Source organism: Rattus rattus, chromosome 1 (assembly GCF_011064425.1).
Source record: "Rattus rattus isolate New Zealand chromosome 1, Rrattus_CSIRO_v1, whole genome shotgun sequence".
In the NCBI taxonomy this organism is placed as follows: Eukaryota; Metazoa; Chordata; class Mammalia; order Rodentia; family Muridae; genus Rattus; species Rattus rattus.
Window position 1 is genome coordinate 5446934 of NC_046154.1, and position 121896 is coordinate 5568829.

The following is a 121896-nucleotide window of genomic DNA, read 5'->3' on the forward strand; positions in this document are numbered from 1 at the left end:
TTTCTAAAAACAGTGCCCTACCTTGGCATCACGTGATGAAGCCACATCTATCATCTAACACAGCTTTAGACCCCAAATGTCAGCATCTGAAATCATGCCTCACACCTCACTGGTTCAAAGCCAAACTCAGCCTCAACCTCCCTTTCAACCTTGACGTTTTCCCTGACCCCAGGAGCTCCCGGGTGGCCCATCACCTCTTTGCTTTGTTCACTTATGAATCTCTGTAAGAGGCAGCAGGTCAGCACCTGGGATGACTCACAACCCCCACGGAGGTTCCACACACTCCGGCCTCGTTGGTGGTACCTTGCCTACAGCATATTTCAGGGTGGTTTCGGTCCCTGATCCATTGCCCTTCTCTCCCGCCAGGTTGTTCCTGGTCATCGAGTATGTCAACGGGGGGGACCTCATGTTCCACATGCAGAGGCAGAGGAAGCTTCCAGAGGAACACGCCAGGTGAGTCCAAAAGGAGCGTGGCCTGGGGATTTCCTCAGAAGGCCAGCAGTGAGAAGAGGGGGCGAGATTCGGGCAGAAGGTGGCAAAGTTGAGACCTTGCCGTGGTATAAGAAAATCTAAGGGGGCTGGAGAGATGGCTCAGAGGTTAAGAGCACTGGCTGCTCTTCCAGAGGTCCTGAGTTCAATTCCCAGCAACCACATGGTGGCTCACAACCATCTGTAATGGGATCCTATGCCCTCTTCTGGTGTGTGTGAAGACAGTGACCATGTACTCACATAATACAATAAATAAATAAACCTTTTTTTAAAAAAAGAAAAGAAAATCCAAAGCCTCTGGGAGAATCTTGGGAGCTTTGCACCCAAGACCGGTCCCTCCCTAGACTTTCAGTGGAAGCCCCTCGCCCAAGAGGCCAGGCTCCCGGCTGTCTTGTTTTTACAACTGTGACATCTTGGCTTTGTCCTCTTCCCTGTAAAGTCCACATTCCCTCAGCGCTAGAATACAGAAGACCTTGACTAGCATCAGGAGAGAGTCCCCGGTTCCGTTTCTGGCCTTGGACAGATGCCATCCAGCCCTCTGTCCTCAGCTTCTCCTCGATGGCCCCTTCCTACTTAGTTTTCCCCGTATGAAGTCCTGTGAGTCACCGAGGCTACTTTTAGGGAAAGGGGGCAGAGACAGCAAATGACTCCTTGCCATCTCACATTGGAATGCTGATTCCAAGGCTCCTCATCTCCATCCCTCCTGTCTGATCCCAGAGAGTGCCCTGAGTGGAATCCTGGATTATCTGTTTTCTTGTATATTTGACTTGGCATGATGTCGTCTTCCTGATTCGCCATGCGGCCTGTTGGAAACCCTTTCCTTTCAAAGGTTGGGTAATATTCCGTTGCACCGAGGGCCTACTCTCTCCCCATCCCCATTCCTCTTCCCTTTCTTCCTCTTCAGTGGGATTTACTGTGTGACCCAGACCTGCCTCAAACCTGCAAGCATGAGCCACTCCACCTTACCCGTGCTTCCTTTATCCATTACTTCCCTGTTTTAGCTTTTATGAATAAGATTGCTACAGGCATAGGCGTTCAACATGGCTTGAGACCCCACTTCCATTTTTTTTCCCTTCGTTTTTTTTTTTTTTTTTTCTTTTTTTTTTTTTTCGGAGCTGGGGACCGAACCCAGGGCCTTGCACTTGCTAGGCAAGCGCTCTACCCCTGAGCTAAATCCCCAACCCCTCCCTTCGGTTTTTAAAACATGGATACAGGGTAATGGATATCATAGCAGCATTTCCTCATATTCACTGTTACTACTGGGCCTCCTCTGCTGTCTCCAGCCTCAGGCATGCATGCATTAGTGTGATACGCACCTTTCTGTTTTTCATGCTTATTTGCTTGTTTGTCCTAGTACTTATGTAAGCAAGGCAGGAGCTTTCCCACTGAGCTGCACACAACCCTAGCTTTCATGTTCTGAGGGTTTCATTCCCACCAACCACACACGGGGCGTCCAGGGTCCCGAGTTCTCTTCACTTACTCTGGCTGTGGTGGGCAGGAAGTGGATCTCACTACAATCTACACTCGCATCTCCCCAGTGAGGACCAGGATACCTCACGGGGCTCCTGTCTGGCTGCCTGCCATTGTCCCTCTACTGACTACAGAATGCCCCCCACCTCAGGTTCTATGCTGCCGAGATCTGTATCGCTCTCAACTTCCTACACGAGAGAGGGATCATCTACCGGGACCTAAAACTGGACAACGTCCTCCTCGATGCCGATGGACACATTAAGCTGACGGACTACGGCATGTGCAAGGTGCCCACCTCGTCTGTCCCCCCGCAAATCGATTGCCTGTGTGTGCCCTTGGCATCCTGCAGAAGTATTCCCTGACGAGGCATTAGCTCAGTGGTGGCCATACTGAGGCACCCAGGCCTGTAACTCTATGTCAGTTTTCTGGTTGACAGTGGAGAATCACTGGAGAGCTACTCCGTGTGAGATTTACCCTCCTGGTCACTCTGTCCCCACAGGAAGGCCTAGGCCCCGGCGACACAACAAGCACTTTTTGTGGAACCCCGAACTATATCGCCCCCGAAATCCTGCGAGGAGAAGAGTACGGTGAGTGTGATCCAGAAGTCTCCCCAGCTGGTGACTTCACTCAGAGCGGGAACCCAGATGATTATCCCCTGCATACCTCCTGAGGGCCACCAGATGACAAATAACATTCCTCTCCCTGAGGAGTCCCTAAGGCCAGGGAGGAAAAAAGGGAACATGAAGCAAAGACAAGCAGACCCAGGTGGGGTCACAGCACCCCTAAGCTGATAGCCACTGGCCATGCATATGTGGAAGAAACAAAGCGCCCTTGGGAATGGCAAAAGTGCCCTCGTCAGGATCCAGATCTAGGGGACCCCGTAGACATGACAATGTACTTCCACTCCTTCTCTTGGTGGAAACAGTCACATGCACCTGGGGTGGGGCATACATATACAGGTACATGTACATGCATGTAATGGAGGAGGGTATGTAGCATGCAGTGTGTGTCCTGCTGTGCAGGTGGGATTACAGGCATGAGTTGTCTATCCCTGACTCGTGACGGTGACCGGCGAAACCGGTCATAAATACACCATCACATAAATGAGTGTGTGGCAGGCAGCGTGTGTGGGTCACCGATCCAAGAGAATGACTGGGTTCCTGGAAGCTGCTTCACTTGAAGTTGCTCAGTAACCAGAGAAGGAAAGACTAGAGGCAGAAATCAGTCTAGAACATGACAGGGTTCTAACTGACCCTATTTCTGTGTGTGCTGGAGCAGGGGGACTGTTTCAGAGATGGTAGGGGATGGCCAGGCAAGACTGAAGGCTAATCCTCCTGCTGCCTAAAAAAACTTAGCATTTGAACATTAGAAAAAGAAAGGCAGGCAGGCAGGCAGGCAGGCAGCATTGGCCCATACTTTTAATCCCAGCATCAGGGAGCAGGGTCAGGCAGCTCTCTTGAGTTCGAGGCCAGCCTGGTCTATAGAGTTAGTTCCTGGACAACCAGGTCTACAAAAAGAAGCCCTGTCACGGGGTTGGGGATTTAGCTCAGTGGCAGAGGCTTGCCCTAGGAAGCGCAAGGCCCTGGGTTCGATCCCCAGCTCCAAAAAAAAAAAAAAAAAAAAAAAAAAAAAAAAGAAGCCCTGTCACAAAACAAAAAAACAAACAAACGGACTGGAGAGATGGCTCAGCAGTTAAGAGCACTGACTGCTCTTCCAGAGGTCCTGAGTTCAAATCCCACCAAATACATGGTGTCCTACAACCATCTGTAATAGGATCTGATGCCCTTTTCTAGTGTGTCTGAAGAGATCAACAGTGTACTTATATATATAAAATGAATAAATAAATCTAAAAAAGAAAAAGTAGTGAATGAATAAAGAGGAAATTGTAGCAGTGTTTTCTCATCTCAGAGGGGTTCTGTGAGTTCTGTGTGTTTTGGCAGTGGGGGTGAAACATGTGCTTTGCACATGTGAACAAAGTTCTTTACCACTGAGCCACATTCCTCAGTGAGAGGCAGGCTTTGTAACTTTAAATCAAATCAGGAGAAAACTCTATCAGTTCTGGTGCCATGCACTAGGAAGCTGAGACAGGGGACTCACAAGTTCAAGGCCAGCCTGGACTACATAGCAAGAGACTATCTCTAGATGATGGTGATGATGATGATGATGATGATGATGATGATGATGATGATGGTAATGGTGATGATGATGGTGATGGTGATGATGACGGTGGTGATGATGATGATAATGATGATGATGATGCTGATGCTGATGATGACGACGACAGTGATGATAATTTGTGTAGCAGAGATGCCCCAGCAGAGCTGAAGGGCCAGGGACAGCATAGGTATCCCACAGAGCAGATGAGGAATCACAGCTTTTTTTTGGACACAGATGCCCAGCACAGTGAATGAAGGGCAGTCTGGCTGCCCAGGGAGATGGATGCTGACTCTCTTGGCCACTTCCCAGCCAACCCCTGCCTAGTGATTCCGCCCGCTTTTCCACAGGGTTCAGCGTGGACTGGTGGGCGCTGGGTGTCCTTATGTTTGAGATGATGGCTGGGCGCTCCCCCTTTGACATCATCACAGACAACCCTGACATGAATACTGAAGACTACCTTTTCCAAGGTTGGTGGCCCACGGTGTATCCACTCCCTCCCGCCTCTGCATGTCCCTTTCTTTCCCTCTCAGAGGTAAGGATGGTGTGTTGCCCCGACTGGAGCTGTGCCTCAGCACCAATACAAACACTTACGAATCCATTCCTCTGGCAGAGAATATAAAGTGAGGTGACCTAGAAACAGAATAAATACCCTGATTTAGCCAGAGCCCCCTTCTGCCCACCCAGGGCTTTCCCTTGTAGCCGGTGCAGGTCCCCCCTTGCTCCTGATGAGTTAATAGCTACTGATATGCCCCCTCAGGGCTGTCCCTCGGCGCCCCCTGGTGACCAGTGTTCAGAGTCCTCCACATGCCTACAACCAAAAGGTAGTACATGAACAGCTAAGGCTCTGTGATAAGTGCAACCGGGTGCCACCAGGAGGTCCCTAGAAGGGCCCAGCAGGCTTTCTGGAACAAGAATGGATTCCAGGGCTACAAGTATGAGCTCTGGCTTAGAAATGGGGCTCAAACCAGGTGTGGGTCACATGGCCTTGTAATCTCAGTTACTCAAGAGGCTGGTAGGAAGGTCAGGAGTTCAAAACCAGTCTGGATACATACCAACATTCTGTCCCTGGGGGAAAAAAAGAACAGGGTTCAGGGACCTTGTAGGCTACCAGGAAGAGCAAACACTGACAAGGAGTCTTCTCATCCGGCCCCTGTCCTCACAGTTATCCTGGAAAAGCCAATTCGGATTCCTCGTTTCCTGTCTGTCAAGGCCTCACACGTCTTGAAAGGATTTTTAAATAAGGTACGCTTTGGCTGTGGTGACAGACCATCTCTTGTGACCCTCTGGGATCAGGTTACCCATGGGATGGAGTGGGTGGATAGGAGTCCCTCCACTACTAAAGATGTTTATTACCAGCTGTCAGCCACCCCCAGCTGTTCTGTACAGCTGATCACCCGCCCTGGCACTGGGGCTCTGTGATGTTTGAGTTTGATTTTTATTGATATAGCAAAACAAACAGTGAGAAAGTAACCCACCAGGAAAGGAACCCCAACAGAGGGAAGGTCAGACCCAGCTGGACAGGAAAACAGCTGGAGACAGTGAACTCCTGTGAGGGAAGCTGGGTCATCCCTTTGGGCTGAGGTTGAACCAGGGGTTTCCTCAGGAGTCCCAACTCATCCTTGTTTGAACTCTGACCCCCAGGATCCCAAAGAGAGGCTTGGCTGCCGGCCGCAGACTGGGTTTTCCGACATCAAGTCCCACGCCTTCTTCCGAAGCATAGACTGGGACCTGGTAAGCCTCAAGGGTCACCCGTGCCCCTTCTTTGAGGTGGGCCAATCTAATGGTAGAACGGGCCCGTGTGCACTTGGGTACTTGGTACGCGGCATCTGGTCATTTTCTGTAGCGTCATGGTTGGTTTTCCAATGCTGCCAAGAACCTGATCCTGCTGTCACCAGTTACTGGGCAGGGTAGCAAGCACAGACGTTGGCTCTGACCTGAGACCATTCCTGATATTAGGAGAAAAACTTCAACTTGTTTCAAACTAAAGAATTGAAAAGTCACTGAAATGTCACCTATAAAATACACCCTTTGAAGAAAAGTTTAAAGATTTGCCCATTGAGTAGATCCAGAACGTGCCCAACTCTGGGACAGCGGACACCTTCATCCCCTCCCTCCCCCCACAACCCCACAACCCCACCCTGATTCTTCCAGATGACTCACAGCCAGCACCAATGGCCATATTCCTTCCCCAAGAAGAACAGGATGTTGTCACACAATACACAAGCAGTTACTGTATTCACAGGACTGTTTGTGTCTGTGGGTACTGGGAGGAATGGGGGGGGGGAGCCAGGCCATAGAGACAGAAAGCAATCAGGAAAGACGATACCCCACAACCCATGACTCATCTAGAGCTGCATTATTACTTAGTCAAAACATCAGGTTCTCTTCCTTTTTCAGGTGTAAGTATCTAGTCAGAGGTCAGAGCGTCAACATTTTTTCTAGCATTTATGTGCGTTTGTGCGCGCACACATGGAGGTCAGAGGACAACTTCCGAGAGTCAGTTCTCTCCTTCCACCATTTAAGTCTGGGGAAAACTCGGGTTCTCTGCGTTGGCAATAAGAGCTGTTACCTGCTGAACCACCTCACCTTGGCCACAGGAGCTCACCAGCCGTCAGATACTTCAAAACCCATTTTGTGAGCTTTTAATTTCATCTCCTTGCTCAGGTAGCACCAGAGAGAAGCAATACTTTTATTGCTAGCATAGATCTTCACAATGTAGCCACTGCCTAGCCTAGGCTCAGTAGTGGCAACAGCCTACCCCAGCGTTTGGAACCCATCACCTCCACTGAGGCATGTGCTGACCTCACACATCCCTCAGCAAAGCACAGGGAGAATTCTACTTGTCTCTCCTAGCCACTATCCTCCTTGCTGCTCCTCTGAGCCTGCCTCACTGGGGTCCACCTCATCTGAGCCTGCAGGATCTGAGTCCTGCCCCTGCCCCTGCCCCTGCCCCTGCCCCTGCACTCCTGCATGGCATCAGTGGCAGCCAGACCCTCATGTCCAATCAGTCTTCCCTCACCATCTGTGAGCAGATATGATACAATGTCTCATTTCCCTAATCATCCTTGAGTGGATATGATACAGTGTCTCATTCTAGCCCAGCTCACTCTAGGTTGGACAGCCAAGTGGTTTTGAGCAGCAAGAGGGGCCGAGGAGGTCTTCCACTGCATCATACACATAGCACTGAACTTTTTAGTAGAGTGGGCATGGAGCCATTATTGCCAGGAGACTCATGCCATGGGTTGCCACACCCGCCTTACCCTCCCCTTCCCTGGCTGTACCCACTTGCAACTTGAGGTTTCTCAACTCTCCCTTGAAAGGGGGCCCAGCTAGTATGTGGCCTTGCACTCAGTCACCCTTTGCCTGGTAAAGCATCTTCAAGGCTCATCCTTGTCATGGCAACATACGTGCCACATGCCACATGCCTTCATGGCTACCTACTGTCGCATTGCACAGATGGACCATGCATTTGTCCATTCGCCCACTGATGGTCACTTGGGTAGGACCCCACTTCCTGGTTCCTAAGTTATTGGGCAGCTTGCATAGCATGTCTGTCGGGACTCACGTCTAGTTTCTTGGGGATGCTAAATGTTGAGATGGTCACTCTGCGTCCCTCCTGCTGAGGTACTGCACCCCAGGGCTTCTTAGGACCACGCAGCCCAGCGTGAGCTACAGTAAATGCAGGACTTCAGGACTGTCCATCTGACGTGGGAGCACAGGTCCAGAGGTGTCACAGTAGAACACAGGGTGCTTGTCCCTGGTACTGACTGGTGCTAGGAGGAAGGAGGCGGATGTGGGCAGCAAAGGAAATGTTTCCACATGAGCCACACTGGGACAGCAGTAGAGAGGCTACTAATCCAGTCCCTTCCCCCTAACTGACCTAGCACTGCTCTTGTCAATACTGTGCAGCCTTGGGGGTAACTGGTGGGTCGGAGTCCCTGGGCCTTGGGGCACTTAACGCTATTCTTTTAAGATCTGCCCAAGGCTAGCTGGCATGGGTGTATAGTTCAGGGATTATAGTCTATATGGCTGTGCTATCTTTTGTCTGTTTGGAGCAAGAGGAGGCCAGGCTTGTCCCTAGCTCCCCCACCACTCCCCACACACCCCCGGCTTGGGTTTTGGAAGACAGAAGTGGCAGCCAACATGTAACTTGAGCCTCCGAGACACCTGAGCTGAGGAGATCTGAACTCTGGAATGGCTTATTTGTGGGGCGAGGTCCCTGTAAGTGGCTGGGGGAGCCGGTGGAGACTGGCAGGAACCAGCCCACCATGCCTACCTCTGGCACATTCTGTTCTAAAAGTCCCCCAGGACCGTCCTCCGCCCTGAGTCATGGGGCAGAGGGAATCATGAGAAGCTCAAGTAGGCATAGCAGTGGCTGCCCTTGCAGACTAGGGAGGGAGGTTCAAGCCAAATGCTGGATTTCTGCTTCAGACATGTCTAGCGGGATGGTCTTGATAAATTACACAGGTGAGACCTCTTCTGGGAAGAGAGACAACAGCCTTCAAGGCCCATCCCAGAGAGCGGCCTGAGGACCGTCTGCATGGCACAACATCCCTCACAGTGACCTTGTGCCGCCAGACCCTTTAAGCCTCTCCTCTCCAGACTCAGAACAGAGACGACCCCAGAGCTGGGTGCTAGGGTCCTCCCTAAGCCTTAGCCATGGGCTCCTCTGCCATTCCCCTCCAGTGCCCTGAAGAAAGGATAGCATCAGAAGGGAGGCCGCTGCCAGCTGTCTCCAGGGCCTATGGGATCAGGCCTCCTGCCCCTCCTCCTCTGGGATGTGAGGGTAAGAACATATGTTCCACTGAGCACACAAAGTCCACCATGGCCCATCCGGCATACCCCTCCCTGCCAAGTCTCCACCAGAAGGTTTGGATATTAGCATAAAGGCCATAGGAAAGTTATTGGACACTGTCCCAGGCAGAGATGTGACGGGTCAGGAAATTGGTTCTGAAAGAAATGGGTCCATACAGCAAAATCCTGGCTCCCCGAGGATGCTTGGCTGGGGCTGCTTACTACAAGGGTCTATCCACAGACCCTCCTTGTCTTGGTACTCCATAGGGGTTTGACAGCATGTCAGATCTCTGAGGTATGTATCTTTGCGATGGTCCAAGTCCCTGACCCACCATGAACTGGGAAGAGCTGAAGCAGCCATCTGGGCATCGCTACCACCTGCTATCAAACCCACTATGTTCCAGGTACCTGGCAGGTGGTGACTGGCCACCTTGAGGAGTGAGTCAGATTGTGGCTAAAACAAGCTCCCTTGACATCAGTTCCCACCGGTGAGAGCTGACAGGAAATTGATAGCCTGCACTCCTGCCCAGCGTCGGTTAATTTAAACAGACCCAGACCAGTGAGATAATTGCTCAGTGGGTAGAAAGGTGCTTGCCACCAAGCTGACAGCCTGAGTTATATTTCCAGGACGCATATGGTAAAGTAAGAGAACTGTCCCCTGGAAGTTGTCCTCAAACATTCATACCCGTGCCCTGCTCTCCCGTGTACCCACTCATAAATGTAATTTTTAAAAGTTTTAAAATAGTAGGTCCAAGGCTTCTAGATGAAAAGATTTTACTCCAGAGAGGAGAGCAAATGGGAGGACAGACTGTCACAGAAACCTTCTGGTTTCTCAGGCATCCTGCCAAAGAAAAAGGAAAGACTGGGCCCATGGTCATGGGATGAGCCTATGGCCAGGAGAGGAGGAAAATAGAGGAGGATAGGATGAAGGGCCACACCCAGGAGGCCCAGGCACGGGGCTCTAGAGACAGACAGGTGTTGGAGGCAGTTATGGGAACTGTGACCAGGGGGAGTCATCAGAAACAGGATCACAACTGCTACTAGCCCCAGGCACAGCTCCCCACCCTTGAGACTGAACAGGACCAGCACCTGTAGCCGAGGACCAACCCTCATAGCCCAGGCTTCAGCAGGCAACAGTAACAGCACCATCCTGGCCTCTGGGGCATTTCTTTGGCTTGGATACAAAGAATCAGAATGGCCAATGCTATCCATGTAACCGCTGCTAGTCTCCCCACCCACAACAGTGCTGGGAACCGACTCCCCATTATCCCTCGGTGCTGACTAGTGTATTCAGAGCAGACCCATCAAGAGCTCTGGAGTTACTCCAGAGGCTGCCAGACTTAGTGCTACCTTCTCCCTTTGGCAAGGTCTCACCACTGTCCTGTACTCACGTGTGCTGCCTTCTCCGCCATTTATGGCTTAGAAGTAGACCCTCCAGTCCACAGGGAAATAAATGAGCAGCACTCGAGAGAGACTCTGGTATCACCACACAGCACCGTGATGCATGTGGCAAGGAGTTCCCCCTCCTACCCACACTCGCCCTCACTTGTGCTTGGTAACACAGCCGGTTGGGTTCTACACAGCCAAGTGTGCTCCTAAAACTCTACTGGGAACCTCTGGGGTGTGGGAGGGGGTGAGGGAGGGGTTAGGTGTGGGTGGGTTGAGACCCCTGAATGGTAAGGCTGCAAGCATGAGCTCAGGGTACTTCATCGTGGGTAAGGAGTCCCCCTAGGAGCACAAGGGCAAACGCCAAGTCCTCGTAAGTTACCCAGTCTTGGGTCTTTTTTTTTTTTTTTTTTTTTTTTTTTTTTTTTTTTTTTTTTTTTTTTTTTTTTTTTTGGGGGTTTGGGCCCAACCCAGGGCCTTTTTTGGACGTCCTTGGCAACCTCGGGGGTGTGCCCCAACCCAGGAAATAAAGGTGTTTGGGGGGTTTTTTTTTTTTTTTTCGGGGTTTTTTTTTTTTTTTTTTTTTTTTTTTTTTTTTTTTGGTTTTTTTTTTTTTTTTTTTTTTTTTTTTGGAGCTGAGGACCGAACCTAGGGCCTTGTGCTTGCTAGGCAAGCGCCTACCACTGAGCTAAATCCCCAACCCCGTCCTTACTCATTGTGAACCCACCACCTCTCCATCCACCTCTCCCCACACCCATCCATCCATTTTCTCGTTCAGTCACCCACATATACTATACTCCTCCGTCGGATCAGGTTTGTTTCTAAGAACTGAGATGCCAACTGTAAGCCGGACACTGATCCCTGTCTCAGAGCCATCTTTAGAGATACTAAGGAAATGTCGGGGTTGGGGATTTAGCTCAGTGGTAGAGCAACTGCCTAGCAAGTGCAAGGCCCTGAGTCCTCAGCTCCGGGAAAAAAAAAAAAAAAAAGGAAATGTCACCTCTGCTCCCATGCCAGCCACATAAGGCCTGCATCCCGAGCCCATGCAGGGCAGTGTGGCCCATAGGACAAATCTTCACATTGCTCTGGGACCAACTGTCAGCCACCTCCCCCCTGAAAGAGTGGAGTGAATGCTGGACAGAAGGCAGTGCACCAAATCCTCAGGAATGCCCCCACTGTGTCATTACCCCTGTGTGGCCCAAGAGCCCTGCTTGATAAAGAAGAATCGTTTTATCTGTTGACTGACCAGGCTGGCCTCGAACTCAGAGATCCACCTGCCTCTCGAGTGCAGGGATTAAAGGCATGTGTCACCGTCACCAACAACACCTGGTGTGTGGGACTGTGAGGGGGATTTCTTCCACATGCATCACGGTGCCATGTGGCACACGTCAGACACCAGAGTTTCTCCTGATGACTGTTCATTCCCTGCCGGACTAGAGGGTCCCATTCTAAGTAGTGAGAAATTAAGAGATGGAGATGACAGGGTTAGGGTGAAGAGAGGAGGATTGAAGATGGATTCTCCCAGTGTCCATCTAGGTGAGGGGGTTTTCACACCCAAATACCATTACGGTCAGGTTTAGAGAGAGAGAGAGAGAGAGAGAGAGAGAGAGAGAGAGAACGAACGAGAACCAACATGCACACTTGCATACACAAGCTTTCAGCCACCAACAGTAACATTTTTTTCTAGGTACACTTCTCCAGGGTCCATATGTCCAGAACCTTTTTAACTTGTTTGCTTTTCCTGGTATTGCATAGTTTCTCCTAGATTCTGTGCTTTAAGGAGGAAAGTGTTGTTCAAATACCAGGAATGTTGAAAAGCTGAGCTTCCCACTTTATTCTGTGATTTGTTTGCACACAAAGAACCTATGAGGGTAGAGGGGTTGCTCAGCACGCATCTGACCTCTCCCTTGTCAATGTTCACAGCTCGAAAAGAAGCAGACCCTGCCTCCCTTCCAGCCCCAGATCACGGATGACTATGGCCTGGACAACTTCGACACGCAGTTCACCAGCGAGCCCGTACAGCTGACCCCAGATGATGAGTAAGTCCCGGGCACCCTGACCTGCACCCACAAGTGTCTCCGTGGAACGTGTCCTGAGCAGCCAGGACCTCTGGGCCAGTGGCATGGCCCATGCTCAGGTCCCTGACTCTAAAGTGTGGACTGGTGGGAAGGACGGTGCCTGAGGGAGGGACACGGCTAACACTCTTCTCCGCCCTCTCATGTTTTCAGGGACGTCATAAAGAGAATCGACCAGTCCGAGTTCGAGGGCTTTGAGTACATCAACCCGCTTCTGCTGTCTGCTGAGGAGTCCGTGTGAGGCCATGAGCATCTCTGTTGTGGACACACCTGTGAATGACCCTGTCACTTTACCCCTAACTACAGCATATGCATGCCAGGCCAGACACTGAGGCTCCAAGCAGCCAGAGAGGGATGCTGGCCACCAAGACCGCAGAGGGGGCATCCAACAGGCACTTCTAGACAGAGCAATCTCTTGTGTCCAGGCCCCAGAGGCTGGCTTTGTGCTGGAAGGAACCACTTCCTGTGCCCATGGCGGCCCTACCAGAGGGTGAGACAGCCACGCTGTCTTGAAAGACGCACATCTTCCACAGAGACAGAACTCGATGCACTGATCCGCTCCAGGAAAAGTTAGCGTGTAATGCCCTGAGGAATAAAGTGTACTGATGATGTCGAAGCTTCCTCTGATGCCTTTTTTCTGTGGCACCCGCCTGATGTCCCCAACGCAGCCCCCCACACGAGGAGGAGCTGCGCTTTCCGAGCAGGCAGAACGTAGGCAGGGGACGGGCACCCAAGTGCCTGCAGGGATGTTGTGCTGCAACAAGAATTGTTACAGATTCGGAACGTTTTCTAAATCCCGGTAAGTTCTGTTGTTAATATTTAACAAGTATTTTCATACCTAGGGCAGCTAGCTGTGGTAGGCCGAGGCCGAAGGGACACCCCGGCCAGGTTGGTGGTACTGTTCCCACCAGCCCAGCCGTTCGGACTCTGATGGGGGGGAGAAATTGGATCACGGAGATTCTAAAACATTGCTCACCAAAGCACCAGTAAACCAAATAAATAAACAAAAAGGGAAAGTAATTGAAAACTAAGTCCGCACAAAATATATTTCTGAAAACACTAGCCAGTGCCTCCAAGATGTCTTCTGTTACTACATTAGATTTTTTGGAAAATATTTTTATCATTAATACTCCAGATTAGGAAATTTAAAGACAACGTGTGTGATGGACCCTAGCCTTAAAGTGACAGACTACCCATAATCCCTCACTCTTCCCGAGGAAGCACGCCTGCTTCTGTAACTGCTGTGCTCAGCCATCCTCCTCCTCTTTAGCTTAGTTCCGGAGGCCAGCCCAAGGGCTTTCTGGGACGAGGTCAGCTAACCCCTTAGCAGGTCCAGTGTGGTAGGAGCCATGGCTTATCCACCTTTGTCATGGGCAGGAGATGGAGAAGGGACACCGGAAGTGACAGAGCACCCCAGGTCCACCCAAGCCAGGCTGGCCCATAGGGCAAACATGCCTCACACCCCCAACCCTGCCAGATGGAGACCCTGAGTCTCCACGTCAGGCAGAGTGAAGTCTGGGCTCCTGTCATGTTTGCTTTCATGCCTTGGGGGAGGGTGGCCCTGACAAAGATCAGAGTGAGAGAAAAACAAAAATTCCAGAGGCGTTGTTAACAGTGCTGCTCTGCTTCTCCGTGACGCCCAGTGGCCGCCCACAGCCCTCACCCCCAATACACACTCAGGTTTCTCAGGCCATCGCCATGTCTGGCACTGAACACATCACAGCCACACCCAGGTCCACGGTGCTGGGACAGAACAGGCAGCCCAGGCTTCTGACACCATATCCCAAGTCCAGGCTTCTGGGTGGCTCTGTGACTCCTATTGAACATGGACACACTTCAGCCAGCACTCCCTGGTGTCCATTGGTAAGACATGTCCCCCAACAACTAGTCAAAAAATGCAAATAGAGCCTAAGAGCCAATTTTCGGGCCTCCCAGGGGTACCCAGCCCAGCCTGCGGTCCTCCCATGGGTACCCTGCCCAGCCTGGGGGCTCTCTGGGGGGATGCAGCCTAGCCTGGGGGTGGGGGGGTCCAAGTGGCGGGAGTCCCAGTCTGCGGCCCGTGCAGTCACGCTGCCTATGAGTTGAGCTACTAAGAGCCCACAGATGGTCCAAATGCAAACAGGCTCCTGCAAGCTCCTTTGCTCCCAGCGTGCTGCCTAGGGACAGCAACAACCCCTTTGCCCAACCAGCACAGGGACCCTTGGTTTGTTAGAAATGGGGGTGTTTATTTAGATACTGCCCTATTGCCAAATGACTTGCTGGTTACTGGTTTGGCTGCTCATGTACAAATGTGAATAATATTGTGCCCACCAGAGGGGGAGGTTTTTTTATATATAGTAATTTGTTTTATAAATTAAAGAAAGTGAAAGATGTATTGAAATGTGACTTGGGGGGGGGGGTTGGGAAATACCCAAACGTCTGCAAACAGCTCCGGGCAAGAGAGCGTGTGTCTTTCGAAAAATGGTGGTCACAAACACTGGTGACTTCATGATTGTAACGCAGTAACCATGTGGTTTTGTACAATTGATCAGTGGAGCCCATCGCCGGCCGACGTTCCTTCTGTGGGCGATGTCCTCGCCCTCCACGGCCAAGGGTCGTTCTTACTCTTTCTTGCACATCCATTAAAGACTTTGATGAAAATACCCTTCCTGTTGTTATTTGAACTCAAAGTAGGGGTTTGGGGGAGGCAAAGGGTTTTATTCTGTTTTCCTTAAGAGCCCCTTCCCAGGATACAATCAGGTTCTCACCACAGAAGAACGGGTGACCCACACACCTGCCTGCTCAGTGCCCATGTCCCAATCCCCATGACCTGAGTCTGTCCTTGCGACTGAAGAGTCCCACGCATGCCCTCTTCCTCCTGGTGTGTTTTGGGGATTTGGATGGGTGTGCACACACACATACGCACGCACGCACGCACGCACGCTCTCCCAGCTCTGGGATTCCCATTGCTTTACTTTCTAAGATTATAGCGTTGGGGTTGAAGTTAAAATGTACCAGCTGACTAGATGAGGGATTTCCAGAAACCTGAGAGAATATCATTTTGGGGTATCTGTGAGAACATTTCTAGAGACTAGTTTGAGTCTCACAAGACCAGGTGAAGAGCCCTCCTCGGTAGATACCATTTAGCCACTTATATCAGAGCTCCAGGCTTGGTCTTCCCCCACTTTCCCTGGGACCTACTCCAGGCCGTCTGACAGAGACCCACAGCATTGGTGTCACTGCTTCTAAGCCTTGCCTTTAGACTCAGTCAGCTGCCGGCACGCCAGCATCTCCAACCTGCAGGTATCCTGTCAGACTTTTCAGCCTGTGACCAGGGAGTCCTCTCTCATCTGTGTACACTTAACCTCTCCGTTCTCCTCTAGAAGAACCCCAAGATGGCAGCCTTTGAAATGTGCCTCTTCACCTGGCAACACAGCCAGTTTTGGGCAGTGTTGAGTTTTTCGAAGGATTCTAGGCAGCACCCAGGCCTCACACCTGGTGAGTCCTCACACCTGGTGAGCCCTCACACCTGGTGAGTTGAGTCCTCACACCTGGTGAGCCCTCACACCTGGTGAGCCCTCACACCTGGTGAGTCCTCACACCTGGTGAGCCCTCACACCTGGTGAGCCCTCACACCTGGTGAGTCCTCACTGAGCACTATGCTGCACCACAGCCCGTTTCATGTGTTTTGTGGTTTATCTGAAACCCTTTCAGTTTGTGTTCTGAGACAGTCTCCTGTAGTCCAGGCTGGCCGTGGTTCACTTTGTAGGAGAGGCTGGGCGTGAACTGATCTTCTCCATCACCTGCTGTGGTTACAGATTCGAGACACCACGTGGAACCCATTGAAACCATTTTTGAAAGGAAAACACAGATTTTCTGGTTATCTTGGACTTTCAGACCATGCCTGTCCCCGGCCCCAGGCCAACACTTGTTTCTGTAGACAATATCCAACACAAGAAAGCTTAGTAGGGGACATTGTAATCCCAGCACTGAGGAGGTCCTGACAGGAAAATCAAGTTGCCCTCAGTCACGGAGTGAGTTCAAAACACAGGGGGGGGGGGGGAGAGCTGGAGAGATGGCTCAGTGGTTAAGAGCATTAACTGCTCTTCCAGAGGTCCTGAGTTCAATTCCCAGCAACCACATGGTGGCTCACAACCATCTGTAAATGGGATCCAATGCCCTCTTCTCGTGTGCATGAAGACAGCTACAGTGTACTTGTATAAATAAAATAAATAAATCTAAAAAAAAACAAAAACAAAAAAAAAACACAGAGGGGGTCAGGTGGAGGAGGGAGTGCTCGGCCTAAGTGGGTGTCAGAGCCCACTATTTAGAATCTGGGCTTAAGAGCACAAGAAGAAAACAATGCAAATTTGCTTTTACGCCACTTACACTTACAAGTCAGCCAGAACATGTGACTGACGGAGGTATGGCCATATCTCCCCCCACCCCCTTACAGAGTCTCCTTCAGGAGCTACTTCTGATGTGAACTGAAACAGCCCTGAGCCCTGCCCCGCAGAGATAAGGTCAGGGAGACCTCTACATGCTGTACCAGTCAGCCAGAACACATTTCATTCCTCCCAGTATCGGGCTGAACTAGGGGTTGATTCAAGCTGGGCAAATGCTGTACAACCAGGCCACTCCCCAGCTTAGGTAGACAACACACCGCCATCTTAGTCCTGGAAACCAAGGAGTCAACGCGGAGGGTTCTAGGGACACTGAGGACAGGCCTCAGGCTATGTCTCAAGTGGAAATGGGGTTCCTGTCCCCCAAAGCCCCTTCAGTCAGTACACCAGTCCCCTTGAGGAAACCCCACCCTTGTGATCTGTTGCCTTCCAAAGGCTCCATCATCATCACTGGGGCGAAGACCTCAGTTCAGTAACTGAGGGAAGAGCTTCAGCCTGCAGCGCCCTTGTGGAGAGATGAGTGCGCTGAGGAAGTTAAAACACGACTGGAAGGTCTAGCAGGATGTTCCGACACGTAAGACGCACTGCTCTTGCACAGCCCCAGCTGTACACGACTACCCATCACTGTCGCTCCGGAGGATCCAACGCTCTCCACCGGTCTCCACAGGTAACTACATCCACATGTGCACACCCCCACACAGACACATGCCTGCTACACACAATTCTCTCTTTTTAAAAAATGGCTGGGGGTTGGGGATTTAGCTCAGTGGTAGAGCGCTTGCCAGCAAGCACAAGGCCCCGGGTTCGGCCCCCAGCCCCGGAAAAAAAAAAAAAAAAAAAAGAAAAGAAAAAAAATGGCTGTGGAGGGGTTGGGGATTTAGCTCAGTGGTAGAGCACTTGCCTAGCAAGCGCAAGGCCCTGGGTTCGGTCCCCAGCTCCGAAAAAAAGAAAAAAAAAAGGAAAAAAATGGCTGTGGAACATGTCCCAGTACGTCACTCTTGGGGTCAGGAAAAGGGGCTGCCTGGTTACAGATGCTAATTTGGGTAAAGATACCAAATTCTACCTCGTGACAGATGCTGGTGTCCCTGCCTGCCTGAGTGCTTTTTTTTTTTCTACTCCCTATAACAAAATACTGGAAAGCAATTTAAGATTTATTCTGGCTCACAAGTTGAAGAAGGTACAGTCTGTGGCAGGGAGGGCACAGGTGAGAAGTGTGTCTTTTCACATCCCCAATCAAGAAACAGCTCAATTTCTCCTTTTTCCCTTTTCAGTCAGTGGGACCCCAGGCCACGGTGCCACCCACATTCAAGTGGCTCTTCCTTTCCCAATTAATCTCTAGAAACAGTTTCACAGGCACACCCTGAGATGTGTCTCCACCCTGAGATGTGTCGCCTAGGTGATTCCAAATCCAATGAGGCTGACAATGAAAATGGGCCCGCAGGGGATCTGCTGCCTGCTGTCAGTGACCAGCACTATGTCCCGTGCCCAGGAACAAAACCAGAAGGAGCCAGCCCTCAGGTGTCCCCGAGACCTCTCAGCAGCCACATCCAATGTCAGCATATAGGCTTGAAGGAGAGGATACAGCAAGGCAGCCTGCAGGTCACCACACCACGTCTTCTGTGCTTTCAGCCAAGCACTGAGCAAGGTGGCTATCCACATCTAGCTGGGTCAGCCTGCAAGGGAGAGGGAACAGTCAAAAGACGCAGGAAGGGCCTCCACAAACTTGTGACCCACTGAGGAGAGTGCTGGGCTCTTCCATGAGGAAGAGCTGGAGGAACAGTAAGCAAGGTTATGGCGATAACCTTATCAGGTTGAGCTAGCCATTCCCACCCGCCCCCTCCCCGCTCCCTGTTGTCTGAGAGCCCTTCTCTAGGCCAGAAATGTCTTAGTCCCAGAGACTCCTTCCCTGACCAGAGTTTGAAAAGCTCCCATGCCATCTGTTGGCTCACTCACCCTGGCCCATGTCTAAAGCTACCCCAAAGGCTCTCTGGGGCCAGCAAGATGGCTCAGGGAGTTAAGTGCTTACTGCCAAACATGATGGCCTGAGTTCAGTCCCTGGAACCCACATGGAAGTTTTTCTCTGACTTCTACACGTGCGCGCGCGTGCACACATACACACACACACACACACACACACACACACACACACACGTAATTCAAGTCTAATAAAAGTCAAGTGTGGTAGCATATATCTTTAAGCCCAGCACTCAGCCCAGGAGGCAGAGAAAGATGGACCTTTATGAGTTCAAGGCCAGCCTGGTTGACGTAGTGTGTTCAAAGACAGCCAGGGCTACACAGTGAGACCCTGTCTCACAAAATGAAAGGGCTATCTGCAGACACATCAGCAGGGAAGCTGGAGACACCACGTTGGCTCTAGAGGTCCAGTGCAGGCCCTCCACAAGCCCGGAGCTTAACTATAACATATCGGCATATTGGCTGGTCAAACCTATTAGGTGCTTCCATCAACCAGCACAAGGCAGTACTCATGAAAGCCCAGCTCACTGGGCTGCCCAGAAGAAAGGCGCATGAATGTTAAGAGTCCCTCAGGACAGCTGCCTGCCGTCCTCCAAGAGGCAGACATCACACTCAGGAGGTACCCAGTCTAGACATGCTTTCTTTTGAGGGAGATGGTTGGTTAGTTGGTTAGTTGGTTAGTTGGTTGGTTGGTTAGTTCATTTAGTTGGTAGGTTAGTTCATTAGTTGGTTGGTTGGTTGGTTGGCTGACTTGAAAGAGGGTCTCCTACATAGCCTTGGCTATCTTGGAACTCACTTTGTAGACTAAGCTGGCCTCAAACTCTCAGAGACCTACTTGCCTCTGCCTCCCGGGTACAGGGACTAAAGGCATGTGCCACCATGTCTGACATGTTTTCTTGATGTGAAAGGACCAAGCCCTACCATGCAAGATTCAGTCATATGGGGGTTGGGAATTTAGCTCAGTGGTAGAGCGCTTGCTTAGCAAGCGCAAGGCCCTGGGTTCGGTCCCCAGCTCAAAAAAAAAAAAAAAAAAGATTCAGTCATTCAGTCATATGGCCTCTGGCACTACATTTCTGGAAGGCCCATATAGCACCCGTACCTTAGGAATGCTGGGTCAGCGGCCCAGGGAAAGGCATCACAGCCAAAGAACAAGGGTAGCACATGGGCAGTCTTTCCACCCCTAACTTCGTCTGCCCATCAGAGGGAGGAGGTGACCCAACTGGGGTGATCAGTAGAACTAGCCCAGGACTTGCTGTAAGGCCATGTGGACACCATCCTATAACAGTGGCCATCTCTTAGATATCAACCACCAGGGGGCATGTCCCCAGAGTGACTAAACTTACCGTCTCTGCTCTAAAGTCCCTGCTTCTTTTGAATACCCTATAGCCTTCCATCCTCAGGCAGTACTCCTCGAAGCAACACTCCTCACTCAGACTCTGTCTTGCATCCCTCTCTATAGCTCCTGAAGCCATGTGACCACCACAATGAGTTCCCTTCTCCAGACCAATGCCAGACAGTCTCATCGCAACCTGTCAGAGCAGAACTACCATCTCCTAGTGTAGAACAAACCCAGAACCCTGTGAAGGACTCTTTATCACAGTGCCCTGTGTCTCCCAGCAGCCAGCTCACCCTGTATATGCTGAGGCTGGTGAACTCACCCACAGAAGTCCTCAGGCGGAACCCCACAGATCCTAAGGATCCTCCGGATACACTAAGGCTGGCCAGCCAGGTACCCATTGCTTGCCCTCACACCCTTCCCAGGGTGTGACCTGCTCACTATATCCTAGGTGACCCACATCCAGATCAATGGCCAGAGAATGGACAGCAAGACCCCTCACCTAGCCTGAGCCCACAACTCCCAGGCTCCCAGGTCCTGTGACTTCCACTGGTTCTCTCAACTGGCAGTGCCAAAAAATATGGTCCTTGAAGGCCATGAGAGCCCCTCAGCCAATGTGGCCAAGGTATTAACACTTCCCTCCCTCCAGCTTTCTGCAAGGCACCTCAAAGGTTCTGTGTGGACCATCTGTCGGAGTTTCTAGCTGTCATCCCTCAAGTGGGTTCTCAGGGGTTCTTCCTCCAGGTACCACCCTACAGCAAGAGCTACTTCTGTAGCACCCACCCTACAGTTGGGCTCCTGCTAACTCTTGGACACAGCTCATCCCTGGTTATAGCAAACCAACATGGACTCATGCCAGTTTACGACTGTATCATTAAGAGTCGCAACATGGTACACACTGGTTATCCCAGCTACTCTGAAAGCTGAGGTGAGAAGACAGCTTGGCCTCTGATGTTCAAGGCCTAGGCTACATACTGAAATAAAAGGGCAGGGAGACAGACAACCAGGGGTTATGGGGGAACAGATGGACAGATAGAGAGAGAGAGACAGAGACAGACAGACAGACAGACAGACAGACATGCAGAGACAGAGATGCGCACAGAAAAATCACAACCACCAGGTCTCACTTTAGTAAAGACTAAGTAAGGGTTTTGGTATCCCCATCTGGTGCTGTTTCACCAGTTGCCCATCTGACACGTAGATGTCAGAAAATACAGTGGTTTCCCTATCTGTTGGTCCAGCACCTGCAGATTCAAACAATCAGGGATTTAAAAAAAAAATACTTTTAAAAAGCGACTTGCTGGGGTTGGGGATTTAGCTCAGCGGTACAGTGCTTGCCTAGCAAGCGCAAGGCCCTGGGTTCGAAGTCCCCAGCTCCGGGGGGGAAAAAAAAAAAGCGACTTGCCCTTGTAATAATCACTCCCTAAGCAATATAGAATAGCAGCTGCTTCCATAAAGCCACTTAGAGATGTAGGACTTACAAAGTAACAATAATTTTATGTAAATAAATAAATAAATAAATAAATAAATAAATGGACTTGAGTATCTGCAGGCTGATAAACTGGGGGCACCACACCTGAGTTCCCAAAGATGGGGAAAGACTTATGAAGTATCTGAGTACAGCAGCAAGATCGTAGAATGGAGAACACTCTGCATTGCCAACCCTAGTATCTAATTCCTGCCGCCTTTAGGAGTAAAACAGAGTGGCTCACGCCGTGCTAAAGGAAGGAAAGAGAATGGTGTGGTCCTACCTGAGGGGCATCCCCAGTGCCAGCTCAGCTGGCAGCAATGTCTGCACAGACTGCCTCAGAAGACAATATGACAGCTCACTGTGTCGAGCTGACCTGCCCAGAGCCAGTCTGCCTCCTTAACAGCTCTTGCCCACTGGGACAACATCCCTGCCATCTCAGCCCCAGAACACCCTGCAGTGGGGCAGGAACGGAAGGAAACTCCTTGAAGGGCATGGGACATGATGTCCCCCAAGTCAGTCTGGTGACCTGGCTGCCACCTCAGGTGAGTCTGGCCAAATACATCCCAGTTTCTTTTTTTTTTTTCTTTCTTTTTTTTTTTTTTCCGACGGAGCTGGGGACTGAACCCAGGGCCTTGCGCTTGCTAGGCAAGTGCTCTACCACTGAGCTAAATCCCCAACCCCTACATCCCAGTTTCTTTATAGTTCAACATGAAGATGTTATAAGTGGACTTGCTAAGACTTGAGCCTACCTCACTGACACCTACCCTTGAAAAGCAGGGTGCTTTGCCAAGCCCTCAAACGGCCGCTTGAACAGCACCCAACGGATGGAGTGAGCCCCCCTCTTCAATGGCCCTGTCTTCCAAGAGTCTTTTCTTAGACACACCCAAGGACAGCACAGACAAAAGGCTGTCCCGGAACAAGAGCGGGAACCCTGACAAAATCAGGAATCTGATGGGCTCTTCGAGAATGAATTCCCCAAAAGGGCTTAAGCCTTCAGCTTCTGCCCCTGGGTCTCTCGATTGGTAAGAAGCACAGAGATGTCTGCTTTACAAATCACTCACTGTCACATAAACAGGACCCCAGTTGGGTACAGCCATAACCTGACTCAAGCCAGCCCAGTCAACATCCCCCTTGTCTCAGCTATATAGGTATGAGTAGAGAGCTGTTGTCGAGGGGTGGGATTGGGGACCCTCCCAAATTCATAAGGGCTTGAATCTGATTTTTTTTTTTTTTAAAGCCACATTTTGGAGGTTAGAAAGGTGGTTCAGTTGGTAATGTACCTTCTATGCAAACATTACCAACGTAAAAGGCTGTATACATTCATGACCCAGGTACTGGTGGCAGGACAGACAGGCGTATCCTGAGCCCACTGTGTAGCCCACCCTAGCACCTCTGAACTAGGGTCCCACCCGCCTCGTGTTCTGACAGCTATTTAATCAAGCCAACTCTGTGCTTGATTAACCAGGACTAGCAAGAAGGCTCAGCAAATAAAGGCTCAGCAAACCTGAGGACCTGAGTTCAATCCCTGGACTCACGTGATAGAAGGCCAGAACAGACTTCAAGAAGCTGTCTTCTGACCTCCACATGCATGCGTGCCAGGCACACATGTATGTAAATATTTATAATTTAAAAACTAGTTACATAAACAAAAGGCCTGAGCCCCACCAGGCACTCTCTTCGCCTCCTAAGCCAGGGGCCTTACATCCAGCTAAGTCTTCAGCCTAAGGTCTGGGATGGGACACTCACTTCGGATCAAAAGCCTTCTGGCACAATGGGCAGTTCAGCAACACAAGTTGACTCTGCACAGGCACACACTCCTGAGCGCTGGGAGTTTGACGGGAATCCAGTGCAGGGCATTCTTTCAGGGATGGAGCAGGTGACCCCGGAGAGCCTTCAGGACAACGTAACAGGTGGCAGGAGCTTCCAGAGCCACGAAGGGCAGGCGGAAAAGGCGTCCAGGAAAAAGTCTTGGATCCTACAGTGAAGACCTCAGGAGGCACAGTGGACTCTGGGTCAGGCAGAGATTCCTGAAAAGCAGTGCCCTTAAGGTCACAGCCACCAACACCATGACCTCCCCCAGGGCCTGAGATCCCTCTCCCGAGTCATCCCTGCTTAGTGCTTTTGGACACACCTGGCTAGGAAAAGCAGGCAGCGGTGGTAATGGCTGACTGTTCGGGGTCCAATCCGCGTTCCCGCCCACGGTGCTGCGCAGCAGAGCAGCCCACGGCTCACTCTTACTTTCCTCCGAGAGAAACCAGGGGCGGCAGTTAGGGGGCCTGGGAATCATAAGAAGGGTCAGTCAGGGGATCCATGGTAGAGGTCACGAAGGGTTGGTTCTACAGTGAGGGGCAACAAGGCTGGGGTGGGGAGCAAGCCCACAGTGGAGTAATGGAGGAGGAGGGAGCCCATAGTAAGGGAACAAGAATGAGCCTCACGTTGAAGGGTAAACGATCTAGGAGGAAATGGAGCCTGGAGCTGCGAAAGGAGAGGCTAAATAGGCGACGGAAAGAGGGGTGGCGGAGGTGGCGATGGGGACTGCAGGGTTGGGGCGGAAGAAGCGACCGCGCCCGGAGAGAGGCGGAGCGTGGCTGGTAGCGCGATGCACGTGTGCGAGGAACCCCGCAGCTAGGCGGGAACGTCGCGGCGTCCCCTTCGCCTTCCCGGGCTCCCACCGCCTTCCAAAGCCCCCAGGACCCCACCCCTCCGCTCTGTCCCGCCTCACCCGCCCCCTGCGGGCGGCCTGCGGCGGCTCAGCCTCCCCCGCAGCCTCCGCTCCTCCTCCATCCTTCTCCTAAGAGCGTCCGGCGGAAGTGAGACTTACAGCCAGACCCGCCCTCCGACCCGGACCCGCTCCGGAGGCTTCCAGAGTCCCCGCTCTCCGCTCTGCCAAGTGCCAGCTCCCTTTTGTGGCGCTGGAAATCTAAGGCGCCGAGATCCCAACCGTTGGGAACACGAGGCTGCCGCCTTGAGGGAGAGTCGCGACAGCGTGGAGCTGACCTCCAGTTTGCAGGGGTGCGAGATTGGACCCACCCGACCCTGTGCAGACCCTGGAGCCTGGGCTTCCTTCTGTCAACACGTGCTGAGAGCTGTCAGGCTTGCCGTGCCGATGGCACCTCCCAGTGGTACTAGACAATGCCCTGCCTCAGTTTCCAGTTCTTTGGCCTTTTTCAGGAAGGCCCCATGGACAGGACCAGATTCCCAAATCCAGTTTTGCCATCATCTTCCTCTTCTTCTTATAGAAGGAACTGGGTTTTTCTACCAAAGAGAGAGGCAATGAAACCTCAAAGCCCAGGGGATGAAGGCTCAGAGTGAAAAATCCCGGTTTTCTACCTAGCCAATAACCCGCCCTGCAATCCTGCAACCAATCACTTGGTGGCAGCAAAAGCCCAGGCACTTTGACAGACGCATTGGGATTCGCTAGTAGCTTTCTACTGCACAGCCCCCAGGGGTCAGGGACGGTCCAAAAGCCTGTCCTGCAACCATCTGACTCCCTAACCCCTTTCCTGGCTCTTCCTCCAGTCACAGAACTTTGCCTCCCATCTTTAGGCGAGATCACCCCCACTGTGAGTACTTCCAGGTTCCACAACCTGGAAATTGTGTCCAGGCCAGGGTCTGGGGATGGATTCCGGACCGAGGTTGTCTTCTATCTCTGTAGGCTTGAAGAGGATCAGCAAGTTTAATCTCCTAAGGATCCGAGAGCAGATATCTGTGCGGTATGTGTCTGCTGTCCACAGAGGTGGGAAAAGATCTTGGATCTCCTAGAACTGTGGTTACAGTTGCAGAGCTACCATGTGGATGCTGGGAAATGAACCTGGATCCTTTGCAAAGAGGAGCAAATGTTCTTTTTTTTTTTTTTTTTTTTTTTTTTTAGATTTTTTTTTTTAATTAACTTGAGTATTTTTTATTTACATTTGGCAAACATCCCCTTCCCTCCCCCCTTCCTTATGGGTGTTCCCCCCCACCCTCCCCATTGCCGCCTCCCCCCGACAGTCTAGTTCACTGGGGGTTCAGTCTTAGCAGGACCCAGGGCTTCTCCTTCCAGGAGCAAATGTTCTTAACCATTAAATCGTCTCTCCAGCCCCAATCCAACCATCTTTAGAACCTGAGGAGGTAGAAGCAGGGTAATGAGCAGCCCCAGAAGTGACCTTGTCCCAGCTGTCTGCAAAATATTGCCAAGAAAGGCTTTAAAAGTTTAATTTGAGCGGGCGCTGGCACAGACCTTTCATCCCAGTGCTCAGGAGGCAGAGGCAGGAGGATCTCTATGAGTTTGCTCTGTGGAGTGAGTTCCAGGACAACAGGGCTATGAAGAAAGATCCTGTCTCAAAACAAAACAAGGGGTTGGGGATTTAGCTCAGTGGTAGAGTGCTTGCCTAGTAAGCGCAAGGCCCTGGGTTTGGTCCCCAGCTCCGAAAAAAAAAAAAAACAAAAACAAAAACAAAAACAAAAACAGGGTTGAGGATTTGGTTCAGTGGTAGAGCGCTTACCTAGGAAGCGCAAGGTCCTGGGTTCAGTCCCCAGCCCCGAGGAAAAAAAAAAAACAAAAACAAAAAAGCAAAAAGTTGAATTTGGACTGAGGAGATGTCTCAGTGGGCAAAGTGTCTGTGCAAGCATGAGGCCCTGAGGTCAGTTTTCAAAACCAACGTGAAACCATGCCAGACAGCACAAGTCTGGACTCTCAGGGTACTTTGAGATGAGCAGAGACAGGAGCCAAAGAGGAGACTGCCTTAAACAAGATGGAAAGTGAGGTTGTCTCCTGACCTCCACTATGGTGTGTATGCTCACACCACAGAGGAAGGAATTTTTTTTTTTTTTTCTTCAGAGCTGGGGACCGAACCCAGGGCCTTGCGCTTCCTAGGCAAGCGCTCTACCACTGAGCTAAATACCCAACTCCGAGGAAGGAATTTTTTAAAAAATATTTATGGGGGTTGGGGATTTAGCTCAGTGTGTAGCAAGCGCAAGGCCCTGGGTTGGGTCCCCAGCTCTGAGAAAAAGAAAAAGAAAAAAAAAAATTTATGTATGTAAGTGCTCTAGCTGCACCTACACCTGCACGCCAGAAGAGGGCATCAGATCCCAGTATAAATGGTTGTGAGCCACCATGTGATTGCTGGGAACTGGGACCACTAGAAGAGCAGTGAAGTGCTCTTAACCACTGAGCTATCTCTCCAGAATGTAAAGTTGAAGTCAGGTGGTGGTGTTGCCTTTAATTCCAGCACTCAGGAGGCAGAAGCATGTGGCTCAATGTGAGTTCAAGGCCAGCCTTGGTTTACAAATCAAGTTCCAGGACAGACAGGGTTACTCAAAGAGAAACCCTGTCTTGAAAAACAAAATAAATTAAAAGAAAAAAAATTTAAAAACCTAAGGTTGAATACGATGAAAGGATTTCACTCTCCTGGAGCTATCTGTTGTGGTGACAAGGAATTTACTGGAAAATACTTTCTGCTTGGGATTAACCCTTGCATTGCAGAAACAACTTTCCTTCTGAGCCAAGATTCACAGTTACAAAAGGATACTTTGGCCCTTTGGAGGAGACACACCGGTGATGCAGAAAGTGGCCCAGTGTGGGAAACAATAAAGCTGCCTGCATCTGCCCACACCCAGGTTGAGCCCACATTCTTCTCTTTGGCCTTGTCCATCGTTAGACCGTGTTTTCTTGGAGGAAAAGCCTAAACTCCACCCTCCAAAGCTAGTCTCAGAAGTGCAGAGGGTCTGCCGGCCAGGTTGGTGTCTCAGCAAGCTATTTCCTCAAGGTGGTATTAACAGAATCCTGACTTTCTCACTAGCAAAGCTGGTCACCAGATTGATCTCTGCCGTCAACAGGGGCTGGTAAGCTGGTGGACTAGGTGAACCCGTCCATCAGAACCCCAGTTGGAAGCTGCTGGGGTCATCCAAGTCCTGCTTGACTTCCAATATTCTCCTTGCCTTCTTGGGAACCGGGTTTACCATTAATTTACTGGACAAATGGGTCATGACAGTGACAGCACCTGTCGGTGTCCAAGTCCAGAAAGGACACAGGTCTCTAGCTTTCGAGTGGGACCTGTAGGAGGCCAGCATGCCTGGGGACATGCTCAAGCCATGCCACTCAGATCTCCCCACGCTTACTGTGAGGTAGAACAGCGTGGCATCTACATGGGGCACCCCAGCCATACTCACTGACTGCGTGAGGGTGTCCAAGAGGCCTGAGCTGCCTCTCTGCCTGCGTGGCCTTCTGACAGCGGGCTGCATTCCCCACACCTGCTGGCCTGTGTGTGCCAAGCAGGCAAGGCTGCCTGGATCCAGGCACGGCGGCATTTATGGGGTGTGGGAGTGCCAGGCAGACAGGCTGTATGAGACAGTTGCCTGGGAAACATCGCAGGATCCGCCAGGCAGCAGAGTGGTTGTTCAGGCCCACACATGGGGTGTGGGGGCAAGGGTGTGTTGGGGGAGGGGGAGGGGGAGGGGGAGGCTCAGACACTGCAACTCCCTTACGGTACCTCTTCAAGCTTCCAACCGGGGATCGTGGCCAGGACTTGCCCATGGTCAGCAAGCCAAAGCCAAGGGTGGGGCAATCTAACCCAAAAAGCCAAGGGACACTGGAGGAGAGGGCACTGGGGGAAGGGACCTTGCCCCATTTCAGCTCCCACCTCTGAACCACCCTTCAGGCCACATTTCCACCCGGCCACTTCTGTCGGTTCACAGTGGCATTCTGACATCCAGCAAACTCTTCCAGCCACTTTTCCAAACCCTCTCATGGCCCAGCTTATGTTCCCTCCAGGGTCTGTGCCTTCGTTGGCCCTTTCTCCAGGAGGCTAACTCATACGGCCCTAAGTCCTGGCCTTAATGTGACGTCTTCCAGCCCTGCCCACTAATGCCCTTCTAGGTTTTCCTGAAACACAACCGTAGGGCAACTTCCAGAGGGCAGTCCTGTGTACTGTGTCCTAGCTGTGCCCAGAGCTTCAGAGGGACCACAGGGCCACAGAAAGAAGGACAGAGCCTTAGGGAGGAGGGCGGCAGAAAGGGGAAAAACTTGGGGCCTCTCCTGCGGAGACAATAAGTCAAGCAGAAACCAAGCTTTCCTGGTGCATGGGGTGAGTGGGAGCCCCAGGGGGACTCCCCAGGGAGGCTGTGGTTTCTCAGATCCCACAGAGTCAGCTTTGACCCGGATCCAACAGCATTTACAGGAAACCTGCACACGGGAAGGCCCTTGACCCAGATGCCAGAGGTCTCTTCACCTTCTGGGCCCCTCAGCCAGGTGGATACAGATTTCTGAAAGCATCTGAAATAAACAGACTGTGTTTACCGTAGCCATCAATTTGGGGCTGTGTCCTGGCTACATTTTAACTTTCTGATTTGGGTTTTGGTTTTTAATTGTTGTTGTTTCTCTTCTCACCCTTGGGGATGGAACTGGAGGCGGGGCTACTTAAGTGAGCTGTACCCCGACACCATACAGTTTTTGAAAGGTGCAGAGTCTTTCATACGGTACCACAGGAATACCCCGGAATCTGCTTTCATTTGAAAAATCAAGCAGGTGGGCCCCGTAAGTCAGGCTCCCGAGGTCTAGGGAACTTCTCTCGGCCTAACAGCACCTTCCAGAAGAAGCCAAAACGCTGTGAGCAGGAAATTGAGAAGGCACTGCAGGGTGGGGGTGGGGTGCACTGTCTTGTGTTTGCTCACCTGGAAGAACTGTATGTTGTAGGGGGAAAAAAAAATGACCTGAAAGGTATTTGGCTCAATTAGTGTGCACATGTGTGTATGTGTGTGTGTGTGTGTGTGTGTGTGTGTGTGTGTGTGTGTGTGTGTGTGTGTGTGTGTGTGTGTTCCACATGTGTGTATGTACTTGTCAAGGTCAGAAGTTGATTGCAGGAGTCATTATTCCTCAGCCTTATTCCCTGAGATAATGGGACTGAATTCACCAGTCAGGCTAGGCTGGCCAGCCAGTGAACCCAAGAATCCAGCTGTCTCTATCTCCCCAGTGCTGGAATTACAAATGTGCCTATCTTTTTAGATGGGTTTTGGGAATCAAATTTGGATCCTTTTATGCTTGTGCATCGAGTCCTTTTTTTTTTTTTTTTTTTTTTGATAGAGCAATATCACAATATCCCTAACCCCTGGCCCAGATTTTCATATTTCCCCCACCGTCGTACTCCTAGTAGACTAGAGACGACACAGGCTTAGTTAGAGCTGGCCCAGTAAAACCTGAGCACTACTGGACTCTCGAGCCTTGATCCCAGAGACCGCTGACCGTGCCCTCAGCCTCTGCTATTCCCAGTGCCCAAGGAAGTGACTTCTTTTCTCTCCAAGATCACCCTCCATGAGTTACTATGAAACTGCAGCATCAAGACTACCCGGTCCACATCACTGCCCTTCTGTGTAGGGTGCTGCTGAGAGAGAAAGCATCCGTCCCCTCTCTAGGGGCCTCCTATGTGGGTCCTATACATAGTTCCTACCTGGCTAGGGACTGTAGGTAGCCCTCAGTGGAGCAAACAGCAACCTCATCATGTCTCTATGGGACAGGGGCAGCCCTGACTTCTGATCAAAATGGCAACTGGTAACAGTCTGCATCCCTGTCCCATGGATCCTCAACCCTCACCACACCCATTTTGCTCTTGTCAAAAAAAAAAAAAAAAGAAAAAAACCATTGCTCCCCACCGAAGCCAACACTGTGATGGAGGTGCTATTGATTGACACGCGTACAGATGGGTCCAACTAAGGCCCAAAGCATATACCAAAGGTCATAGGGCACATGACAATGACTGGGTAAGCCGGCTACGAAGTCAGCTCTTCCCCAGCATACTAGCAATGAGTGACGTCCTGCTGGGTATCAGCAGTCAGGGGACCAAGTAGGGCTTTCTAGCTGCAGAGACTGGCCTCCATCCTGGAAGACCGGCCAAGATGTTCTGACTAGTTTCAGGTCAACTGTAACTTTAGTCTTCTTCAAAGTCTACTTTTAACGATGGTTCTTAACACTTTAACCTCCCTTCTAGCCCAGCATACACCAGACGTAGTGGGAAAGAAAGGATATGGGGGAAGTGGACCTGTTGAGAAAGGTTCTTTAGAGCAAATCCCATCTGCATCGTCTGGAAATCAGCAGTTCAGTTCACAGGTCAGCAGCAGCGGCTCGATCCACACGCAAACACTTCACGCACACGACAGCAGTCCAGTTCAGTAGCGTCGGGATAGCAGCAGCGGTGGTATGACCCAGCAGAAACAGCCAGACCTCGGACAAATCAGCACGAGTCAGCAGGAGTAACCAAGTCCACCAGCAACACCAGAAGAAGTTCTCAGCTGTGCCTCTGTCTATACAGAGAAGATCATCGAAGACTTGAGACCGAGAAGCATTGTACAACTAGCTCTGTATGCAAGCTAAGCCAAGCCCTTGTCTCTGTCCAGTCCTATTCATACTCCCTCCAAACATCACGTGTCTTGTCTCAGCAGAGAGTCTGTCTTAGCAAAACTTCACGTGAGTCTCTCTCAGCTGACATCACTCTACCAACCATTCTGAGTCCACAGAAGCAGCAAGACGCTGCCAGCAGACCACCAAAAGGTTTTTTTGGTGCGTTTCTCTCTATGGAGTCCCGACAAAAGGAGCTCAATTACGCAGTGTAAGGCAGACCAGTACACGCGTGCCGTTATCGAAGAATCCTTCATCCCGTGTCCTTTCACGTGCTTGCTTTAGCAGAACCTCCTTATACCTGTGTCTGCTTCAGTGAAACGTTCCTTCACGTGTCTGCTTTAGCAAAACACCAACCAACACAAAGGACTTTCCAAAGAACCCTTCAGTTTCCACTTCGGTCAACCTGACAGAAGCTAGAGTCATTTGAGAAGGGAGAGCCTTAACTGAGAAAACGCCTCCACAGTAAGGTCATTACAAGCATTTTTGTTTGGTTGGTTGGTTTAATTGAGGATTGGTGTAGGACGGTCTAGCTCACTCCTCCTCTTGGGCTGGTGGTCCCAGATACCATGAGAAAGCAGACTGAGCAAACCGTAAGGAGCAAGCCAGTAAGCACTGTTCCTCTGTAACTTCTGCTTCAGTTTTTACCTCTGTGCTCCTTCCTGCCTTGAACTCCTACTGTGACTTCCCCAGATGATGGGCTACTAGCTACACAGTGAAGTAATCCTCCCTCCTCTGGCTGCTTTTGGTCGTGGCTTTTATCATAGCAAGAGAAATTCTAACTACAAGGTGAGGTAACCTTCGTGGTGGAATCTTGGCATCTGGATTCCTCCCAGGTTGTGGAAGACCCCAGAAACTTATGCAGAGATGACTCGACTCTTCTTCTGGGCCTAGCCATCTCTCATCATCTCCCACAGACAGTCAAGCTAAGCAATCCCTAATGTTCACAGGCCACCACCTCTGCAGCCAGGTCACAGGCTGGTGTGTCCTTCAGTAGTCTCCAAGCCTGGGTGCTTGGCATGCCGTCGACTCTGCCAATGCTGTGATCCCGTGTTGGGTTCTGGCTGTAGCCTACCATCCTGGCACATCCTGAATGAACTTGCAGAGGCTGCCCTTGGTCCTCTTTGGAAGGACCCCATTCCTCTCTAGGAGAGTCGCTGGGGACAATCAGCTCCCGGAATAGTTTCTTTACTCGACACAGTGAGTCTACCTGGGTACAGGAGGTGGAAGCACCAGGGAAGAGCCCAAAACCAAATGAGCAGAGACTTAGAAATCCTACATACCCAGGACTTCAAGAGGCCCCGCCTCCTCTTAGGAGTCTGCCCACTGCCCGGTGTTGATGAGGAGTTGGGGGCAATCAGCAGGTGTGGAAGATCTATCCGCTGCCTTGTTCCCATTGTCTTTTGTGGACCAGCAACTAAAATGGCTTAGGAATACCCAGCAGGAAACTGAGCACCACCGAAAAGAAGCACGAGCAGGGGGTTGGGGATTTAGCTCAGTGGTAGAGCGCTTGCCTAGCAAAAGAAGAAGAAGAAGAAGAAGAAGAAGAAGAAGAAGAAGAAGAAGAAGAAGAAGAAGAAGAAGAAGAAGAAGAAGAAGAAGAAGAAGAAGAAGAAGAAGAAGCACCAAGCAGGGCAGCCTTGGCCAGCCTCTATCTGCTAGTCACCTGCCGGTGCTGCCTTCTGTTGACTGGCCAGGCTTTGCACCCCAGTCAACCTCTCCTGTGTCCTGCACTGAGTGCCTACCTTCCACCATCTGCTGCCCTGCCAGAGCCTCTGGCACCTCTCTCCTTCCCAGTACCTCTCATGTCCTGCCTCTCCCACGCCCCGCCCATCCTCAACCCTCAACAGCTCCATCTCCAGGCCACATCCCACTCCTGTCTTCGGGGTAGATAGATCCCTAAGGGCCTCGGATCACCCGCTGCCGGGACAGTTCATCATACTGTAAGACCTTGCAGCACTAATTTCCTTTAGTTCCAACGCCTGAATCCGGCTTCTTCTTGCTCGGACAGTGCACAGTCAGGAGTGCTCCCAAGACACCTGCACAGTAGAAATGGAAAGCACAGATAGGTCATGTGTTAAATTTAGCATAGCCGCCTATGGAAAGACAAAGAGAGGTAGGTGAGATTAACGTCAATTACGGCGTGCAGTTGAACATGGTCCCTGACATAGAAGCAACCCCGTATAAATGATGAGCCTGTTCTAATTCTTGCCTTTGTTCACCCTAGGATCTGAGAATACAGTGTGCTTTGCATGTAGAGCGAGACTGAACATATTTCAAAGCTGGCTCTAAGTGCCACCTACCGGAAGACCAGGGCGCTCTACAGACCGGAAAGATGAGGGGCTCCCACCAGGATGGGTCATCGGTGTGGGCTCATTCTACTACATGGATGCTGTGGGTCTGGGACGTCTCCCTGTCCCCAGAAATGCTACATTAATGTGTGGAGGACTCTGTTCAAAGCCACAGAAGGGGGTTGGGGATTTAGCTCAGTGGTAGACCGCTTGCCTAGCAAGCGCAAGGCCCTGGGTTCGGTCCCCAGCTCCAAAAAAAAAAAAAAAGAACCAAAAAAAAAAAAGCTATAACCAAGAGGAATCCATCCCAGGCTGTGGAGTTGAAGGCAGAGGAGTTCAACTTTCAGGAACAAACTGTCGCAGAAACCAGGAGTGGTAAAAAGCTTACAAGGCATCTCCCATGCCGTGGTGTGAGTCTTTGTCACATGGAGGCTCTGGGAGTGTCTCACTGTGTCCCCAGCCTGGGTAAGGTGGCTGCATCTACCTCAGGATGTACCCAACAGCCACTGTCAAGCCACAAAGAGTCCCAAGATCGGGGGCGGGGGAAGAATTCTTTTCCCTGTGAAAGTTCACATTGGTGAAAAACAATGTCATTCAAACCACAGGTTTAGGGCTGAGCGTGGTGGCGCAGGCTTTTAATCCCAGCACTCAGGAGACAGAGGCAGGTGGATCCCTATGAGTTTGAGACCACCCTGGTGTACAGAGTGAGTTCCAGGACAGCCAGGGATACACAGAGAGACCCTGTCTCGAAAAACCAACCAACCAAACAAACAAAAAAACCAAAACCCATAGGTTTGCCACACTCTGGAATAGAAGTGAGTGTGTGAGAATGACCCAGGATGGGGCTCAAACCAGAAATTACGAAGCTGCTGGAAGAACCGGAGTGTGCTGGTCCAGGCCCAAGTGGTTCAGAGACCCAGGGCAGCCTGCCCCTGGTCCTTTCGGGAAGGGCCTTCAGCATTAGCCACTGAGGTATTATGGAGCCTAAAAAGTGATCCAGGCCTCTCTCCTCTTCTCTGAATAAGAAAGCACCCCATGCCCAGGAAAGGGCTCCTGGGTCTCTATGGGAGTTTGGCTGAAGTCAGAAAAGCCTGGCACAGCTGATCTCTAGCCCAGCCTTTCTCTCCCTGCTGTCATATGATGGAAGCCTATCCTGGCCTCCAACTTTCTCTCCTCTTGTGTGTTTTGGGGGTACATTTTGTCAGGCAGGTACCAGAAACAAGAATGCATCAGTTTTTCCCCCAGGAATATCCATACCGTGATAAGTGAGGGCACACGGCCATAGCCTCCTCAGACAGCCCAGGTCTGCAGTGGTCAACCCTGAATGTGCCGGGCCCCTGCAGCAAGCAGCCTTTGTGTGGAGAAAGCCTGTGCTAGCTCTAGTCTTACTCTCCCCAACTCCCCACCCTCAGCATGGAAACTCAGTCTTACTCCAGCCTCATGGATTTTCCAACCTTGGGTTGAAGCCTCGGAGTTATAGGGAGGGGTGTGTGTGTGTGTGTGTGTGTGTGTGTGTGTGTGTGTATGTGAAAGGTGTGTATGTGCATGTGTGCATGCATGTGTGCCTACCTGCATATGTGTGTGTATGTGTGGTGGGGTTGGTGTGTGTGTTGGGTGTTTTGGAAGGTGGTGTGGGGTGTGAGGGGGCTGTGTGTGTTTGGGGTGTGTGTTGGATGTGTGGGGAGGTGGTGTGTGTGGGTGTGTATGTTGGGGGTTGTGTGTGTGGTGTGTGTATGTGTGTGGGTTTTGTGTGTGTGTGTGTGTGTGGTGTGTGTGTTGGGGGTGGTGTGTGTGGCGTGTGTGTGTTGGGGGTTGTGTGTGTGGCGTGTGTGTGTGTGTGGGTTGTGTGTGTGTGTGTGTGTGGTGTGGTGTGTGTGGTGTGTGTGTTGGGGTGGTGTGTGTGCTGGGGGTTGGTGTGTGTGTGTGTGTGTGTGTGTGTGTGTGTGTGTGCGTGTGGTGGTGGTATGTGTGTGGTGTGTGTGTGTTGAGGGGGTGTGATATGTATGTGTGGTATGTGTGGGTGTGCTAGTGTGTATTCATGTGTGTATGTGTGTGTGGTGGTTGTGGTACATGTGTGTGGTGTGTGTGGGAGTGCAGGGGATGATGGTGGTGGCAGTGGTGGTGGTAGTGGCATGTGGAGGTGGATGGTGGTGGCGTTGGTGACGGTGGCAATAGTGGTGGTGGTCTTTGCCCAGAACAGTCTTCCCAGACTTCTCTTTAATCCATAGTGGTTTCTGCAGGGGAAACTAAGGCTTGGTGGGCTCACCCACATGTCCAGTGTGTGTCTAACCACTAGCTGGCCTTACAGTTCTTACTCCCGAGGCAAAATGATCTTGTGACCCTGGGCCCTTGGCTACGCTCAGACCACAGCCCTGAATTTCCTGGCCTGAGCGGCGTGTGGAGCCCGGTCTCTATGCCCTGCTTCCTGCCCTCCTTTCTTTCCCTCAACTCTGTCCTCTCTTTATGCCTCTCCCTCCCTCCTCTCCTGGCAAGCAGACTGAAATCCAAACTTGTTATTAACTTCTCCCCTGCAGTTGTCCCAGGGCCCTTCCAAGTTAAATATTACTCATGGAGATGGGAGCTTGCAGGGCAGCCCTAAGCATGGAAGTGGACTAGTCTCTGAAAGGTGCTGGGTGGAGGCAGATGCCAGTCCCGAAGCCTCGGAAGACCCCGAAACTGCTGATCGTGAGGCAAGGGGGAAACACCCGTGAGTCTTCAGCCTCTGTCCCCCTCTTTGAGTTGCTAAGGTGCCTGTTTGCTGAACTCCCCGCCCTCAGTTCTGCAGATCCTGCAGGTTGGTAGGCAGTGATTCCACGGGCAAAGTAGGAGGAGCCAGCCAGGGGCCCCAGAGGGGCTTGAGCTGGCCAGATGAAGGCCTTCCCCTCGGCTGCCCATTTTAGCCTTATGCCAGGTTAGGGGCAGAGCTCGGAACACAATGTTCAGGAAAAACAGCCTTGTCTGCCTCATGTAATTTCTCCATTACCCCTTAGTTTTCCTGACAGGGAAGTGGATGCTTGAGGGTGTGTTGTTGGTTCAAGTACCTGGGAAGCCCCAGTAATTGGTAGGCGTGGGGACCTGACCCCCACTCTCTCCACTCAGCCTGTCCACTCAAGCTATGGTTTGGGGGAGGGGGAAAGTCCAATATGGTGCCCACTCAGACCCATGTCTCCCAAGGAGTAAAACTATATTGACTGACTAACCGACTCATATTTTCTTCTTGACCACTCTGCCTTCCATTCCCCTGCATGAGCCATACAGGGACCAAATGCTCCCCTACCTCAGGGCCTCTGTATCTGCTATTTTTGCCTACCTGGAAAGCTCACTCTTTACCCATTCTGGAACATGGGGTCAGGTGAACCTAGGGTGTGAGCCTTCCACTCCAGACCCATCACCCCAATCCTTCTAATTCCATGTTCTGACCTGGTCTAGGGACTACCCAAAGGATCAATATCTCCGAGAGACCATGACTCGGGTGGAGTAGGCTGACCAGTACTTGGTCTGGGGCTTCTCATTAGGCTGTTGTATGCTCCTCTGTGAACTCACTCAACACCCTCAATGGGGAAGCTACCCTGTCTGCTCACCACTCCCCAGGAGTCCCTGGCCTCCTTCCTGCCTGATGTCTAGGAGGAGGCTGGAGTGGGCGCTCACTCTCTCATACAAGTCACAACTCCTCCCTCACATTAGCCATTTCCACTGCTGAGAGTTGAGCCACCCGGCTCAGATACCCAGACCCTCACTGGCTCCCTAACCCTGTCTCAAAAGGCCCCTTCCCCAGTACTTCACCCTGGATACGGCCTTAGGACAGGGCTCCCGAGCGCCAGGCTGGCTGGAGAGACCCCACCGGCTGAACACTCCACACACCTGGTTGGTGACTACGTCTGTGTGGGGCTCTGGAGACCGCCACCCACCTGCCTGCCTCCTGCCCAGACCTGTGGCTGTGCCTGTCAATGTCAGATGCAGGCGAGATAGGACTTCATTCCTGGAATCAGGCAGGAATGTGAGCATAGAAATCACTTTCTTTCAGGCTCTCCCTGGATTCCTAAGGATTGTCGTTTCCTATTAGGATTCAGCAGGACAGAGGGAGACCCTACACTAAGGCTCTAACACTCAGTGAATCTTTTTTTTTTTTTGGTTCTTTTTTTTCCCGGAGCTGGGGACCAAACCCAGGGCCTTGAGCTTCCTAGGCAAGCGCTCTACCACTGAGCTAAATCCCCAACCCCACACTCAGTGAATCTTATAGCCATATTGGCTACTTTTCTGCTCAACTCCTAACCCCTGATTTTGGTGGTAAGGGTGGATCAGGGGTCAGTCAGAAACATGCAGGCCACAGGAGAGAGCAAGCCCTGTTTTGGGGATCCTCAAAGGGGGTGGTAGGGAGCATGTCTGGAGTGAGTGGGGCTCTTTGACTGACAAAGCCCTCTCCTGGGTGCAGAGAGGAACGCAGAGCTCTTGAATTATCCATTCTGTCAGGGGAATTTAAGACTTTTTATTTTTCTTTTCCGAGAGAGGGTCTTGCGTCGCTCAGGCTGACGTGGAAACTCACTAGATAGGCAAAGGCAGTCTTGAGCTTCTGATCTTCCTGTCTCTACCTTCTGAGAGCTGGGATGATAGGCTCATGCCACCAAACCCGCTTTACAAGGTGCTGGGGATGAAACTAGGGCTTCATAACAGGCCAGCACTCTACCTACACATCCACGGCCCCCAGGCACAGGAAAGACTTCTCAGTTCTTTCAGTAAATGTCTGGGCCATAGTAAGCCATGATGTTCTTTCTCTTCCTATAGAGAAGGAAAGAAGTACAACTTCTTGCCCTATCTGGATCACAGGGGTCCCTGTTCTCAGTCTGGCCTGAGAGGGCTCCAGCTAGGAAAAAGGTGGCCCCTGACAGGCAGGCTGACTGTGAAAGACATGGGCTGTGAGGAGAGATGTGAACATATCAGTAGTCTAGCCAGGGCCTAGGGGCGGGATGGGGCCCTGCAGGGTGACCTGTTTTCCCCTCACTTGAGGGAGTTTAATGTGCACCCCTGCAAGCTCCTGGAAGGCCAGCTAGTAAGCTGTTTCCCACTCTAGCTTCCCACAAGTCTGTGGGCTCCTCAGCCCCCTGCTGAGGTAGCTGCCTCTCTTGGGAACTGGCTTCTGATGCAGGGGCCATGGGGAGCTTCCCAAGCCAGACAGACTGCAGGCTGGCGCCGGCCAGCCCCTTCCTCTCCAGCCACTAGGGCCTGCGGCAGCTCTGTAGAACAGGGCAGCCGGCATGGCAGAGAGCCCAGAGTGGGAGGGCGGCTGCTTCTGGGTCACCTCCCCTGGGCCGGTGCCCTCTGCCAAGGGGCTCTGGCAGAACCACTCCAAGGGGCATGGAGAAGGATGGACGCTCTCCCCCGGGGCCCCAACTATTGGGCCAGCAGGAAGTAGAGAGGTCCAGCTGTGGTCCACAGACCTTGGAGTCTTGGCTTGGGGCTGCTCTGAGGGGGCACAGAACGGGGCCCAGGGAAGCCTTGCAGCCCCTGGGCCCCAAGCAGCAGCGCCTAGAGGCCTGGGCGGCAGGAAAGGGAAAGGTGACGTCATTGCCGCCTGGAATCTGCTGTTTGGAGGCGTCGCCATGGAGACCGGAAGGCTCAGGGTGGGTAAAAATAGCAAACCCAAGAGGGTGTAAGTTCCAAGAATCAGAGTCTGAAAAGAGAAAGGAATACAAGTTCTTGTTGCTCACGAGGACAGAGACTCCATCCTGGAGACAAATGAGAGGGGCCAGGATACTTCCAGGCGGCTACCACCCACCGGGCTTGTGACCTAGGCACTATTGGGAGCTTGCCCCCACTCAGAATATGGTATGAGAGAATCTCCCAGCTGGGGACATCTGCAGGCATATGGCCTCTGCTGGGACATAGAAAGCTGCTCCACCGGGGTGTCCCTTCCTCAGAAAGGGGAAGTGGCCAGCCTGCTGGAGGAGCTCAGCTTCCTGCTCCTTCAGTCTGAACTCTGGCCTCAGGCAGACTCTGCAGGGTTGGGGGGAGAGAGACAGAGACAGAGACAGAGACAGAGACAGAGACAGAGACAGAGACAGAGACAGAGACAGAGAGGAGAGAGAGAGAGAGCGAGCACTTTTTGGCATGGGCCCAGGTGCCCTTTTCCTGCCCTGTTGCAGCGAGGAAAAGTAGCCATATGAGAAAAACACCCCCTCCTTGCATGAGCCAGGATTTCCCTCTGGAACAAGCTGGGATGGGACCCAGCACTCAGAAATATCCAGTGCAAACTGTTTGCATGTCTCCGTAGCTGTGCTCTCATTCCCGGGGGGCCAGAGGGGTGGGGGTGGGGGTGCCTGCTGTACGTCCTTACAGGTTCTCTCAAGTCCCAGGCCACAGAAATGCAGCAGTGGGGTTGAAGGGGCAAGCCTGGGAAGATTCCCTGCATCTCTGGGCTGGGCCACAGGAATCAGCATGTAGACTTAGCACCTGAGGGCTCCTCCCCCAAGCAGTCGCTTTCCAGAGTCCCAGAGGAACCCATGTCCTGGCCAAAGTAGAAACTAGTTGCTGACTAGGTAACACTGAGCTTGAGGCCCCAGGACAACTTAGTTGCCCTGAGATAGACCAAGAACCTTCCCCAGGAGGAGTAGCAAAGACAAGTCTGTCCTGTTGTGGGTGTCTATCTGCTGCCCTGGAAGCCCGGAGTGCTGTTTCCGTCCTCACCCCTCTCTCACTCTTACTTCCCCCTTGCCTCCTCCCTCCCTCCTTCCTTCCTTCTTCTGCACCTCTGCTCCAAACCACCCGAGGTTCCACATCCTGGGCATCTGGGCTTGTGTGTCCTTCATGCAAATACCACTGTTTTCTGATAGCAGGGGGAGGGGGGCCCTCAGGCAGGAGTAGCGGCATCCCCTCCCCTGAACAGGGTCTGTCCTTTCATGCCCAGACCTCCCTTGGCTTGGCAGTTGGTGGCTGAGGAGGGCGAGGGTAAATGGAGCCCCACGAAGGGGGAGCTGTTCCCCCAAGAAATAGCTCGAATGCCTTATGTAACGCGTGAGCTCACTGCAAGGGCCTGCCAGAAATGACGGCACGAGGGCGGGCTGGCGGGAGGGGGCCTGCTCAGGAACCAAGTGTGGCTCAGATTTACGAGGAGGCCCTGTTTCCAGGAGAGAGGGGCCTGGGGCCTGTACAGGGAGGAGGATGCTACACCAACCCAAGGGGTGCAAGGGCAGCAAAGCTACAAGCTGAGTCCGTGGGAGGCAACAAGGGCCCTCGGAGCCTGAATGGGATGAGGTGCTGGTATTCTGGCTGGCCTGGGATGTAGGGTGTGTCGGGTTGATCACCAAGCAGCCACAGACCCAAGTCTTCCCTGCTGCCCCCACCAGCCTGGTGCCAGATGGGCCGTGATTCAGAGGAAAGGGTTCCTCCTAAGTTACCCAGGATCTTCCCTGGAGGAGTTCCAGAGGGTGTGGAGGGGTAGCAGGCAGCAGAGCTCTTTCCTAACCCCAGCCGCCCTCTGCCTCCTGACCCTCCTCCACCCACAGTGTCCTAAACCAGGGCATTTGCTTGCCCTAAGAGTGGCTCTCTGGTGGGACTGGATTCCAAGACTGATAGCTGTTCACCCTGCATTTCTTCTCTCTCTTCTTTTTAAATATTTATTTTTATTTCATGCACATTGATGTTTTGCCTGCATGTAGAGTATGAAGGTGTCAAATCTTGGAGTCACAGACAGTTGCGAGCTGCCATGTGGTTGCTGGGAATCGAACTTAGGACCTCTGGAAGAGCAGTCGGTGCTCTTAACCACTGAGCCATCTCTCCAGACCCCGCTTTTCTCTTCTTACGGTTTCCTCTGCCTCTCTGGGACGTGTGCAGCATCGCCTGCCTTCTACAGCGGGCAGGTCTGCAACCCAGGTGTACACCTCGGATGGGTCCAGGACAGCATCTTGGTGATCATCCTCTGGAGGGATTTCAGGTCCCAAGATGGAGAGAGGGTGCTTCAAAGAGGCTATGTTAGGGGCCGTTGGTGCTTCCTTGGGACCAGGATGATCAGTAGGCTTAGAGAGGTATTAGTCACACAAGAGTCCTCTTCCAGAGCAGGCCCAAACAACCACCTTACTTCAGCAATTCTGCTGGGACGATGAACTACTCCCTAAGATGTAGAGAGACTCTCTTATCTGCTGACAGCCTAAAAAGCTAGCACACCCAGAGGCAGAGCGAGGGTATACCCCGGTTATGAGGAACCTGGCTCATCAGCCTGGGTAGTTATGTGTTACGAGGCCAAATCTTGAGAGGCAGGCAGCTCCTGGGGAGGGTCTGAGCCCCTGATTTTATAGGCCTGCAAGTGGAAACCGGAAATGAGTCCGGGCTGCCTGAGGTGCTCAGTACGGGGCATACCCACTAAGGGGAGAAGCAAGAGGGAAGAGAGAGGAAGATGTTGGGGCTCCCATGAGGACTTGGTCTGGGCCTGAAGGCTGGACTCCCTCTACATAAGAGAAGATCTCAAGGCCTTGCCTGAGTGCTGGGAGGCACGGCAGGTATATTTCATGGGTAAGAGTCTGGGTGACAGTGTACTTTAGGGGCTCCTCAAGGTCTCTGGGGTCTGACCCTGAAAATATCCCCTGCTCTCTTCTCTCTTGATGATAGTGTGTGAGCCCTGTAAGCCAACACGCCTTGACTGTTCAGTCCCTTAGCAGTTAGCGTCCTCGCATGCTTAGTGTGCCATTTGGATTTGAACCTCAAGGTGAAATAAATGTACCACCAGGACCCCTGATCTTGTGGCACATGGAGTTCCACGATGATTCCCAACACCACTGTAGCTTTGGGCCCTGGGAGAGGCATTGAGAAGTGGCCTTAACTGTTGGAGAAGCAGACTGAACCTTTGTGTGACGGGGACAGCGGGGACAGCGCCACGGCTGTCCATGTGTCAGGCAATGCAACCGCAAAGGGAGCCCAGAGGATGATAGGGATGAGGGATGGACTGGGGCTGCCATGATCCCTGCCCCCTCTGCCCTGAAGCTCCTCATGTTTTACACATGAACCCTCTTAGCCACTTGGGATCACAGCTTTAGCCTTAGGGCCCGGGCATGGCAGAATGCTGCAGGCCATGGGCATGAGGCGGCTGTGCTGTGATCAGCTCGGTGTGTCTGGAGCCCAAGGCAGGCGATCGCCAGCTAGGTGTACATTCCAGAGCAGCACAGCATGCTTCAAGGGACAGGGTCCAGGAGGCTCTGGTGGGGACTGTAGGATAAGGGTGTCCGTATATACTCTCCTCCAGGTCCGTGAGGATCCTCCAGCCTGGCCTTTGGTGGAATGTCACACTGGCTGTCACAGGTTTTGAATACATCATCAACGCCAGGGCCTGAGCTGCTCAGGATGGGAGCCCTCTCCTCTCACTCCTGACGCTGCACCCTCAGCCTTAGAACTCTGTATCGGGCAAATGTACATCGTACAGGATAGGGGGGTCTTCCACAAGAGAAGGGCCCAGGAGCTCATCCTCCCCAGCTTAGGATCAATGAGCTCCTGAGATTGGTCATTGTCCTCTGCTCGGTCTCTGAGGGTGGTGGCCCCATGGTTGCCCTCTCTAGGTTGGCAGTGATGTACTCTTGTTTGACACAGGAAAGAGGCCCCGCTTTAGTAGGAGGAAGCAGGAGCTGGGCCCAGTGCTGACTGAGGTGGTCAGCTACTGTAGGACCAGCCCCTGCTGCCAGCTCATCCTCTGGTTCCCACAGATCAGAAGCACCCACAGATACAGCTCTAGGAGAAGCCCTCTGTTCTCGCTTCCTGTGTGTTGGAGGCAGACCAAATTGCCTGTGGGATGCCGGGGCCCACGAAGTGACTCCAAGCTTGCTCTGCCTCCAGGGCGATCCCCAGGGGAGACAGGCATATACCTAAGACCACCCAGAACAAGTGACCCTGCATGGACAGTGTGGCTGGCTTTACAGAAATTCCTGTTGTGGGGGAACTTCCTCCTGGACAGAATGGTCTAGAAAGAAACAACAGAGAATATCAACAAAAACCAAAAGCGTCTTTTTCTTTAAGAAAGTAAGAAAGAAAAAAAAAAACTAGAAAATACAGATTTACACAAAGAAGAAAATTTAAAACACCAATGGCTCCTTCACTCTACAAAAATCCACTTTTTTTTCTCTTTTGTAGGATGAAACCTGTAAAGTTTCTAAGTAACAGACCGGGCCGTTCCCCAGTGCTCAAATGCCTCACACGCAACACCTTGGGTCTACGCTAGCACCACACGGGTACATAAAACCAAAGTGCTGTGTCGGTTTTGTCCAGGAACATTAACAGTGATTGATTTTAGTTTAAAACATTTTTATGGAGGCCGGAGAGTTCACTACACGACGGCAAAGAGCACTTGTTGCTGTCGCAGAGGACCTGGGTTCTATTCTGAGCGCGCGCACACAGCGGCTCACGATCGTCTGTCAACGCCAGTCCCACGGGACCTGACGCGCGCCCTCTGCTGAACTCAGCAGTCAGCAGGCGTATACAAGGTGTACAAACAGTGATGCAGACAACACACACACACACACACACACACACACACACACACACACACACACACACATACACACTAATAAAATAAATAAACTAAAAATGTTAAAAAATATATATTATTTCCACTTTATTCCTTCTTCCTGCCCACACACTTCTAGGGATCGACCCCAGAACCTTGCATACCCTGGGGAAACACTCTACCACCTACCACGTTGCACCCCAAATCCTCCTTTCACCTTTTAATTTGAGATACGATCTCACTATGTTGCCTGTATTGTTCTTTCTTTTTCTTTCTTTCTTTTTTTTTTTTTTTGGTTCTTTTTTTCGGAGCTGGGGACCGAACCCAGGGCCTTGCGCTTGCTAGGCAAGCGCTCTACCACTGAGCTAAATCCCCAACCCCGCCTGTATTGTTCTTGAGCCCACTTACTCTGTAGCCCCATGGAGCTCCTGGACTTTCAACTCTCCTGACTCGACTTCCAAGCAGCGAGGACAGGACCAGGACCAGCTTCACTCTTTAGCAGATGACTTACTTCTCCACAGTACGTCTTGCGTTTTGTCTTGCCTTGCTCCAAACCGAGACGGTTCTTTTATGTGGGAATGTGAGCTCACTTTCCTTCTTAAAAAAATTTTTTTTTTGGTTTGCTTGTTTTTATTAAGTTGCATTTATTTATTTATTTTTATTTTTTATTTTTTTGGTTCTTTTTTTTCCGGAGCTGGGGACCGAACCCAGGGCCTTGCGCTTCCTAGGCAAGCGCTCTACCACTGAGCTAAATCCCCAACCCCCGCATTTATTTATTTTATGTGCATGCAGGAGCATGTAGACAGAGATCAGAGGACAACTTTTGGTAATTGGCACTCTTCCCACCACGTGAGTCTCCTCTGTGTGTGTGTGCGCGCGTGCGTGTCTGTCTGTCTGTCTGTCTAGCTTTCTCTGCCTCTGTCTCTGTCTCCCTCTCCCTCTCTCTCCTACCCTCCCCGATCCCTCTTGCTTATTTCAAGACAGTGTTTCTCTGTGTAACAAAGCACTGGTTGTCCTGGACTTACTCCGAAGACCAGGCTAGCCTCAAACTCACTGAGATCTGCCTGCCTCTGCCTCCCGTGTGCTGGGATTAAAGGTGTGTACCACCTCACCTGGCGAGCGTCCGGTTTTAAACTCAGGTCATCAGCCTTGGCAGCAAGCACCTTTAGCCTCTGAGCCACCTCACTGTATTATTTATAGCTTAGGGTTAGGGTTCTTTTTAATTATTTTTATTTCCTTTTTTTTTTTTTTTTTTCCGGAGCTGGGGACTGAACCCAGGGCCTTGTGCTCGCTAGGCAAGCGCTCTACCGCTGAGCTAAATCCCCAACCCTTTTATTTCCTTTTAAATTAATGTTTTTATCTTTATTATTTATTTATTTATTTATTTATTTATTTTTTGATACAGAGTCTCACGTAGTTCAGGCTGGCCTCAAACTTTGGGCTCTACCTTCCAAATACTTGGGTTTCAAAGGTATAGTGTTATACCAACACTATTTTTTTTTTTGTTTTTTTTTTTTTTTTTTTTTTTTTTTTTTTTTTTTTTTTTTTTTTTTTTTTTTTTTGTTGTTTTTTTTTGTTTTTTTTTTTTTTTTCGAAGCTGGGGACCGAACCCAGGGCCTTGCGCTTGCTAGGCAAGCACTCTACCACTGAGCTAAATCCCCAACCCTATTTTTATTTTTTATTTATTTTTTTTTTTAAAGAGATGGTCTCACTGTGTAGCCCTGACTGGCGTTGAGCTCATAGAGATCTGCCTGCCTTTGACTCTTGAGTTGGATTAAAGGAATTCCCCACACTCAGTCTAATGTTTTATTCTTGGTGGTGCTGGGGATTGAACCCCGGGATTCATACAAGATAGGCAAGCACTCTGCCATTGAACTGTATCTCCAGACTGTTTATTTAATTTTTACCACTGAAACACAGATATATAGAAAAGACCAAAAGGAGCTGATGAGATGGTTCACTGGATAAAGGGGCTTGCTGCCAAGCCTGGTGACCTGAGTTTGACCCCAAAGACTCACATGGTGAAAACAGACTCCTGAGAGTGACCTCCGACCTCCACGTGTGAGCCTTGGCACGTGCACACAACAAGAGTGAAATAAATTCTTATATGTTTTTAAAAGCCCCCAAAGTTGGGATAGTTACAAGATGTACTGTGGACTTCTTTTAGACCTCCCCCCCACCCGTGTCTTCCAGTTTCCTAAACCAGCATCCTTCAATCTTCTCAAACATTTTTGTCTTACCACTCTCAGTATTTCTAACTTATGAGTCTCTTTCTGTCCTGCGTCTAGCTGCTAAGGCACGGTAAGATATAACCGAGGATACGGGACTGTTTGTTCGTGTGTTTGGTTTGTTTGTTTATTTTTTTTGTTTCTGTTTTGTTTTTGTTTTGCTTCTGAGACGGTTTTCTGTGTAGCCGTGGCTGTCCTGGAACTCCCTTCGTAGACCAGACCTCACCTGCCTCCTGAGTGCTGGGATTAAAGTGTGAACCACCATACTTACCCACTGCTCTCCGCCTACCTTTCTTTCTCTTTTCTCTTCCCAAAAAAATGAGCAATTTCATAATTTCTTGTTAAGTCATTTATATCACTATAACTATGTAAATATTATTCACGGCCGAGCCAAGTAGTAAACTCTGCTTGTATTTTCTCTTTGTTTTTCCCCCTGAAGTTAGCATTCGCTTTAACCTCCTGAGTTTTCTCCGGATCCAAGGTGATCTCTCTTATATCTCCCAACAAGCTCTCCTCCCCCCGAACCCCCAATTTGAGACAACTAGACACGTCCCGTTCGGTTCCAGGTTTTCTTGGATTCTTCTCTCCTCTATATCGGTCTGAGCTGATTGTCCTCAGACTGGACAGCCCTTACCTCTTGTCTTCACAGAAGTCCAGTTCCAGCTACTGCTTCAGAATGGACACTTAGCCTCACTCTGGCCTTCATCCCTATCCCTCAGTGGAGAGGAATCTCCCCCAGGACTCATGCTGACAGCCTGGTCTTCGTTCTTAGGACTGTGGCTTGAGTGGGTACCAGGCTTATGTCTACTGCTCCTCACACGTTTTTGTTGAATGCTTAAACAGCACATTTTCCTCCTGGCACAGTTATTTCTTGTGTTTGTGCTTGGCCTGAGAAGGGGACCTTGTACTGTCTTGGTTGAGCTGTGGCACATGCTCTGTCAGTTCCCGCAAGACCCAGTTGGTTTGTCCTTCATACGTACTCAGCAGAGACGGAGAACTCAGCCTGCCTCACACAATAAAGTTGGCACTCTGACACCATCTCAGATTTAAAGAAATGCTGTAAGAGTAACTCAGGAGTCCATCTCCCTGATACTCGGCGGCTAAATGTGGCAATTTTCCATACGCCAAGGACAGTTTTTGTTTGTTTGTTTGTTTGTTTGTTTGTTTGTTTTTTGTTGTTTTTGTTTTGTTTTGTTTTTGCAATACCCTAACAGGGCCATCCAAATTGGGTCCTGTTGGGACTGAGACACAATCCAGGGCTCCCTGGTTGTCCCAGTATTGCCTTTTGTTGTGACAAGATAGGTCAACTTGGTCAGGAGCACGTGCTAGACCGAAATGTCCTTGTCTCTTTGTCCTGGTTAGGCTTCAGCATGCCTGGCCTTTCCCTGCCCGCAGTGGCCCTGATTGCCTATAAGGGCTCCTGCTGAGGCTTCCGGGGGTGGGGGGAAGGAAGCGCCCAGATCTATGTTTGGATGTCTCATTGCCGACAACCTGTCATAGTTAGATGTAGGCCGTGGGGTCTTGGACATAGTGATAGAGGTGGGTGCAGGGTCTGCTCACACTACTGAGGCGGGCAGCAGCTATTTCTTACTACTTACAGGATCCACTCTGGTGGGCTCAGTTAAAATGGTGGCTTCCAGAATCTCTACTGGGAAACTACTCTTTTCCCTTTGTAACCAATAAGCAGTTCTGAGGGAAACACTTTTAAACGTGCAGATAATACTCATTTTGCCTTTAACTATTATAGTAGATATTAAATGTGCATGAACTTGTGGTTTCTTATCTTACTTTGTGATTACTACCCATCCCTGTTATCCGTTACACCATCTGATCTGGCTAAGGGGAGCTCCCCCAAATCCCCTCTGTGTCCCTTGCTTTCCTGCCTTGATTTTTGGAGAGTCTTCCTTCTCGACTGACCTGGGTTCACCTGCTTCTCAGTGTTTCTCCCCAGGCTTCGGGTCTTTTTGGAAGACTGGAATGCTCTCTGATGCCCAGAGACTGATTCTCAGAGTCCCTCCTTTTGGTGGACAAAGCCGGGAGTGTTGGCCACATTTGTGCAAACACGTGTTTATAGGTATGATGAGAGATCACACGTATCACCCAACACCACATGGTTCCTTTACTTCTTTCTCTTAAGTTAGCATACAAAGTAATGAGTTTCACTATGGCGCTTTCATACGCAGGTAAACCAGTCCCAGGCCCTAGCTGACATTTGTCTAGGGAGATTCAGCAAGTGTGCACGTGCAGAAGGGGGACAAGCATTTGACCAGCACACCAGTATGGTAAGGTCCAGGCAGTGAGCTGAATGGGCCTGGTGAAGTTGGGTCCCTGCTTCTGCCTGCGTGCTGAAGGTCCTCCGGGTAGACACCAAGCCTCCAGTTCTTCACCCGACACAACTGTGTCTATGAACTAGATGATCCATTTACCCACATGGAGGCCTGGCCCATAGCACGACTGTGTCAGGGGCCCGAGCAGCTGTGGGAAGGGTTGAAGGAAGAAAGTCAGCAGGTGGAAAACCTCCACTGAGCTCGGGGAGCACATGGAGCCCTGCTAGCTCTGTCTGTCACGGCTGCCCTGACTGTGGGTCAGGCTGCTTCAGAAGCTCAATCATCTCGAATGGAGGAGAAACTTTTGAGTCCATTGAGGTGGGAAGCTACAGGAGCCAGCCTGAGACCCTCCTTGTTTTCTAGGGTTCTTTACCCTGCACCTAGGAGTCAATGCTAGTCCCTGGCTTGGGTCTTGCATAGAGCATGCATTTAGCATCTTTGAAAGCACTAACCACCCAGACTGGTGCCCAGGGCCCCACTAAGATAAAGATCATAACTTCCTTGTTTGTTTGTTTTGAGATGGGTCTCACTGTGTAGGGTAGGCTAGGCTGGAACTCGGAGATCTGTTTGACTCTGTTCCCAAGAGCCGAAATAAAAAAAAGGAGTATATTTTGGCATGCACAGATCTTTCAAGGGCTGTCTAAGTCACCTTCTTTGGATTACAATTTGCCTGAATTGGATAGAATATAATCCCATTCGAGGAAGTCACTCTCTCAAATGCAACATTAATTTGTATGGAGTCTGCATGCGGGCAGACAAAGCTATCTACAGGGATACAACTAAGTCTCTCTCTCTCTTTCTAATATTCCTTTAATGAAGCAATCAGCTGTCTTTAAAAAAACTGTTTATTTTACTATACTGAAAAAAGATTTTTAAGTTGTGGGGAGGCTCATGCCTTAGTGTATGTACAGAAGTCAGCAGTCAAGTTATGGGAGCCATTTTTCTCTTACTATGCTTCAGACTGTCAGGCTTGAGGGCAACCATTTGCCTGCTGAGTTATTTTGCCAGTCTCATACCAGTTGTCACATGTATTGACAGAAGAGACAACTAAGAAACTGGGAACCTGAGTTGTGCTTAACAAGAAAGGACAATCTCCTGGGCACTGTGGGATATCAAACCTGCACTTTCAATATCAAGGCCTGTCTTGAGGTAGGGGTAGCTAAGGCTTGCACAGAGATGCCTGGCCAGCCCCGAGGTAGGTGCCGTGTCTAGGAGTGTTGGTTTGTGTCTGTTTTGATCTTACCAGGAGGTAAGAAACTTGTCACAAGCTGAAGATAACCCAGGCTGCCCTGGGTATGGCCCTCCTACTTCCCCAATCAGGAAAGGCCTGTGCCCAGGTCAATTTGAGGTCCTGGTCTTTTGGGGGAAAATTTCCCACTTCTTCACTTAAACTGTCCTGGCTCTGGTTTTGAATACCTGTGTCAGGCCCTCTGTTAGGCGTTGCCTACTTTAGTTATCTATAGTCAATATACAGAGGGCCATACATATGCAGATGGATACTTGGTTCCCAGTCCTGGAGGCTGCAGGGTAAGGATCAAAGCAGCTGCCAGCCTGAGAATCACAGAGATCCGTCTAAGCTATTGGCTAATGGCTGGCTCAAAAAGGGTCAATAGCTACTAGGTACAGCTTCTTCAAGGCAGGATTCCGTTCCAAAGCTCCCACCTCACTTAACAGGGTCCAGTAGACAGATGTTGCTGGTACCTATGTCACTAGTGAGAGACTGGATCACAGTTCATGGGGTAGTCTGTGTAGCCTGCTTTCCACAGCTGTATTTCTTTTTTCTTTTCTTCTCTTTTTTTCGGAGCTGGGGACTGAACCCAGGGCCTTGCACTTGCTAGGCAAGTGCCACAGCTGTATTTCTTATGCATCTCGGCATCCCCATGTCATGCTGTGAGCTCCTAGGTTCTGCAATCCTGTGTCGTTCTTGGGTGCAGAATTCTGTATATCAAGTGGTATTCTCTCTACACATGGAAACCCAGAAGTACTTTGTGCAGTCCTTCTGCAATGGAGACCTTGGGTGGTTCTTTGTGAGGTTCTGGTTGTGTAGGCATATGGGGTTTTGTGCCATCGTCTCATCATAGAGTAACCTGGCGTGAGTGTTCTGTGGTGTCCTTTATGTAACCTGGGTTGCGCGTTGTGGTCCCCCTATAATATGGAGACAGGGGTGTGTGGAGACGGTAGGGTGCCTCGAGACGTTCTTGTATCAGAACCCGAATGTTTTGTGGCATCCTTGCTATGAGGGAGGGAACCTGGGTTTTGTTCTATGGTGTCCTTGTTACAAATGTCTCGTGGAGCATGACTTCCAGCAGTGAAGGTTACTTCGGAGTGTCTCCGTAGAATGGGGACCCCGGGATGAAGGGCGGCAGCGGAGATCTGCTGCGGACCGCCACTCAGCTGGCCTGTGGTTGTGGCGGGGGCCTTGTGGGTTTCGGGGGGCCCCCAAGACCGTGGTGGCAGCAGGACCGGAGTCTTCCCAGCCCCGCAGGAAGCGGCCTCGGCCGGAAGGGGGGCCCCAGGCGCCTCCGCTGTGGCCGCCTCCAGTGGCCTCCACAAGGCGGGGCCGAGTAGGACCGAGTAGGGCCGAGCAGGGCCGAGCCCGGGCCGAGTAGGGCCGAGCAGGGCCGAGCAGTGCCGAGAGGGGCCGAGCTATGGGACGGGGAACCCGAGCGGAGTCGAGCTGTGGGCGGACAAAGCCGAGCTTGGCCGAGTTCGGTCCGGGCGTAGCCGAATGCCACTGAGCCCGGGAGGGGGAGCGCGCGTTCTTGGAAGAGCCTGCCCAGAGCTGGTCACATTCCTGGCCCGCACTCCGGCTGAGGCGGACGCACAGCAACAAACAACGCGGGAGGCGGGGCTGGCGCGGGCGGGGCGGGGCGGTACGGGGCGGGGCGGCGCGCGGCGGCGTGAGCTCAGCTCCCGGCGCTCAGTCCGAGCCGGAGCGAGCCGCCGGAAAGATGTGCGCCGAGCGCGCAGAACCCCGCGCCGCCGCGGCGCTCTGAGGCCGCGGGCCAGAGGCGCCTCCGCCGTCCCGGGAGCCGCGCGCGCCTGGGCCAGCGGGCGGCCGGGAGCCGGCAGGCGGCCGCGCGGGCGGGCAGGCCGCCAGGGGCCGGCGGCGGCGCGACGCGGCCGGTCAGCACCGCCGGGACGAGCCGAGCGGGCGCCGCGCGGTGGGAGGGCAGGGCAGCGGCGGCGCGCCGCGCGAGGACGGCCCGGCGGGCCCCGCGCCCGCGCCCCCGCTCCTCCCGGGCCCCTCGGCCTCGGCCGCCGCGGCGATTCGCGCCTCGCGGCGCCGGCACCTGCCCGCGCGCCCCCGCGAGGCCCCAGGCCCGCGAGCGTTGGCGTTGGCGTTGGCGGCGCGCGCCGGGCATGCCCGGCGCCTGGAGCCCAGGGGGCGCGCGGGGGGGCGCGGGGGGGCCGGGCGGCGGCGGCGCGGCGCGGGGCGCGTGGATGTGGCGCCGGGCCCGGGCGGCGGCGGGCTCCAGCGGCGGGACCCCTTCGCCCCGCCCGCCTTCGCCTTCGCGCCCCCGGGAGAGGCCGAGGCCGGGGCCGTGATCGGCCGTGAGCCGGCGACGGGGGGCAGTCGTGGCCGCGGTCGCGGGCGGCGGCGGGTGCGCGGGGCGGCGGCGGAGGCCGTGGGGGCCCGGGCGCACGGGAGCGGGAGCGGCCGGGGGAGCCCGATCGCACCATGGAAGCTGCAGCGGCCGGCCGGGGCGGCTTCCAGCCGCACCCGGGGCTGCAGAAGACGCTGGAGCAGTTCCACCTGAGCTCCATGAGCTCGCTGGGCGGCCCGGCCGCTTTCTCGGCGCGCTGGGCGCAGGAGGCCTACAAGAAGGAGAGCGCCAAGGAGGCGGGTGCGGCCACAGTGCCGGCGCCGGTGCCCACTGCCGCGGAGCCGCCGCCCGTGCTGCACCTGCCTGCCATCCAGCCGCCGCCGCCCGTGCTTCCCGGGCCCTTCTTCATGCCGTCGGACCGCTCCACCGAGCGCTGTGAGACCGTGCTGGAAGGGGAAACCATCTCTTGTTTCGTGGTGGGAGGCGAGAAGCGTCTGTGCCTGCCGCAGATCCTCAACTCGGTGCTGCGCGACTTCTCACTGCAGCAGATCAACTCGGTGTGCGATGAGCTGCACATCTACTGCTCGCGCTGCACCGCCGACCAGCTGGAGATCCTCAAAGTCATGGGCATCCTGCCCTTCTCCGCGCCCTCCTGCGGGCTCATCACCAAGACGGACGCGGAGCGCCTGTGCAACGCGCTGCTCTACGGCGGCGCCTATCCGCCGCCTTGCAAGAAGGAGTTGGCGGCCAGCCTGGCGCTGGGCCTGGAGCTCAGCGAACGCAGCGTCCGCGTGTACCACGAGTGCTTCGGCAAGTGCAAAGGGCTGCTGGTGCCCGAGCTGTACAGCAGTCCTAGCGCCGCCTGCATCCAGTGCCTCGACTGCCGCCTCATGTACCCGCCGCACAAGTTCGTTGTACACTCGCACAAGGCCCTGGAGAACCGGACCTGCCACTGGGGCTTCGACTCAGCCAACTGGCGGGCCTACATCCTGCTGAGCCAGGACTACACGGGCAAGGAGGAGCAGGCCCGCCTTGGCCGCTGCCTGGACGACGTGAAGGAGAAGTTCGACTATGCCAACAAGTACAAGCGGAGGGTGCCCCGGGTAAGTGTCTCCGGGTCTTGGGAGTTGGCAAGCTATGCCCAAGGTGGGTGGGTGGGTGGGGTCCTTCTGCTCTGGGGACTGTGGGTTGTAAAGGCTTGGGGCTCATGGTTCGACCTTATCTGGCTTTGGGTTGTTTTGATTTCGGAAAGTAGGGGTCTCATCAGTTTCTTGTGGGAAAGGCCTTGAGGCCACCTTCGTGCTGTCTGTTGCGCTGCACCTATGGAGTAGAGTGAACGGGAAAGCCCTCTGAGGGCTCATCATAGTCCTCGACCGTACAGGCTAAGTAAGCTCTGAAGGTCTGAGAAAGAGGCCACCTTAAGCTCTGGGAGGTTAGAGTACCTGGACTCTATAGAGGCTGTGACTTTCTGGCCCATATCTCCATGGGACCTTGGCAGAGATGTCCCCATGAGGATGAAGTTTGCCCCCTCTCTCTCTGATGACCGGGAGGGATGCCTTCCTGAGATCCTCAGCTGACTATCCATACATATTTACTGCCTCTCCGGTTTTGTCTTTAAATCGTGGGGCAGGGACAGCTAAAGTGAAACAAGCCAGCTGTCTTGGCAGAGACCTGGCACTTGCAACCCCCCGAGTCTCCGGCTTGTGCTCAGCCGAGGCCACTTTGTCGTGGTCAGCGGCCTGGCCTGCGCGAGTTGCTGATGGTCTGCAGTTTACTTGGACTCACCCATTTCCTTCTGTTGCTCTTCTTGCTCGGTGTGGAGGCCTGTCAGCCCAGGCTGTGTTGTATGTGAGTCAAAGAAAGCTTTGTGAGATCTGCCTGGGCATTTCCTGGGCCACTTGGTACCTAAATCATTCACTGGAGTCCACAGGAAGTTTCTTTGCATATGCATCCTAAGTGTCTTTAACTTTTAAATATCCAGGCTTATTAAATTGCACACACAGAATGTTGCATTGGCTCAGCTATTCTTGGGAGACCTAATTAATTCAGCTATTGCATCAAACTTTTTTTTTTCTAAATCTGTGAATAGATGCTGCAGCCCGGTTTTCTCTGGGCGCCCCTCCAGCAGAGTGTCAGAGTTGTGGGGGGAGGGGCTCTGAAGAAGGATGGTCGCCTCATTCTCTGGGGGCTGCAGAGCGTGTGCATATGCTGTGTGTTCTAAGGCACTTTTACCTCAGCGGGTGCCCCGGGTGGGAGATGTTGCAGGCAGGTCTTTCCAAATGGACTTGGCTTGTGGGGTTCCCCCCAGTGGAGACCTGTCTGTCTGGGGTGGTTGCACCCTTTTGAGACCTGAGGTAGTCATGTGTATGATGACTGGTGGACTCCCTGGGACCACTGTAGAGACGTGGGACTGGAGAGGGCTGTGCCTCTGGGACACTTTCACGCCTCTTATCTTAGGAGCAGGCAGAAAATCTTGTCTGAGTTGGGTGTGTCTGTGTTTGTGTTTGTCTGGGTCCTGTGTGTTTGTGGTCTTTCTGTCTAGGCTTAGAGGACTAGCATGGTCCCCTTTGTCCCAGCTGCTGCTGAGAAGACTCCTGTCTTGTCTTCTTACAAGTCCTATGGTGCTGGGTATGAGATTCTCTGGGCTCAGGGGATATGGTTCAGATGCCCATGACAGCACTGTGGGGTTAGAAGGCAGTGCACTGACCATGGTCATGTGCTCGGGTCATTTCCACCATGGTTTCTGTCTAGTTGCTGTTCCCCGTTAGCCACCCCGGGAGCGCCCTGACACCTCGATTGTTGAGCGAAGGGAAGCTTCTCAGGTGCTCTGTATCCCCATAATTCCTCTCAGGCAGCAGTGGCTTCACCCTGGGTTCTAGAGTTTGACCACCTTCTAAGTGCTTACATGACAAGGGACCGGCAGTCTTTTGCCTCTTTGTGAGGTGCTCCCAGCTTCGGGTGAACTCTGCCTTGGGTTTAGGCTGGACTGTCCTCTTTCCGTCCCCATGGGACTAACATGCGTTTATCTCCATGAACCATAGGTAACACCTAGGAAGGGAGGCCGGTCTGGGTGCAGACCCATGGCTGCCCAGACTTCTCTGGTTCTAAGCAGTGGCCTGAGTGTCTGCTCCTGTCCACTGGATGTCAGGACCTTCATTGCTTCCTTCATTGCTTATCTTAACAGTTTTGATCTACTGAGGAGGAGGGCACAGGGGACAAAGAGTGCACCAGAACTGCAGGGCATGCAGCTCTTGACAGGCCCTTGGGCTGTCTTGACCTAGGGGGTGAGCTGAGCACTTTGTGGAGAGGTATGGGTTCTTGAGCCCATGGTGGGAAGGTACAGAGGTCTGGTTTTCCTGAGTCCTTGATACTCCCATGACAATTGGCTGCTCTGCTCCAGGGCAGCCTGCCTGAGGCGGCTTCAGTCTGGCTGAGGTAGGGTCTGCTTGGATCAGGTGGGATTGGCCTGGTTGAGGTGGAGTTGTGGCTCCTGTGGTCAGCTGAGTAGGTTTGGGGGTGCGGGCTGCCGTACCCCAGGCTTTGGCATGTGGGCTATGACAATGTGAAGGCTGGTGGTCTTTTGCAATACCCTCCTAATGTCACAAGGAAGCAGGAAATGTCCACTTATGCTGGTAAAGCTTTGAAGAAAATGAAGGCTGCTCACCGGGTGCTTACTCAGTGAGTTGGTCCTTCTGAGGGACCCCCTTGGCTACTTAGGTAGTAGTTACATAGGGAGCCAGCTTGGTTGTGGGGTCACATTCCCACTCTCTTCCTCAGTGACTGTGTGAGCAGGGTGCCTAGCCCCTCTGTGCCCCATTTTCTCTGAAGTAAATTAGGACTAATGCTTTGTTGAACCTGTCTTAAGACCATTTTTAGGGTGGGTGGTGGCAGAGTGCAGATGGATGGGAGCCTCTGAGCCTTCCCTTCCGTCCAGCGGCTTCCTGGACAGTTCTCCCTTCCGCTTGGGTTGTTCGATAGCCACTCACCTTCCCACAGAGCTCAGGGTATCTACATACCCTGAAGGAAAATGGACAGCGGCCCTTTGAGCTACCACTTCGTGTACCCAGTGGGATGTGGCTGATGTCCCCTAGGAAGATTTGTAGTTACGGGCAGCTGCCTTTCCTGCTGGTCTCCTTCTGGCCTCCTTCCGGATACAGTAGGGACCCACCTGTGGGTCTGAGAAGGGCTTTGGTGTGGAGGAACTTGGTAGGTTATGGCATCTCTGTGTTCTGAAGCCCCTGGGTTCTCAGGACTTTGTTCTGTCAGCTGATAACTACTTGATGTAGACTGTCAGGATTCCTCAGAGCAGCACAGTAGGACTGGGACTATGTTTCCTAAATCCACGCCTAGTCAGATGGTCAGCTTTAGGGAGCACTGAGCCCTGGGTATGTTTGGGACATGCCTGTGGCTTTAGGGTGCAGAGCTGAGGTGTGCTGGGTTCAGGAGTCCTCTCAGCGGGTTGCGGTTTGCTCTTGGTCTCTTGGGAGAGGGTCTTGCCTCCGTAGCCGTGGGATCACGTTTGTGTATCACTGCGTTGCGTTTTTTCCTTCACATTTGTGTATCACTGCCCTGTTGTGTTTTTTCCTTCACGTTTGTGTATCACTGCCGAGTTGTGGCTTTCCCTTCCATGAAGACTGCCTTAGGAGAGGACAGGGCCAATATGCTGGGACCCTGTCTCCTGGATACCTGCAGGTCTGGGTGTTCCTCAGAAAGTCAACTGCCCTTTGTCCAGTGGCTTCTTTTTGAAGAATATTCCTTGAGATTATGTCCTGTGCTGGGCTTTCTTAGAGTTGGTATTGATTTTCCCCCTGCAGATGCTTAGGCCAAGAATATGGGGTGCCAGGCCTTGAGGTCAGGTCCTGAGGTCCAGGAGTAGAAGAAGGGGGCTCTTTGGCCGGGTGGTAGTTCCAGTCCAAGGCCAGTGAGTCGTCAGAGAGCGGACAGCAGTTTGAGAGTGGGCTCTAGGACACCAGGGCCAGCTGTTTGTGGAGGGGTTAGTGAGTATTGGTGCAGACCTACCTCTGAGAGGGCCACGTTCTCATAGCATAGCCTGTCAGCCTATTTGTTCATCCTTCTCTACCTTCTGGGGCTCCTCTGGGAGCCATTTGGGTCCCTCACCATCTGGAGGAAGCAGGGTCATTGAGTAGCCCTCACCTTTGTCCCCGGATGCCCACTGAAGGCCCTGGTCATCAAGAAGCTTCCAAGAGTAAGGTCATTGACTCTCTCTCAGCCGTTTCTCAACCTCCCCTGCAGCTGGTTTGTGTAATGTCTGTCTGAAGTGTTTAAGGGCAGACAGGATGTAGAGGGTGAGGAAGTCTGGGCCAAGTGTGAACCCAGCCCTGCCCTGGAGCAGAGCCTCCCCCAACCCCCAGGTCTGAGCTGCTGTCTTTGCAGCCTCAGAAGGGAGGCTGCGGTTGAGGGGCTTGCCTGCCCTGCTGTCTGGCGGGAGGTGAGGTGGCCATGGCTGGGGCTGGATTCTGCAACAGTGTCTCTTTCTAAGGATTGCGAAAGTTGAGGGAAGGTTTCTTCTTTAGAAGAATTATGCAAGTTTCAACTGAAATGTTTTTTAAAAGTTTCTTTGTTTTGAATCAAAACACAGGCTAAATTACTTCTGTGAGATCTAGGAGACCTGGGCATGGAGGGGAGCCTCTCTTGCCTGCCCTGGCTGCCAGGGGAGGGAAAGGAATTGTGGGTTTGGGAGCCAGATGTTATATATAGATGGGGGCTTGGGATCATTGGTTGAGATGTGCTTTGCCCCTGGTATCGTGTGTGGTCAGGAACAGGTTTTGGTCAGTATCCATTGTAGCCACTGATGACATCTCTGGGTGCTATCATGCTGACCTGCTTGCACTGCTCCATCAAGGGTGCCTCCCATCTTCTCTTGTGACCCAGTGAAGTCTGGTCCCTTGTCTAGATGAAGGAGTGTGCACCTATGATCTTGCTGCCTTTTGAGGCACTTGGAGAGGTTATCCTGGATCACCCTCTGCAAGAACCCATGTCACCAGGGCCACAGTATAGTAAGGGATTGCTCACTTAGCTTCTCTCTCTGCACACAAGGCCCCATCCCCGCGCTTTTGTGTTGCTGCATAGAGATCTGTGGGTTCTGGACTCACAGCTGCCAGAATCCTTGTTTCTGAAACAGGGACCAAGATTTGGAAATGATAGTAAAGTCCAGGCAGGAGCCTGTGGCCCTCGAGGGACATGCGCACCTGGTTACAGTGACACTACCAAGTGTCCTGTGAGTGGATTTGGCTATTCTTGTCTGTGTATTCTTTTGAGTCACTGACCTGTTTGTGTGGAAACCGATAAAGGGATCTTGGCAAGAGCCCAGAGTCACCCAAGATCTGTCTAGCTGTTTGGCGTTTGTGCCTTCTCTGATTTTTACTTTTTTGGCTTCTAATGACTGAAAGAATGCCAGGACTTTGGTAACAGGGAATGAGGTGCCACACCATACCCACCCAGGCTCTTGTGTGCACTGTGGGAGCCGTCTGCTGTCTGCGGTGGTATGGTGTGTTTTGTTTCTGGCTTCTGGGAATAAGTGGGGGCTGATCACAGCTGGGTCTCTGGGTAGTGGGGGTGGAGGGATGATTCAGTGGAAGCAAGCAGTCACTGCGGGCGGGCCGGCCTCAGTGCCCAGATCTCCATGGCTGCAGAAGGGAAGGGAGGGAAGGTTGGACTTGTCCCTAGCACGGTTCCATCTCATGGAATGCTCTGAAGAAGGCCTGCTCTTGCATGTCTGACGTGGGAGATACCTGCACCCTGCTTCCAGTTGGAGTGCTTGGAAAACCCTAGAATGTTTCCCTTGGCTGAAACTGTGAGCATTGATGTTCTTCCCAGCCCTCTTCTAGCCGACTGTGGCTTCCTCTGGAACGTCCGCTGGTCACTGTGAAAGAAGCAGCTCTTGTTGGAAGCGGCTTCCTGTAGCTCCCACTGTGCTAGCATTTCAGGGAAGTGCAGCAGCCTGGCGTGGGTGCTGGGAACGACCTGGTGGAGGTTGTGGTGTGCTGTGAAGACTTGTGGGCTGTCAAGTGGAGCTGACCGGAGGGCCAGGGTGGTAATGGGGCTCTGATGTGACCCTTCCCTTCCCTCACTTCCCCTGAGTTTGGGTGTGAGGAAGGCCCATCCACCATGTGACAGGTGACAATATTTAGGGGGGTGGGTACTGAAGTTTCCCAGAGTGGGTTTACCAGTTTAGTGAGGAGTTGCGGCTATACCCGAGGTATAACTGGTGTCACGTGGTACCACCCTGATGCTGTTAAATGCGATTTTGTGGTCCATGCACACTCTCTGCTGATCGTCCCCATTGGTATCAACTTATTCCACTGCTGTGAGAAAAACCATTGTCAGCGGACAGATTGTTTCTAAGTGTAGTGTTGTCTGTCTACAAGCAAGTCTATAAGTAACCGGAGTGAGAAGTGACTGTTGCCCTTGCAGACCCCTCAGCTAATAGTAGGCGTTGCTGGCCTTGCTTGCTGGGAAGGCCAGTCAGAGTGGGTGGCTGCCAGCAGAGTTCGTTGGCTCTGTACTGAAAGCAACATGGGAATGTTTTTGTTTTGACTATGGAATGTGGCCCTTTGCTTGTAGACAGAGGTTCTTAGTGCCTGTTCCTTTTATTTTTATTTTGTGTGTGTGCATGGTGTATGTGTGCACATGAGTCCACATGCCCTTTGTGAGAAGCCAGAAGTTGATGTTGGGTGTCCTCTGTCCTTCCCCACCTCATTTTGCGATTATCTCTGAATCCAGAGTTGGCTGTTTTGGCTAGACTAGCTGGCTAGTGAGCATGGAGATGTACTTCTCTCTTCTACCCAGTGCTGGGGTTACAGGTGCTGTGAGCATGGGTGTGGTGCGGAGGATCTGCACTCGGGTCTCTTGTTTGTGCAGCAAGCACTTAGCCTGCCTTGCCATTTCCCTGGACCTTGATGTCTGATTTTAGAGATGAGACTGAGGCTGTCTCAGTTGCCTTGCTGGGGTACCCTTCCTTGAGTGACAGACCTCCAGGAAGTGTGAGGCCCTCATTCATGAGTGTCTTTAGCCCTAGAAGGTGTGTAACCTGCAGGGGTCGAGCACTTAGGGAAACTGATTTGCTTGCACAGCAATACTGCTGTCCTCTATGCATGCTGGCATAAGGGACTTCTCTGTGCTAGTCCCTGTCCAATGTCCCGCTTGATAGTCCCTTCCTGGTGTAGCCTGAGGGTGTTGTATCTGGGTCCCCTCTGTGAGAAGTTGTGGGTAACAATGCAGACCTTTCTCAGAGACTCCTCCACTCCCCTTTCAGTTTATTTAGTAACCCAAAGTAATGTACACTCCAGAGAAACACTGGGATAGGCGGACCTGTAGGCGAGAGCAGGGCAATTAGTTTGTGCTTTCCCTCTGTGTCTCCTGTGCCCTCAGCATGACAGAGAGGCCCTTGCCACTGGCCTGCAGTCCCTCTGGCACCTTGTGGTTCTGTAATTGACCAGGTGGCATCGGACCTGTGTCTGGGATGTGCTGCTACACCCTGCCACCCTGAAGGATTGGCAACTCTGGGCCCGTCCTGCAACACCAGCCAGCCTTGGTTTCAGCACCATGTCCTGTGTTCCAGTTCTGTTTAGGCTCTTGGGCTAGGGTGCGCTCCTTTCTCCATCTCATCCACCTGAAGATGACAGTTTTGAGGGGCAAATATCAGAGCACCTTTCTCTGGAAGAGAAGAGGGATTTGCTTTTTGGGGGGAGGAGGGGGCAGGATCTTGTAGTCTAGGCTGTTGCTGACTTGTGGTCCTCAGTCTTTTGAGTTGAGATTACAGGGATGTACCACCACACGGGCTGATGGGCTTGTTTGTTGAAGGTGAATGCTGGGCCTGGACTTTGACCTCTCTCATTCTAGCAGGAGGTGGACCAGGCTGGCAGGTGGGGGGCAGCTGGGCCACACCATAAGAACCTGCGTACAGGCCCATGTTCCATGTGTGATGTTAGGGGTTACTTGGCCACTCGTACTGCAGAAACTAAGTGAGGTTTAAGTTGGAATTGTGCATCCCTGGGCTTGGCCGCAGTGCAGCCCCAGGAAGTCCTGCTGCGCACCCCCACCCCACGTTGCTGTGGGTGTCCTGTGTTCTGGGGTGTGTTGCTTGGGAACCTGCCATGGCTCTTTGGGGGTGAGGCCTTGATTGGAGATGCCCAGGTCCCTATGGCTAGCACAATGCTCTGAGATGGAGTCTTTTCTGTGGAGACCTCCCTGTCACACTGCTGGGGCTGCCACCTGGTGTTTGATGGCGTTGCCTGTCTCTTTTTCTGCTTCACCTGCTGCCTCCCGCTTCCTGGTGTTACAACGGTGTTGCCCAAACCATTAAAAGAATTATACTCCCAAGTTGAATGATATGCAAATGTAGTCAATTAAGCGAGGGGATTTTAATTAGCAGTTTAAGTTCATGTGTGAAGTGCCTTGCTTTAATTACTTGACAGTTTTGTTGTAAATTTGCTAAGTTTTTTTTTGCAGAACTATCAAAACTGTGATTTTTTTTTTTTAACATCCTTCTATGCAGTAAGTGTGGCCCAGCTCGCGTGACCCTAGTGGGTTTGTCTCCATTCATGAAGCTCTTGAAACTGTGAAAACGAGGTGGACCTTGTAGGTTACCTCTGCACAGCTCGGCTAGTTAGGTCACACTCCTTGTTTTCCTGGCACAGGCTGGCAGGGTGACTCCCTGGGCTTCCCTGGTGGATGCTGGAGAGAAGGCCCCTTCCAGCCTGGGTCTGGTGCTGATGGAGCACAGGTATTCTACCCAGGCACAGCTGGGCGCCTGGAGTGGGAGTCAGGAGCTATGTGGGTGGGCATCCGTCCCTCCTACTAAATGAGGTGCCTGATGGGTGCAGCTGACCATCCCTAGACATCACTCAGAGTCTTCCTGTTTGTTCTTCCATTTAAGAGAGGTGAAGAGTCCTGCTTTTTTAAAGTTCTTTGCCTGGCTACCTGAAAGCCTTCAGGCCAGGAAGCTTCGCTCTGATTCTCCTGAGCTGGAGGGAGGTTTGCCCGACACCTGTGTCCAGATACAGCCTGGTCATGTCTTTGCAGCTGTGGTTCTGAATCCCTCACGCCCACCCTACCAGCATGTTCTAGTGTGTAATGGGTAGTTGTTATAAATGGCTCTTATGGTTGGGTTTAGAATTTACTCTGATTCGCCTGTTGTTGCTATTAAATTCATCTCTGTTGTGGGGGAAAAGAGGGTTTTCCTCTCTGGTTTATAACGCCTTTCAGATAATCCTCAGATTTACTGTGTTGCCTGATGATGCAGATGTCTTCTGAGGAACACAGTGTTTTGTGAGAAGTGTGCTTACACAGCTAGGTGGTATGGCTGACCATGTTCTTGGACTCGGTCATAGCCCAGTGTGCTTGCTGCGGGCCTGTGCCAGGTTTGCATGCCCTGAGTGGTGCAGGCCGTCAGAGAGTGCTGGGTAAGTTCTCACTCATCTCGGTGTCTGAGGTGCAGAAGGTGCAGTAAAAATGCCAGACGGAGCTGACGTGGGCAGCAGATGCCTGCAGCCTCGGCACCCAGGAAGCTGAGGCATGAAGGTGGCAGCTTCCAGGCCAGCTCAAGGCTCTGTCTCCGTGGAGGGAGAGAGGGATACTAGGTGGTAGGACGTTTTGAGCCCCATTTTTTACCTTGTGGGACTGCTTTTGTGCCTGTGGCCTATTATTAAAGCATTGGCTTGAGGTATAGGACTGCACTGCCTGGGCTTGAGATCTATTTTCCTGTTTAAATACTTAATTTGGATTGGGTTTTGGGGGATTGGGTAATATCTGACTCTGAATGGAGAAAGCGATCTCTTTCTCTGTAGAGAGTGTCTGTGGGCTGAGGACTCGTCAGGGTGGCCCTGTAACACGAAGCCCTGCTGCAGTCCGTCCTCAGGTTCTTCTGTCCCGTCAGCCTAGCCTTCTGCAATAATTTCCAAAAGCCCATGTCAGTGAGTGAGGAGGAGCCGGAGAAGGGACACTTGGCTCCTGAGCCTGAGATGTCGCTGCTGGGGAAGAGAGAAGACTTCAGAGCTGGGCCCACGGGCAGGGCTTCCAGTTCCCTCGAGACCCATGGTGCACAGTTTGTGGATTTTAAGATGGGAATGCCTTTAGCCTTTAGCTCAAAGAGACTGTCCGGTGTAGAAAGAAAAGTAGGCGTTATATAGAGGTGAAGTTCCTTCTCTTTGTTAGCAAGGTGATAGACCACCGTAGTAATATAGCAAGGACATATGGAGGGCACATTCTCCTGTTGGGGCCTGGCGGGCCACTCATGCTGCAGACCATGTTAGTGGTGTGGCAGGAAGAAATGCAGGATCCTGTCCCGCACGTCCTGGGTCCCGGTTTCTCACTGGGAGAGATGATCTTCCTTCAGCCTCTACCTTCAGCCTCTGTGTTTGCAACGAAGCCCTGTACAACTCACCTAGAGCAAGAGCTCTGTAGCCCTGATCCTTCTTGCCTATAGGTAGACCTTGCAGTATGTCGTGTGCTCTGGATGGCCACCAGCACGGGTGCCACTCCAGGTAGCGACTGCAAGTCTCCCAAGGTTGCCCCCCTTTTAGCTCCAACTAGTAAAGATTTGGAGTTTCTGAAGAGCAGAGCTTCTTGCTGGGTTCCTCCCTCCCCCATCCAGAGTATGAGGAGCTCAGAGCCCCTGTGCACTCCAGTGGGACAGGGGTGCTTGTCTTTCACTGACTCTGAGCTTCTCATTGAGCCATTCCACTCTGGGCCTGCCCCAGATTTACCTGCAGCTCATGCCCAGGCTGCATCAAGACACGCCCAACTGAAGTCTATGTTCTTGTCTCAAGACCCCAAACACACATCAACACAAGAACAGGGACACAGCAAAGCCACACACAGTGACACTGAGCCTACCCGCATGACAGGGGTGCCTTGAGAGCAACACTGCTGGCACTATAGTGACCAACCGCCCTCAACCCTCAGGAGCTGGAGGTGGGAACAGGATGGTTCGCCAATGGGAAGTGCCAGGGCGTAATACTGCACCCCTTCCTAGTTCTGGGGGCCCAGCCCTGGCTCATTCTACACCGAGGGACTCGGGAGGTCACTCTGCACTTCTTGACAGTGCACAGGCATTGGTGGTGTTCCATGTTGCCACAGTGACTCTTCTGCAATGTGTGTAAGACAAGGCCCAAGGTGACATGTGCAGTTTAAAAAAAAAAGTGAGACCATGAGATGGGAAAAGTTTCTCGCTGCCAAACGTGATGGCCTGATTCTGGTCCCCGGCATTGAACTCGTTCTGTGGCTGTGGCTGTTTTAGTCCTGTTCCTCCTGCTCTTACCTCTCCGTGCTGTGGGTCTAGGTGTGTGCCACCGAGCTTGGGGCATCTGTCTTGTTTGTTTGGTTTTGGAGACAGTTTCTCTGTACAGCCCTGGCCGGCCTCGGATTTAGAAACCTGACTGCCTTCGCCTCTCAGTGCTGGGATCAAAGGCCCACACCGGGCGTGCGGCACCATCTTATCTTAGGAGGTGTGCAGTTGTGGGCATCAAGCACGTTACCTTGTGCCGTTGTCACCACTGTCCCCTAGTTGACTTCAGTCATCCTGTCCTGAGGTGGTGTCCCTCTTAAACATTGGCCTCTCCTTCCTTTAGCCCTGACCCACTTCCAATTGAAAGTCTCCTTCTGTCAGCCCAGTTACTCTAGGAACTTAAGTACAGCAAGCAAATGCTCTCTGGTTTTGTTCACTCAGCACAGTGTCTTCAGGGTTCATTCATATGTACCAGCCAGCCAGCCAACCAGCCAATCAACCAATCAATCAATCAATATCAGCCAACCAACCAACCAACCCACCTTCCTGCTTTTCCTTTCCCTGAGTATGTGTGAGTGTGTGAGGTAGAGCTTGTCGGTGGTTTGAGCTGCACCTCTGGTAGTCGATGATGTTAAGCACTGTCATGTGTCCCTTCAGTCCCTTTGTCCATGTGACTGACGTGGCTTCTTGTTGTTATGACTGCTACTCTGTGTGTGTGTGTGTGTGTGTGTGTGTGTGTGCGCGTGCGCGCGTGCGCACACACACGCGCACACGCGAGCACACGCGCACATGCATGTATGCATGTCTGTCTTTGTCTTTTATTGGTACGTGCCTGAAGGGTGCGGGACCTGGAAGATGGTTACTTCAGCTTGGGAGAAGAGGACTGCAAAGGGGAGTGGGGCAGACTTCAGGCTGTAAGGTTGTCTGTCCTGCTGCTTTCTGGAGAAAGAAAAAGACTTTCTGAAGCACTCTTAATCACCACACACAGTTTATTCCTTCTTGGTAGGGACCACCCTGGCCCAGCCTCTGTTTTCTAGGAATGGAAGAGGAGTTCAGGGCCCCCCTTCTAGACTGGGATGTGTTCTCTCATTTTCCTAATCATCTGTCCAGTTTGGCTTTAGGAAAGAACTGACCAGAGCCTGCCCCTCCCTGCTGAGTCTCCCTCCTGTCTCCAGGCACCATTTCCTGTGCCTCTGTGTACTTCTCCCTCCACCAGGGTTGCTCCTGTGGGTGACTGGTGATGAGTGGCCCTGCTAGGTTGTCTCTGCTGTTGGGCTTCAGTGCCTCAAAGTGCGGAGAGTCTCTGTGCTGCGAGCCGCAGTAGCTCACGTACACCGCCCACGCAGAGCCCCTTGGTTTCTTTCCTGGTGCCTGTAGCAGCACGTCCAGAACCTGGGATCCTCTAGGGCCCTCAGTGCCCTGACTGATTATTCCGCCTGGCCAGGCCCCATTCTCAGCATTGGTTTGTAAGTGTCTCTCTTGCCTGCTCAGCCTGGCAGCGTGGCTGAGATGACCCGGACAGTTTTGTGAGGCTTGGCTTGGTCATAATTGTTGAATGTTAATGAGGGAGGCTAGTGGGGGCTAGGCCAGGGTGGTTCCTGAAAATGGGCCCTTGCCTTTTGTTTTGCAAATTATGTTAGGAACCCCTGCTAGTAGTGGGGGGGGGTGGTACTTGTGGGATTCCAAAGGCAACCCTGGTGCCTAGGGCTGGGGCTAGTAAGTAGCCTTTGACCTGTAGCCTCAGGGATGGTGGTTCTTTTGTGTTTGGCTTTAAGAAAAGGGAGAGTCGGTAGATTATCAAGCCACTTTTCCACTGGCCCTGCCGGTGATTGGCCCGCGATGAAGTGAAAGTCTTTTCTTGCTGTTGTGGGTCGAGATTCTCACCCTCCTTTCCTGTGTGCAGTAGCTCAGCCGTGGGGTTTTGTGCCTTTGGCTTGAGTGTCAGCTTCTTGGAGAGAGAGAGGCAGATCTGTGTGGTGGTTAGGGGTGTGAGATCTGAAGGCAGCATAGCTGGGCCTGGGTCACTCCCATCCTGGGTCACGAGTTTCTGAAAGGAGGCACTAGAACACCCTGTGAACAGACAGCGAGGCAACGTTGTCTTGAAGACTTTCAGTGTTTTGGCCCTTTTTTGGGGAGAGCCAGCTGTATTCTGCAAGCAGTCTGAGAAGCCACAGTGGTCTGAGCACATGTGTTGTAGCCTGAGTGTGACTGACGCAAGCCGTCACCAGCCTGGCACTCAGTGACCATCGAAGGCACCAGGAGACACGGTTCACTAAAGCTGCCAGGCCAGAATGCCTCCCGTCTGCCCATTTGTGCCTATGCCGACGACAATGTTTGATATTGCCAGGGCCCTCCCAAGGGTTTGCCTTTTGTTGGACTCATCTGGTTGGGATCTTGGTGGGACACCTGCTGCTCTGGGAGACACAGGTTGAAGATACTGTGAACTCTGAGGTCTAGGTGACCATGTGGGTATATTTGCAGCTGCCCGCTATCTGGTAAAGGAAGTCACTTCTCTGTTGAGTTCACATGGTAACTATCAGTTTCAGAGCATGGGCTGTCTAGGCATTTCCAGACTGACTGACCTCGCCACGAGTGATGCTTGCTTGATCTTGGGGAATTTTCTGGGAAAACCTTTTTCCAGAAAGCAAGCAAGGCAGTGTGGACAGCACCTTAGAGAGGTCTGTTTCTGCCCTGCTGCATTGGGGCTGAGAGCTGAGAGACAGGAGCCAGTGGGAGGAGCCCATGTTAAGTTCTCGTGGGCGCAGAAGTTTGGGGATTTTTGCAGTTGGACGTTACTCTATTGTGGATTTGATGTTTCTGCCTGATTCAGAGAAGCCACTTGAATATGGCTTTGTGAATATGGCTCATATGAAGGGTGGGTGGTGCTAGGGTTCCTCTCAGTCCTGATGTTCCTACATCCTGCTATTCTGTGTGTGCTGCCTCCAAGGCTGAAGGGACGGGACTGACCATCACTAAGCTTGCCCGTCTTTGGTGTAAGACTTTGTTTTGTTTTTTTTTTTTTTTTTTTTTTTTTTTGGTTCTTTTTTTCGGAGCTGGGACCCAACCCAGGGCCTTGTGCTTCCTAGGCAAGCGCTCTACCACTGAGCTAAATCCCCAACCCCATAAGACTTTGTTTTGAAGAATCTTCAAACTGTTAGGAGAGCCGGGTGGTGGACCTCTGTGTGCCTGTATCAGCCAGCGTCTCCTATGCTTTGCCTCACTTGGTTCCCTAATGCAGTGACTCTTAACCTTCCTAACGCTGGACCCTTTAGTACAGTTCTTATGCTGTGCTGACCCCCAGCCATAACATTTTTGTTTCTACTTCACAACTGTAATTTTGCTACGTTACGAATCGCAATGTAAGTACTTTTGGAGATAGAGGTTTGTCAGAGGGTCACGACTCACAGGTTGAAAACTACTGTCCTACTGTTGCTTTGAAAGACAGGGCTTCACTGTGTAGACCAGGCTGGCCTTGAGCTCATGGAAATCTACATGTTGCTCCCTGAGCAGTGAGATCAAAGGCCTGTGCTACTGTTCTTTGCCTTTCTCTTTTTTTGTTTTAGCTTTTGGTGATAGTGGTGAGGATGTTCAGGCAGTGGTGTCCTCCCGCCAAGGCAAGGGCACATGGCTGAGTGGCCCTACTGTGGCCACCACATTTCTCCTGAGCCTTGCTAAGCCAGGTATTTAGGGACTTGGTAGCACTTGAGGTGTTATGGGTGTTTGTATCCAACTTTGGGAGCCTTTCCTATCTGTGGTTACTAAGTAACCAAGGAGAAGACTTTCAGCCCTTGGTCTCCTGTCCTCATGAACTTTGCTCCAGTGGGTGTGGGGCCCTTGTGATCCTGCCTGGCCCAGTTATGCTACAGCCTTTGAGGCGTTGCTCTCCGCTGTGTTGGTTACCCCATCTTTTTGTCACCATATCATGGCCATTTTGCTGTCTGTGTCATCTGTTTCTGATCACCCTTTGTCTTGTTGATGATTTCTAGAGAACTAGCGCACACACAGCCCCCAATGCCCCGTACCCTGTCTTGGCCCACGATGTGCTGTTTGCTTTCTTCTAACGGGGTGACTGCCTGATTCCACTCAACCCCACTGCTCTCCCGGTGGAGTCCATGCTGTTGCACTGGCGCTGCCATCCATGGTGGCTGATGCTAGCCATTGCATTACTAGTGAAGCCCAGTTACCCCACAGATTCCCAAGTCTCCATCACTAAATTTGGGTTGTACCAAATGGCTACCTCCTGCAAAATCTTCTGCCAAATATCCGATCTGCGCGTGTTGACTGCCTTCCTAGTCCTCTTGTTGGTAAGAATCACAGGCTTTCTCTCTCTCCTGTACTTCTCCTGTCCCGACTCCTTCCATCAGTACGGCCAAGCTATGGTTTATCTTCCTGATACTGTCTCCGAAGCTGTCCATCCCGTCGTGCCACTCTCGCTGTGCCCAGACATGCACGCGGGGCTCCTCCTCTCTTCTGGTATGCTTTTCGCACACCACACGGGTGCCCTGGGGTCTTCAGGAAGGTATGTGTGGATGGCTGGTGAGCGCTGTGAGAAGGGTATGCAGGTGCTGCGGATTTCAAGACTCTGTTTTTCAGATTTTTTTTTTTAATTTATGTGTGTGATTTTGATTGTGTCTCTATATAAACACATCCGTGCCGTGTAACCGAGGAGACCAGAGGAGGTGTCATGTTCCCCAGGGCTGGAGATACAGGTGTTTGTGAGCAGTCTGATGTGGGTGTTAGAGTTAATCCGGTCCTCTGCCAGAGCAGCAGACACTCTCACTACAGAGCCATCCCTCCAGCCCAGGGTACCCACAGACAACTACCACAGTTCTCTCTATCAGCTTTGCGGCCCAGGATTATCTAGTTTCAAAATAAGATTTATTTCACTTGGAGCTCTTGTGATGGCTCGTCAGGTAAAGAATGGTAACGGTGCTTGTTACCAAGCTGACAACCTGCATTCAGTTCCTGGGCCCCACACGGAGTGGAGTGGAGCGAGCTGTCTTCTGCAAGTTGTCATCTGGCTGCCACTTGCACGCCATGGCATGTGTGCTCTGCTTCTCAGCAATGTCACAGTAACAACAGAATTAAATCCATCTTGCCTTAAAAGTTTGAAAGTATTCTAAGATGGATTCAGTCCAATCTTAGTTCCCCCAGGAGAGCTAAGGAAGTTTGGAGTGGATTCTGCTTCCTAAGTTGGTGGCGTGATTGAGGGTCCACTGTTCTCTGTAGGACTCCTAGCAGAGAGCTTTAGGCCCCGACCAGTTACTCGTTTTATTGCCTGTCAAAGGTGTTATTTTGAGCTGCTGTCCCCTGCACATTACAACACTAGGCAAAATCAGATAACTCAGTGATAAGTGTTCTCTAGAACGGGAGGCGGGAGGGAGGGAGGGAGGGAGGGAGGGAGGGAGGGAGGGAGGGAGGGCGGGTGGGCGTGCCTCCCCCCCCCCCACAGTCTGGGGCTCCTCCTTCAGGGCCTAGCTGGTGCTCAGACTCTCTAGTCTTAGAGCATTTGGTGGCTCTGGCTCCCCAGAAGAGATTAGAATTAGAATGGAGAAGAAGGGCTAAAGTTCTACAGTATTTTATGATGTGATTTGGTTAAATTTGTTTTAGTTGCTGTTGTGTACCACACTGACCACAGTGTCCCAGACCTCAGTGCACATCACCCAGACAAAGGCTGCTATTGCTAGCACCCGCACCAGCCACCACACTGAAGGAATCGTGAGACACTGAGAGGAAACCAGGAAGTTCCAAAGGACACAGGAGTCTTGAGTCTCTTTAGTTTTCTTTTTTATTTTTATTTTTTTTCCAGAGCTGAGGACCGAACCCAGGGCCTTGCCCTTGCTAGGCAAGCGCTCTACCACTGAGCTAAATCCCCAACCCCATTTTTCTTGTTTTTGAGACATGGTGTTACCATGTAACTCTGTCTGTCCTGAGACCAGGATGGTCTCAAACTCCCAGACACCTGCCTGCTGTCTCTGAGCGCCATTGTGCCAGACATGAGCCCTCTTTTAAAAGGGAGTTTGCTGAAAGTAATTCTTCATTTTATTACTTAAAAAAAAAAAAGGTATGTGAGCTCACTATCCCTGTCTTCAGACACACCAGAAGAGGGCACCAGATCCCATTACAGATGGTTGTGAGCCACCATGTGGGTGCTGGGAATTGAACTCAGGACCTCTGGAAGAGCTGTCAGTGCTCTTAACCACTGAGCCATCTCTCCAGCCCTTTCTTCCTCCTCCTCCTCCTCCTCCTCCTCCCCCTCCCCCTCCTCCTCCTTATTATTATTATTATTATAGTTTTCTTAAGAAAGAATATGTTACTACACGGGTCATGATAGCACACACCTTTAGTCCCAGCACTTGGGAAGGACCAGGCCAAACAGATACACAGTGAGATCCTATCTCAGAAAAATTGTTATTGTGTGTCTGTGCGTGTCCAGGCCATTTATGTCTAAGCCTGTGTGTGTTACAGTATGTGTAGCGGTCAGAGCAGTTTTAGAGAATTGATTCTCTTCTTCCACCATGTGGATCCCAAGGATGAAACTCAGTTTGCTGGGGCAGTGACAAATGCCTTTACCTGCTGAGCCATCTTTCCAATTCCCTATCGCTTTCGGTTTTTGTTTGGTCTTAGTTCTTTTTAGTTGTTTGTGGCAGGGTCTCTCTGTGTAGCTCTGGCTGAATGACCTTGGACTCACAGTGATCTTCCCACTTCAGTCTTTGGGGTGCAGGGATTATAGGTGTAAACCATCATGCTTAGCTTAAATTTTTGTTTTCAAAATTTTATTGAGGCCATGCATGCATGGCAGGTGTCTCACGCCTTTAACCTCAGCACTCAGGAGGCAGAGGCAGGTGGATCGATATAAATTCCAGGCCAGCCTGATCCACAGAGTGAGTCCCAGGACAGCCAAGGCTACACAGAGAAACCCATGTGTAGAGAAACTGAAAAGAAAAACTTATTACAGGGGAGCAAACTGAGGAATAGCTGAAAATACTGCCTTGTAGCCTCAATTTAACTTTTGATCTGTCTTCTTGTTATTCCTCTGACAGAAGCCTAGAGGGGTCTTCTGTAGAGCAAGAGGACAGTGCACCATGTATCAGCCCTCTCCGAGTTTCTGTATTCTACCAAACTTTGCCTGCACGTGCAGCCGTATCTCAGAGGCTGCTGCCATCTATCAGTGTGTTTGCTGTCCCTCCCAGGGATCCCGTTCCAGCATGTATGCACTCAATAATTAGCCACAAACTCTGTAGTTTTGATGGTTAGAAATGCCGTGAAGCAGAAGAGGAGTGGACCTGGGGGAAAGATGAAACTGCAGCTGTGGTCCAGCTCTGCGTCCTTGCCTGGAAGGCTGCATCCCTAGAGCCCAGTAAGGACGAGGCTCCCTACATGGTTGACCTGTCCCTGATGAGACGTTCATGCCTTCTTGCGCACCACACATAAGAGGACGTGAAACGGCTTTGGTGGTGGGTGGCAGTGCAGGGCATTGCAGAGGTCTTATTGGCCATTGTGTAAGTCCTGTGCCTGCCAGAGCGTCTCCACCAAGCGGAGAGTTCTGTGTCTCAGACAGCTCATAGAGGAGACGTCTCAGCTACAGGGCTGGTAGGTACCTTCTTGGGTCTGCACCTCTCTCAGCTTTGGGGTCTCCTTTGGTAGAAGAACTGTCCAAGTGTGGGTAGCCATCTTACTGTGACTGTGGCCTTGCCCTGACAGCTGGAGGTGAGCACACTGGCCCAGGCTGTAGGAATGGGAGAAGCCGCAGAAACTTGAATTTGGTGGGAGTGGATTTGGGTGTGTGAACGTGTGTCGTGGCAGGCACTCACCCTAGCTGTAGTTTCTAGTGCTTAGATAGCTGTGGTGGTTAGCATGTGTTCCAGGTGGGCTCTTGGTGTTAGGGGAATCAACATAGCACTGCCCCATGCAGGTTTTAACACATAGGAGTCACTCAGTTATCTCCAGACATTGGTGCTGAAGAGGGCGGAAGGCTGCTGTGCAGAGGGGAACGTAGTCCTAGCCAGCGTTCCTCCTGTTGGTAGTAGTAGATAGATAGGTGGGGATTTTGGAGACCTCAGCCCAGTTTGTTACTGGAGCAGGAAACTGTGATGATGCCACCCCATTCCAGGAATCACCCAACTCTACAGCTCAAGGTCTTAACTAGGTGTGCGCCAGGCTGCTTTTCCTTCCAGTCGAGTCTGTTCTGCATGGGCACAGCTCATGGCCGTCAGTAGTTATGGACTCAGTGCTGCTCTGCTTTTGAATCTGAGTGAAATTGACTGCAGGGTGGTGGTGGGAGCCGAGATAAGAGTTTGCTCTCCATCACTGTGGGGATCAGTTTTGCCTGGGTCACTTGGGAGTTCGCTGGCAGAATAGCAAAGCCCTTGGAACTTTCTGTAGTGTCTGACTGTGGTTCCTTGACTGTGTGGCCGTGGGTTCTGGAGCCAGATTTCAAAGCCCTGTACTTGAGACTCTGAGTGTTCCAGACAGGAACTGAAGTCAGGACAGAATGTCAGTATCCAGAGTAGGGAATGATGTTAGTGCAGAATGACATCAAAAGTAAATGGCAGAATCGTCAAAATGTGGCTAACTCTTCATAAGAAAAAGGAGCAGATTCATCAAAACGCAGTGTTCAGTGGCAGCAGGTGTACAAGGCAAGTGCTGTGAAGAAGCACAGATCCACACCGCTGAGCAGGGGTTAGCAGCGCTGTGCTCTGTGGCAAGTGTTGACCTGGCAGGGTGTGAGGCCAGCTGGGCTGCAAAGTGAGTGAGACCTTGATAGGAAGGAGAGGGAACGTAGATCAACCTGCCTGTGGCCAAGCAGAATTAGACAGAACGGGGCTGTGAATGTCACAACTTGACCATTGACACTGAGTAACTAGGGCACGCAAGATTCTGTGGCTAATGGTAAAGTATAAATAGGAGACCTATGCTTGGCACAGCAAACTCAAACGCAGGAAGTGACCTAAGGCACAGAGTATGTAGGACTGGTCCATTCTTAGCAATCATATAGCTACTGAGCAGTCACCATAAAACCACAGCCTTTCAATGAGGTGACAGAAACAATTTACAGGTTTATTTCCGCCCATGGTTTCAGAGTTTTTTTTATAAGCCTGAAACAAAGCAGACATAGCATGACAGAGGAATGCTTCTGACATGTGGCAGTTAGGAAACGAAGGAAGGCCCAGGAACGAGTCAGTAATTCCTCAGGGCCCATCTCGAGTGACCCCCTTCCTCCAACTACATCTCTCCTCCCAATCAATTCTTACCACCTAAATAAATCACTGGCGACTCAGAGGATTACTTCCCCAAAACCTCAGGGTTTCAGGGTAGCACTCTGTCCTTACCTCACTTCCTGTCTGGGCCATTCTTCTGCCTGACCTCACTTCCTGTCTGGACAACTTTCTGCCCCAAAGTTGCATGTCTGACCTTATTTCCTCTCTACTTTGTGTGGTTTGTTCCTGGAGTCAGTTGTCTCTACTTTTACATAAACAAGGTTTTCTCAGAAGTCTGGCTACCACCGCTGTTGTAGCACTGTCCCCTGCCTTTGAGCACAGTTCTCTTTGTGTGGTATTGTAACCGTGTGGACAGCCTGCATCCTCCTGTCTGCTGCTAGCTGTTGGCTCATGTCTTTTCTGAGAATATCTGTGTCTCTTCTGACGTGGAGCCCTCGGAGTCTGAGTGACCACCTAGGGGAACCTAGGGGGCAGGGAGGTCAGGCTTTTGGTATGACGTGCAGAGATCCACCTGCCTCTGCCTCATGAACAGGGGTGCTACCATGCCTGGTGCACAGCTGGATATTTAATTTTGCATCCAGGGTTAGTTGGACTGGGAGTAGTTTGCTTGTCTGACACTCCTGCCAACATTTAGCCTCCAGTGTCTGAGAAGACCGGTGCCATGTGATGTGGGCTGTGATCTGCCTCTTTCAAGACTTCTTGACCAGGGCTCTGAAGACCGTGTCCTGAGCCCAGGGCTGGGAGCTTTGTCTGTATGTACAGTCGGTCATTCCGTGGCTGTCCTGTGTGGCTAGAGCTTTACCTTCACCTCTCTTGGTATTGCTTTCTAGAGACTTCCTCCATTTTATATCTAATACTTTGTTTTCAGCTTCTGGAATTCTGTTTCAGTTTCTAAAGGGGAGTCTCATTTTCTTTCTTTTTTTTCCTCTAAAAGCTTCTGCCTGTTGTGTGTCGGGGATGCCATATTGTTTTCTGTTGAAATTTTTAAAGAGGTTTCTTTCTCTGGCTCCCTGTGTTGGATCTCCTTTGGGTTCCTCTCTCTCCACGCTGGCAGTTCGTGACCTGCAGTCTTCCCAGGGCTGAAGTAGCCAGGGCCGGCTGCAGGGTCCAGGCCTTTGGAAGCATGCTTGCTGCTTTCTCTATAGACGTCCCTGTAGACTGTGTGATAGCCCACTTCCTGTGTTTCTTCGAGTCCTATCTGGGATTCTTGGCACTTTGCTCTGCAGCTCTGCCCTGGCCTGGGACGTATTTAAGCAGTTCTTTTCAGAGAGCAGGGTTGTAGTGGTTGCTTGTGGTGCAGTGGTTTTGACTTCTGCCCCCTACCGTGGCTTTCTCAGTAGTAGGTGTATAGTGGTTCACCACTAATCCAGGTTACTTGTGAGGATTGCAGAGACAATAAAGTTGGAACACGTTTCTTCTTCTGTTTTGAAGCTAGCTACTTTTCTTTTTAAATTATATTTGGACCAGCAGTGGTTGCACAGACCTTTAATTCCAGCATTCAGGAGGCAGAGGCAGAGGCAGAGGCAGAGGCAGAGGCAGAGGCAGAGGCAGAGGCAGAGGCAGAGGCAGGTGGATCTTTGAGTTCAGTGAAGGGCTAACCTTCTCTACAGAGCGAGTTTTATGAAAGCCAGGGCTACAAAGAAAAGCCTTGTCTGGAAAAACTAAACAAGACAAAAACCAACAATGTATTTACTTGTTTAGTTGTGCATGTGCGTGCGTGCGTGCGTGCGTGCGTGTGTGTGTGCATGCGTGTGTGTGCGCGCGCGCATGTGTACACATGCATGCTTGGTCCACATATTTCAGGGCACATAGAGGACAATATGAGGGCATTGGCTCTCTCCTTCCACTGTATGGGTCACCCGTGTCATCAGACTCAGTGGTGAGCACCTGTGCCTGAGCCATCCTGTGAAGCTCACTTCGTTTGTGGTGTCGCTGTGTTTTCTTAGATCACAGTCACCAAATCCACACGTTTTTAGGCACGTGTTAATGTTGAACATTTTAATTTATTTTGTGTGTATATGAGTGTGCACACGTGTGGAGGACTTGTAGGAGTTGAGTCTCTTCTTCCACTGTGTGAACTCCAGGGACCAAGTTGAAATTGTCAAGCATGGTGGTGGGTGCCTGTGCCTGCGGAGCTATCTCACTGGCCAGAGCACTGGAGGAGGAAATGGCGCTGTAAACTGGAAAACACATACCATTCACTTGTGACTCTAAGCAGTGCTCAGATAATTCCGACTTCTGCGTATCCTGACCTCAGCGTCTGCGGCAGGCACAGTCTTGATGGTGTTTTGAGGAGTGACTCCAGAGGCTCCACCTAAGGACTCTCAAGATGGGCAGTCCCCAGAGCAGATCTAAACAGTAGAGGCTGCTATTCATGATGCGGGGTTAAGAAAAACAGCAATGGTCAGGCACTTGGGCTTCGTGAGAAGGGTCAGCATTTGGCACAGGCTGGGGATGCAGCTCAGGCAGAGGATCTCCGGTGTGTGCAGATCCTGTCCCCAGCACAGCCCGTGATGAGAACCAGGAGCTGCCACTTAGCCAGGAGCACAGGTCACAGGGAATTCTGGGTTGCTTTTTGTTTTTCCTGTGCTTGGTGCTCTCTACTCCTTGAGTGTCCTCGGTTGGTTTCACCCCTTGAAGGTCTCCCTGTGCTCAATGGAACCTGGAGTCTTGCACACAGCAGGCAAGTGCTTGCCTCTGAATGCTTGGATGCAGAACTGAGTACCCGAGGCCCAGTGCAGCCTCTGGCAGGCAGTTGGTCCTAGGGCTGTTTCTTCTGGGTCTGGATCAGTTAATTTGGATGGTTTTCTGGACCAGAGGCTCAAGTGTGAGCTTTGGAATCACAAGGTAACTTCTTAGGTGATAGGTTTCAGATTTTGTTGTTGTTGTTGTTGTTACTGGAGGTAGAGCCTGAAAAATGTCTGTTTCTGACAAGTACCTAGGAAATGTGGTGATGGTGACTGCTGCTGTGTGGGCCACAGTAGCCCTTCCTGCTTAGGTAAACAGATTTCAGAGGCCCAGGCTCTGCCTGCTCCTGCCTGTGCTGTCTGTGGCTGTTTTTGTGATACCGCAGCAGACTTGGAGCTGTGAGTCAGAGCACATGTCCCCAAAGTCACACACACTGATTTGCCCTTCACAGTGATCACAGAAAGATGTGACTGCAGCAGTGTGCTGCCTTGTTGTCCTGAAATGTTTTGATGTGGAAAAGGATATATTTGGAATTACTGTTCATAGAAAAAATGTTGGCCTTCTGTTGCTATGTTACAGGGTCTTGACCTGTGGAGAGTGCTTAAAGCTACAGAACAAATAAAAATCTGTCCATGAAGGGTCCAGCTTGAGGGATGGCTGCATAATTATTTCAAATGGTTTTTTGAAGTATAATTACCTTACCAATGTAAGAATCTGCAGTTCATTCATTTACTAATTCATGGTGCCTTCTATACTCAGGCTGTTCTTGAATCCTGAATATTGACCATGACCTAGAATTGGTGATTGTATTGCTGCTGCCTCCCGCGTACTGGTGTTACAGGCACATCTCAGTGTACCTGGTTAATATGGTGATGGTGCCCAACTCAGGGTCTCATGCATGCTAGACAAGCACTATGCCAACTGAGCCACGTCTCCAGCTCCTGATTTGCTGTGCACCACACACTGAATGAATCAAGCAGTGAATGGCATGAGCCAGCCATCTTGTACCTGGACTCCTTGTGTCCCCACGACTCCAGAATTCACTGAGACCTTGCACCTCTACCATTGCAGGAGTTTGCTTCCCTCCTGCTCTGTGCAAAATGCATCCATATAGTACTGAAGTTTGGTATACCTTTTTTAGTGTAACAATTTTATTTTTTGAGACATAATGAAACATCGTGGGATGTATCAGTGGTTCCTCCTTGTTACTGCTGGCTAGCATTCTGTTTGTGGATATGTGTGTCTGTTTTTAACTCATTCACCTGTTGGTACAGATTCCACTTATTTCTTGTTCATGTTCTCTCCTTTGTAGAGGACAGGGTCTCCCATTTGCAGGCCAGGCAAGCTTTGCAGTTGCAGTTCTTTCCCTCTGTGTTGAGAATGCAGGGCTGGACCACCACAGCCGGCTGCTTGCAACTCTTTGCCATTACAAGTCAGAGGTCTTGGGGTTTTCGGGGACAGACAGCTCTTCCCCTTGGCAGTAGATACCTAGGTGTGGGGTGGTCAAGCCCTCACAGCTTAGCTGCTACAACAGCACTAATCCAGTCACTCTGAATTCACACTGTACATGACCATTGCATTTCCTTGGTATCTAGTGACTCTGGTGCTACTTGGAATGTCTTACTGTTCTTGCTGCTCTGTCTGATGAGTTTGTTACCTTGGTTGTTGCTTGGCCTGGGCTGGGTTCTCTGCTGATTTCCTTGTTGGGATCTTAGCCACGCCCACATTTGTACTCCACAGACTTCCCTGCCTGTAAAAAGATTTCTTCCCTCCACTCCCCCCAATTTTTCATTTGACCTTGTGGCTCGTTTCCCAGCTGAGCATCTTTTCTCAGTTTCCGTTTGCAGGCAGCATCTTCTGTGTTCTTTTAGAAAACGTAAAGCAGCGTGTGAAGCGTCTCAGCGCCTCTGCTTAGGCCTGCCGGCTGCTTTCCACACAGTTCATTATCTTGCGTCTGGATGGGCAGTTGTGTGGGCACCAGAGCCAGCTGCTGTGAGGTCACCGTCACCTGACGGGGGCTATGGCTCTGGGTATTATTGGTGCTCCCACTGCTCGCTTTGTGTGTCTGTCAGTACCACACGGGCTTCCCCAAGCTTGTCAGCACTTGAAGTCAAGGACCTTTAGCTCCATAACCTCTTTTCATATTTGTTCTTGGGACTCTGCTTTTTATTTGAATTCTAGGATCAGTTTGTTGATTTCTGTGATCAATTTGGGAAGAACTCTGCCTGTTTGCATGGGCTGCTTCTCCATGCTCTGCGGTTGTTTTGTGACTTTCTGTGTGCAGATCTTCCACACCCTTTCTCACTGATCTCACAAGTCCTCTCCCCACCCCCAAACTTTAGAAAATGACAACAGCAAAAACCAAAACAAATAAAAACACCAGCCAGGTGGTGGTGTAAGAGCGTTAAATCTCCTAGAGTCGGAATTACAGACATTTGTGACCTGCTTGAAATTGAACCTGGGTCCTTTGGAAGAGCAGCTACAGCTCGTAGCTGCTGAGCCATCTTTCCAGTCCCCTTGGTCTCACTGTGTAGACCAGGCCTGGAGTTTGCGGTCATTCTGCTCCAGCTGCCCAGTTGATGGAGAGTGGACATTCAGCCCCACACCTGCCCCGGCTCACGGTCTCTCAGGGATAGATGTTGGAGTTTGTCAGCTTGGTGAGAATCTATTTGGTTTATGTGTGTGCGTGTGTGTGTGTGTGTGTGTATGTATGTATGTGGACTTATACAAGCCACAATGTTTGTGTGGAAGTCAGAGGACAACTTGGGAGTTGGTTTTCTCCTTTTATCACATAGTGAACTCAGGTCATTGAATTTAAGGTAACAGCACCTTTACCCTCTGAGCCATCTTGCCAGCTCAGGGCTTTAGAGTAGTTCTCGTGAAGGTTGTGGTAGTTGGTCTGTAGTAGGATTGTTTCACACTCCCTCCACCTCAGAATACCTTTGGTTTTGAATTATTGATGAGAAGTCTTCATACATGTCAGGAAGTAATTGTTGTTTATTCCGAGTGTGTGTTTGGCAAGAGGTAGCAGGAAGCTGTGCTAGTGTGGACGCTTCAGGTCGGTTTACAGCTTCTGCGGCCACAGGTCTGTACCACACTGGGTCTGGGGAGTCAGACTCAAGATCTCATGCTGAGTACGGTGTCTACTGTGTGGAGTGGGCACAGCCTTCCACTCTTGTGCTGATCTCCTCCCGTCTTGCCAGCCTGTCCTAATTCAGTCCCACCAAGGATCTTCTCAAAGGTCTTAGCTTTCATTGACTGTCTGATTTTTCCTGCTTCTCTGGTTCTCTGGTTCTCTGTTCTCTGGTTCACATTTTTAACTTTGCTATCATTTCTTTGACTGGCTTTGGGTTGAATTTGACCCTTTTTCTGTTGTCTAAGTTGAACACTGAGCAGTGCTGTTTCTCAATGCAGCATTGGAGCCTGGTCTCTAAGTCTTGTTCTGAGGCCTCACAGCGCTCTTCGGTTGCCTCTTTCACATGTAGGCTGCTGAGAGTGTGTGATTTAGTTTCCAGATACGCAAGATTTCCAGTGATACTTGTTACTAATTGCTACCCGAATAATTCCCATTGGTCAGATAACATGTTTTGTCTGATCCAGATCCTTTGACTGTTTAAGGCCTCTGCCTTGTGCCTTGAAGTTGGTTGTTTTAGCAGGTGGACTGTGTGCCCAGAAAAACCTGCAGACTTGGCCGCCTTGGTCTTTTTGCTTATTTGCTTTCCAAAGACAGCGTTCCTCCTCTCCCCTCCTTTCGCCTCCTCTCGCCCCTGGTACCCAGCACCCGCCTACAGCTGGCTCTGAGCCAGCAAGAGCCCTGAACGTGACCTGCTCCACCGTGACCGCTCGCTCTCCAGGTTGTGTGTTTGGAACTTACAAGATAGGGTAAGTCTGGGAAGGTTTGGGATCCTGTTTGTACAGGTTTTATTTTCTGGGCACAGCACTTGGCTGTCCTTTTGGTAGCTCAGTTACTTGTGCGTCGGGCTGTGTTGCGGCAATGCCTGTCTTCTTAGACCTCCTCTGTTGAGTGGTTCTCTTGCTGTGTGCACAGAATCTTGGGTCCCCTTTTCTGCCGTGCTAATTTCTCTAGTGCTAATTTCGTCTCCAGAGGTTTGAGTGTTAGTCACTCACTGTCATTTAAACAAATGGAATTCAGCTGGAAGCACAGGTTTAGTACTGTCTGCCTATGGGCCCCTCTGCCAGCGCTGGCCCTTTTCAGGTGATGGACCATTTTTCTCACTAAAGCTTACAATCTCTGCTTCTCAGATGCTAGCATTTTAGAATTTACCTGTTTGCACGCGCAGACTCTCTGTACGTCCTCCTGGGCTTTGCTTGGTTGGCAGCTAGCTGGAGATACTTCGGTCTTTCTGGTTTGGGTTTCACGAGTTTGTTTTAGGTGGGCTCAGTAGTGCTCTTCCCATTACCATGGAGACCCCCCGAGGAACGAGACCCCGTGAGCCTGTCTGGGTGAGGGTAGACCACTTCACCACTGCGAGCCCTGGACCCATTCACTTTCCCTGACCTCCTCGATGCCTGTGCGCCACGCTGAGCTGGGTTTTGTTGAACTCAAGACTACACTGCAGACCTGGGAGCCTGCTGCCTCATCCGTGTGTGGCTTTGAGCTCTCTTATATTTTTGGTTGTGAGCCTAGCCTTTAACGGCTAAGCCATCTCTCCAGCCCGGCTTTGAGCTCTCTGATCAGCATTCTTCTCGCTGCTGACTTCACGCCTGGTCCAGACATCTGCGCCACTCTCTGGGCCCCTTCTTACAACGTTTTGAGAAAGTTGCCTGGTTACTCTAGGACTAAAGACTACAAAACGCAGAAATAACCTGAGAGTTTGGAGAGAGGCCCTTGGGATGTTGACTTAATGTGGTTAAGGTAGGCAGGCCACGCTCTGCAGTAGCAGAGTTCCAAAAAAAAAAAAAAAAGGAAAAAAAAAAGCCTGAATTGTGCTGACTGGCACATCCATTCTGAGTGGATGTTTTCCTTTTGCAATAATTTTGGCTGCATTAAATTCGTTTTGTTAACATCTTCATTACTGCCTTTTCAGTTTTAGCCGAGATTGATTATGAACAAAGTGCCATGATTTTGACTATTCAGCCTAACAACTGCATTGAGACAGCACTCCGCTGTTTTTTAAACAAGCATGGGGTCCAGTAACATCTGCAAAACCAGGCAATGCTAATGGCGGAGGGGCTGGCGATCAGGAAGGGGATCACCGAGGCCATTCGAAATTCAGCTTAAGCAGATATGAAACAGAATTTTTTTTTTTCCCAATTTGTTGGCAGAAAATTCCAGGCATCCCAGCCCCTCTCAGGGTGAAGCAGGGCGGCACATCTGAGCCGTGTAGGCTGCAGTGGAGTGGTGGGAAGGCCCGCCCCGCCGCCCGGGGTGTGTCCTTGGGGATGGACCTCTGTGTTCACATTCTATGTTCATTGTAGAGGCCTTTCCAGAGCGAAAGGACTTTAGGATCTGTCTAGGCCTGAGGGTAGTGATGCGTTATGAAGCATTTTGAGGGAGCAAGAAGAGCTTTAGGGGCAGCAGCCCTGCAGAATGGTCTTGTTCTAATGAAGTACTGAGTGCTCTGTTCTACTTCCAAACTGCTTTTGGGGCCAGGGACCGTCAGGGAACACTAGTGACTGGAGCATTCAGAAGTGAGGCGTTGATTTGTGGCCTTTCTGCTCCCAGACTGTCCTAGAACACTGTGTACGGATGGTGTCAGTGAGTTTGTTTTCCAAGAACACACACATCCTAAGTAGCCTACAAGACCTTTCAGAGGTACAGTTTGGTTCCATTTCCTAGTTGAGTCTGGGGCCATCTTGGTGGAGGGCTGGGGCTCATCGAGGCCATAAGGATCTAACTCAGGTTCTGTTATCCTGGCTGTTATGGACCCTAATCCAAGGCCTTGCAGCTGGATCACTCCTGTATGCTTTGTAGTCTGCCGTGGACACCTTTCACTCTTAGGATCTCCACTGCAAGAAGATAGAGACGTGTAGTTGCCATAACTGAAGTCACATTTTACTATGCCGAGGGTCTTCACACAAAGTTTTCTACAATCTTAAGCCCCTCTCTCCATGCTACTCAACTGTACGACATATTTTAGCTAAAGCTTGGGTCCAGCCTCTCACAGAAGGTAGTCTGTAGTTCAAGGGTCAGGATCCTAGAGGAGACTCTAGCTGCAGGGCAGATCAAGATAGTATCTTGTCCAGCAGTCTCTGGCCGTCCTGAAGATGTGCAGAGCAGAGCATGGCTCTTGGTCTCTGCTTCTGTCCTGTCCAGTGGGTGTTGTGGGTTCTAGTCATACGTGGGTCTGGTTCTCTTGAGTGCGTGATGTTCTGGGTTTTGTTGGTTTTCAGGTGAAGTCCTGGGTTCCTGACAAAGCTATTTTTACATATCTAAAAGGCATTTTTTTTTACTGTGTTCCCCCACATCCTGCGCCCCTGTTTATTTTGGGGGGGGTGTTGAGACAGGTCTTTCCCCCCTGGCTTTCCTGAAATTCATTCACTATGTAGACTAGGCTTGCCCTCTGAATTCAGAGATCTGTCCATCTCTGCCTTCAGAGTACTAGGATTCAAGTCGTGTACCACCAAGCCTGGCTACTCTCTTAGGATGTCTTTCTCAGAGCTCAGAACACTTTTGGTACTTCATGGAGCTCATCTGAGCTTGCTCTCAGGCCCTGCCTGACTCCTGTCTTAATCTGTGCTGTCCTTGAAGTCAGTTGGATGGTCTGTCTAGCCAGGTGTGGCCCGCAGAACACACCTTGATGTAGAATAAGATGCTGAGTGTGTGGCTGCCTGTTCCTTGCTGAGCAAGAGGAGTGCACTCTTCTGAAGAGGACAAACCACAGGACAAACAGCTTAAGTCCAGGCTCCTGGGAGCATCCTGTAGGCATGCATGGGAGATGCAGCCCTAGTGCACGGGGATTTCTGTGCATCGCTCTTGAACAATCCGCTTTCTACAGGGCAGCCATGGGTTGTTTTTAGTTGGGGGTTTGTGGTAGGTCTTGTCTCATTTGTAGGTTGTATTCCTCTCTCCAGCAGCATGGGGAGTTTTACAGCATTTTCCAGCTTCCTTTGGGCTCCTGAGGGTTGTCGGGTAAGGGACCTGGCACAGATGAGGGAGCGATCACAACAGAAAGAGGATGAGAACTGGCTGTGTGGCCCTACTGTGTTTTGATTTCTTTCTTCTATTAGATACAGAAGAAGGGAAAGGTTTGATTTATGGCTGGTTAGACAAGATAAGCCAAAAGAAGAGTCTGCTTGCGATAATAGTGAGTTTTTCAGCGATGAAAGGCAGCATGGTTTAGAAGTGGGTCCAGCAAGGTCTCTGATACAAACCAGGGGTCCAGGCCAGCTAACTCTTCTAATGCAGTTGCCTGTATCATTCCTTGAAGTAGAGTTGATCCATGAGCTGGGGTTGGGGTGTCATTGTTAAAGATTCTTAGGGGCATGTGTTTCTTGTGTCATGATCAGGTTCGTCACCACTGAGAGAGGAAGAAGGGAGGCGTTGCCCATGAACTATAACATGGTTTGGTGGTGGAAATAATCTCTGGGATTACATGATGTGGTGGCACATGCCTGGTCTCCATAGCAAGTTCCAGGCCAGCCAGGACCACACAGTGAGGCCCTGTCCTTTTGAAAGGGGGGAATATCAAGGCTAGCCAGTGTTACATTACTGTCAGTCAGAAAGAGAAACGTGGGTGGGAGTGGAAGAGCATTTGAACTACATACAGTACATGCTCACTGAGCCTCTCCAACAGGCTCAGAGACAGGCTCCTACAGACTTCTGGGAAGCAAGGCAGGCAAGGAGGGTGGGCTGATGGCGATGAGGTGAGACTCCGAAGGACCCGCAAATGGTAGTGGGTGCTCAACCCTGCATATACTCACTCACTACAGCCCTAGGAGGCCCAAGGTCTGGATCACTTAGGCCCAAGGGGGTGGGTATGAATTCATCTGTCCTATGCTAGCCCAAGTACTGGCTAGAACTTCCAGAGGCTGACCCACCCTAGCCTCCAGGGAACAGGAGGGAAAACAGGAGTAGCTAGCTAGATTCTCTCTGCAAGACTGCACCATCTCTATCCCCCTGGGGACTGGACAGCCTGAACTTTTCACCTTGGGCACAGAGGTGTCTGCCTGGGAGGCATGGGGTGGAGGGCCCTTCTGACCCGTCTGCAATTTGTTCCCTACCATCCCCCTTCCAAAAATGTGGATTGCCCCTTTTACAATTGCCAGATGGCAGCCCCCAGGGGCCATAGGCCTCCCTCCCCCATGTGGCCGCCTGACCTCCCATAAACAGAACAAAGCCTGTGGCCACACCTCCCGCCCTCCAGGGACCAGCAGAGGACGCTCAGGTTACTAGGGCTGCATCTGAGACAACACCATCCCAGGGCTATTCCAGCCCCTAGTATCAGGATGGTGTAACCAGCATCTCCCAGAACCCCCATGGGAGACCCACAGAGAGTGGAAGAGCCCTGGGCAGACTCACAGATGGTGGTGACTCCAAATCTTAACACAGACAGCTTGCCTTTTGGACATGTGCCTCAAGTCACCGTAGGAAAACCTCAAGCAGTGAGGAGACAAGATCGCACTGTCTGACCAGAGTATAACCTTATCTGCAAAATCACCCCCTTGAGGACATGCAGGGACACAGGCAAGCCGGCACAGGAGTAGGCATGAGTGTCTGGATGGTGTCTGCGGGAGGGAGCTGAGTCACCCTGAGCCAGGGATCTCCATGGGGGTCTGTCTCCAGAGTCTGCCTTTTTTCTTCTTTAAACTGTACTTACTATTCAGTGAGTGTTAGTTTTGATGGGATCTTATTATTGTGTGTGTGTATCATGTGTGCGAGGGTGCCTGGAGACCAGAAGAGGGTGCTGGATCCCTTGGAACTGCAACTACAGGCAGTTGTAGCCACCCCGTAAGAGTGCTGAGAACTGAGTTCTGGAAGAACAGGGAGCTCTCCTAAAAGCCCGGCCATTTCTTTATCCCCTGAGGTTATTTCATTGTCATCTCTTTTCTTCCTCCTCCTCCTCCTCCTCCTCCTCCTCCTCCTCCTCCTCCTCCTCCTCCTCCTCCTCCTCCTCCTCCTCCTCCTCCTCCTCCTCCTCCTCCTCCTCTTCCTCTTCCTCCTTACATTTTTTTAAGACAAACATTTGCTAAGTGGCCCTGGCTGACTTGGAACTTGCTATGTAGACAAACATTGCTAAGTAGCCTTGCTGACTTGGAACTTGCTCTGTAGACTAGGTCGGCCTCTAATTCAAATTCTTAGACTCCTACCTCCTCACCCGGCCTAGGCTCAAACCCTTGACCTTCGGCTGCCAAGCACTGATCCCACTACCAGCTTTTAGGTTGATCTGCTCTGTCCCTACAGAAACCTTTGTCCTCTTGAGCCCCCTCCCCCGTTCCTGGGGGCTTTGGGAATACCAATTGCTCCCTTCCCTGATATCCAGGCCAGTCCCTGAGGGCCATGGAGGTTTCTGGAAACAACTGTGCTGATGGCTCTAGAGGCTGGCACCCTGGGGAGAACTGGCAGTGTTTCCAGAGGGTGGTTTTTAAAAGACACACCTGGTCCACAAAACAACAAGCACCATCCCTGGGACTAGGAGGACAGTGTCTGTTGGCTCTGGTCCTTCTCTGGGGAAAGGACTTGTCTCCCTCCTACTCCCCTTTCTTCCCCCCAGGCAGGTGCAGAGGCAGCCAAACTCTGGAAAGAGGTTGAGGCCCTGTGTGCCCCTGGCCACTGTTTTCTACAGGCCTTCACCCTGTAAAGAGTCCGGTTCAAAAGGTCACTGCCCTGATTTTTATTGTGTATCTTAAGTTCTCACGACCCTTTGCCCTTTGCACAGACCATGGGGAATGGACCTTTTACAGGGCCTGAGCCTTCTGAGGATTAAAATCCACTGAATGGTCTGAATCTCAAGCCACCAAGGTTAAGTGTTTCAGTAGCCGAGAATCGATGTTAAAAATCAAGCAAACGGGTCAGTAAAATGGTGCAGTGGGTAAAGGTGCCTCTGGCCAAGGCTGATGCCTGTAGGTACTCACCAGTACTCTGGGAAGACCGACTTCCATAATTCTATCTCTGAGGTGTGTGTGTGTGTGTCTGTGTGTGTGTGTCTGTGTGTCTGTGTGTGTGTATTAAAGACCTGAGCGATCTACTGGATACTAACAATGGAGGCGGAGGTGCTGGAGGCTGTGCAGCCTTCTAAGACTTCTGCATCAGAATGCACAAGTGAGTCCTCGGAGCAGCAGTGTCTCTATCTCCTGGACCTGCTGTAACTTCTATAATGAAGAGTGACTTGTCCCAAGCTCCTTAAGTGTGGCATCACAAACATCGCCCCTAAGGGAAATGCGTGTTCTGTCATGACGAGGTTTTTCCTGCAGTTATTCTGCCATCTTGGAGGTATTATGTCTGGGTCTTCTTTGTGTGCTCCTTCTTCCCTGAGGCTCCATGGGGCCTGTTAAATGTTGAGGGTACTTTTTCCCAGTCTGAAATCAGGAGAACTGCCTTAGTGGCAGTAAAAGTAATCAAATAGCCAGGAGGACACCTGAAAGCACAGACATTTGTTAGGCTGCCACCAATTCAGAGCGCAAATGTCACAGGCACTCTTCCTGAGGTGACCCCTGAAACCATTTGGCCTTTTGTCCTGGTGACAGATGAAGAGGGTTCTTCAGCTGGCCCCAGGGGTGCACTGGAGTGTCTGACTTCAGCTCTGCCCACACTCCTCAGGTCAGTAGATTGCTGAGAGAGAGGGGAGAGGTGTGTGTGTCTGTGTCTGTGTCTGTGTCTGTGTGTCTGTACATTGTGTGTCTGTGTGATGTGTAATGTGTATGTAATATGTGTGTGTCTACCTGTGTCTCTGTGTGTCTGTGTTTGTGTGTCTTGTGTGTATGTCTGTCTGTGTGTGTATTGTCTGTGTGTGTGTCTGTGTGATGTGTAATGTGTATGTAATATGTGTGTGTCTGTGTGTGTGTCTATGTTTGTGTGTCTTGTGTACGTGTGTCTGTGTATGTCTGTGTATGTTTCTCTGCATGTGTGCGCATGAGAGACGACAGACAGATCTGATATCTGTCCTGCTACCTCTAGCTCTTTAGTGGGTGGGACCTCATAGGAAGTGGGTCACTTCCGAGGTCTGCCTGAGAACCTCAGTGCTCAGGCAGAGAAGGCAGTAAAGGGCTGAAGTAGCTCCTTCCCATTCTTTTGCCTGCCTGGATATGGAAAGTCGCAGCCCTGCCCCTTTTGGTGGAACAAGTTACAGCAGCCTCTGAATGAATGGCCATGCCCTGAGCCTAGGGCAAGAGAAGAGCTGGGTCCCTAAGTCATGGGCAGTAGAATTACCTCAAGAACCAGTATGTTCTCTGGGAGGATGTGATCCTAGAGATAGGCTCTTGACCCATGACCTTTTCTTGGCTTTTTGTAGGCACCTACACTGGGTCTGCAAGGGGGTGGAAAGGGGTTTGTGGAGTTTTTTGTAACTTGTGTAAAAACCTGAGGTTGCTAGGCATGGTGCTGCACACCTTTAATCCCAACACTGGGGAGGCAAAGGCAGGTGAATCTCTTTAAGTTTGAAGCTAATCTGGTCTACAAAGTGAGTTCCAAGATTGCCAGGGGGCTACACAGAGAAACCCTGTCTTGGGGAGAAAAAGAAAAAGTCTGAGGCATTATTTCACATTATGGAAAGTCTCAGGGCCTTGGTGCTGCAGTGTAAGCCCTATGAAGGGGGAAGGGCTAGCTAGCATTGTGTGGTAGCTTTGGGACATGATCCCTGGCATAGCTCCCCACTCTGACCTAGTCCGGAGTCAGTAAAATATATGCAGGTAGTTCAGTCTACATAGGAAGGGTGACTTCTATCCCTACAAATGCTAGAGGCTGATAGGTTAACCCCAGGCCACCCACGAATAGCACACATTCTACCAGAGAGCTGTGTGGATGGAAAAAAAAATAGCTTCTGTTCTTCCTTCCCCCTCTCCCATTCCCCTGCCCTATTTTCTTGTTTGTTTGTCCCCCCAACCCTATCCCCAGGGCTTACTCAATGTGTAACTGAGGATGGCCTTGAACTCTTGACCCTCCTGCCACTGTCTCATGGTTACTGACATACAGGTGTTTGCCGCCACGCTCCAACGGTGTTTGCCTTGCCAAGTCTAGCATTTTTGTGGGAGGCCTGATTTTATTCTTTGAGTTCTGTTTCATCATTGCCCATTTCCCTTTCTGCAGATTTCTATTGAGTAAATAGAAACACATAAAAGACCTTGAATTTTTAATCTTTTCAGGTCTTGGAGGTATTGTTGACCCCAAATCAAGTAACCCTGACAACCCCCATGGGGTCTTGTAGAGGAACTGGGAAAGGGTGGCCCCAGGTCCACTGGATGGTAGCTGCTTTTCCCATCGGGCTGAGCCTTTCCTTCTCTTCATTTCTGTCACATGTTGGCCCGGTGCTGGGAGCCCATTCTTAGCTGTGATATTAAAGCCCCCTGGAAAATGAGGAGATGGCTCTGGTTAGGGAAGCTGCTGCCTTGGGCACCATGATAGGTCGTGCCCGTGTCTCTCTGTAGGCTCTGCATCTCTCTTGTGCTCACGGTGCATACCAAGGCCTTGTTGCTAGAACCTGTACCACAACTGAACAGTTCTGGCTTCATTCACTTCCTCATCAGACTTTAGGGAGACAGGCCTGTTGTATGTAGACTTGGACGCTGGGTGCTGTCCCTACACTCGGAATTTGCTCAAGTGACAGCATTCCTCAGCATTCTGAGGTCCAGTTTCTCAGATCATAGCCAAGCATATTTTGACAGTAGACAACAGCTAGCCCTCCCAGAGGCTCTTGGGTTTATTCCCGCCACAGTCGGCCATCTTGGCGATGACTAGTTTTAGACCTTCCTGTAGCACAGTGGTTCTCAACCTGGGGATTGTGACCTCTCTAGTTGTTGAATGACCCTTTCACAGGGGTTGCCATTGGAAAATACAGAATTTACATTATGATTTATAATGTGTGTATATAAATATATGTGTGTGTAGCAAAATTACAGTTATGAAGTAGCAACAAAAAATTTACGGTTGGGGGTCACCACAACATAAGGAACTGTATTGAGGGATTGCAGTGTTAGGAAGGGTGAGGACCACTGTTGTAGCATGTTGTAGCAATGAGATTCCAGGTTGGGCTTCCAGGGCATGATGGGTCATTGTGCCAGCTAGTCTCATGATAGTTTGTTTGTCAAATTTGAGGCGGCTCAGGATTGCCATGATCATATTGCTGAACCCCAGGAAAACAGAGATGGTGATGGGGAGCACCAGAGTGAGAAGCCGTGAGGATCTGCTCAGGCATGAGGTGGTCAGCGCTGTTCCTGGCTGATCTGGCTCACCACTATCTGACTGGTGCACGATAACATCTGTCCCATTCCTGACCAAGGAGATACGTTCATCGTGAGCTGAGCACAGGATCCTAGTTGTCTAGGATCTTGGCTGTCCTCTGGTTTCTGTAGTAAACTCTAGTCTGCATGTCATCCTGCTTGGGTCATGGCAAGGGAGGGTGGCTTGTGAGCCCTGTCCCCTTTCTCTATAGTTGGACTGCTGCCTTGTGAGAAGGGCCTCTAGTGATCACGCTTGACTTGGGAACTGATAGCATGTTCTGGCTTCTGGTCTGCTCTGAGCTTTGGTGTCCTGGGGCAGATGGCTTGTGCTTTTAGTTTGGTGGCCCAGCAAGATTGTGTAGTTTGCTTCCTTGACTTTGATGCAGTCCTACGCAGCAATGACATGGTCAAGCCATCTCCCTTTACCGGGAGGTATCTCAGCTAAGCTCTTTGCCCTAGTCCCCAGTCTGCTGTAGAAAAGAAAGCGAGATTCAGTTTGTCTCCTGGTCTTGAAATAGCCACATTTCCAGGCCTGGCCCTACCTGTGGGAGGGTCTAATACAGATGCCCTTTGCAGTCTTCCCAGAACCCCCTGGCTATCAGCCATGTCCCCCTCCAGAGTAGGAATTTACCAGCCCTGGAGCTTGCAGTGGAGCTGGGGCTGAGCCTGGGGCTCCTCAGGGCTCCTGCTCTTTCTCAGTACTGTGGGTCTGCCATGCGTCCTTTTGCTCTTTCAAGGCATCTACACTCGGCGGCAGCGGCGTGCACACAACCTCCCTCCCTGGAGAGGAGGTGCTGGGCTGTGGAATCTGCACCAAAGAATCTGTGGTGATCTAAGGCAACTCCTTGCTTCTCAAAGTCTGACAGGCACAGACATGTTTTGTCCCGTTTACAGAGGAAGGAATTACCCCGTACAACCAGGCCACCCCAGAAGCACTCCACTCCCAGAGATTCAGTAGTCAGAGCTTATTTCTGCGATGTGAGATATTAGAAGGACTGGACCACGTGCTTAAGACAACAGACTACCCAGGCAGCCTGCAACCCACATCCCAGGTAGGCCCAGTAACAGAACCTGCAGTTGTCCTAGGCCCACAGAACCCTGTTTCCGAGTCTTGGGGTCTCTGTACTTGACGGTTTTCTTGGACCACCTCCCTGGAGCATTTTCAGATCCTGCAGAAATGCTTGTCTGGACCTTTTAGCTTGTAAGTAGAAGATCGAAGTGCTCATAGTTTGTCCTCTGAGAAAGGTTTGGTGAGGTGTCACCTGCTAGAACACCTGAGTGTGGCTGCTCTCTGAACCTGCCTCCTTTCCTTTTGTAATTTTAAATCCATTCTAAGTTGAGTTGAAGAGATGCATCAGTGGTTAAGAACAGTTTTTGTTCTTGCAAAGGACCTGGATTTAGTTTCCAGCACTACCTGGAGGCTCATCCCTACTGAGTTCCAGTGCCTTCTTCTGGTCTCTGAGAGCACTGCATATAATACATACACACATACACACATGTACACATGTATGTATGTATATATGTATGTATGTATGCATGCATGCATGCAAAACACATTTTTTTTTCTTTTTCTTTTTTTCGGAGCTGGGGACTGAACCCAGGGCCTTGCGCTTGCTAGGCAAGCACTCTACCACTGAGCTAAATCCTCAACCCCAACACATTTTTTAAAAAGGTAAATAAGTCTCAAAACTTGAAAATCTTTTTATTTTGTGTGGTCTGAAGTTGCTCCAGGGAGGTAGTCCAGGAAAACTTTTAAAAGTACAGGTCAGCAGAGGTCAAGGACAGGCTGTGGGAGTCAGTTCTCTGTCATCTGGGTTCTGGGTATTGAATTTAGGTTGTTAGGCTTGCTAACAAGTACCTTTAACCACTAACTCATCCACCAGCCTGCATGTATGTGTTTTAACAGCTTGTGAGTTGGAGCTATAGCTCAGTGGTGGAGTGCTTACTTACCAGCTCAGGGACTTGGATTGCACACCCAGACTCAAAACAGAACTTCTGTTCACATCCCTGCTGTCTCCTGAAGATGGGAAGTGCTTCTGTCTTAATGGCCAGAGTGGTCCCTGGATGGCTTCCTTTTGGTTCTTGAGTCCTGGGAACCCCTGCTGTATGTGCAGTGAGCCTTTCAGCCATAAGCTTTCTCCTATGAGGACTGGGTTTGCTGATGGGGTCCCTGTCCCAGGACTGTGTTGTCCAAGAAGGACTACTAAATAAATCTAAATTTGACCTGTTTGGGACTTGGGACTCCAAGATGTTTTCTAGGAAGCAGTGATTGGCTACACCCAGTAGAATTATGCTGCTCAACTACTCGTGCGTTTACCTGGGGCTTTCCTGGGCCGAGTGCATGTTTGTTTCTCAGTTGGGTAAATAAAGTCTAGAGGAAAAAACTTTGGGTGGAGCTGGCAGCAGTCTTGTCATCAGGAGCTTCAGCAAGGCCTGAAGTGGCCATCCCAGCTGTCTCTTTGTCTAGACTGGAGGAGGTCTTTATAGGGGAGGCCATATCACGTGGCTGTGTTGTGAAGGAAGTGATTGGGCATTGCTAATTGAGCAAGGTGTGCTGCTGGGTCACCCGTTCTCCTGTCCTTGGTAATGGGGTGGGGTTTAGCACTGAAGTGGGCCTTGAACACAAACTAGGAGCCCTTATGGGTCTGTGGTTCCAGACCCAACTGAAGGCGATTTCTTCTATGGAAATCTGTCCTTATTACTTAATATCCACCTGCCTTTCTTGAGCAGCTCACAAACTCTTCTCTCGGTAATGGCTCATCTGAGGCGGTGGGGGGCCGGGTCTTGGGCCCACCTCCCTTGCAGTAGAGCATGCTCAGTCCCTGAGTGCATTGGAAGGAAAGTGAACTAAGGGGAGGGATCTTGGATACAGGCCTCAGATGAACTTGAATTGTCCTACATTGTCCAGAAGGCCAGCCTGTCACTTGCCGTCTTGGAAAAGCCTGGTGTTAGGACCCCTAAGAGCTCCCAGCCTTCAGAGCAGTGCACTTTACCTGCACTTTACCGACAGGTCCCATGAGTCAGCCTGCTCTCTCACCTGTGTGTCCAGGGCTGTCACATGTAGATTGCTTGCCTATGGTCCACACGGACTTTGGAGTGGGAGAGGGGCAGCAGTGAGGTGTTCTCTGTAGTTGCTTTGTTAGAGTGTCTGTCACAGCAACAAGGAAAGTCTAATACAGCAGCCAAGTCCTCTGGATGGGAGCTCCTTCATGTTGAACCAGGACAACACCTCTGCCTATCAGCCTCCCAGAAAACGCTCTCCCACCCCTGTGAGAGTTGGGCTAATTCCCAGTTCATGGTATGGAAAGGGGAAATATTGAACATTGCCTCTTGCCTTGCTGAGCCCCCAGTTGCACTGCAGACCACCATGCTGTGGAGTCAGGTGTTTTGCTCATTGAACCCACTCCTGACTCCCGATGAGGGGAAGCTGTGTTAGAGGGAGGTGGCTTAATTGGAGAATGGGTACCAGAGCTTTATTTCCGATGGTTTTGGAGGCTTGAGCTTGATGAAAAGGAGCCTGTGCTGTGCCACATGTGTAACGCAGAGTGGTGGGTCAGTGGTGCGTTCTCTGCTCCACCAGTTGCAGCCCTGGTTTGTCCTTCTGCCACAAGCTCTGTATAGGCAAGACGTGGCTGGTCTTGGTTAGTTACTGGGCATGAGTAGTCAGTGACTAACCAACCCCAGCAGGCACCCCGCTTTGTGCACGTCTCTGCCTTGACTGCAGTGATCACTTGGAAACCTTTGGCCTTAGAGGAGGGATTTCTCCACCATAACAAAAACAAAACAAACCAAAAGACCCTGCGCTAGCCTTTCTCTCTCCAGGCTTCTTAACAGAAGTCGGTAGCCTGATATACGCCTCGAGGGAGAGAAACCAAGGTGGAAGATGCTGTGGGAGAGAACCCTGCCTGGCAGAGGCCACCTTCTATCCATGACGTGTGTCGTCTGTCTGTCCGTCTGTCCCTTTCTTACCTCCACTTCCTTCCCAGCCCAGCTCTGCAAGTCCCACCCATAGTGGCTGCCAGGCTTCTCTTCCAGCTCCTGACGGTTCTTTCTCTCCTTGATTTTTAATTTGCTTCTCTTTGGGATTGCCAAGAATGCTGGGGGAACTAGGGGGTGGGGTGGGGTGGGACACAGGAGCGTCCGTCTCCTTTCCTATGACTCCACTCCAGCTTTGGGGGAGGGACAAGCAAAAGAAAGCAGGGAAGGGGAGACATGGAGGTGGCTAGGGCACTTGGGCAGGCATCTTTTTCTCTCTCAGACCAGGCACAAAACAGCTTAGCTCCCAGGTTCTTTCCACTAATTCTGGACCCTTGTAGATGCCCTGTGGGGAGAATTGAGAGCCTGTACTGGTCCTTGTTGGCATGCAGTCTTCTGAGCAAGACCCCTCTAAATGTTTTAAACGAGTCTGTTTACAGCAGAGTAAGTCGTACTAGCCTTCCTGCCAGCTAGCAGTGCTGTCAGCCAGGCAAGGGCAATAGTAACTTTTCTACACCCCCTTCCCCAATTCTCCAGGGGACTGACCATGGCCCTTTCCAGGTCTCAGGAGGCCTTGTCTCCAGGACACCAGGTAGAAGGAAGTGTACTGGAATCTTTCACCGATTCCAAGGGCAGTAACTTTGAACCTCAGCCTGCACAACTGGGCCTCTTTGGAAGACTTGTGTGTCTGTCAGAACAAGTTTCCCAGTTTACTTGGACAACCCATTGCTGTTGTGGAATGCCTGGTGACCTCGTCTTTCTGGGTGTGATAGAGCAGCCCTTAAAGGGCCTGGTGGCCGGTTCCTCTGCTCAGATGTGCTCTGAGGCAGTTCAAGAGTTCCTAGGCTTAGGCATCTCTGTCTTCAGGACACATTCATGGCGTCGTATGGGGTTGGGGTCCTGACTTGATACCCCACCAGCAAGAAGTTGAGGAGCTGGAGAAATGTCTCAGTGGCTAAGAACGCTGGCTGTTATTCCAGTGCGACCTGGGTTTGTATCCCAACACCCATATGGTGGCTAACAACAGTCTATAACTCCAATCTAAGGGGATCTAACTGCCTTCTAGCCGCCCGCCACAGGCACTGCATGCCCACAGCTTACAGAGACACATGCAAGCCAAACACCCATGCATATTTCAAAAATATATTTTAAAGAAGTTGAACAGCTGCCACAGCAGCCCGGAGCAGCTCGCAGTCCTGAGGGCCGTTGCCCTGCATTGTGTCTGTTTCTATGGAGAGAAAAACAACGTGGGCGTCAGTTGGGGGGAAGGGAGGGAGGAGGCTGAGGAAGCAAAGCAGACTGCTGGGTGTGGGTGGTACTAGCTGTTCCTCCTCTTCCTGGTGAGGCAGGAAAGGGACTTCAGAACTGCTGTCCACAAGGCCTGTTACTCAGGTCCAGGCTAGATGCCATGTGGGGAGGTGCCGAGCCTGTGGCACTTCCTATGTCACTTTCCACTGGCGCAGTCAGGGCTTGGGTCTGCCTGCTTTCCACTCCCAACCCCCATCTCGGGAGTGCATCCTTCAAAAGAAGGCTGGCAGGTTTGGGTTCCATAAATGCAGGTCCAGACACAGCAGCCTCACTACTAGTGTTGGCTATGGGTTCACAGGGGACTCTGGAAGGCTACCCTCCCCCTTGGGCCTAGGTAACCTGTAACTGGTTTTATGCTTGTCTTGTTTTGACAGAAATTTAGGGCTTTGCTTCTCTTTGCCAAGTAAAGATCATTTCTGAAAGAGATTTGTGCACATAATATTGAATTCTGCAGATGCTGGTGTGCAGGGATCCTATAGCTCAGACTTACCCACTGTCCCCATTGACCTAACGAGACCTAGGAGAGGTGAGAGGACACAGCTATCTGCTTTGGACTGGTCATGTGGGCCATACGAAGGCCCTGGTGAGGGATCAGCATGTCTAGTGGCTCTGATGACTTGTTCCTTAGGCACCAGTGTAGAAAGACTTGGGCCATTTTCATGATAAGTCAAAAACTATTTTTGTTTGTAATTTAAATGAGCAGAAGAGAGGGCCTCCTTGTACCCCCAGATAAAGTTCTCTGATCTTGGGCCTATTGGGGGTTCTTGGGCCTAGTAGGCATGGTTTAGGTCGGGGAGGAGCTGTTCACCAAGGGCAATTTGTATGGCCCAGATACCCATCTGCTGAGTGGATTTCCGTCTCTCTTAACATTGGATAGCCTGACATGCATGTGAAGGTGTGAGCAAACCAGCTGAAGACTTTTCCTCTGAGAGGTTTTTTTGTAACAGATTGGAAATTTGTTCCCAACTTCCCATAGCCAGTTAGTGACGGTGAGTCCAACCTTCTGGCTGAGATTCTCTTGCTTTGTCTCCTGAGAGTCCTGGGCTCAGTGCTGCTTGCTCTGTTGTAGACCAACACATTCGGCATGCCTTTAGTTTGAGAGAAATTCTGAACAAGTACTTTAGAGAGCTTGCCCTGTTGTTCAGTAGACCTTTTCCTGATAAGTTACTGGTAAGGAAGGGAGTAGAGTCTCCTCCATGCTGTGCAGGTGTGTCCTGCTGCACTTGGAGCACCACGGTGTGGCCCGTGTGTCACAGTGGTGTTCAGTTAGTAGAGAGTGGTGACTGGTATCTAGTTAGTAGAGAGTGGTAACTGGTATCTAGTTAGTAGAGAGTGGTAACTGGTATCTAGTTAATAGAGAATGGTAACTGGTATCTAGTTAGTAGAGAGTGGTAACTGGTATCTAGTTAGTGGAGAGTGGTAACTGCTATCTAGTTAGTAGAGAGTAGTGACTGGTATCTAGTTAGTAGAGAGTGGTAACTGGTATCTAGTTAGTGGAGAGTGGTAACTGGTATCTAGTTAGTGGAGAATGGTGACTGGTATCTAGTTAGTGGAGAATGGTGACTGCTATCTAGTTAGTGGAGAATGGTGACTGGTATCTAGTTAGTGGAGAGTGGTAACTGGTATCTAGTTAGTAGAGAGTGGTAACTGGTGTCTAGTTAGTAGAGAGTGGTAACTGGTATCTAGTTAGTAGAGAGTGGTAACTGGTGTCTAGTTAGTAGAGAGTGGTAACTGGCATCTAGTTAATGGAGAATGGTGACTAGTATCTAGTTAGTGGAGAATGGTGACTGGTATCTAGTTAGTGGAGAATGGTGACTGCTATCTAGTTAGTAGAGAGTGGTAACTGGTATCTAGTTAGTAGAGAGTGGTAGCCAGCACTGTTCTATCATTTGCCCTGTGGAACCAGTGTGAGGTACAGATGTCAGGACAGTTATTTCATGCAATTGTTCTTGCTATAACATGGAAATCCTGTGGAAAAACTAACGCCATTTTTCTTCATTCCTTGGCCCTCACATTTGTGCAGTCTCTCTAGCTCACTGATGGAGCAAGGAACAGGTGGGCGGGGTGCGTCTGCCTTATGTTATATCCCATTGCAGGTTTATAGCTTGGGCGTTGAGTGAATCTGGAAAGTCACCTGGTATCGATGTTGTGGGTCTTCATGCTTTGCATATCCTACAGTCTGTCTGAAAAAGTCTGGCCTTGAAGATATGGGAAGTGCTTGTAAGGACTCACCCCAACCTACTCTGGCTCTTCTGGGCTCCCACGTCACGGATGCTCAGTACACAGTGGCTTGGGATGGAAGGCAATATGAATATTCCAGTATGAATATTTAACGGCTGTTCTAGAGGTGAACCCAGGGGTGAGGTGCCTGCCACTGAACTAAAGACAATCGCAGAAGCCTCTTCTTCTCAGACCCAGCGCCAAGCTTGTGTCTGCCTGGGGCAGGTGTTAGAACAGCCCCCAGCCTGTGTTCATATGCTTCAGGAGACTCTGTCGATGCCCAGGGCTGTGGTAATTGGTATTCACTTGGGCCGCAGGGGTCCTTGCTCTGCCATGCAGGCTCCAGCCCTACCCTGCTCTGTCCAGTGCAGAGAGAGACAAGGCCACATGGGGTGTTTTTATTTAGTCTTTGAAGACAGGAAGGTGTTGGCCCTGGACAGGAAATGTGGCCATATGTTTTCTCTGGACAAGAAAATTTCCAGTTTAGAGGGAAATGAAAATCTCCAAACATTTCACTCTGGGATGGAGCATCAGTGTCAGTGGTGTAGAACCTTTGTGTACACGGTGCTGGGTTCTGGACAAGGGTCCACCTCATCTGCATATTCACTGTCTAAGGTCTGGGTCTGGCCCTACAAAAGTCTTTTGGCTGGCATTTCCTCCCCAAGCTGTTGCTTTCCACAGGAGCACCTCGCCAGCGAGGGGCTTGTTGGGCAGTAGACCTTGCCAGGGATTCTCTGTGGCCACCAGCGCAGAGGTCAGGCCGCGTCTATTTGAGAGCTTCTCTGGTGCTTTGGAACATCTGCTCACCTCCGGAGAACTGCTCACCCAGGCTCCTCCTTACAGGGTCCTTAGCTATATCCCTAATAAATGACTTTCCTGGGTAGTTGGACCTTCCCTGAGTCGGGACATTGGTCCTCAGCCCTCAGTCTATTGTGACCCTGCTTCAGTGCTGCTTTTATACAGGGCTAGAAACATAACTCCGTGGTTAAGAGCATTTACTGCTCTTGGAAAGGACCTGAGTTTAGTTCCCAGTGCTCTTCTGACCGCTGCAGCCGGTAGCTCCTGGTGCACAGACAGCAGGTATTTATGCAGGCTAAAAGCACATAACAAAAAAGGAGTGAATCTAATTTACTCATTAAATCAAATGGGAGTGTGTAGTAGGATTTGTTTGTGCCTGGACCTTTAAAGGACCCTGTGCTCTTCAGTGTCGGCTGCCTCTTGGAGTTCTAGGAACGGGAAGGATATAAAAGCCAGCAGAGGCTGAGAGCTGGGAGTAGGATTTGGCGGTGGCATTGAGGACCTTCCAGGAGACAGAAGAGAGAGAACACAGTTGGTGACAGTTGAGACAAGAGAAACTGAGCTGAGCAGAGCCAGAGAAGACATTGTTAGGAGACAGGAGGAAAAAGAATTGAGAATATAAAGGAAAAATCTACAGGAGTGGGGTTTGAGATGGTTTCTCTGTGTGGCCCTGGCTGTCCTAGAACTTACTTTGTAAACCGAGCTAAGCCTGAGCTTGGAGATCCACCTGCCTCTGCCTCGTGAGTGTTGGGATTAAGGGTGTGGTGTGTGTCACCATTGCCTGGCTAATTTCTAAAAATTATAAAAAGCCAGGTGTGTCGTGCATCTCTAATCCCAGCTCTTGGAAGGCAGAGGCAGAGGCAGGTGGATCTTTGTGTGTTCCAGCCCAGCCAGGGTTACATAGTGAGAGCAGCCTCAAACCTATCCCCACCAAAAATAAGGGAGGGAGGGAGGAAGGCAGGGAGGGAAGGTAGAGTGCTTCATGTGAGACCCTAGACCCTAGATCAAATCTCCAGCTCTGCAAAAGCAAAACAGAAAACAGATTCTGGAGACAGGGTCCTGGAATCCTCACTTGAGTAGTTAAGACGGGGCTCAAAACCGCCATCTTCAGAACCACTTTCCTCTTGTGCCCCTCCTCTCTAGCACTGAGGGGCACCACCTGTCACCTGTGGCTTACAGGTGCAAACTCAGTTTCACTTGTAGGGTCAGAGCATTTGTAATAGCAACTTCCTCTGCAGGAATGGCACACTGTTGTCTTTAGTTGTTCCTGTTTTTGTACGCATGTGTTCATTCCTGCATACGTGTAATGGTACATGTGTGGATGCATACCGCCTTGTTCTTCTCATAGGTATGATGGCAGTGGCTCTTCTCCTCACTTCCTACATCTATGCTCTAAATCTGAATGTGGGGCTGTCACTGGCCCATGAGGGGTCACCACACCACCATCCAAGTGGCTCTGGTGACTGCTGAGGTAGTAGGAGGGAGGCCTTCTGTCAGTGTTGACATCTTCACCTTAGACCCTGTTATCAAGCTAACTGCATCTGTGAGTGCCGCCCACAAAGCAGACAGCTATGTAGGAAGGCCCCACTTTCTGAGTTTGACCTCACAGGGAATGTGAGGTGATGGTTCCCCTCATGGCAGCAAGTCTGAGTCAGAGCTAACCTCTAACACCCACAGGGCCCTGGTTGCTCTCCTGTCACCTCTGGCCAGACTCTGGTTCCCACATGTCACTATGCTGTGAACGTAACCTATCACTAGCATCTACCTGGGCCTTGTTATTAGAAAGAAAGATAGGAAACTTGAGCATAGACTGTACTTTGTATGGAAACCTGGTAGGCCACAGTGGCCCTTCCCTTGAAGAGTAAGGAACCTTAGGAGGCCAAGGATCAGAACTAGGTATCCTCTCCGGAAGAATTCCTTGCCTTCACCCTCCATCAGCACACAGACTAGGGTCCCTTCTGAGCCATAAGATGCTGTGCTTTGCTCCCTTCTCTGCTCCTTGGCTCACATGAATTCTAGTTCCTGGAAGGTAGCAGGAAAGCCAGAAGCCACAGCTCCTAGAGGGGCCTGCATTCAGTCCCCAGTAAGCTCTTTCTCTAGCATAGTCACGATTCCTGTGGCTTTGGGATCATCTACTCCAGCTGTCTTTTCTTTCCACCACCTGCCATCTAGCTTTCCTGTCCATGGTGTTTACTGGCTGGCCAACCTGGGCTACGCATTGTTGTCCATTCTACACCCCTGCAGAAGTGAGGGGCTTCTTGCTCACTGAGGTTTGAGATGGGAGGGAACACATCCAAACTTAGCAGTGTCCCTCACCCCTCAGGAGAACTAGAGGACTGTGCAAATGTGGAGGTTCTCACCTGTCACTAACCCTGTCTGTTAGCATGTTAAGATGAGAGTGCATGCTGGGACAGAGCCTGTGAGCTTAGAGAGCACAGAGAATGACCTAGGAACACAGCTCCTGGGAGAAGGGCTGGGGCTGACCTGTAAGTGGCAGGAGACAGCTGGCTTCAAGATGTAGCTCACAGAACCCCTGGCAGCTCATTGAGGCTCAGGCTGGGTAGTGGCTTAGTCTCCACACTTAAACATTAGAAGGACTTGGCATCACCCTGGTCCTTTCTGAGGCCATGGCTCCTCAGTGATACTGTCGTATGTGTTTCTGGTTACATGAGATGGGTCAAAACCAGCTTGCCACTTGCAGATGTTGGAGAGGAAGGCATGAGTTTGCCCTGCTCTGTGCTATTGAGGGCTTGTGGCTGTGCTCTAGGAAGTATGGGAGGTGGAAGTCAAGCCCTCCTGCTGGCCTGGGGAAACTCTTAGCTAAGCATGGCTCTGGTTCTAGTGAATCCGCCTTCCTAGAACAGTGCCTGCAGCACCGGGCACCTCCCTCACTTCATGTCCTCCTCACTGCAGCCTGCAGCCTTTCCTCCAGCCCTAGATGTGAAGGCCTGTTTATCTTTATCAATCTCTGGTGAAGGGGTGGCAGCTGGCCAAGCAGCCATTACAGGCTGCCCCGCCCTTAGCGAGAGTCATCTTGATGGAATGTCTGCTGGGAGCAGCTGAGGGACGCTGGGAAAGAATAGGCCTTTTGCCCTGCCCCCACCCAGACCAGAGCTCCCAGGCTGGGGCACGCCCACATCACAGACTGCTGCTGGCTGCCTTCAGGACTATGGTCCTTGTGTTTTATAGGTCTTTTAACGGTTACTTTCCAGTGATCACCTAGGAGCATCCATATCTGTTTGGGAACTTTATTACTCTCTGCTTCTGAAACAGGTTTGTGAGGAAGCATCAGTGCAGTTCCAGAGTGAGCCCTTGAGTTGTGTCCTCACAAGACCAGGACGTTTGTTCAAGTACTGGCCTCAGTTTGGAGTACTGGGGCCCTAGCTCTTCTCTGTAAGCTTGGCTGGCACACTAGGACTTGACCATTCCTTACCCATCTCCCCAACCAACCCATGCAAGAAATCCCGTTCCAAGGGTGGGTTCTTGCCATTTTGACAGGCCCGGGTCCATAGAAGGAGTTTATTGTCATACCCAACTCCTGGGGCTCCTTTTAGAGAGGGAGCTGTTCACAGATGCTCAGTGGGAGGGGAAGGATTGTTCAGTGGGTCCTCCCGGGAGGGAGAAGGCAGGCTCTCGCTGACTTGGTTTCAGTCTTGTGAACAGGATTGGAATAACTAGAGAAATGACCTACTTAAGCTAAAGGAATCAAAGTCAGTCGTGGAAACTGGTGCCTGTGCCTGCTTCATTTGGGGGTTGGGGTTGTCTTAGAAATCCAGTCTGCCTCCTCGGTAGCACAGTAGTTAGAAAGTAGGTTAATTTGAGCATGATGAGAATGTGGCTTATGATGTGTAAAATATTAATGGCGATGACAAAAATAGCTTTGCAACTTCTAGAGCTGCGGACTCTCCAGAAAAGACCCATAGCTCAAACTGAGCCAATTCCAGAGTGAGGCAACACATAGGGTTTACCTGTAGAAGACGGTGAATGACTTAAACAAGCCCTGCTGTGGAGGTCCTAGCTCTGAGTCACCCTGTGGGAAGCATTAGCTGCAACTATAGTATTGGGCTTGGGGTTGCCTATGTCTTGGTCTTTTTGCCAAAAGGAGCCCCAGGCCTCATTCACTGTAGGTTGAGTGACTACTTTATTCTGGCTCTGGTTGAATGGTACATGATGATTCTCCACTGACTGAATGCTCGTTAGGGACCTGCTGTGGCTAGACTGGGGTCTGTGGGTTGGCTGTGAGCATTTGGAACTCTGTTCTCTCAGGTCCCCTGGCTGTATTAAGGCTGCTCCAACCAGCCCTAGAGCCGGTGGATGTGCTTCCTAACACCTGACCTTTTTTTTTTTTAATCTAGAGCTTGCCATTCCCACTGGACTAGCCGTCCAGTGAGCTTCCAGGGTCCCCCTGTCTCCGCTACACAACATTGGCTTTACAGATGTTCAGTGCCGTGTCCAGCTTTTATTCGGGTGCTAGGAATCCAAACTCCGGTCCTTGTTCTGAATAGCAAGCACTTTACCCACTGAGCCGTCTGCACAGCCCCAGTTGGCTGTGTGACAGGAGCCTTGTGAAGTGTAAGGAAAGGAAGGACGCTGGGCTAGCCAGTGGCCAGAGCCAGGCAGGTCCTGGCCATAGAGGAGCAGATGCAAGATACAGCAGTAACCTTGAACCTAGTTGGGGTGGCTCAGGACTCAGTGTGGGGTTAGGACTCTTAAGTGGAACAAGGATTGTGGACCTTTGCTTCTGTGTCTGACGCTAATCAGATTCCCCTTACATTGGAGTAAATTTGTGGCAGGGCCCAATAGAGGGTAGTCAGAGCCATTGAGCTGAAGGCTGGCAGTGGAGAGGGAGCCGTGTAATGCTGGCCTGGGAGGGTTGCTGAAGACCCACTGACCTACTTTGAAAGAGGAGGCAGGAGACACCACATCTTAAGCCTAGGACTTGCCCCATTTTCCTCTGGAATTATGGCTCCTCAGCACGTAGACACCACTCTGTGTCTGTGGCTGACGCTCTACATTTCCACTATTCCACATCAGGATACTTCCTTGGAAAACTTTTTGTTTGTTTGTTTTTTGTTTTTTTCTGTTGACATGCCTGATCTTTTTGGAAATTTCTTTTTTGTTCCTTTCCTGTGTTCCCATTTAGTGCTCCTCTGTTGAGCCTCTCTATGATTAGGGCTTCCCTTTTTGTGTGCACATCTTGAGTCTGTCCTGTACCCCAGGCGTGGTGAGGCCTTGTGTTCCCTCTGAGATTCGTGTGACAAAAATTTCCAAATGAACATTTTAAAAATTCTCATAGAACCTTTGGGTAAATAAATGCTTCCAACTTGAAGGTGTTGCTACTTTGAAGGCTTGAGGTAACTTCTGCTTTACGGGAGGAAAGAAGGAGGCTGGAGAGACAGGTTGGAGGTTAGGAATGTTTGTTGTTCTTACAGAAGACCCACATTCGGAGTGGGTCATTGTGGGCCTGTCAGTGTCATGGATACGTGAGCAACGTGATCCCGTTCTTACTGTCTGTGGAATGAATCTCCAAGGTAGAGGACACATCTGACACTTCGAGGTGTGGTGCATGTTGAGGGTCTTAGGAGTCGCTTTTGCAGCGTTACCTCCCCTACCCCCACCCCCAGTGAAGCTTCCAGACAGCCCGGATATGATATGGCTATTGGGACAGTTAATAACAGGATGTAGAATTTTAAGAAGGGACTATTTTGAAAGTCCAGTATCTTCCTTGTTCAAAGGAGCATACTATGAATAGTTTCCATCTGTTTTACCCTCTAGATGAGAAAATCACAAGGTAGATGACAGTTGCGCTGATTTTAAAGGGCCCCCAGCAAGTGACAGAGGGTGAGGCTGTCACAAGATGTGCAGCTGTCCCCAGAAACCCCACACCCCTGATAGTAGTCTTGACCCTGTATGTCTTCCTGCTCTGTAGTCATTACATACACGTGAACCATGGCCATGTGCACATAAACGACAGCTCTGGACTTTTATTGTGAGATTTGGAAATCCCTAGATTGATGGGAAAGATTGCTAAATGAAAACTTTCCTTTTAACATTGGGCGAATAAATGCTTCTAATTTGAAGGAATCTCTGGTTTGAAGTCTATAGTGAATTCTACCTTATGGGGAAAAAGAAGGGCTGGAGACATGGCTTAGAGGTTAAGATCCTCGCTGCTTTCACAGAGGACCCAGGTTCAGTTCCTAGCACTTGGGGCTTCTTTGGCACTTGCAGCCACATGCACACACTCACATATAGATATAAACATATACATAATTAAAAATAAATACCTTAAAAATAAAAACAACAGATTTTTAAATTGAACCATTACTAGGAAATCTATGTGTTACTAAGGTTTCTAAGTGAGCTAGATAATGGTGGCACACATGAATCCCTGGCCAGCCGGAGCTGCTTCAAGTACTAAATTATCCTTAGACCCATGTTTGCCCATGTGTCAAGAATGTCTCTAACTTCCTAAGACCTCCCAATGCTGGAGTTTCCTTCTGTGGTTCACAATACATGGTGGGTCACAGAAGTTCAGTGGTGGCACAGGGTGGGGTCCCTGGGTATTGGCCCGGTGTTCAAGTAGGGCAGAGAAGAGAAAAGGCTGTTCTGGGAGAAAGCTGACTGGGGAGGGGAACTTGGAGCACTGGGGCATGGAGGTCAAGCTTGAGTGAAGGGCAGACAGTGGCATAGGTCTGTCCTTAAGTCATGATGTGAGCAGTGATGTGTCTATTAATGGTGTCTGTTCTTGCCTGTGGTTGCTGTGGGGGCTCAGAGGGAGTTTGCCACCCAGGATAGTGGAATTTAGGGACTAGGTGCTGTGAGAGATGGTTGTTGGGACACCCCCTACAAGAGGGACACCATGGCATACCTGGAGACCCCGGATGGCTACTTTAGGATACTTGTGACTATAGCTCTGCCATCAAGGTTTTTGTCTATAGAAGGCAGATGCTTGTGGTAGGACAGGAATCCTCCCTGGGGTCCAAGTCTTTGCTTGCCTCACAACAATGCCAGAACGTCCTGTGTATTTGTTTGAGGAGTTCCTCTTGATGGCACGGTGTCTAGTACCCTGTGGTGTGTATATGCCTCATGGCAAGGACTGGAATGCTCGTGAGAAGTCAGGCCTCCCGCTCTGAGGGTTCCCTTCCTCATGAGCAGCGAAGAGCTGCTGCTCGCTTGTCCAGATGTTCATTCTGAATATTATAGTCTATAACATAACCTTGGTAGATGGCGGCAACCCAGACCTAGAGCGCTCCTGTGGTATGTTCTCTTGCAGCAGCATCTGTGGTACCTGTGTGTTTCTCTAGTGCCATACCTGTGTTGAACTCTGAAGACTGCAATTCTGTGAACCTCGCTCGACCTCAGGCTTTGGTTTTCCACCAAAAAGTCATTGGCACATTTTGGGGTTTTTAGCACCTTTTTTTTTTTCCCTAAATAATTATAGCATCATCTATCTTTCTCATAAAGTTGTGGCTTTGACCATATGCCACCATCACCACTGTCTAATTTAGAACATTTTCATCACTGACATGAACTCTGGTATCATTAGCTGTCATCCTAAAGATGCCCCCACCCCAGCCCTTCAGCCACCCTCCACCTCTGATCTAAGTTGTCTCTGGGTGTTGCTGTCAGAGACATTATGTGCAAAGAAGATTATAGAATATAAAGGGGGTTAGTTGTTTTTGTTTTTTTCTGAAACTAGCTTTTGTCACTTAGCATGATGTTTTCAAAGGTCGTGTGCATTGTGGCTGTTGGTGCTTCCTTGTGAGGACTGAGTGGGGTCCTAGGCTGTGGACACACCATTGTTTGTCAGTTTTCGTTCCTATTTCTTGGCTGTTTCACACAGTGGTGCTGTGAACACGCGTGTGCATGTGTAGTGGATTCTTCCATGTGTATACATCTATAGTGATCGATAGGCATGTACACATGTACTGGACTCTATTACAAGTCTGTGCATCTGTAGTGGAGTCTGTTTCCCATGGTCCTGGGGGACAGAGCCGGAGTGGGATTGCTGGGCCATGTGATTTTGGGTGGGGGGCTGCATAACTGTTGTATGGCTTTGACATCTTACATTCCCACCAGCAGCACACATCTCTATGTCATTGCTAATACTTGTATTGTCCAGGTCTTTAAAACCTTGTGTGTTGTAAGAATCAGTGCAGACCTGCGTGGGCCTGGGACGCTCGGGACAGCACCTTGCAGCAGAGCTGGACATGCTCGAGCGTGTGGTCGCTAGTCAGACATGCTCAAGCGTGTGGTCGCTAGTCATTTGGCTCCGCTGGTTTCTTTGTTGGTTGGTTTTTAAATTGTTTTGGGGTGTGGTGCTGGGGAGCAAACACAGGGCTTATACTGACAGATCCTGTCTCCTGCCTGCTGTTGGCTGTGGTCTTCATCCCTGCTGTCCTAGTGGGCATGAGATGGTGTCTTGTATCTGGCTTATTCCTCAATCAGGCAGAACATCTTCAGTGCTTGCTGGAAAGTAGATTAATTTGGAGAAATTTGCATATGCACATACATACTAATTTGGGTCCACAGCATTTTTGTCCTGGATGGTCTCTGAACAATGGGTCAGGATGTGCTTGGTCCTAGGGGTCAGGGACCCCAGCCTTAGGTCAGGATGTGGAGAGAAGGTGCAGGACAGCCATGGGCAATGTCCACCTGTGACAGGGTAGTTGAGGGCTTGGTGCTACAGGGTGGGTGAAACTCGTTCTCTGTAGATCTTATGTGGGGATCTGCAGGGCATGTGCTCAAGCCAGTAAGGTCCTGCTGTAAGCCTGTAGCTGAGCTGCTGAGGATAGTGTGTACCCTTCCCTGTTTGACTGTCTACAAATGAGGATACTACCTGGGGCTAGCCCTTCCTGGAATCTGCAGGAGACTGACAATACCTGGGGCTAGCCCTCCCTGGAATCTGCATGAGACTGACAAGACCCAGGAATGGGGCTAATGCTACCCTTAGAAGCCGGTGGCAGGCTGATTTAGTAGGAGAAATGCTTGTGCAGGTGGCTAAGTTCTTGGCTAGAGGGTCTGTCTATTCAGTTCCCTCCTTAAGAACAGGCGTCATTCCAGTGTGCCAGGCTGGCCCTTCTCACTCAAGGGTGGTTAGACTGTGGCTACAGCCGCCCAGACTTCCTCAGCGGCCCTACTGTAGCCACCTGGAATAGGATGAAAGTGGACATGGCTGCCTAAGCTGTGTTTGCCACGGTGTGTCCTCTGGCTGAAGCCACACCTGCGGGTCTCAGAGTCTAAGAGCTGAGCAGGTCACCCTTCAGGTGAAAGACAGACCTTTGGAAATAGATGGCACTAACCTTGGCTGCCACCCAGGCCCACCTTCCACATCAGCAGTTCTCAACCCATTGATTGCAACCCTTTGGGGGTTGGAAGACCCTTTCACAAGGGTCATATCAGATATTTACATTATGATTTTTAAAAGTAGCAAAATAAAGGTTACGAAGTAGCAGAGAAAACGATATTATTGTTTGGGGTCACCACAGCATGAAGGAGTCACAACATCATTGTTGAGAGAGCTCTACATGGACCCCTTATTTCAACACGTGTGAGAGGTCTGGAGATAGGCACTGGTGTTTGATCATTTGCATGCACAAAAAGAAGGGTATTAAGAAGAAGCCATCTGCTCTGTCAGCCACTTAGTTTCCTTGGCACGCAGACCCCATTCTAGTTCTATTTGGCTCTGTTGTTAGGCTGCACCTCAGGTGCATGTGAACCATGCTCAGCACCTTAAACTCTGGGTAGGACGTTGGGTGAGACTGTGTGTCTTACCGTCCCTGGGTCCTTCGTGGGGCTGTTGCTGAGTCGTGCTAGACACAATTTGCATTCCCTATCCAGAGAGCTGTTTTCTGGGGTTGCCATTTGATAGTGTCCTTTGGGTCCATGTCAAGGTCAAAGCTAGAGTTTCCCAAGGCTCACCCCACCAGACCTTGCAAACCTTTCAAGCCCAGGAGAGGCTTGTTCATGAAGCATGCCTGGATCGGCCTTACCACTTTCTGTTAGGAAGCCACTATTGTGGACCAAGGCACCTTACCTGGAATTTGCAGGAACTGCTTGTTCTTGGACACAAGCATAGGTTAGCCCTGTCCACCAAGCCATGTGTCCCCGTAGTTGAGTGACTTCCAAGGAACCCCTGGCGTACCATGGAGGTCCTAACCCTGAAGGGTAGCCAGGTGTACTGCCCCTGACTTTGGTAAGATTGCTTGACATTTTCTCTGGTTCCCCCAGAATTGGGGTAACACCAAAGTATCCTGTTAAAGGTTTACCCCACACTCAGGAGGAGATCATGGACTCCCAGATGACCCACATATGTTGCTCTTTCGGCCTGGGTATGGACTGTCTTTGTATAGATGGCAAACCCTAGTGTCCAGGAGGTTTGAGGCAGTCATCATGAGCATTACACTGGCAGAAGGTCTCAACCAGAGTGACCGTCACAGATAGATTGCCAATTTAACCCCTGAAGGTCTTTATGCACCCAGCTGAGTGTCAGTTGGGCCCAGTCTATCTCAGTGTATCTGTGCGTAGGCAGCCAGGCCCTGACACCCTCAGGCAGAGACTACCTGTGCCATGGTAGTCTTGGCATCTGGTGAATCTTTTATATGTGTGGCAACTCCTACCAGGGCAGACAAGATGAAACCTCCTTTTGCTCTGGGGTGTTGGCATCTCCTTGTATCTGACTCTAGAGTCTGGGAGAGAACAGCTATCACTTTGTCCACAGTGAGCCAGAGTCTTGAGAGAGTTGCAGCTGACTCTCCCTCCCTCCCTCTCTTCCTCATTCCCTCCCACCTTTCCAATTTGGGAAGGGACCTGGAGAGGTTGCTTAATGATTAAGAACACGTCTTTTGCTCTTGCAGAAGACCTGGATTCTATTTCCACAACCCACATGTAGTTCACAGCTGTCCATAACTTCACTTGCAGAGGCTCCAACAGATACATACATAATACAGATGCATGCAGACTAAACATACATAGCCAAGTAGTGGTGGAGCAGGCCTCTAATCTCAACACACTGGAGGCAGAGGCAGGCAGATCTTTTAGTTCAAGGTCAGTGAGTTTTAGGACAGCCAAGACTACACAGAGAAACCCTGTTTTGAAAAACACCAACAAAAAACTATACACATAAGGTGAAATAACAGACTTGTTTAATTTATGTGTTTGAACGCTTTGTCTGCACACATACCCATGTGCATTCCTGGTGCTGGAACAAATGGTTACAGATGGTTGTGACCCACTCTGTGGGTGCTGCGAATAAAACCCAAGTCTTCTGCCAAAGCAGCAAACGCTTACCACTGAGCTGTATGTATGTATGTATGTATGTATGTATGTATGTATGTATGTATGTATGTATGTATGCATGCATACGTGCATACTATACCATATGTATGACTGGTACCCATGAAAGCCAGAAGAGAGCATCGGGCCCCCCCTGAAGATGGTTGTGAGTCACCTTGCAGGTGCTGGGAACTGAATCCAAGTCCTCTGGTAGAACAGCCAGTGCTTTTACCCACTGAGCCATCTCTCTAGTCTCAAGGGTTGTAGAGTCAGCATTTCTGGGAGCTTCTAAACAGGTGTCATTCCATGATGTCCCCACATCAGAGCTGGCTCATACCTGGAGAGACTGTTCCTGTCACAAGCCGAATTCCAAGTCCCTTCCCATCACTGCTGTTTAGTGCTCAGGGCTCAGGGCTGGCACAGATTCACAGGGGATGCTCAGGAGCGAGGCACCGAGACGCCGTAGACGTCTTCCAGATGGCTGTGGCCCTTTGCGTGGCACAGAGAGCAGGGCCTAGCCTGCTTTACTGCTGTTGGCAGCTGTTGAGTTTGGGTGTTCCCTCATAATCCATCCTGTTGTATTTGTGTGTTTAAGGGCCTAAGTGACAAGAAACCCTGGCACTAGATAGGCTGAGAGCCTGGCTGGAACCAGGCCAGCCTCATTTCCTGACACTTGTTCCTTCTGTTGGCCTCTCCTGCCTCTGTCACTGGGAAGCCTGCCTGGGTCTGTCCTGTGATATGGGTACTGTCTGCATAGCCAGGGACATAGAGCAGAATTGCTGTGTTCTCCCATGGCCGTTTGGTGGTCGCTTAAAGATGGTTGGCAGCGTCTGGGGCAGTGACCAAAGCACTATAGGAAGTTAGGCTCCGTGTTATGATTGCAATCTGATGTGACCCTGAGTCATCAGCCAGCATTTGAGATGTCCCCGCCCCCCCAACCCCCCCCCCCACACACAATCAAGGACAAGAAACTGGATGTGGCTGGAAGGATGGGAGCGCAGGCACCTTGGGGACAGTTTCTGAGGCAGACTCTTGTTAGTTTTGTTTTGGGAACAGGGTCTCTTTATTAGGTAGTTCTGGCTGTCGAGGAACTTGCTGTGTAGACCAGGCTGGCCTTGGACTCCCAGACCTGCCTGCCTCTGCTTTCCTCGTGCTGGTGTTAAAAGTGCATGTGTGCCCTTCACCCTGGCTCTGACTAAAGAGGGGTTGTCTTGGGGTGAGGAATGGCACTGAGCTGCTTCTCTCAGGACTGGAAATGAGTGGAGGCTATCAAGACTCTATAGCGTGTGAGGTGAGCAGATGCTCTGTAGGGGCCCCCCATGGCTCTCAGCTTCTTTGTGGGTCTCTGGGTACCATGATCTTAGCAATGTGCAGGCCTCTTTTAGAACCCCCAACCCACTCCACTGCCTCCACAGTATTAGCCAAGGGGACCACTGCCTCTGGCAAGTTGCCTCGTGAGGTTTCTCCAGACCTGCCGTCTTTGCTTCTTGGGCATAGGCATCTTCAGGGTGCACTGTCTATCTGGTTCAAGCCCTCTACTTGTGCTGTATGGTTCCTGCTGGCCACAAACCCCTGAGGCTCTGCCTGGCAGTTCTCTGTACCGTCTGAGGCTAGAGTGTTAGACACAGCAGCCATATTGGCCACAGCTCACCTGAATGCCAGCCTCCACTGTAACCCGTAGGCCCATGTCGTCCTGCCCTGTTTCTGCCCTTGGGCAGCATGAGTGTCTCAAATGCTCTTTCTGAGGTTTGGAGGTGGAGGTGAGGAATTCTTAAGTTCCCTGTAGGTCAAGAGTACACAGACTCCGCAATGGGGGGTGGGGTGGGCGTATGTAGCTGGCTCCTCATCTGCTTTGGGATCTACGTATCCACAGCCCTGCCTGGCCCAGCCCTTCCTGCACAGGTGCAAAGGTCACACTCAGTGACACCTGCTCTCAGCGTCTTTGCCCTTGGGATGTGGAGGAAACAAGCACCACTGTCTGAAGCTCCAGAGAGGAAGTAGCCACAGGGCATTGCTGTGGCCAGCTCAGCTGGCTCCTCCCCTGATACAGCCTGATAATAGCCCTTGGTATTGGACTTTTGGCAGCAGGGCTGTCTCTTGTCTACCTGTTTAGGTCCTGGCGTTAGCATATGGGCCCAGAGCTCCCCTCCTGGCTTATAGACACTGGGATGGTTTTGAGGCCCCAAGAAAGGACAGGATCCAGAGGTAACTGACTGGTCCTAACCGGTTCTCCTAGAGGGGACACACTATGGTACAGTTTTGTTCCTAACCATTGACTGACTCCTAGGACCCCTAGTATCCATGCTGTAGATGGTGGTATCCCAGGTCTGACAAAGCTTTCACTGCACCCCTGTCAAGCAGGACCCCTGTCAAATGACCCTTCTTCAGGGTCCTGTTGCTTGACAAATGCCCTTCAGCTTCCCCCTTATGTGTACAGCTAGTTTGGTATTAGAGGGATTCCTGGCACCGTCTAGTTTTAACACTTCCTTGTTCTGTAAGAGTTCTGGTTGCCTTTGGACTTTGTATGAAAATCTCAGGAGAGCTGTCCCAGCTACCCTAAGACTCCTCCACTAGCTCCAGGGGCTTCCCCATCCCATGTGTGAAGCAGCTGGGTTGCCTTAGGAGACTTTGACCCCAGTACAGTAGTCTACCACTCCCCCCGTCCTGTGGCCCTTCTGAACAGGAAGCAGCCTCACCCAGTGGTCCTATTCCCCAGCATTTTCTGCTGGGTCACAGTTTTGAGGCTGTCTGAGCAGTGTCCCAGACTAGACTTGTGGCTTTCTCTGTGAGAGAATAGAGCTCACTTTTTGCACCTGTTCCAGTGTCTGCTCAGACAGGAAGCCCCACCCTGGTGTGCAACACCCCCCTTCTGCCTCCATTGTGGGAGGGATCCTTGCAGTTCCGGAAGTGGGTTCTTCTACCCCAGCCAGCATCCTGGGTATCTACCCCTTCAGGGAGTACATACGGCCTCCGCTGACAGATCCTCTGCTAGGTGACAGCTTGACACTAAGAGTTATTCCCTCTAGAAAGTGGTTTCGGTGTCTTTTCTTCTTGAACAGTTATTTGTATGTGTCTGGGAACACCAGTGTCGTCCCTCCAGTGGCTCTCCTGGCGTGAGCTCCTGAGTGCAGAGCCTTCCCCTTTCTGAGCTTCCTGCTGGCCCCAGATACTTGCTTCTTCTTGGAAGGGCAGCAGGCCTCCCAGGCACATGCATGCCGCCAGGGGGGCTGATCGCCCTCTCCAGGTTTCCTAGTAAGAAACCTATCAAGCGGGCACCTTGGCTGGCTTCTTCCTCTTTGCAGGTGTTGTGATAAGAGCCCTGCTCTTCTGTAGGCCCGAGGGCTCTGGCTGGAAGTCTCACGTTAGCTGCGTCCTTCCCATTACACCCAAGGTAACGAGGCTGTGCGCGGACCGAGGTGTAAACCCTGTGTGCCTGCCTTGGGGTCTGTGTCATCTCCTTAGGCCCTACCTGGGGGACAGCAGCTTAGCTCCTTAGTCTTATCTGCTCTGGGAGAGGCCCATGCTGTGATTGATCTGCAGGTGGAACGCAGGTCGGGGTGTGTGTGTGCGTGCGTGCGTGCGTGTGTGTGTGTGTGTGTGTTTGTGTGTGACACTTAGGTGGAGGGTCATTGGATTTCACATACAGACTGGCTCAGGTGTGCACAACTTAATGCTGGATGTCAAACTAGACCACAGCTGGCGCCCGAGATAAGTTAGGGTACCGGCTGGCTTCTGAAAGCTGACAGCAAAGGCAGTGTGGTGACACCTGGTAAAGCTATTTTGTGAGGTATGTCATGGTCCTTCAAGTTGAATATTTCCTTCCTCTGGGGAGAGGGTAGCTGTGGTAACCGTAATGCTCTCCAATGAAGCAGTGATAAAGGCTGCCCAGAGGGCAGCCCTCTTGGGTTCCTTACAGGCTGCTTGTTGGGTCACTCTTGAGCCTGGAGTCACTGCTGGGTCATTTAGCCCATTCCTGATGAGGCCACAGAGTGGGACTGAAGGCAAAGAACCTAAGAGCACTGTGGAGGCCGGAGTGGGTCTTGGCGATCCACACAGCGCCCGCTGCAGCTGTGATGAGGTCACCTCAGAGCAGCCCACAGCAGCACAGTATTTCTCTGTCTCATGGGACGCCCTCGTCCCTTAGCAGACATGTCAGGCTTACCTTTCTGCACAGGGCCAAGGTGCTCTGTGTTTGTGGCTCTGGGGCTCCTTCCTAGCTGTGGAATTACAATGGTCCAGTGGAGAGCTTGCTACTATGGGGCTGGTAGGGAGACCAGACACTGCCTGGGCCCAGGGATCCCAACAGGGCCTTTTGTGTTGATCACAGGTCTCAGAGCCCCCAGCTTCCATAAGACCCAAAACAGACGACACTTCCTCACAGTCCCCTGCGTCTTCTGAGAAGGACAAGCAGTCCACTTGGCTGCGGACCTTGGCTGGTTCCTCCAATAAGGTGCTATGTGGGAACCTGTCTGGGGTCTTTGGGGAGGGAGCAAGGCCCTTCTTAAGCCAACTCTGGCTCTACTCGGCCTCAGGGACATAAAGTGGCCTGTAGTTCTGTAGTCATTTACATGGGTTTTCTTGACAGAGCCTCGGCTGTGCTCACCCTCGCCAGCGCCTTTCTGCTTTCCGGCCCTGGTCGCCTGCAGTGTCCGCAAGTGAGAAGGAGACGTCCCCACACCTGCCAGCCCTGATTCGAGACAGGTGAGCAGGGATGGACAGGAGAACTGAGCTCTGGTGTGGCAGGCCTCCATGGCATCAGTGCCCTTAGTCCTAGGATAAACTGCCTAGAGTTTTGAAGTCTTGAATGAAGATGCTGGGCTCACAGACAGTACTAAGAGTTCGCTTCTGGCGTTCAGGAGACAGAGGCAAATGAATCTCTGTGAGTCTCAGGCCAGTCTGGAGTTTATAGCAGATTCCAAGTCAGCGAGGCTTGCATGAAGATTGTGCCTCTAAAAACATGAAGGTCTAGCTATCTATGTGCTATACTAACCCAACCTGCAGGAAAATTTGTGGTTCTCGGTCATTTGAATCTGGACCTCTCGAGTTAGAGTGAGGAGAGGTCCTGTGTCCTGGCTGACTGAGCAGGGCGCATTCTACAGCTCATGTAGGGATTTGAGAGGCAGATATACCCCGGCTAAGCATCTTTTTCCTTTAGCTTCTACTCCTACAAGAGCTTTGAGACAGCTGTGGCTCCCAATGTGGCCCTAGCACCACCAACCCAGCAAAAGGTTGTGAACAGTCCACCATGCACCACCGTGGTCTCCCGGGCACCAGAACCCCTTACTACGTGTATCCAGCCACGAAAGCGAAAGCTGACCATGGACGCACCAGGAGCCCCAGACATGCTCACACCTGTGGCTGCTGCAGAGGAGGACAAGGATTCTGAGGCCGAGGTTGAAGTTGAAAGCAGAGAGGAATGTAAGTGTGGACTGGACTCTGCTCCCCCGGGAGGTGGGGTAAGGAGGTGCGTTTGGTGACCGAGCCTAATGCTTTGGTTTCTCTGTCTATCCTCAGTCACCTCCTCCTTGTCCTCGCTGTCCTCCCCATCCTTTACCTCGTCCAGCTCTGCCAAGGATCTAAGCTCCCCCGGCATGCATGCTCCCCCTGTGGCTGCTCCTGATGCCGCAGCCCATGCTGATGCCCCAAGTGGGCTGGAGGCAGAGTTGGAGCACCTTCGGCAAGCCCTGGAGGGTGGCCTGGATACCAAGGAAGCCAAAGAAAAGTTCCTGCATGAGGTGGTCAAAATGCGAGTTAAGCAAGAGGAAAAGCTGACAGCAGCCCTTCAGGCTAAGCGCAGCCTGCACCAGGTAAGGCCCACGAAATACAGGAGGCATCCTACTGGGCTGCCCAAGCCCTCTTGGGGACGCTTGGGGTCCTTCCCCCGTCCTCTGGGGGGCCCAGCCCTGTGAAGCATTTTGATATCCAGAGCCTTTCTGTGTTTCGGGGAAGGCTCTCATAGTGGTCCCAGCTTCAGCTCTCCGTATCTATGGCCCTCACTAAAGAACTGTCGTGTTTTCTCGGCCATGACAAAGGCCAGAGTGTTAATGGTGAGGGAGGAGTGGCTATAGGAGGGCTGCCTCTTGCTCTGTGAGGAGTTGGTTTATTTCCCAGCTGCAGTGCAGGGATGGCTTCTGAAGCCATCTCCAAAAGGGAGTTAGCAGCAGGCCTTGGAGAAGAGCTAAGGCATCTGGGAATACACGTTTAGGAATACACTCCTTTCTAGGCTGGAAACTTTCCTTTTGCACCTTCTTTTCACGCCATGATGATGATGATGATGTTGTTGTTGTTGTTGCTGCTGCTGCTGCTGCTGCTGCTGCTGCTGTTGCTGTTGTTGTTGTTGTTTGTCTGACATGGGTAAGGGAGGCCCAGTTCTCAGGCAGCCGAGGGAAAGCGAGGAGCTTAGCCAATGTTCTCCACCAGGGCTCAGCATTAAGGCTTTGCTGCAGGCTCAACCTCAGCTGATTTCACACCTCAGCCTGAGTCTGGCAGCTCTGGGGGCAGCCTCACATGCGTGGGCTTTTAACACAACACAACCCTGTCAATCCTCGGGGCTGCAGGATTTCAGAGTTCTCCTCAGAGTGAATCTTAGTCATTCTCTCATCCTTCCTTGCCCCCACTCTGGGTGGAGGTGTGAGTCTTCACATAAGTATTCGTGAGGGTCAGGGGTCACACTGCATGCCAACACGTAGGGGAGAACATGAGCAGTACCAAAAGTAGACGGCTCCATCTGGCTGGGAGGCAACTGAGGCCTCAGGTGCAGTGTCTGAGACGGCTGGTGCTCTCCTCCTCCTCGCTGAGACAAGGCAAGTGTACTTGGGAGGGGGCGGCGTGAGGATGCTCTGCTGTAGCCTGCAGTGATGGAGCAGACAGCAGCCAGTCACAGCTTTCTGCTGGGCCCTGTGGGAAAGGACACTGGCCGGCAGGGGAAGGGAACAGCTTGTTGGGTGGCAGGATGGGTGGGAAGATGCCCGACTGGCAGGACCTTGAACCTGTTGGCTCCATGTCCTCCCAGGAGCTAGAATTCTTGCGTGTGGCCAAGAAGGAGAAACTGCGGGAAGCCACAGAGGCCAAGCGCAGTTTGAGGAAAGAGATTGAGCGGCTCCGAGCTGAAAATGAGAAGAAGATGAAGGAGGCCAACGAGTCCCGGGTGCGCCTGAAGCGAGAACTGGAGCAGGCGCGGCAGGTCCGGGTGTGTGACAAGGGCTGCGAGGCCGGGCGCCTGCGTGCCAAGTACTCAGCCCAGGTACTGCAGTGGGTGGGCTGGTAACACTGAATGTACAGAGGTAGCTGCTGCCACCAATCCAAGGTCCTCAGCTTACCCATTCCCAGCTGGATCTGAGGTGTTGGTGTGCAGTGCCTGGAGGCCCTGCAGGTCCAGCAGACCAGGACCTGGCCGGGTGCTGGGGGCTGTTTCCCATAGCCATGGGTGGAAGTCCAACTGCTCCATCACCCCAATAGGACCATTAGGGCCCCAGAATATAGGCTGTTCTCCCTGCCCTGGCTTGGAGAGCAAGCTCTAAACTAGGATCAGAAGATGGGCACACTGCAGTTTCTGCATCTTAGGGTTCCAGTCCAGTGAGCCCTTAAGGGAAGAGGTCTCCACACTTTCAGTGCTGTTTGGTTTCCTCTTGGGTACTTACTTGAGAAGAGCAGGGTGGACGTGGAGCCTGTTCCTGTTCTGGTACAATGAGCTCTCCCAGGCCTGGGTATCTGGGCCCTTCCATGTAGCCTCAGGTAGAAGAGGAACAGACCTGGCACCTAGGCTGAGTGAACTCAGCAGGGTCGTGGACTCCTGAGTAGTTAGGTGCAGCACTACTGACCACTCGGCATCCCTTTCAGATTGAGGACCTGCAAGCGAAGCTGCAGCATGCGGAGGCTGACCGCGAGCAGCTTCGAGCTGACCTGCTGCGGGAACGGGAGGCCCGTGAGCACCTGGAGAAGGTGGTGAAGGAGCTTCAGGAGCAGCTGTGGCCTCGGCCACGGCCTGAGAATTCTGGAGGTGAGAGCAACGCTGAGCTGGATCCCTAGCCTGGGCAGTGATTGCCACTGCCACATGGACCTCTATGCGTGCGCAGAGAGCGGCGGGTACGTGGCTTTGCAGGCCCAGCCCATGCCTCTGCAGCCACACAGCACAACGTCTCTACTGTGCCTATTACCAAGCGAGTGTTTGTAACCACATACTTTTGGAATCCACTGCAAAATTTTCTACTGGCCAAGTTCAAGTGAGCAAGCCATGTCCCCCAGCTGCAGCCAGAGTTGAGACTGGCTCTGTGGCTTGTAGCTGGTCCTCTGCTTGCTAGAACATTCTAACATTTACACTTTTGTTATAAGCTATTTAAAACCAGTAAGGAGACTTGATATTCAGAAAATCAACATGTTTTTTAATGACTAACTGTAAAAGGCCCCTACACGTGACGCCATCTGGACACCCACACTGGCTGGGTGGCACCCACCCACCGCCGTCCTGGGAAGCCATCACCGCTCATCTGTGCCCGCGGCTACAGAGGACAGCAAGGGTTTTCTTCAGAGTCTATTTTTTCAGCAACAAGGACCCCAGTCTTCCTGCTGCTGCCAGGAAGAGCAGGGAGAGCGCCGCGTGCGAGATGAGCCCCAACACTGCCCGCCTTACCGCCGCTGCCCCGCCCATCACCATCACCACTAACCTTGCCCTGTGGGCACTGGGAGGCCTGAGCCAGTTTGCCCAGGCCCCTGGGTGCCCCTGCCCACCTACACCTTGAGGGGCTGTCCTGTGTTAGGCAGTGGCCATGGTCCAGTGTCCTGTTGTGTTGTTCTCACACACGCCACCTAGCCACCCATGCGCTGCTTGACCACAGCAACCCCTCTTCAGTGCGGCAGACATCACTCCTCGCATCGTGGACTGAGGCTGCAGCATTGGAGCAAACAGCATTATATCACTCTTCCTTTCTCTTTTTTCCTTTTTTCCTTTTTTTTTTTTTTTTTTTTTTTTTTTTTTTGTTGTTGTTTGTTGTTCATTTAAACATGTATTTAGAACTGCACTTTGTCAGAACCTTCCCTTCCCTCCTTACTCCCCCGTTAACTGCGGTTTTTACCGATCTCTAGAGCAGTTCAAACCCTAAGTGCTCGAGCGCTCACACATCCCCTCTGGTGCTTGGTTGAACAAGGGAATCACGAGACAATGAAAATGCAGAGACTGGACTTGGGGGTCGTTCTGTGCCTTCCAGCATCTTGTACAGCAAACCCTGACTTGTCTTTTTACCCCCAAAATATCGTCTTCAGTAGCGACTGAATCTGCCACTGTCAAAATACGTTACTTGCATTTATTCCAAATAATCTCGTTTACTCTTAACTGTTTATGCAAATTGTATAAGGTTTCTTATGCCCAAGCTTGAAAAATGATTTCCCAGTAGACAAGAGGCCCCCACCCATCCTCCAATTGTGTTTATTTACCTGAGAAGATCATACAAAAGCCCTCCCCTCCAGTCCTAGCAGGGCAGCTGTGAGCCGAGGGGAGGGGGAGGCTTGTGCAGGTACAAACGACCTCAAGGACTGCGGCCTGCAACTGGAGACTGCTAAGCCCTGATGTCTGGTGCCGAGGTCTGTCGTCTGCAGGGTTTTGCCCTTGGTTTACTGAGGGGGGCTGGGCTGCTGCTGGTCCCCCCTTCTGACGTGCAATGCAAAAGGGACATCATGTATACGCAGCGTTTATTTGGAGTTTTTCCTTTGGCTTTTTTTCCTCTCTTTCAGTTATGAAACTTGTATGCATGGATTTCACATCTCCATAGCTAGACCCGCCATGGGCATTATGACCGTGTCTCCTAAAGGGTCGGTTTTGTTACGCAACACGAAGAATGCTGTCTCAGCCTTGTTTTTCTAGAGTTGTGTTTTTCAGTCATTTCTTCAAGGAAAACTAAATGATTTAGTTGGAGCAAAGCTTTAAGTGTGTTGGTGTGCTTCTGTGTGGCTGTCCCTGTTGCCTATTGGAGATCCCAGTGATTTGGTCCCCTTTGAGCCTTTGGCTCCAGGGGCGCTCACTCCTCTCAGCAGAGCCTCTCCTTGCCACAGCCCTGGTCACCCTCAGTTCCCTGGTCTCCATGGTCCAGCACTGGCTCCAGTATGGGAAGGGAGTGCTGTGTGTGCCCCAGGGGCTCTTCCCCACTTACCAGAATGACTTGGATCTGGGAAGGGCGTGTCATCTCATCCATTGTTCCTCCTGGATCCTTCCTCCCCCTGCCTCTGGTTGGATCAGAGTTTGGCTCCCGTGGACTAGTAACTTGTCCGGGACCTCTAGGACATAGCGTCTAGGTCATCCAGCCACTTCTGCCTGATGCCTGGGCCCCAGTCCTGGGTGAAGTCGGCAAAGCACTGGGTATCTTGTGCAGCTGCCGTGGATGGTGGCCCTGCTCACTGCAGGGTCTGAGGTAGACTTGAGGGCAGCCCGGCACTGCATGCCTGTCTCCTTCTGAGGAAGGCTGCAGATTTCAGAGAAAGGAAAGAGAGGTTTCCACCATGTTGGCTGTTGACCCTCCCTGTGTGTTAAACCCTTGACCGGTTCACTCATTTCTATCCTAGAAGATTTTTAACAAAGGGAAAAACCAACAGCAATAAAGTCATTGGTGAGCAGCTAACTGGTACACACGACACCCTGCTTTTCACACAGAACAAGGCAGTGTAAAGACAACTCACATGTAAATAACTTTTCTCCATTTCACACCGTTGTAGCATACGTGTATATGGTGACTCCTTTTCCAGAAACCTTCTTACCTGCTGGTTGTCTTGTTTCCTGGGTTGTTTTTAACTGAAGAAAAAAAAAATTGCTCATTTGCTGGAGGGGACAAAAGCATCTTGTGGCATTTCCCATGTGGTGTCCTCCATGGCACCCCCTCTCCCAGTTCCTACGCAGGTTGTCCCCTGTGGTTTCTCCCCACATGCCTACCCCAGGGCTGACGGGGAGGGGCTCTTGCTTTAAGTCAGAAGTCTCAAATGACACGCTCATCAACGGAAGAAAAAAAAACCACCCCACCTCAACTTTCATAACTGCCCAAACCCCTGCGCCCTCCAGTCCTACGCTGCTGCTAACGACAATACGACGGCTTACTCTGCTACTCGAGAACTATTTTTATGTAATTAATGTATGCTTTCTTGTTTATAAATGCCTGATTTAAAAAAAAAAAAGGAAACAAAGAAAAAGCTTGCCATATTTATCTATTTCTCCGTGTACCTGTTAGTCCTTTGACCCTCTACCCTCCCCCAACCCCTCCCCAGAAACAGATGACGTCATCATACACTAAAGCCCCCCCCCCAACAGATGACATCGTACAATAAAGGACCTTGGGAGTGCCTGCAGCCCCCATGCATGCAGTCAGGTCCTCAGGAAAGGGGGAAGGCATCTCCACAGAATAGACCTGGGGCTGTCAGTCACTCAGCTGGGGAACCAGGAACTCCAGCCTCGGTAACCTCTTGGACAGGACTCAGCGGTGCTGGACACATGGAATGGGCGTAGCCCTTCCTGGCAGGGCTTCCACAAGGGTCTGCTGGGATCAGAACTCCCAGGGGCCAAAAAAGAGTGAAAAGGGTAGACGGGGGAGTCCTGGGTGGAGAAGCCCCCATCTTACGGTCTGGCTGAGGTCTGCGTCAGCCAGGTCCTCTGTATGGACACAGCTGCCCCTCCACACTGAGCTACAACTCTTGAGACCTCACTTCCTGGCTAGTACTTGCTTCCCGAGTTCCCCAAGACCTGGGGACTCCCTAAGAAGGGCCGGCAGCTCCCAGGTGGTCCCCGTCCCTGTCCGGTGACTCCACCCCCACTTTCATGTCTACTCAGTCACCAGTAATCACACCCTCAGCTCAGCTGTGCCTACTTGTCTCCTGGCTCCTACCTACCACCAGAGAGTTAGTGGGCTGGCCCTAGGCCAAGCAAACAAGCCTCTATATCTATCATCTATCCACCCACCCATTATGGGAAGACAGATCCCAGACTTTATCCATGGGAAACAGGCCCATGTCCTGTTGCTCTGTCACTGTGATAAGCCTGTACCTTTTACATGTCCCCTTACCTTAAGACTATCCCTACTCTTCAGATCCTGCCTAGAGGGGAATCGCTCCTCCCTCAGGCCAGCCAAACAGACCCTGGACTAGGCAGGCCACTCTAAACCTTTCTGGCACCTGCTCTGAAGATCCTCTGCCTGTCCTGGATTCAGACTTCTTTCAGACGAGTATGAGGTAGAACCAGGCACTACCATGCTGGCCTCTGAGTTAAGAGAAGGACTGCCTGCTCTGCGGGAGTTTTGTTCCTGTTTTTGGTGACCTGGGTGTGGGAACTTCTAGAGTCCATCACCTGCATGGAGGAGACTCCAAAAGCAAAGGACAGGGTTGTGGCTTAAGATGCTGGGCATGGAAGACTTTCTACTGGCCTCCCAGCCCTCCCAACAGACACCCAACACATGGCCAAAGCTCATCCCTGTGCCAGCCAGGTGACCCTGGGGATGGAGGGAGGATGCTTGTTTTTGAGGCCCGGATGCCCATCCGTCCCTGCCACCCCGTGGTCCTGGTGACGCATAAGGCCATCTGTGATCAGGCCTGTGCCAGGCTGGTAGGTGTACTGGCATCAGGGGCACCAAGCCGTGGAACAGGTGGCCCACTGCAGGCGGGCACAGGCAGGAGGAGTTGGCTAGCCTGACGTCTTCATAGCATCCTGTGCTGGGCCAGGTGTCCGGCTGGTCTGGTACAGACCCTCTTCTTCCTGAGTATGGATCTGGTAGCCCTCACCGGCAGGAAGATGGGTCCAGGATCTGGCTCACATTGATGTAGATACACAAAGGCCTGCTTGGACCGACAGGCAGTACATCCAAGGGAAACAGGGAACTCAACCTGGGGACCCTTACCACAGTCTCCAGCAGAGACTTATTACCCCCAGCCCCCAAATCTGCTCCATGGCAGCTCTCCAATGTGCTCGGCTCTACAGCTAAAGAACTGGTTAACTTAGCCCCAAGCTGCTAACCCAAGCCCATTCATAGGTGAGCCAGGTTTCCCATGCTTCCTGGGTTCCATGCTGGCCCTTGTAAACTGCTCAGTTT

General features: G+C 51.3%; 3 protein-coding genes across 6 annotated transcripts in view; 2 read left to right on the forward strand and 1 right to left on the reverse strand.

Annotated features, from left to right (window-relative positions):
* Window positions 1-15013, forward strand: part of Prkcz (protein kinase C zeta) — a 111758-nt gene extending 96745 nt beyond the window's left edge. The window contains exons 11-18 of the mRNA XM_032893433.1: window positions 367-453; window positions 2111-2246; window positions 2459-2546; window positions 4464-4583; window positions 5279-5358; window positions 5758-5847; window positions 12220-12335; window positions 12525-15013. Coding sequence (XP_032749324.1) covers window positions 367-453; window positions 2111-2246; window positions 2459-2546; window positions 4464-4583; window positions 5279-5358; window positions 5758-5847; window positions 12220-12335; window positions 12525-12612 — 805 coding nt within the window. The 3' untranslated portion in view covers window positions 12613-15013. The remainder of the gene's footprint in view (window positions 1-366; window positions 454-2110; window positions 2247-2458; window positions 2547-4463; window positions 4584-5278; window positions 5359-5757; window positions 5848-12219; window positions 12336-12524) is intronic.
* A 2870-nt stretch (window positions 15014-17883) lies between these two features.
* On the reverse strand, window positions 17884-27926 carry Faap20 (FA core complex associated protein 20). 3 transcript variants are annotated; one of them, XM_032893452.1, is made up of 4 exons: window positions 24257-24328; window positions 23666-23810; window positions 23281-23561; window positions 17884-18426 (listed from the first exon to the last, which is right to left on the reverse strand). In XM_032893452.1, the coding sequence occupies exons 1-4, from the start codon at window positions 24316-24318 to the stop codon at window positions 18354-18356; spliced, it is 561 nt and encodes a 186-aa protein (XP_032749343.1). In that variant the 5' UTR covers window positions 24319-24328; the 3' UTR covers window positions 17884-18353. The 3 variants fall into 3 exon arrangements, with proteins under 3 accessions (XP_032749343.1, XP_032749352.1, XP_032749336.1); XM_032893461.1 differs by having other exon boundaries at window positions 23666-23771; window positions 24257-24324; XM_032893445.1 differs by lacking the exons at window positions 17884-18426; window positions 24257-24328 and adding an exon at window positions 27685-27926 and having other exon boundaries at window positions 23262-23561.
* A 23713-nt stretch (window positions 27927-51639) lies between these two features.
* Ski (SKI proto-oncogene) lies at window positions 51640-120028 on the forward strand. 2 transcript variants are annotated; one of them, XM_032893473.1, is made up of 7 exons: window positions 51640-52878; window positions 113169-113291; window positions 113427-113542; window positions 113997-114259; window positions 114356-114648; window positions 115854-116084; window positions 116681-120028. In XM_032893473.1, the coding sequence occupies exons 1-7, from the start codon at window positions 51910-51912 to the stop codon at window positions 116867-116869; spliced, it is 2184 nt and encodes a 727-aa protein (XP_032749364.1). In that variant the 5' UTR covers window positions 51640-51909; the 3' UTR covers window positions 116870-120028. The 2 variants fall into 2 exon arrangements, with proteins under 2 accessions (XP_032749364.1, XP_032749372.1); XM_032893481.1 differs by lacking the exon at window positions 113169-113291.
* Window positions 120029-121896: the final 1868 nt, after the last annotated feature.

Coding starts and splice junctions, on each gene's coding strand:
- Faap20 (XM_032893445.1), bottom strand. CDS start 27,926: ATGTGTGGGCCTGAACAACCACTCTGCTGCCTGGCGGATCCTGCGATG. Junction 23,811..27,684: donor TGGACACCCTCACGCAGTCA/GTGAGTATGGCT, acceptor TATGATTCCCAG/GCCCCCTAACTGCCGCCCCT. Junction 23,562..23,665: donor TGCCTGCTTTTCCTAGCCAG/GTGTGTCCAAAA, acceptor ACTGCTTTTCAG/GAATCTCTGCCTGACCCAGA.
- Ski (XM_032893473.1), top strand. CDS start 51,910: ATGGAAGCTGCAGCGGCCGGCCGGGGCGGCTTCCAGCCGCACCCGGGG. Junction 113,292..113,426: donor TGGCTGGTTCCTCCAATAAG/GTGCTATGTGGG, acceptor TTTTCTTGACAG/AGCCTCGGCTGTGCTCACCC. Junction 113,543..113,996: donor CCAGCCCTGATTCGAGACAG/GTGAGCAGGGAT, acceptor TTTTTCCTTTAG/CTTCTACTCCTACAAGAGCT.